The sequence below is a fragment of the Pongo abelii genome, chromosome 14 (assembly GCF_028885655.2).
Source record: "Pongo abelii isolate AG06213 chromosome 14, NHGRI_mPonAbe1-v2.0_pri, whole genome shotgun sequence".
In the NCBI taxonomy this organism is placed as follows: domain Eukaryota; kingdom Metazoa; phylum Chordata; class Mammalia; order Primates; family Hominidae; genus Pongo; species Pongo abelii.
In genome coordinates, this window is record NC_071999.2 from 23,175,386 (window position 1) to 23,297,281 (window position 121,896).

General features: G+C 41.4%; 2 protein-coding genes and 1 long non-coding RNA gene across 18 annotated transcripts; 2 read left to right on the top strand and 1 right to left on the bottom strand.

The window, feature by feature from the left end:
- Positions 1-9,308: 9,308 nt before the first annotated feature.
- Positions 9,309-11,811, top strand: LOC129054403 (serine/arginine-rich splicing factor 9-like). The gene has a single exon (XM_054546091.1). It carries the CDS (start codon positions 9,828-9,830, stop codon positions 10,185-10,187), a length of 360 nt encoding a protein of 119 aa, XP_054402066.1. The 5' UTR covers positions 9,309-9,827; the 3' UTR covers positions 10,188-11,811.
- Positions 11,812-34,066: 22,255 nt separating this feature from the next.
- ZDHHC20 (zinc finger DHHC-type palmitoyltransferase 20) lies at positions 34,067-119,906 on the bottom strand. Of its 16 annotated transcripts, none has more exons than XR_010136730.1 (14): positions 118,964-119,247; positions 87,718-87,744; positions 83,133-83,236; positions 75,680-75,800; positions 64,223-64,292; positions 63,081-63,113; positions 61,804-61,924; positions 54,452-54,487; positions 53,181-53,313; positions 48,785-48,911; positions 44,178-44,267; positions 43,157-43,201; positions 42,690-42,805; positions 34,067-38,359 (listed from the first exon to the last, which is right to left on the bottom strand). XR_010136730.1 is itself a non-coding variant. In XM_063714853.1 (14 exons), the coding sequence occupies exons 1-13, from the start codon at positions 119,079-119,081 to the stop codon at positions 39,948-39,950; spliced, it is 1,134 nt and encodes a 377-aa protein (XP_063570923.1). In that variant the 5' UTR covers positions 119,082-119,278; the 3' UTR covers positions 34,067-38,359; positions 39,908-39,947. The 16 variants fall into 16 exon arrangements, 12 of the variants coding, with proteins under 12 accessions (XP_063570923.1, XP_063570913.1, XP_063570916.1 ...); XM_063714853.1 differs by lacking the exon at positions 43,157-43,201 and adding an exon at positions 39,908-39,985 and having other exon boundaries at positions 118,964-119,278; XM_063714843.1 differs by lacking the exon at positions 43,157-43,201 and adding an exon at positions 39,908-39,985 and having other exon boundaries at positions 42,690-42,802.
- On the top strand, positions 117,131-120,540 carry LOC129049444 (uncharacterized). Its single transcript, XR_010136734.1, has 2 exons — positions 117,131-119,013; positions 120,116-120,540. It is a non-coding gene; the product is annotated as an uncharacterized LOC129049444 (long non-coding RNA).
- The last annotated feature ends 1,356 nt before the right edge of the window (positions 120,541-121,896 follow it).

A 121,896-nucleotide genomic window follows, 5' to 3' on the forward strand; every position in this document is an offset into this window, starting at 1 on the left:
TATGCTCCAGCCTGGGCAACAAGAATGAGACTCTGTCTCAAAAAAAAAAAAAAAAAAAAAGATGATCAAACACAATGCATCAACTTCCCGGAGCCGTATAAACCCTAACCATAACCCAGGAAGCAGGCAAGCCTGTGTGTGAGTTTCCACTCTATTGCTGGTACCACTCAGCTCTGGCAACCCCGAAGGCCACCTTCCCCTCTTGTTACTGTGTAAGGAGGAAGAAGCACTGGTTTGCAAGTCAGAAGCCTGGGTTGAAGCCTCTGCTTGAGATCCTGCTGGCTGTGGGAATGTGGGGTTACATTTCCCGGCTGGCCTCCTTTCCTACATGTCCAGTGCAGGGGTTCCAGTCACATGCATTAGGCACCATTACGTGTCCGAGCTGTGCCAAGATCTAGAAAAATGGCTGGGCTCAGGCCAAGGGGCCTTCCTGTCTGGCAGTGAAAATAAGAGGAGATACCAAGGGCCCTGAGCCTGAGTCTGGAGGGGAAGTCATGAGCACAGGGCAGTGCCAGGGCCCGGGAGCTGCCACAGAGGAGCCCACCTTGGTGACAGACACCTGTAGGCTCATCCGTGATGTCCAGTGCCCAACACAGGGAACTGGACAAACGTTTCATGCATGACTCTTTTTTCCCTTCTTGGCTACCTTGAGGACGTTGATTATAATAGTTAGCCTTTTTTTTTTTCTTTTTTTGAAAGTCTTGCTCTGTCACCCAGGTTGGAATGCAGTGGCAAAATCTTGGCTCACTGCAACCTTCCCCTCTCAGGTTCAAGTGACTCTTCTTCCTCAGCCTCCCTAGTAGCTGGGATTACAGGCTTGCACCACTATGCTCGGCTAATTTTTGTATTTTTACTACAGGCGGGGTTTCAGCATGTTGGCCAGGCTGATCTTGAACTCCTGACCTCAGGTGATCTGCCCGCCTGGGCCTCCCAAAATGTTGGGATTACAGGTGTGAGCCACTGAGCCCAGCTGGATTATAATAGCCTTTTCATGCACCAGGGGCTTTATACTCATTATCTCATTTCGTTCATATGAGTTGAAGTCAGCTTATCTGCCATTTCACAGGTGAGGAAACCAAGGCCCAGAGAGGTTAGGAATTTGTCCAAGGTCACACAGCTAGGAAGTAGGATTCAAACCCAGACAGCCAGGCTGTAACACCTAGGCTCGTCTCAGGCTAATGCCCTTCCCAGGGGTCTGGGAAGCCCTGACCTGCAGCCTGTCACCTTTGTTTACCCCCCAGCCTCCAGGATATTACATGTGTACCGGCGTGGGATCCTGGAACTGGCAGGAACTGTGGGTTGTGTTGGTCCCCAAACCCCCATCGCCTATATGAAATATGGTTGCTTTTGTGGCTTGGGAGGCCATGGCCAGCCCCGTGATGCCATTGACTGGTGAGTGCATGCCTGGGACCAGGCCACAAAATCCCTCACACTCTGGGGTAGTCAACGCTTATGAGGAAGTACCCAAAACTGAAGCTGGGATTTGGTCCAGGGAGATCCCAGTGTGCAGTACTACTTTGCAGGCAGGCAGAGGCCTCTTGGATAACATGGCCAATGAGGCCAGATCTTGGTACCAGCTGCCCCTTACCCTGGACTTGGGCTGATTACGTTGCCTTAAACAATTGGCCAGGAGCGGTGGCTTACTCCTCTAATCCCAGCACTTCGGGAGGCTGAGGCGGGCAGATCACTTGAGGTCAGGAGTTCAAGACCAGCCTGGCCAATATGGTGAAACCCCATCTCTACTAAAAATGCAAAAATTAGCTGTGTGTGGTGGCAGGCGTCTGTAATCCCAGCTACTCAGGAGACTGAGGCAGGAGAATTGCTTGAACCCAGGAGGCGGAGTTTGCAGTGAGTTGAGATTGCACCACTGCATTCCAACCTGGGCGACAGTGCGAGACCCTGTCTCAAAAGAAAAAAATAATAATAATGTAAAGTGACCAGGTGTGGTGACTCACACCTGTAATCCCACCACTTTGGGCCGAAGCAGGAGGATCACTGGAGACCAGGAGTTTGAAACCAGCCTAGGCAACATAGTGAGACCCTGTCTCTATATTAAACACACACACACACACACACACACACACACACACAGAGGCAACCAGACTATGCACTAGGAACTGCCCTGGGAATCCCTTTGCATTCTCACAAGAATCCCATTTCTCAGGTGAAGAAACCAAGGCACAGAAATATTAAGTAACGTGTCCAGGTGTGGGGGCTCACGCCTGTAATCCCAGTACTTTGGGAGGCTGAGGCAGGCAGATCACGAGGTCAGGAGTTCGAGACCATCCTGGCCAACATGGTGAAACCCTGTCTCTACCAAAAATACAAAAATTAGCTGGGTGTGGTGGCAGGCACCTGTAGTCCCAGCTACTCAGGAAGCTGAGGCAGGAGAATCGCTTGAACCTGGGAGGCGGAGGTTGCAGTAACCTGAAATCACGCCACTGCACTCTAGCCTCGGGTCTCGCTTTTGCCCACGTTAGAGTGCAGTGGCATAATCATAGTGGCTCACTGCAGCCTCAAATTCTTGGGCTGAAGGGAATCCTCCAACCTCAGCCTCCCAAGTAGCTAGGACTATAGGCATGTGCCATCATGGCGAGCTAATTTTTTGTGTGTTTTTATTTTCTCGAGACAGAGTCTTGCTCTGTTGCTCAGGCTGGAGTGCAATGGTGCAAACTTGGCTCACTGCAACCTCCACCTCCTGGGTTCAAGTGATTCTCCTGCCTCAGCCTCCCGAGTAGCTGGATTACAGGCATGCACCACCATGCCTGGCTAATTTTGTATTTTTAGTAGAGACAGGGTTTCACCGTGTTGGCCAGGCTGTTCTCCAACTCCTGACCTTGTGATCCACCTGCCTCGGCCTCTCAAAGTGTTGGGATTACAGGCATGAGCCACTGAGCCTGGCCTGGTGAGCTAATTTTTAAATTTGTTATAGAGACAAGAGAGACAAGAGTCTCCTTATGTTGCCCAGGCTGGTCTCGACCCCCTGGCCTCAAGTGATCATCCCACCTCAGCCTCCCAAAGTGCTGGGATTACAGATGGGTGTCACCGCACCTGGCCTCTAAGGAGGGTTTCATTATAAACCTACCCTGAAGGGAGGGAATCTGATTTTATGAGAGGGTATAGCCTGGTGAGGCCTGGATGACCTCTGGAGGTAGGGGCTTGTGCCTGGGCTGAGACCTAAGGGACAAAGGGCAGACATGAAGTTGCCCCAGGCAGAGGGCACAGTGTGGGCAAAGTCAGGAAGTGGCAGGGCTTGGATCACTCCAGGAAGAGAGAGGAGTCATGTCACAGGAGCTCGAGACCCAGACAGTGAGGCAGGCAGGCAGGGACCAAGTTTGGGCACAGCCAGGGAGGCAGGACAGGGCATGGTGGGGCCAATGGAATCATTACCCAAGAGGGGGATTTTCAGGGAAACAGCTTAGATAAGGCCAGGCGTACAGTAGCTCCCACCTGTAATCCCAGCATTTGGGGAGGCTGAGGTAGGAGGACTGCTTGAGCCTGGGAGTTCAAGACCAGCCTAGGCAACATAGTGAGACCCCATATCTACAAAAACTTTAAAAAAGGAGTTTGTGTTCCTGTAGTAGCATACTTGGGAGGTTGAGGTGGCAGTATCATTTGAGCCCGGGAGTTCAAGGCGAAAGTGAGATGATTGAGCCATTGCACTCCAGCCTGAGCGGCAGAGAGATATGCTGTCTCAAAGGAAATACAAATTAAAAATCCAGCTGGGCAGGCTGGCGTGTGCCTGTAGTCTCAGCTACTTGGGACGCTGAGGTGGGAGGATCGCTTGAGCCCAGGAGTTCAAGGCTGCCGTGAGCTATGAATGTGCCACTGCACTCCAGCCTGGGAGGCAGAGAAAGACCCTGTCCATTAAAAAGAAAAAAGCTTAGATAAGAGGGTGCTGTGCCTCCCTGGGGGTCTTCAGTCACCCATGGTCCTGGCAAGAGAGGAGGGCCAGGAGAGAGCTTCACCCGCCTGCTGTCCTGCCCATGTGACATCCGCAGGTGCTGCCATCGCCACGACTGTTGTTACACTTGAGCTGAGGAGGCCGGCTGCAGCCCCAAGACAGAGCGCTACTCCTGGCAGTGCATCAATCAGAGCGTCCTGTGCGGTGAGTCCCCAGCACCACCATGCCACACACCCCGAGTATCCCCTGGGCATCCTGGCATAGCCAGATGATTTCTGTGCCCCTGTTGCAATAACCACTGCTTCCAACTCTCTATAGACCACCCCTTGGGTATATCTAATGTAAGTGACATTTATTTTATTTATTTTTTGAGTCAGAGTCTCGCTCTGTCACCCAGGTTAGAGTGTGGTGGTGTGATCTTGGCTTACTACAACCTCTGCCTCCTGGGTTCAAGCGATTCTCATGCCTCAGCCTCCCAAGTGGCTGGGACTACAGGCATGCACCACCACGCCCAGATAATTTTTGTATTTTTTTCAGTAGAGGTGGGGTTTCACCAAGTTGGCCAGGCTGATCTCAAACTCCCCACCTCAAGTGCTCTGCCCGCCTCGGCCTCCCAAAGTGCTGGGATTAGAGGCGTGAGGCATGGTGTCCGGCCCTAATGTGAGTAATCTTTAACACTGAGCACTTGAAAAAGAAAACCCTAAAGAAACCTAATTCTTTGATGTCTGGATGACAAGGAAGAAGACAGAAATGGCATCAGATAATAAACAATGTAAATGTTTATCAGAAAGGGGCTGGGGGTGGGGACCAGAAGGAGGATCGCTTGAGGCCAGGAGTGCATCTCTACAAAAAAGTTAAAGGATTTTTTAACATTGGCCAGGCATGGTGGCACACATCTGTGATCTCAGCTACTTGGGAGGCTGAGGTGGGAGGATCGCTTGAAGCCCAGGAGGTTGAGGCTGCAGTGAGCTGTGATCGAGCCACAGCACTCCAGCCTGTGTAACAGGGCAAAACCAGTCTCAAAAAAAAAATTTTTTTACCTAACCAACCACTTCTAAAGATATAAAAAAAAAACCCTGCAATTAAAAACCTCAGGTCCCTCAGGGCAATCTTACCAGATTTTGAAACAAAGCAATAACATAAGGACTGTAGTGTTTTATGTTTATATTATTTATTTATTGTTTGTTTGTTTTTGGAGTGTGGGTTTTTTTGTTTGTTTTTTGATATTTTTGTTTGTTTTTTTTGAGACAGAGTTTTACTCCTATTGCCCAGGCTGGAGTACAATGGTGTGTTCTTGGCTTACTGCAACCTCCGCCTCGGGTTCAAGTGATTCTCCTGCCTCAGCCTCCTGAGTAGCTGAGATTACAGGTGCCCACCACTACACCTGGCTAATATTTTTGTGTTTTTAGTAGAGATGAGGTTTCGCCATGTTGGCCAGGCTGGTCTTGTACTCCTGACCTCAAGCAATCCACCCGCCTCAGCCTCTCAAAGTGCTGGAATTACAGGCGTGAGCCACTGCATCTGGCTGTGGTATTTATTTTTAAGATTCTATTTTGGGCCGGATGCTGTGGCTCACACCTACAGTTCCAGCACTTTGGGAGGCCAAGGCAGGTGGATCACTTGAGGCCAGGAGTTTGACAGCAGCCTCAATGGTGAAACCCCGCCTCTACTAAAAATACAAAATTACCCTGGTATGTTGGTGCATGCTTGTAATCCCAGCTACTCGAGAGTCTGATGCAGGAGAATCACTTGAATCCAAGAGGCACAGGTTGCAGTGAGCCGAGATCGCACCACTGTACTCCAGCCTGGGCAACAGAGTGAGACTCTATCTCAAACAATAACAAAAAGAAATAGATTCCATTCTGATGTATGGCATTTTCCATTTATAGTTTCCCTTCAAATAAATAAGAAAGCTAAAACAATGAAAACAACTAGGAAGTGAGTAATGGTACAGGGAGAATGTAGATAAGGCTTGAGTTTCGGCAGCGAGACTCAAAAGTTATCTGAAGAGCTAGTCATGATCCAGACCACTAGTTCCATCCCTTTTTTTCTATTTTCTGTTACTTGAAAATAGACATAACAGGCTCGGTGCTGTGGCTCACTCCTGTAATCTCAAGACGGACAGATGGCTTGAGCCTAGGAATTCAAGACCAGCCTGGGCAACATGGTGAAACCCTATCTCTACAAATAATACGAAAACTAGCACAGTGTGGTGGTTTGCACCTGCAGTCTCAGCTACTTGGAAGGCTGAGGTAGGAGGATCACCTGAGCCCAGGGAGGCTGAGGCTGTAGTGAGCCAAGATTGCACCACTGCACTTCAGCCTGGGCAACAGAGTGAGATCCCGTCTCAAAAAAAAAAAAAAAAAAAGAGTAAAGAAAAAAAGAGGCTGGGCATGGTGGCTCACACCAGTAATCCCAACACTTTGGGAGGCTGAGGTGGGTGGATCACGAGGTCAGGAGTTCCAGACCAGCCTGGCCAACATGGTGAAACCATGTCTCTACTAAAATACAGGTGGGTGCTTTTAATCCCAGCTACTCAGAAGGCTGAGGCAGGAGAATTGCTTGAATCCAGGAGGTGGAGGTTGCAGTGAGCCGAGACTGCACCAATGCTCTCCAGCCTGGGCGACAGAGTGGGACTCTGTCTCAAAAACAACAACAACAACAAAAAAGAAAATAGACATAACATAAAATTAACTATGTTAAAGTGTATAATTCAGTGATACTTAGTATATTCACAATGTCATCCAACCACCACCTAAACATTTTCATCACTCCGCCTCAAAAAATCCCTTTCCCCTTAAGCGATCTGTTCCCATTCCTCCCTACCACCAACACCTGGTAAACTTACCAGGTTACCAGTTTTCTATCTCTGGATTTACCCTGTCTAGATATTTCATATAAATAGAATCATACACTGTGCTTCTGGCTTCTTCACTTAGTATAATGTTTTTGAGGTTTGCTCATTTTCTTTCGTTCTTTTTTTTTGACATGAAATCTCACTCTGTCACCCAGGCTGGAGTGCAGTGGTGCCATCTCGGCTTACTGCAACCTCTGCCTCCCGGGTTCAAGCGATTCTCCTGCCTCAGCCTCCTGAGTAGCTGGGATTACAGATGTGCACCACCATGCCTGGGTAATTTTGGTATTTTTAGCAGAGATGGAGTTTTACCATGTTGGCCAGGCTGGTCTTGAACTCCTGACCTCAAGTGATCTGCCTGCCTCAGCCTCCCAAAGTGCTGCGATTACAGGCGTGAGCCACCACACCCATCCTGTTCATGTTGTATTAATAGCATGTGTCAGTACGTCATTCCTTTTATGGCTGAATAACATCTGCTGCATGGATAGATCACATTTCGTTTATCCATTCATTCAACGATGGGCATTTGGGTTGTTTCCACCTTTTGGCTTATGTGAATAGTGCTGCTATGAACATTCATGAACAAATACTTATTTGAGTACCTGGTTTCAATATTTTGGAGTATATACCTAGGAGTGGAATTGCTGGGTCATTCGGTAATCCTGATTTACTTCTCTTGTTGAGACAGGGTCTCGCTCTGTCACCCAGGCTGGAGTACAGTGGCATGATCATGGCTCACTGCAGCCTCAAACTCCTGGGCTCAAACTATCCTCTTGGCTCACCCTCCTGAGTAGCTGGGACTATAGGTGTGTGGCACGATGCTGGGGTAATTTTTTTGAGACAAAGTCTCACTTTGTCACCCAGGCTGGAGTGCAGTGGCACGATCACGGCTCACTACAACCTCTGCCTCCCAGGTTTTAGCGAATCTCCTGCCTCAGCCTCCTGAGTAGCTGGGATTACAGGTGCCCACTGCCACGCCCAGCTAATTTTTGTATTTTTAGTAGAGACTGGGTTTCAACCGGTTGGTCAGGCTGGTCTCAAATTCCTGACCTCAAGCAATCCACCCGCCATGGCCTCCCAAAGTGCTAGCATTACAGGCATGAGCCACTGTGCCTGGCCAAGTGCCCAGCTAATTTTTAGCCTTTTTTTTTTTTTTTTTTTTTTTTAGATGGAGTCTCACTCTTTTTGTCCAGTCTGGAGTGCAATGGTGTGATCTCGGCTCACTTCAGCCTCCGCCTCCTGAATTCAAGCGATTCTCCTGTCTCAGGCATGCGCCACCATGCCCGGCTAATTTTTATATATTTTTTAGTAGAGACGGGGTTTCACCATGTTGGACAGGCTGGTCTCGAACTGCTGACCTCATGATCCATCTGCCTTGGCCTCCCAAAGTGCTGGGATTACAGGTGTGAGCCACCACGCCTGGCCATTTTTAAACTTTTTGTAGAGATAAGGTCTCCCTATGTTGCCAGGCTGGTCTCAAAATCTTGGCTTCAAGCTATCCTTCTGCCTCTCTGCCTCTGAAAGTGCTGGGATTACAGGCATGAATCACCATGCCCAGTTAAGAGTTCTTTATATATTGTGGATACTGACTCACCAGATATGTGATTTGCAAATATTTTCTCCCATTATGTAAGTTGTCTTTTCTCTTCCTTGATGTGTCTTTGCACAAAAGTGTTTAAGTTTGATGAAGTTCAATTAATCTGTTGTCTTTTGTTGCTCATGTTTTTGGTGTCCTTAGAATCCACTGCCAAATCCAAAGTTATAAATATTTACCCTTAAGTTTTCTTCTAATAGGTTTATCATATTTAACTCTAATATTTAGGTCATTGATCCATTTTGAGTTAATTTTTGTCTACGGAGTGAGGTAGGGGGTTGAACTTTATTGTTTTGCATGTTGTTATCCAGTTATCTCAGCACTCTTGGTTGAAGAGACTCTTCCCCATTGAATCATCCTGCTACCTTTGCTGAAAATCACAGCCAGGAGTGGTGGCTCACACATGTAATCCTAGAATTTTGGGAGGCTGAGGCAGAGGGATTGCCTGAACTCAGGAGTTCGAGACTAGCTGGGGCAGAACGGTGAAACCCCATCTCTACAAAATACAAAAAAAAATTAGCCGGGTGTGGCAGCGTGTACCTGTAGTCCCAGCTACTCGGGAGGCTGAGGCAGGAGAATTGCTTGAACCTGGGAGGTGGAGATTGCAGTGAGCAGAGATTGCACCACTGCACTCCAGCCTGGGCAACAGAGCAAGACTCCATCTCAAAAAAAAAAAAAAAAAAAAAAAGAAAGAAAAAGAAAATCACTTGGCTCTAGATGGAGGAGGTTTTCATCACTTTGAGCTAATAACTTGACTTCTCTTAACCTCAGCTTCCTTACCTGTAAGATAGGTGTTGTGAAGATGAGAAAAGGTTTGTAAGATGAGAAACAGATTTTGTTTTTGTTTTCAGATGGAGTCTTGCTCTGTCGCCCAGGCTGAAGTGCAGTGGCGCGATCTCTGCCCACTGCAAACTCTGCCTCCTGGGTTCAAGTGATTATCTTGCCTCAGCCTCCCGAGTAGCTGGGATTACAGGCCCCTGCCACCACACCCAGTTGATTTTGGTATTTTTAGTAGAGATGGGGTTTCACCATGTTAGCCTGGCTGGTCTCAAACTCTTAACCTCAGGTGATCTGCCCACCTCGGCCTCCCAAAGTGCTGGGATTACAGGCATGAGCCACCGTGTCCAGCTGAGAAACAGATTGGATGGGAATTTTTCTTCTATCTCCTCCTCCCATCCTTATCTGAACTTCTCTCTGACCCCTGCTAACTCCTAGAGAGAATCAAAGATCTGTTCCAACTCTTGATTAAAACTCCAGGTTCTGCTGACTTGGTCTGCTCTGGTGGCAAAGAGGCTATTGTAAGCGTTATTAGAAGTATGTTTTTCCCTTCGCTTCCGCTCCGCGTTCCCACAATGCAGTGCGGCTGAGCGCCTCGGAGCCCGCGGGGACGCTGCTGGAGTACCCGTGCTGAGGCGGCGGCGGCGGCGGCGGCGGCGACTTGGGCTGCGGGGGGCCCGCGGCGTCTGGCGGTGCGGATGTCGGGCTGGGCGGACGAGCGCCGCGGCGAGGGCGACGGGTGCATCTACGTGGGGAACCTTCCGACCGACGTGCGCGAGAAGGACTTGGAGGACCTGTTCTACAAGTACGGCCGCATCCGCGAGATGGAGCTCAAGAACCGGCATGGCCTTGTGCCCTTCGCCTTCGTGCGCTTGGAGGACCCCCGAGATGCAGAGGATGCTATTTATGGAAGAAATGGTTATGATTATGGCCAGTGTCGGCTTCGTGTGGAGTTCCCCAGGACTTACGGAGGTCGGGGTGGGTGGCCCCGTGGTGGGAGGAATGGGCCTCCTACAAGAAGATCTGATTTCCGAGTTCTTGTTTCAGAAAACTATTAGGAAATGGCTGCAGTCCTGAGCTGTGAGCGGTAAACACAGCCTTTGCGAGCAGGAGCACATTTCCCTTTCATGACATCAGGACTTCCTCCGTCAGGCAGCTGGCAGGACCTGAAGGATCACATGCGAGAAGCTGGGGATGTCTGTTATGCTGATGTGCGGAAGGATGGAGTGGGGATGGTTGAGTATCTCAGAAAAGAAGACATGGAATATGCCCTGCGTAAACTGCATGACACCAAATTCCACTCTCATGAGGGTGAAACTTCCTACATCCGAGTTTATCCTGAGAGAAGCACCAGCTATGGCTACTCACGGTCTCGGTCTGGGTCAAGGGGCCGTGACTCTCCATACCAAAGCAGGGGTTCCCCACACTACTTCTCTCCTTTCAGGCCCTACTGAGACAAGTGATGGGAATTTTTTCTTTATTTTTTAGGTTAACTGAGCTGCTTTGTGCTCAGAATCTACATTCCAGATTGAGGATTTAGTGTCTTAGGAAATTTTTTTAATTTTTTTTTTTTTAAAGAAGAAAAAAAAACTACATAATTTCTACCAGGGCCATATTAGCAGTGAAACATTTTAAACTGCAGAAATTGTGGTTTTGGTTCAGAAACAAGTTGTATATTTTTCACCGCTGATTATGGGAAAAAAATCAGTTCTGTCTTTGTGGGTTGCTCTACTATGGAGATCAACAGTTACTGTGACTGAGTCGGCCCATTCTGTTTAGAAATATATTTTAAACGTTTAGTAATTGAAAAAAAAAAAAAAGAAGTATGTTTTTATTTTTATTTATTTTTTGAGACAGAGTCTTACTCTGTAGCCCAGGCAGGAGTACAGTGGAATGATCTCAACTCACTGCAACCTCTGCCTCCCGGGTTCAAGTGATTCTCATGCCTCAGTCTCCTGAGTAGCTGGGACTAGAGGTGCGCGCCACCATGCCCGGCTAATTTTTTTGTATTTTTAGTAGAGACAGGGTTTCAGCATGTTAGCCAGGCTGGTCTTGAACTCCTGATCCATCCTCCTCCGCCTCCCAAAGTTTTGGGATTACAGGCATGAGCCACCGCGCCCGGCCTACTTGAAGTATGTTTTTTTAGATCTTCAGCTATATCTTCTTACTACGGATTAGAACTTGGCATAAAATCAAAGCTGAATTAATATGATGATATAATCAATTTTTAGGCCTGAACATGCCCCAGGTATCATCTCATCCAACCCTCTCATTTAGAGCTGGGGAAACTGGCTGGGCATGGTAGCTCATACCTATAATCCCAGCACTTTGAGAGGCCAAGGCAGGAGGATAGCTTGAGCCCAGGAGTTTGAGACCACCCTGGCAGCATAGAGAGACCCCATCTCTACAAAAGACATAAATAAAGGGGAAACTGAGGCTCAGGGAGAGTAAGTGACTTATTCCCAAAACTGCCCCCTTTTGGTGTGGGTGATGAGGAGGTGAAATGAGGCTTCAGTGGGAAATGTGTTGAAAATCTTTCCTTTCTCCCTTCAACTTGCATATTCTGCTTGCTCCTACCCAGATGGAAATGATATTTATAAAATATTGGTGTGTCTGTTGGTAGAGTCTGTGCCTGTTTACAGAACTGTCTTCTCTGAACCAAATGAAAGGAACTAAAATATCTATTATGCATTTTGGACTAAAAATATTATCTTATTCTGTTTGGAGATATTCTGAACATTGTTGTTTATTTAATTACAGGTTTGGCCCATTTTCCATTTATGGGCCTGACTTAAATATATTTAAAAAAATTTAAACCTATAATAATATTTACTAGCAGGCCTTAATTTTAAACTTAACCCTCAGGAGCTATTTTTCCTTTCAAATTTTTATTCTTCTTCAAAACGTGATGCCATCGGGTTCCTGAGGTCATGGAGCAGTGGGGCTAGGTCTTGCTGTTGGAGGAATCTTTGTTGCTCAAGGAGAAAAGTAAGAGGACAAGCAGAGGAGTTGGGTCAGGAGACCCTGGGCTGGAATCCTGGTCCACCCCTTCCCAGTTCTGTGACCTTGGATGAGTTACCGAACTCCTGACCTCAAGTGATCTGCCCACCTCAGCCTCCCAAAGTGCTGGGATTACAGGCATGAGGATGAATGGCTTTTCTAAGGCTTTTCTATGGACTGCCAACCAATATTACTGTGAGTCTACTCTGACGGGCTCCATGCTAGGTTTTGGGCAAGGCAGAGCCACGAGGTATTGTTTAAAAGGAGGAGACAGGGAAGTAGTGTGTGCGCCAAGTGCTTTATAACTATTGTGTTGAGAGATAAAGCAGGTGAATTACTATACCTGCTACAACATGGATGAACTTTGAAAATATGATAGGCTGGGTACGATGGCTCCCACCTGTAATCCAGCACTTTGGGAGGCCAAGGCAGGATTATCACTTGAGCCCAGAAATTTGAGACCAGCCTGGGCAACATAGCGAGACCCTGGCATAGTAGCGTATGCCTGTAGTTCCAGCTACTTGGGAGGCTGAGGTGGGAGGATCACTTGAGCTCAGGAGGTCCAGGCTGCAGTGAGCCGTGATCATGCCACTGCATTCCAGGCTGGGTGACAGAGTGAGACCCTGCCTCAACAAAAAAGGCCAGGCACAGTGTCTCATGCCTGTAATCCCAGCACTTTGAGAGGCTTAGGCTGGTGAATCACTTGAGGTCAGGAGTTCGAGATCAGCCTCGCCAACATGGTGAAACCCCGTCTCTACTAGAAATATGAAATTAGCCGGTTGTGGTGGCAGGTGCCTGTAATCCCAGCTATTCGGGAGGTTTAGGCAGGAGAATTGCTTGAACCTGGAAGACAGAGAAGTTGCAATGAGTGGAGATCATGCCACTGCCCTCCAGCCTGGGCGACTGAGAGAGACTCTTTCAAAAAAAAAAAAAAGAAAAGCAAAAAGAAAGAAAGAAGAAATACAGCATTGAGTGAACAGAGCCAGACATAAGAGGTCACATATATAGGCTTTCTGTTGCTCTGTTAGGAATACAAAAAAGAGGTCACGTATATTGTACGACTTTGTTTATATGAATTGTCCAGAATAGGCAAATCCACAGAAATAGAAAGTAGACTAGTGGTTGCTGGGAATGCAGAAGAGTGGGAATGGGGTTCTGCATTCCCAGAATGCAGTGGTTCTGCTGCCAGAACCTCAGCGCAGCCTCATCCTCCTGCCCCTGGGGACATTTGCTGGAATCCTCTGCTGCTCTGATTCTGCCAGGCCCTGCCTGCAGGGGGTTCATACCACCCTCAAGGAACCTGGGCCCCTGGGTACCTACGCACAGGCCTGGGGGAAGGACCCTCCACAGGGCCCGTGTGTGGGAGCCTCTCCTGTAGGTCCTCTCTCCTGGCCTCTTGCCCTGTTCTGGTTTCTGGGACACAAATTCAAACCCCTGCCCACACTCATCACTACTTCCTTTCCTGCCCATGTTTTAAATGTCATCATGCAATAAAATATACATAATATAAAGTGTGCCATCTTAGCCATTTTTAAGGACACAGTTCCACGGTATTAAGCACGTGCATGCTGTTGTGCAGCCATCACCACCACTCAGCTCCAGGACTTTTTCACTGTCCCAAACTGAAACCCCGAACCCGTTAACACTAACGCCCCATTCCTCCCTTCCTCTAGTCCCTGGCAACCACCATGTCACTCCCTGTCTGTGAATTTCACAATTGTAGGTGCACATGTGAGTGGAATCACAGAGAATTTGTCTGTTTGTGCCTGGCTCGTTTCACTGAGCATGATATTCTCAAGGGTCATCCATGTGGCAGCATGTGGCAGAATTCCCTTCCTCTTTCTTTCTTTCTTTATTTATTTTATTTTATTTTTTTGAGACACAGTCTCACACTGTTGCCCAGGCTGGAGTGCAGGGGCACAATCTCGGCTCACTGCAAACTCCGCCTCCCAGGTTCATGCCATTCTCTTGCCTCAGCCTCCTGAGTAGCTGGAACTACAGGTGCCCGCCACCATGCCCGGCTAATTTTTTATATTTTTAGTAGAGACAGGGTTTCACCATGTTAGCCAGGATGATCTCGATCTCCTGACCTCGTGATCCACCTGCCTCTGCCTCCCAAAATGCTGGGATTACAGGCGTGAGCCACCGCGCCCGGCCTCCCTTCCTCTTTAAGGCTGAATCATACTCCATTGTCTGGATAGACCACATTTTGTTTATTCTTCATCCTTCAATGGACATATGGGTTGCTTCCATCTTTAGGCTATTGTGAGTAATGCTGCCAGGCACATAGGTGTACAAATATCTGTTTGAGCCCCTGCTTTCAATTCTTTGGTTGTATACGCAGAGGTGGGATTGCTGGATCATATGATAATTCTATGTTTATTTTTTTGAGAAAACTCAATACTGTTTTCCACAGTGGTTGCACCATTTTACATTCCCACTGACTGTGCATGAGGGTTCCAGTTTCTCCATGTCTTCAGTACTTGCTATTTTCTGTTTATTTTTAGCTATGGCCATTCTAATGGGTGTGAGGTGGGATCTCATTGTAGTTTTGATTTGCATTTTCTTAATGATTATCGGGTTAAGCCCCTTTTCATGTGTTTGATGGCTATCTGTCTCCATTGAAGAATGTCTGCTCAAGTCCTCTCTGCTTTTTAATTGGGACGTTTGTGCTTTCATTGTTGACTTCTTGGAGTTGCTGCCTATTTTAAAGCTCTTTGTGGTAGGCATCCTCATGAATAAGCCCTAACAACCCCCAGCCACTCACCTTTGAGAGTCCTTTTGGAGTCTGACCTCTGCAGCCACATCTCCTTAATCGTGGTCATCTCAACTGCTCTTGTTGCAACCTTCTCTGGGTCTCTCCTCTTCGTTTGCAGCAGGAGTAAGAAGCGCATGGTGTTTTCCGGTGCGGGCTCCCAGTGGTTCCCTTTGTGCAGGACAAGTGATGTGCTATTCCTGGGACCTCCCCTCCTGCTGGGGTTCCAGCAGCATCCTGGGTCAATGACCTCTGCAAACCTTCCACAGAATTCCTCTAACGCCTCTTCCTGGGTCAGAGCAGAGAGCTCAGTGCAAAACATTTCATAATTACCACTTCAAAGATTCTGCATCACACGCACTTCAGCGATGTTCCAGGGGCAGAGAAAGGAAGCGTGCACTGGAGGTGTTACCTCGCTTCATTACTGCCATCATAAATGTTGAGTACTTACCTGACAGGTCGCACAGTGTTCGGTGCTGGAGTGCATGTGAATGTGTACGATGCGCTGCCCACCGGGCCAAACCCTCTTTCCCAAGGCCTTCCTTGAGTGACTTCAGCTCGTTTCTGGAATGTTTCAGTGATGCCACTTTCCAGCTCCAGGGAGACTTTCTGGAGAGTCAAAGCAACAAAAGGCAGAGAAAGCAAGAGAGAAAGTAGAAGGAGGGGAGGAAGAAATGGAAGAGCAACAGACTGCCTTTTCACTCTCAGACTTCCTCCTCTCTCCCACTCAGAGCCCCACACTCGTTTGCTTACAAGTTGCCTGCTCAGCTGCCCTGGGACTTGCTTTTCACTTGGATCTGAATTCAGTGGCTCCAGACTCCACTCGGGCAGAGGGAAGCCCGGGAGAGCCCAAATGCTTAGGCTCTGACTTTCGAGGAAGTGATTTCCCCTAACATTGGGACATCTGATGCATTCGTAGGTTAGCTCCTCATCTGAGAGCAGCTGCCTCTCGGGGGAAGACATCTGTCCTTCAGAGCTAGCCTGGGGAGGGGGAGGAGGGAAGGTGGAAGGAGGGGAGGGGAGGGTAAGGAGAGAGCAGGGAGGGCAAGGACAGAACACAGGTGGGAGGAACAAGGTGGAGGAGAGTAGGGAGACACTTGACACCATTTGGAGAGCAGCTACAGTGTCTCGCACACAGACACATCTAAAGACTGAAAGGCTGGCCCCAAGAGATCTTGTGAAATGAGGGGGTTTCTTCTTGGATTGCTGCCCACTCCTACCCCCATGTCATCTGTGGAAAATAAGGCTCAACATGTCGCCTTTGGGACTCTACAAGTTTCTTAAAAGTGCCGGAGCCACCAGGTCGTCAAGCAGGGGATGTTGCATGGGGGGCCTGACCCTCCAGTCCACTATCCAAGGAGAGCTACTCAGTTTATATCTGTTCAATGTGTTTAAAAAAGACGTTCTGGGGCTGGGCTCGGTGGCTTATGCCTGTAATCCCAGCACTTTGCAAGGCCAAGATGGGCAGATCACGAGGTCAGGAGTTCGAGACCAGCCTGGCCAACATGGTGAAACCCCATCTCTACTAAAGATTAAAAAAATTAGCCAGGCGTGGTGGTGGCAGGTGCATGTAATCCCAGCTACTCAGGAGGCTGAGGCAGGAGAATTACTTGAACCCGGGAGGCGGAGGTTGCAGTGAGCCGAGACTGCACCATCGCACTCCAGCCTGGGCAACAGAGTGAGACTCGGTCTCAAAAAATAAATAAATAAATAAATAAATAAATATGTAAATGCTTTAACATAAATACATAGATGACTGGCCTGGACCCCACCCCCACCCCCCACCAAAGACCCCTCTACCTCAGACATCGCCTGGTCTTCACCCTGCCCGAGGCAGACGGTGACAGATGTCCACTCTGTTAGCCACAAGGAACTAGCCAGGTCAAGCTGGTGCAGAAGGAAGGGAGTTGGATCAAGTCCATGTTCCTCACACCAAGAACTGTTGCCCCTGGGAGCTGGGAGAAGTTGGAATTGATTGGAATGCCCGTGGTGGCCTGGCTGGGCCCAGGGATGCTGAAATTCATTAAAAGGGGAACTTCTGGGGCCTGTTGTCAGTCAAAGGGGGTGAAAAAGGGCAGATGTTAATTTCACATAGAAACTTTCTAGAAAATGAAATTGATTTTTCTAGAAATGAAAATAGAAATGTTTCATAGGCCAGGCACAGTGGCTCCCACCTGAAATCTCAGCACTCTGGGGGGCTGAGGCAGGAGGATCACTTGAGCCCAAGAGTTTGAGACCAGCCTAGGCAACATAGGGAGACCCCATTTCTACAAAAAAAGTTTAAAAAATTAGCAGGGCATCTGTAATCCCAGCACTTTGGGAGGCCGAGGCAAGAGGATCACGAGGTCAGGAGCTTGAGACCAGCCTGGCCAGCATGGTGAAACCCCATATCTACTAAAAATACAAAAAAAAAAAAAAAAAAAAAATTAACTGGGCAGGGTGGCACAAGCCTGTAATCCTAGCTACTCAGGAGGCTGAGCCAGGAAAATTGCTTGAACCTGGGAGGTGGAGGTTGCAGTGAGCTGAGATTGCACCACTGCACTCCAGCCTGGGTGACAGAGCAAGACTCAGTCTCAAAAAAAAAAAAAAAAAAAAATAGCTGTGCGTGACGGCATGTGCCTGTAGTTCCAGCTACTTGAGAAGCTGAGTCAGGAGAATCACTTGATCACTTGGGCCCTTGGGTTCAGGGCTGCAGTGAACCATGATCACACCACTGCACTCTAGTCTGGGCAACAGAGTGAGTCTCTCTCTCTCTCTCTCTCTATATATATATATATGTACACACACACACATATACACACATATATATACAAATATATACACACATATATATAAATTTTTAAAAAGAAATGTTTTATAAAACATAAATACTTGGTCATTTAAGCATTTTCTTATTGCTCTCAACGTCTAAATGTCTCTTGATAGAGAAGCTGACTAGAAATCTGCAGAAACTCGGGAATCTGGTGTCAGCCTCTGGATTGGTGATTCTCAACACCGGCTGCACTTCAGGACCTCCCAATGGGTTGGTCAACACTTTGTTCAAGCCCCACCCCTCTCCGCGTCTGGTTTAAAGTGGCCTGGGTGGGGGTGGGTACAGGGATTTGTTAAATGCTCACCAGGTGGTTACAATGGGCAGCCCGGCTTGAGAGCCATGAAGGCAAAGTAAAAGTTGCGTTAACTTCCAGCAGCCACGCCCCTTATTTATGAAAGGAGTTGAAAACCTTTTCCACACAAAAACCTGCACATGGATGTTTAGAGACACTTTATTCATATTTGCTAAAAGTTGGAAACAACCAAGATAGCCTTCAGTAGGTGAGGGGATAAACTGGGATACATGCAGACAATGGCGTATTACTTAGCGCCAAAGAGAATTGAGCTGCAAAGCCATGAAAAGGCATGGGGGAAACTTAAATGCATACACTGAGTGAAAGAAGCCAGTCTGAGAAGGCTGCATACTGTATGATTCCACCTGTATGACATTCTGGAAAAGGTGAAACTATGAAGAGGATAAAAAGGTCAGTGGTTGCCAAGGGGGGAAGTGGGAGGAAGGGAGGAACTGGTAGGGTACAGAGGATTTGTAGGGCAGTGAGCCTACTCTGATATTATAATGATGGATGAATGTCATCATGCATTTGTCAAAACCCATAAAATGTCCAACACAGAGAGTGAACCCTAAGGTAAACCATGGACTCTGGGTGATAGAGATGTGTCAATGTTGGTTCATTGATTGAAACAAACATGCCAGTCTGGTGGGGGATGTTGATAATGAGGGGAGCCGTGCATGTGTAGGGGCGAAGGTACCTGGGATATCTCTGTACTCTGCTCAATTTTTCTGTGAATCTAGAACTGCTCAGAAAATGAAGTCTGTTTTTGAAAGAAAAAAGCTGTGGCTCTCTTCTCCTCCTCGTTGGACAAACAGCCCCATCTGCTCATGCAGTGTCAGCCTCATCCAGGATACAATGGTGAGAGTCTGAGTCAATGGATTTGGCCATATTGGATAACTGGTCACCAGGGCAGCTTTTAACTCTGGCAAAATGGACATGGTCATCATCAATGATCTCTTCATTGGCCTCAACTCCATGGTCTCCATGTTCCAGTGTATTTCATGACAAGTCCAGAGGCAGTCAAGGAAAGAGAACAGGAAGCTTGTAATCAATGGGAAGCCTATCTCCATCCTCCAAGAGCAAGATCTCGCCAACATCAAATGAGGCAACTCTGGTGCTGAATATGGTGCAGAGCCCACTGGTGTCTTCAGCACCACGGAGAAGACTGGGGCTCACTTGAAGTAGCCAAAACTGTCGTCATCTTTGCCCTTGTGCTCTTGTGCAGATCCATGTTTGTGGTGGTTGTGAACCATGAGAAGTATGAATTATCTTCTCGAGATTGTCAGCAGTGCCTCCTGCACTATCAACATTTGGCACCCTTGGCCAAGGTCATCTATGACTACAGTCCATGCCACTACTGCCACCCAGAAGACTGTTGGAGAAACTTCAGCGTGACTGCTGCGGAACATCATCCCTGTATCTACTGGTGTGGCCTAGGCTATGGGCAAGGTCAGCCCTGAGCCAGATAAGAGGCTCACAGGTATGGTCTTCTGTGTTCCCACCCATAATATGTTGGTTGTGGCTCTCATCTGCCATCTGCAGAAAGCTGCCAAATATGATGGCATGAGAAGATGCTGAAGCAGGTATCGGAGGGCCCCCTCAAGGGCATTCTGATCTACACTGAGGACCAAGTTGTCTCCTCTGACTTTAAGAGTGGCACCCGCACTCTTCTACCTTCAATGCCATGACTGGCATTACCTTCAATGGCCACTTTGTCAGCCTCCTTTCCTGGGATGAATTTGGCATCAGCAACAGGGTGGTGGACCTTATGGTCCACACGGCCTCAAAGGAGTAAGACCCCCAGACCACCAGCTCCATCAAGAGCATGAGAGGAAGAGTGAACTCCCAGCTGCTGGAGAGTCATTGCCCCACTCAGGCTCCCCAAAGTCAGTTTCCATTCCAGACTCCTGGAGGAAGGACAGGGGCTTAGGCAGCTCCAGCTTGTCATGCACCATCAATGAAGTATACCGTCCCCAGCCAAAAGAAAAAGGTCACATAACCTAACATGGGCAACAGTCCTCTCACATGATTCATGGTATTGAGTGTTTGGTTAGTAGAACAGAAGAGTGGTCCAGTTTCCAAAATTTCTAATCATATGTATACTGATAAAGGTGAAATCATTACAGTTGGTCATTGGTTGATGTGAGGCTATGGTGTCTTTTGATGCAAGTGCTACCATAAACTTTTCCCTCTGGCCAATCCCCAAGACGAGGCTTCTCCAGAGGGACTTTTGATAAGAATAAGACTCCAAAGACATTGAGAATCTCCCAGTTCAAAGGAGCTCTCCCTAGCTCAAGGTTGCCTAGAATTCTAGCCCTCTCCTCCGAGGCTTTATGGGGCTGGTGTTCCTGGGGATGTCCGTGTCACAGTGTGAGTAGCTATGCACCTAGTGGGACTGTGTTGCACCTGTTCCTGAGAGCAGGTGTGATTAGGAAACAGCAGAACGAAGGGTGGCATGCAGGCACATGGGGGTGAGAAGGCACTGGCACATCCCTCCCACCTGGGGGTGGAGCTTACTGTAGGAGAGGCATGGTCTCCAGAGGACCCCTCCCTTCCCCAGTGTGCAGGATGCTCGGTCAGTCCTGAATATTACAGCCAAACCCTAGCCAGGGCCCCTGCCACCTGAGGCAGTGGCTGAGTGTGTGGGGATGGAGTTCCCATAGCCTGCCGGCAAACTCTTTGGGATCACACACATCCTAAGAGCAAAGGAAAAGAATCCATGCCAAAATCCATGCTAGCCTATGTCCCTCTCTTCTCAAAACTGCTTCGGGAGCTTTAGTTCTTGGAGAAACCACACTTTTCGGATCCAATTTCAAGACTTTCCACATGTCCCTTGTAAATGAGGATGTGCACTTCTCAAGCCTAAAGAGTTTGTAAAAAGGCCACAGTTGGTCATTCCAGGGACAGTGTCAGAAAAGTGGGTGGTCTTCCTGGGAAGCCAAGGGGTGACACACCCCTGCAGGGGTTCATTCTATGCACGGCACATTTAAGTCAAAGGTCTCCACACACACAGTTCAAAGGAACAACCTCTGGGATATTTTGCAGACCAGCAAAGGGTTCCCATGATGTGGGCAACGCTCACTCACATCCTTGGAGGCATCAGCAGGGCCGGCTGGGATGCAGGCTGCAGCTTATGCTGGAAGTGATATTCACTCTCAGAAGGGCAACCTGGACCACTTCTCCCTTTGGAGTGTGGTGCAAAGAGCTGGATGTCCAGTCCTGAGACCTTCTGGGTACAACTCTATGGTCGTATCTTCATCTCAGAGCAAACGCAAATGCCCTGTGGTGCCTACCACCCTGGAGGGTACGAGGATCAGAAGAGGTGCTTTGGAAACACCTTGAAACTACATAGAGCTTTTTGGATATAAGCTCGATACTGCTTATCTCCCAGTGGCACTTTGGGAGGAAATGGAATCACTGTTGAACCCAATGCAACTCTCAGAGAAGTCAAGACACAGGGTAAATTGGTTGTAGAGGCCCCTCGCGCCCGTCCCACACATCACAGATGCAATCTTTCTTTAGGGTTGCATGATGCAGGTCTCCGAGATTTCCAAAACAATGAATCCTCCAAGGTCAAATATATTTTTTAATTTCTCATCAGAGTTCTTTGAGAAAGGGAACTTTGTTTTCAGGGTCTCTTTTTGCAGAGGATAATTAATACTACTGATAAAATTGCTGGCTCTGTGGGTAGACCTGTGATGCTGGGTTCACACGATCCTGCAGGCCTTTGAGTTGCTGGAAGCTGTTGCCTTCCAGAGGGAGCCCTGCACCCCAGGGCTGTGCAGGAGGAAAGAGGGAGCCCATGGAAGTGGGGTCACATTGTGAAGGGCCAGCCAACCCCACGGACGGTCCTGGCACCCCTGGAGACACACGACAATGTTCCTTATAAGTGGGCTTCTCCAGCTCAGGCAGTTGACAGTTTCAAGAAATCCGTTAGAAGAAACAGGCAGGGTTGTGATGCTGGCAAAGTTCTAGGGCTTTTTTTTTCCTTCCCTGTTTTAACTGTTAAAATTTTTCTCCGACATTGCACAAACGAATGAAATCAACAGCCTCTTATCACATCTCAAATCTGTCAGCCAATGTCTACCAGCCACTTGGAGCCAAAAGCCTCTTAGCACATGTGTGACTTGAGCTGAGAAGGGACGAGGACAGGAGCGCAGACAGCTTTGTTCTGGCACCCTCGTTCCCAAACATTTGCTCATTTAGAGCCCAGGAGGCAGCAGTGCCTCCACAGCCTCTGATCTCAGTTCGGTGGGCTTCCAGACAGGGTCCAAGCACCTCCCTGACAAGCCTTCATCTCTTTCTTCAGTCACCAACCACCACCCATGGCCGTAGGGGCCAGTGGCCAAATTCTATGCTGTCCTCCTAGCCTTTCATTCGTGCCCAGGTCTTCATGGGGTGGGAAGAGTTAGAGGTACTGCTGTGAATCCACAGTTGCCTTAAGTGGCTTGGGCTGAACCAGGTATAGAAAGAAGCCCAGCCATCAGTGGGGCACAGTCACCCTGGGACCCACCTTGGGCTGAGCACTTTCATGACTGGAAACTTTGGAGAACAAGTCCTTGAGCAGTACCTCTGGCTGGGCTGGCTCCAGGAGTTTCTGATCCTGGACAGATCCCAGGGTGCACCTCTCCAAGATATGTCTGTTCCCATGACATCTGGAGGAAAGAGACGTTAAGACTTAACGTAAGTTTCCTTAGAGTTCATTTGAGTTAATCTATCTATGTATTCCCTAGGGCAGCACATGAAAACTACCAATATTAATAAGTACCACGCATGGGGCATCTCCCATATGCCGGGCACTTTTTATACAGGCATAGCTGATTTTATTGCACTTCGCTTTATTGTGCTTTGCAGAGATTGCATTTTTTACAAACTGAAGGTTTATGGCAACATGGCATCGAGCAAGTCTACAGGTGCTCACTTCCTGTCTCTGTCACATTTTGGTAGTTGTTTGCAATATTTCAACCTTTTTCATTGTTATTATATCTGCTATACTCATCTGTAATCAGTGATCTTTGGTGTTACTACTGTAATTGTTTTTGGGCATGATAATCCACACCCATATAAGACAATGAATTAATCAATTAATGTTATGTGTGTTCTGACTGCTCCACTGAGGCTGTTCTCTCTCTCTCTCTCTCTCTCTCTTTAAGCCTCCTTATTCCCTAAGACAACAATATTGAAATTAGGCCAATTAATAACCCTACAATGGCCTCTAAGTATTCAAGTGAAAGAAAAGTGGTATGTCTCTCAACTTTAATCAAAAGCTAGAAATGATTAAGCTTAGTGAGGAAGGCCTGTTGAAAGCCAAGAGAGCCTGAAACCTAGCCCTCTTGTGCCAAACAGCCAGGCTGTGAATGCAAAGAAAAATTTCTTGAAAAAAATTAAAAGTGCTACTGCAGTGAACACATGAATGATAAGAAAGCGAAACAGCCTTACTGCTGATATGGAGAAAGTGTGCGTGGTGTGGATAGAAGAGCAAACCAACCACAATGTTCCCTTAAGCCAAAGCCTAATCCAGAGCAAGACCCTAACTCTTTGGTTCTATTAAGGCTGAGAGAGGTGAGGAAGCTGCAGAAGAGAAGTTGGAACCTAGTAGAGGTTGGTTCATGAGGTTTAAGGAAAGAAGCCATCTCCGTAACATCAAGTGCAAGATGAGGCGGCAAGCGCTCCAGATTTTGCTAAGATCATCGACGAAGGTCACTACACTAAACAACAGATTTTTCATGTAGATGAAAGAGCCTTCTATTGGAAGAAAATGCCGCCTAAGACTTTCATAGCTAGAAAGGACAAGTCAATGCCTGGCTTCAGAGCTTCAAAGGACAAACTGACTCTCTTGTCAGGGGCTAATGCAGCTGGTGACTTGAAGTTGAAGCCAGTCCTCATGTACCATTCAAAAATCCTAGAGGACTTAAACTTATGCTAAATCTACTCTGCCTGTGCTTTATAAATGGAACAACAAACCCTGGGTGTCAGTACATCTGCTTACATCATGACTTACTGAATATTTTAAACTCATTGTTGAGACCCTCTGCTCAGAAAAAAAAAAGATTTTTTGAAATTGTGACTGCTCATTGAGCACCAGGTCACCCAAGAGCTCTGACAGAGATGTACAAGAAGATGAATGTTTCCATGTCTGTTAGCACAACATCCATTCTATAACCCAGGAATCAAGGAGTCATTTTGACTTTCAATTCTTATTATTTAAAAAATACATTTTGTAAGGCTATCGCTTCCACAGATAGTGATTCCTCTGATGGATCTGGACAAAAGAAATTAAAACCTTCTGAAAATAATTCACTATTCTAGGTGCCATTAAGAACATTCATGATTCATGGAAGGAGGTCAAATACCAACATTAACAGGAGTTTGGAAGAAGTTGATTCCAACCCTGGATGACTTCGAAAAGCTCAACTGAGACTTTGGTCAATTTACCGTAGGAAGTCACTGCAGATGTGGTGGAAATAGCAAGAGAACTATAATTAAAAGTGGAGCCTGAAGATGTGACTGAATTGCTGCAATCTCGTGATAAAGTTTAAATAGGTGAGAAGTTGCTTTATATGGATGGGCAAAGAAAGTGGTTTCTTGAGACGGAATCTACTCCTGGTGAAGATGCCATGAACATTGTTGAAATGACAACAAAGGATTTAGAATGTTACATCGACTCAGTTGATAAAGCAGTGGCAGGGTTTGAGAGGATGGACTCTAATTTGGAAAGAAATTCTACTGTGGGTGAAATGCTATCAAACAGCATCACATGCTACAGAGACATCTTTCGTGAAAGGAAGAGTCAATTGCCAAGGCAAACTTCATTGTTGTTTTATTTTAAGGAATTGCCACAGCCACCCCCACCTTTGGCAACCACCACCCTGATCACTTAGCAGCCATCCACAGTGAAGCCAGACCCTCCACCAGCAAAAAGATTATGACTCACTGAAGGCTCAGATGAAGTCTAAGACGTCACCACCCAGCACCTCCTTGTCCTCACCCTTAGCAGGCTGAGCCCCGAGGCTGCCTCTGAGGGAAATACAACACACTGGTGTGTCTGTGCTGCTGGCACCCCACATCAGACACACACACAGACAGCCCCATGGGAGGCACAGACCCGATGGGGAGGCCTGGTGGACAGCACAGGAGAGCTCAGCCAGCCACGTTCATTGAGCTCTTATTGCAACCCCGGCCCCATGCTACGCCCTGAAAGGGTTTGAGAAGAGACAGAGGCGGATGATCCAGACTTAGCCTCCTGAAGAATGGATGAGCAAGTGCTTACCTGTGTTTAAGGGTCCTCAGGATCTGTTTTAATTAAGGATGATAAGGCACACAGACACAAAAATGACTCTTATGAGGGAAGAAGCTTATTCTGCTCATACATCCCTAGAAATAGAAGGCCCAGCACAGCACACAGGGCCTCACAGGAGACCCTGGGCCAGTCAGGAACAGAGGGAGAGGGAGGAACTGTGGGCTGGAGCCTTTTTATGGTTTCCACGGGAGGAGTAGGTGAGTGGAGCACACAGGCTTAGGATTGTCTAGTTTAATTTCAGGGCTCTGGGGCAGATGACTATCCCTAATGTCTGGCAATGGCCCTGGGGTGACTAAGGCAGGTGGATGGATAGTAGCCCTCATGTGAGAGCCTGATAGGGAAGGTGGGGCAGTCCCCCCAGAGTCAGCAAGGCCCCAGATGTCAAAGTATCATGAATGAATAGGGAAAAGTAAAGACATGGGTAATACACCCAGTGCCTGAACACTCATCAGGGCAGAGGTCTGCCCTAGGCAGTGGATGTCCAAGAAAGCACAATAATGTTCACATACTTAAAACATAAGTCATATCCAGGATAATACATTTTTGGGATGATAAACCAGAAAGAATACGCTTCTATCACAATATCCATCACCACCACCTCCCTTCATTAGTGCTGTTACCAGGTAGAGAGGGGCCTTTAGTGCCAGGGCTGTGACAGCCCCTGCATGGCTGGCCCTACCTTTGCCCACCTCTGCAACCACATCCTTGTCAGCTCCTTTTGCTGCAATCCCTCCAGCAGGCTCCTCCTGGCCCCGGGGCCTTTGCACCTGCTGTGCCCGTGCCCAGCGGGGCCCTCAGCTTACCCACCACAGCACCTGGCCTGGGAAACTCTTACTCCTGCTTCAGGTCTCAGCTTGAAATCAGGCCCGTCTTCCCTGAGTCTCACCCCGTGAACATGAGTTTCCCAGGGCTGCTCTACGTTTCTCTCACAATTACTCTCTCAGTGGTTCATGCACCACTGAAGTGTTGATCTGTCTGAGCCAGATTTCTCTGCTCTAGTCCAGAAATTAAATTTTCCTGTAGACTCTATCTCTATACATCAGGGTTCTCTAGAGAAACAGAACCAATGGGGGGGTGTGTGGGGGGGGGGTGTATGTGTGTGTATAAATACGTTTATTACAAGAAACTGGTTCACCAATGAGAATATTTGGACACCGGGTGGGGAACATCACACTCCGGGGCCTGTCATGGGGTGAGGGGATGGGGGAGGGATAGCAATAACAGAAATACCTAATATAAATGACGAGTTCATGGGTGCAGCACACCAACACAGCACATGTATACGTATGTAACAAACCTGCACGTTGTGCACACGTAGCCTAGAACTTAAAGTATAATAATAATAATAATAAAGAAACTGGTTCACATAACTGTGGAGGCTGAGAAGTTCCAGATCTATGGTCAGCCAGCAGGAGACCCAGGAGAGCTATTAGTGTAGCTCCAGTCTGAGGGCAGAAGAAGGCCCGTGTCCCAGCTCAGAGGTCAGGCATGAGGAAGAGTTCCCTGTCACTCAGCCTTTTTGTTCTACTCAGGCCTTCAGTTAACTGGACCAGGCCCACACACATTGAGGAGGGCCCTCTGCTTTCTTCAGTCTACTGATTCCAACGTTAACCTCATCCAAAACTTCCCTCACAGACATGCCCGGAATAATGTTTGACCCAATACCTGGGCACCCAGTGGCCCAGCCAAGATGACACGTTAAATTGTCCATCACGCTATCTTAATGTTTCGCAGTCTCCTGGAGCTTAAAACGTCAGATATTGACCTCAGTACCTCCCCCGTCTCTCAGCACAAAACCCTGCACACCCTGCCTTCTACAACACCTCTCAGACCCATGCCCACCTCTCAGCCCCACCAGGCCTGGCTTGCTTTGGGTCTCATGACATCCTGAGTTCCAGCCACTGCCTGTGTGGCCTCAGGCCAGCAGCATTTCCTCCCTGCACTTTTCCCCACATGACACCTTTCTGTCTCTCTGATGTCAGACTCTTGCCTAAAATCTGTCTGCGGTCTCCTCTCAGGGTGAAATTTCCACTCATGAGCCTGTCACGGAGGCCTGCCTAACAGAGCCCTGACCTGCCCCTCCAGGCCCGTTTTATCTGCCGCCCCAGGAGCCACCTGCAGATCCGAACACCTCTGGCCTCTTTCTACCTCTGGGCTGCACCTTCCTTCCCCTCTCTCTGCCTCCTCCCTCGACTAACCCCAGACCCACTAAACACTCACAGCCATGTGAACTGAACTAACCACACACATATCTCATTTCTACGGTGTGTGTTTGAAAGTTCCCCCTTTGTCTTCCTTTGATACTCCAGTAGGTAGGAGGAGTATCTCATTACTGTTGGTAGCAGTGGTATTTTGGGACCCCCCAGTTGGCTTCCGCTGACAACACTTCTGCTGGGTGGGGGAGAGGTGCCTCATTACTGCTCCCCGTGTGGTCTCTAATGTCACCATGGGAGGTGTGAGGCCTTATTATCGCTGGATGGTGACAAAAATTCCCATTTTACATGTAGTCTTCTCTGATACCACCTACGTGGTTTGAATGATGGTGGCCCCTCCAAAATAATCCCCACTGTGGTAGTATTAAGAGGTGGGGCCTTTTGGAAAGTTATTAAGTCATGAGGACTCTTCCCTCATGAATGTATTAGGGCCCTTATAAAAAGGGTTTGCTGAAGTGGCTTTGTGCCTGTAATACTGCATCAATTTATGCCACCACAATCATACTCTGAGAAGGAATTAGTGAATGAACTTTCCCCACCTTGTTTACAAAGATAATATGTAGTTGTTGTAGCAAATTTAAACAAAAAAAGAAAGTAAAATTACCCTAATGTCTACCAACCAGAAAACACTACTGTTGATATTTTGGTATACATCCTTCCAGGTTTCTGTATATACATAGTGATTGTTCATATATAGGGAATTATACTATTCATTCAGAAAGTACTGACTGCCTAGTATGTGTCTGGCACTGTTTTAGTCACTGAGAATATAATGGTAAATGAGACAGTATTGGCTGGGCGCAGTGGCTCACACCTGTAATCCCAGCACTTTGGTAGGCCAAGGCGGGCAGATCGCTTGAGCCCAGGAGTTCAAGACCAGTGAGGGCAACATGGTGGAACCCCTTCTCTACAAAAAATACATAAAATTATCTGGGCATGACGGCGTGCACCTGTGGCCCCAGCTACTCAGGAGGCTGAGGTGGGAGGATTGCTTGAGCCTAGGAAGTGGAGGCTGCAGTGAGCCGTGATTGTGCTGCTGCACTCCAGTGTGGGTGACAGAGTGAGACTCTTGTCTCAAAAAAGAGTGTGTACACAGCCAGAGCCATATAAAATACAGGCACAGATCACTCTGCACCTGTCATCTAAAAAGACACATCTGGCTGGGCGCAGGGGCTCACCAGCACTTTGGGAGGCCCAGGTGGGCCGATCACCTGAGGTCAGGAGTTTTAGACCAGGCTGGCCAACATGGTGAGACCCTGTCTCTACTAAAATACAAAAAATTAGCCGGGCATGGTGGTGCATGCCTGTAATCCCAGCTATATGGGAGGCTGACGCAGGAGAATTGCTTGAACCCGGTAGATGAAGGTCTCAGTGAGCCAAGATCGCGCCACTGCACTCCAGCCTGGGCGACAGAGTGAGACTTCGTCTCAAAAGAAAAAAAGGAAAAAAAAAAAAGACACATCTGTAGCAACCTACCCTGGTGCTGCCTCTCTCTCCCACTCACAAACCCAGGAATAAGTACTGAATGAACAATCCCACCTACAAAATAGTATTTCATTTGTTCAAATAATTAAAGAGAGATTTATAACATGTATTATTCTACTAGCTGTACTTTATCATGTGTCATCACCTCCGAACACCCAGAAGCCTAACGTGTTTCAAAACAAGGGACTTAATTTCATCCACTAGCAACACAGCTGTGTTAAGTGGAACTGACATGGAACTACAGTATAATCTGGAGTGTTTTCTAAAAACAAATAGAACCATTCCTTTTATGCTTTTCTGATTTCTCCAGTAAAGCATTCATTAATGAGATACAGCTCAAAGAGATGGCTTAAGAACATCAGTTGGCTTGGTGCAGTGGCTCACGCCTGTAATCCCAGCACTTTGGGAGGCTGAGGCGGGCGGATCATGAGGTCAGGAGATTGAGACCATCCTGGCTAACATGGTGAAATCCTGTCTCTACTAAAAATGCAAAAAAAAAAATTAGCCAGGTGCGGTGGCGGGCACCTGTAGTCCCAGCTACTCAGGAGGCTGAGGCAGGAGAATGGCATGAACCTGGGAGGCGGAGCTTGCAGTGAGCCGAGATCATACCACTGCATTCCAGCCTGGGCGAAAGTGCGAGACTCCGTCTCAAAAAAAAAAACAAAAAACCATCAGTTGGAGAGAGTCCTTCCTCCTTTACAAATGCTGCCAAAGGACATTGGGTTTTGAACTTAACCCCAAAAATGTGTCAAAAGTGTCACCTTTTGTGGGGGAGGAGCAGGGCTTCCTATTTGCTACTATAGAGACTGGTGTGGAATGCATGGAGCTGCTAACATAGGGGTTGGTTAACTATGGCCTGTGGGCCAATTCCAATTCACCATCTCATTTTTAAAAATTTGTCACAAACATCTTCACTTCAAAATACCTAGGACTAGATATTAAAATATGGATTTACTAGATCCACTCTACACACAGCTGTTTGTAGAATGAAGTGCACATTGGGGATAATGGCTATAATCTGAATATGGACATTTTGGTTCAGAACACTTCTCAATGGGCAAAGTACAGATGTACTACAGAAATAGATTAGGAATTTCATTTCTAGAAGCAATGTTTGGGGCTGGCCATGGTGGCTCACACCTGTAATCCCCGCACTTTGGAAGGCCGATGTATGAAGATTGAGCTCAGGAGTTCAAGACCAGCCTGGGCAACAAAGTGAGACCCCTGTTTCTACAGAAAAAAAAAAAAAATGAACTGGGCATGGTGATGCCCATCTGTGGTCCTAGCTACACAGGAAGGTGTAGTGGGAGGATTGCTTGAGCCCAGGAGGTTGAGGCTGCAGTGAGCTATGTTTGTGCCACTGCACTCCAGCCTGGGCACCAGAATGAGACCCCTCTCAAAAAAATAAAAAATAAAAGCAATGTTTATTGGGTAAACATGGACATAAAGATGGCAACAGTAGACAGTAGGTCTATCAAGTACTATGCTCACTACCTGGGCAATGGGATCAGCTGTACCCCAAACCTCAGGACCAACGCAATGTACCTGTGTAACTAATCTGCACATGTTCCCTTTCAATCTAAAATAAATGTTGAAGGTTGGGCGCAGTGACTCACGCCTGTAATCCTAACACTTTGGGAGGCTAAGGCGGGCAGATCACTTGAGCCCAGGAGTTCGAGACCAGCCTGGGCAATATGGTGAAATTCCGTCTCCACCAGAAAAATACAAAAATTAGCCAGTCTCATCGCCTGTTCTCAAATAAATATGTTGATATTATTTAAAAATTTTTAAAAAGCAATGTTTAAAACATTTTCTTCTGGCTGGGTGCAGTGGCTCATGCCTATAATCCCAACACTTTGGGAGGCCAAGGCAGGTGGATCACCTGAGGTCAGGAGTTTGAGACCAGCCTGGCCAACATGGCAAAGCCCTGGCTCTAGTAAAATACAAAAATTAGCCAGGTGTGGTGGCAGATGCCTGTAGTTTCAGCTACTTGGGAGGCAGGAGAATCACTTGAATCTGGGATGCAGAGGTTGCTATGAGCTGAGATCACGCCACTGCACTACAGCCTAGGTGACAAGACCAAAACTCTGTCTCAAATAAAAAAAAAAAAGACTTTCTTTTGAATTTAACCAACAGTATTCTAAAATATATTTGCTAACTCGATATTTGTCATGAAATTAGAACACATACTTTTATATACTCTATGTATACAGCAACATTAAATGTGTCATATGAAATTAGAATATATACTTCAACATTAAATAAACGTGCATAATTCCCTTCTCCCTATCCTCCAACTACTCAGAGAAGAGCATAGATTAATGTAATTTTCAGTGGTTTAACATTCTCCCATCCAAGTACTAACCAGGCACGACCCTACTTAGTTTCCAAGATCAGATGACATCAGGCATGTTTAGAGCGGTACGGCTGTAGATGGTTTAGCACTTTCTATTAGGGAGACAATCTTTCTAAAGCAATGCTCCATATCCACGGGTTCTGCATCTGCAGATTCAGCCAACCATGGCTCAAAAATATTCAGGGAACTCTCCACCCAAATAACAATGCAATAAAAAATACAAATAAAAAGTCGGGTGTGGTGGCTCATGCCTGTAATCCCAGCACTTTGGGAGGCTGAGGCGGGCGGATCACCTGAGGTTGGGAGTTCGAGACCAGCCTGACCAACATGGAGAAACGCTGTCTTTACTGAAAAAAAAAAAAAAAAAGAAAACAAACCAAAATCAGCCAGGTATAGTGGGATGTTTGTAATCCCAGCTACTTGGGAAGCTGAGGCAGAATTGCTTGAACCTGGGAGGCAGAGGTTAGTTACAGTGAGCCAAGATTATGCCATTGCACTCCAGCCTGGGCAACAAGAGCAAAACTCCGTCTCAAAAAAAAAATAATAATAATAATAATAAAAATATAACTCCTATATATATTAATAGCATTTACACTATATTAGGTATTATAAGTAATCTAGAGGTGATTTAAAGTATATGGGAGGATATGCATAGGTTACATGCAAATACTAGGCCATTTTATTTATTTACAGGATCTTGCTCTGTTACCCAGGCTGGAGTGCAATGACTCCATCACTGCTCACTGCAGCTTCAGCCTCCGGGGTTCAATTCATCCTCTCATCTCAGCCTTCCGAATGGTTGGGACTACAGGCGTCCACCACCATGCCTGGCTAATTTTGTTTTTTGTTTTGTAGAGGCAGGGTTTCACCACGTTGCCCAGGGTGATCTTGAACTCCTCAGCTCAAGTGATTCACCTGTCTCGGCCTCTAAAAGTGTTGGGGTTACAGGCGTGAGCCACTGTGCCTGATACTAGGCCATTTTATATCAGGGACTTGAGCATCTGTGGATTTTGGTATCTGCGGGAGGTCCTAGACCAATCCCCATGGGTATCAAAATCCGAGGATGCTCAAGCAGACCTCTGTATCCCCATGGATACCAAGAGATGACTGTATTGAAAATATTCACACTACTTCACATCTATTTTTAATATGTGGTGAGCACATCTAAACATGTAGAAAAGCTAGATACAGGCATTTGAATGAAGGACCTAAGTTTAACATTGTATCCACAGGAGTGCTGAGTGAAGTTTATCATTGTATCCACAGGAGTGCTGAGTAATAGCACGCCTGTGGATCAGTGCTTCTAAATGCATTGGCCGGAACCTTTCCCCTCCTTCACTGTCTTCTGCCCTTCCTTCAACCCATGAAACGAATGAGGACATGAGTCCAAGAAATGCTGTAAAAATTGCATTCCCATAAGTGATTTCCAGAAGGCAATGTTCCTTTCCAGTGAATCTTAACAAAAGGGTTGGAAAACAAGTTTTTCTCATTTTACTTTTAGCATTGTTGACAACCTCTCCACATCTAGAGAGGCTACATGTTACAAATAATTCAAATTTATTTTAGAAGGTTGCGGTAAAAACTTAAAGCAGCTGGTCCATGTTATACGCACAGGATCATAGTTGGTAAATCTTCTAAATAGAGGGTTGTCACTTCGGTGGCTGAATGAGACAAACCATAAGCCATCATTTCTCACTCCCTCTACCAATTAACACCCAGAGGGGTGTTGTACCTGTATGCGTGTACCCCACACAGGGCCACTGCCTGCAAAGGCAGGATGCCTGTGGCTCTATTTCCACTACTCACCCATCCCCTGGAGTAGGCACTCAATTAATAGGCTGAGTTTGAACACACAGGTACACAGCATGGACACTGTAAAACTCTTAAGTGGGATTATATTATATGCAGATTGCAGATTTCAGCAATTTGACTTTTTTTTTTTTTTTTTTTTTTTGGAGACGGAGTCTTGCTCTGTCACCCAGGCCGGAGTACAGTGGCACGATCTCGGGTCACTGCAACCTCTGCCTTCTGGGTTCAAGTGATTCTCCTGCCTCAGCCTCCCAAGTAGCTGGGATTACAGGCATGCACCACCACACCCGGCTAACTTTTATATTTTTAGTAGAGACAGGGTTTCACCATGTTGGCCAGGCTGGTCTCGAACTCCTGACGTCAAGTGATCCACCCACCTCGGCCTCCCAAAGTGCTGGAATTACAGGCATGAGCCACCGTGCCCGGTCTGCAATTTGATATTTTTACCTGTCTTCAAGATCTTTCCCTTCTCATGGAGATACTTCAATTTTTATAAATGTAGCTACAGGAAATCTTTAAATGGCTTTAATAACAAACTTGGCCTCTTTGGAAGGGCAGTGGAACACAGATGCCATAAAATAATTCTACATAATAAAATCTATTAATTATTCAGCATTTTAACAATCACAATTCAACAACTTACAGTGATCTGAAGGTTCTCAAGATCCTAAATGACTTCTGAAATTAAATTATGTTCAGTAAAAAGCTAAGTTAAACTCTTTAGGTTTTGAATAAACCTAAATAAACAATTTTGTTGCACTAAAATAATACCTATCTTAAACGTGGTTTCCCCAAACTATTAGCCAATCTCTTTCTCTAACTAAGCACTATTTTACCAGATTTTCAAGTTGATAAAAATAATATTTATTCTCTCATTTGGTAAATACCACTTTATAACAAAGAAAACACTTCAAATACAAGACTTTATTTGTTTATTAATAAAGTAATTCATTATGACTTTTGAAAAAAAAGTTTTAAAATGTTCTGTGTACATGTCAATGTAGGTTAGGCCAGCCAAAAGACAAAGCAAAGCGTCAACATTAAGTCACAGGCTAGAATTATACAAATAAGAACAAATACAAGGCTTATGGTACTTGTTAGGTAAACACCACCAAACTAAACTGTACTTCAAATTTGTTTATATAAAAGCATATTAAAGCTCACTTTAAAATAGTGTCCATCTTTTCTTTTAAACGGGCATAGACTCATTTGCAGTCATGTACAAATATACCTAATAGCTTTCTTCATCTTTTAATACAAGTACAACTCCTTGCTTCTTTATGCAACCTAACAAAATAACATAGAATGTAGTCATTAGAAAAATATGAACCTTTCTGAATCTATATTACATTTTTAATTTAAATTGGAAAATACAGTTTAGATCATATGAAACATATGGATTTCAGACATGTATTATCTGTTTCTAACAATTTATTAGATACGGTCTTTATTTTGGCTGAAATGCAAAAATATGACTTTCTTAATAACAGATTAGTTAAAAATACTTTCCATTGATAGCAGTGCTAGTCCCTAGAACAAAAGGTAAGCAAAACGTATTTGTAAATTACTGCCTATTCAATGCCCAGAATATGCAGATCCTAAATCTAAGCCCTTAATATACATCTACTTTAAAGATAACTGAAAGGAGATCTCACATGCCTGATAATCCTTAATTTAAACAGTCCTGTAAACATAGTCAAAATCTGCTAATAGAAATACAATTCAAGTAAACATTGCATATTTGATTTAAACCACCTTACAGTTAAATTCACTCATGATACATTGAATCATAACCACTAATATGTAAAAAGTTTTAAAAAAATCATCCTTACGTATAGATGAAAATAAACTTTGTAAACTTGTTCATTTAAAATAACTAATGTACTGCAGCTGCTCTTTGGTTTGGCATAGTTTCAGGTACTGAATATTCAAGTAAATTTGTTCCCAGGTACACCAGGTCTCCTAATTTGTTTGTAATGGCAATGGCAAGACCTGAATTTCAACTTTATTTTTCTTAAGGTGTCATCACAAATGTCAAGTGTTTGAAGGACCAAAGATAGTACTTCTAAAATTTGACAGGGCTTCATTTTGATTTTTTCTCCCCAAATAGTTGATAGCAATAATCAATACCAGTTGAGATACCAAAGAGGCAGCCTTTCCCTGATTCCCACACCACTTGCAGGCCTTTGCTAGAATGGTCATTAATACATATGAATCAGTTCAGCTAAATATTATTTAGAACGTGGCAAAATGCTGGCTGTAAATTAAATCAAAGATAAGTAATTCAAAGGCTTTAACTGAAAATTTCTGAAAAGATGTTTGCTGTGCTATTAAAGATGTTAAATAACAAAAATTAAAAGAACTGAGAAAGACTATACCATGAAAGTGCATAATAGTGAAGAAAAAAATGAAGTTTCCTTGGCGTTAGCCAGGTACATGCAAATCTTTTTATCTGAATGTAGAAATGCAAAAAGTACCAGGAGAACATTTCTGAAAGTAGTCAAGTATGTTTTAACATTTATCTCCTTATAATAATATGCAAACTGCCAAACTGAAGTTACGTTTTTAGTTGGTAATTGATATACATATATTTTTGAGATGGAGTCTCACTCTTGTCGCCCAGGCTGGAGTGCAGAGGCATGATCTCGGCTCACTGCGACCTCCGCCTCCTGGGTTCAAGTGATTCTCCTGCCTCCACCTCCCGAGGAGCTGGGACTACAGGCGTGTGCCACCATGCCTGGACAGTTTTGTGGTTTTTTTTTTTGTATTTTTAGTGGAGACAGGGTTTTGCCATTTTGACCAGGCTAATCTCGAACCCCTGACCTCAGGTGATCCGCCAGCCTCGGCCTCCCAAAGTGCTGGGATTACAGGCATGAGCCACCACGCCCAGTAGTAATTGTTATCTCTTAAATCTCATTCTAGTTTGCTAGAATCAACATTATTAAGGAGTCGAAACAAAGGTAGAAGAATCCATACTATAATATCTCAAATTATGTTTTCAAAGCTAACTCATTCCTTTGGTTCAAAAAGAAAAAAATTTGCCTCCTTTTAAAATCTAATATTAGTATGGCTGATGGAAATTAGACCAAATTATAAACAACAAATTATAAACCTACAGTAGCAACCATAAAATTTATGCTGTACTAGGAAATGATAGAGCTATTCCTAGTGTATTATTTAGCATACAGAAGGTACTCCAAAAAACTTATTGGGGCGGGGCGTGGTGGCTCACGCCTGTAATCCCAGCACTTTGGGAGGGGGTGGATTATTTGAGGTCAGGAGTTCATGATCAGCCTGGTCAACATGGTGAAACCTCATCTCTTCTAAAAATGTAAAAATTAGCCGGACATGGTGGCATGAGCCTGTAATCCCAGCTACTTGGGAGGCTGAGGCAGTAGACTCTATTGAACCTGGGAGGCAGAGGTTGCAGTGAGCCAAGATCCCGCCACTGCACTCCTGCCTGGGAGACAGAGCAAGACTCTGGAAAAAAGAAGAAAAAAATTTATTGGGTGAATGAAAAGTGATTTTGCAAAATTAGGCATCGCAGAATGTTAGAAGTCATCCAGTCCAACTCATTCACAACACCCCTCCCCTGCAGTCCCATTTTACAGACAGGAAACTCCAACCTGTAGTACTCACAGATGCTGCTGAGATTCGTCTCCACCCACGCACTGGAAGCAATCAATTATTATGGGGCGGGTGTGTGTGTGTGTGTGTGTGTGTGTGTGTGTGTGTGCTGCTGAGATTCGTCTCCACCCACTCACTGGAAGCAATTATTATGGGGCGGGGGTGTGTGTGTGTGTGTGTGTGTGTGTGTGTGTGTGTGTGTGTGTGTGTGTGTGTGTGTGTGTGTGTGTGTGTGTGTGTGTGTGTGTGTGTGTGTGTGTGTGTGTGTGTGTGTGTGTGTGTGTGTGTGTGTGTGTCTGACTAAAAGGTGTAAATGAGGAGTATCTACATTGTTTATCCTGTACTTTTCTTTGGAGTTAATGCAACAACTCCTGTCGCTTAGATTTTAAAAGGAAAAGGGAGAAATGTGTCTAGTCATAAAGGGGTTGCTGTTAGGAAGTCAGACTTAAGAGTGTGCATCTAAGAGTAGAATCCACTTCTCAGAGACTGGGAATGTAAAATGACCACTCAGGTTAGAATTTCCAACTGACAGCCAGGAGGAAAACTTATTCTAAAGTTTTTTTTGCCTAGTTTGAATTGCATTTTAAATCACTGTTTAAGCTGTTACAGTATCACTGTAAAAAGTTTCAAAGTAATTTTTAGTCATTACCTACACTGAAATTTGAAAGTCAAGTCAACAGCATGCTTTATGCTAACTGCTGTTAAAACTCAAAACTATTTTTTTTAACAAATTACAATATTCCTCTTAGCTTTTCTTCTGGACACCTATACTTCTTCCTACTGTGTCCAGTATTTCTCCAGCACATGTACCTTTGTGTTTCTCTGCCCATGTACATACCCCTGAAAGATCAACAAAAAAAGTTATAAAATAGCAGAGAGAACCCAAAATATTTCTTATACTGCCAAGTTCCCTTTAAGCCTTGGGCACTTGCTCTACTACATGGTTGTATTAATGCTTATAACTAAGCTTTCAATGAATTAGACCAATGTGTTCTATGTTCTAAATGATATTTAGGTATCTGAATCCTTCTGTTATAGCCAACAATAAAAAAAGTTATTAAAAATGTTGAAAAGTATAAAATAGTAATTATAAATTAGCAAATACTCAATTTAAAAAAGCAGTTTTCCTTATACAGTACAAGCAACAGTAATTTGAATATTATTCACTTTCAGCCACCATTTGCCCTAGATGTACTTTACTTTCAAGTTTTTAAGCTTGTGTTTTTGGAGTGAAAATGTATATGGATACTTATTCTAATAATATAATTCAGGTATCAAAAAATACATATGCATGTTAAAATGTGATGACAGCTCATATAATAGCATCTCATAACAGGTAAGTATTATTTCCAGAATAACATTAAGTCACTTTCGTAGCTCTAAGTCAATGCTGCACAAATGGACACTTAAGATTAAGGCATCGTTCTGCTCTGGAGTCGTGCTTCTGTGAATCCCAGAAACTGTACAAAGGCTTTCTGTTTTAAAAAATATAACTTCTGTTATACTTCAATTATTTCATTCCTTTGATCATTTTCTTGCAAATGAAAATTGAAAATATCAGTCTATAATGTTTTCATACACCTACAAAAAAAGAAACAAATCATTGGTTAAAACTTGATTTTTTATTTCTGAAAATATTTACTAAATGGTTCTGTGAGCTAAGGTACAAAGCTACTAATATAACAAGATGGAAAATGAGTTCCTTAACACTACTAATATTATAATAATAAAGATTTTTGTAGCAGTAAATGAGCGGGTATTACTGTCTTCCCCAGAAGCAATCAAAAGAGTATTTTAAAAGGAAGAATCCTACAGTACTCCCAGACTGCTAACTTGGACATCATTTGAGAAGACATCTGGTCCACTGACACCTGTCCTAAGATTGGTGCAAGATGTAGAAAACTTCCCACAGCAACTGTTAAAGGAACTGCAGCTGAGGATTCTCAACAACCACAAGCATCAGCAATTATTCCACCCACACTAAGAAGAAATGTAGACCTCGGACTAAGGGCTTGTCTGGGGACCAAGTACTACTCCACAGCTCCAGCTCTTGGTGGCATGGACCTGGCTTACAATCACCGTAGGCGGGACATATAGCTCCTCTTCTGACTGCAGCCCACTCTGCCTGACATGACCTCCACCCCTAGTGCCTGTGATCTGACTCTGTCCTGGGTCTTAGGCTCTGGCTGCAGCCCTGCACGCAGGCTCAAGGTCCTCTGCAAGGACCTAACTGCTGAGGACAAGCCCACAAGTGAGGACACAGATGCTCCTCTAGCTGACACTCCAGATAAGATACTTTTAGAAAAACAAACTCCTGTTTTACAGGAACAGGATGACAAATGTGATAAGCTCCATGTTTGTGGTAATTTACTACTTAGCAATTTTCTCTTGCTGTGTCTTTTACAAAAACCATATAACATAAATAAACCTCTTATTTCTTTTTTAGAGCCTTTAATTTTGGTCAATTTTCTCTGGGTCGAATTTCCTCAATAGTGGACAAAAGTCACCTTTTTTTCTTTTTTCTTTTTTTGAGACAGGGCCTTGCTCTGTTACCCAGGCTGGAGTGCAGTGGTGCTATCTTGGCTCACTGCAGCCTCGACCTCCCGGGCTCAAGTGATCCTTCCACTTCAGCCTCCCAGGTAACTGGGACTATACAGGTGTGCATCAACACAAACCTGGCTAATTTTTTATTTTTTGTCAAGATGAGGTCTCACTATACTAATTTAAGTATCTGACCAGGCTGCTCTCTCACTCCTGGGCTTAAGTGATCCTCCCACCTTGACCTCTCGAAGTGCTGGAATTAGAGGTGTGGGCCACCTTGCCTGGCCACCGTTTTTTCTTTAATTAATAAGGTGCTGCTTACTGAAAAGGCCCGTGGTCCACATACTAGTCCTAAACTATTTTTATTAGTTTCTGCATTAATTTACCAACAAATAATTACTAAGACTGTGCTATAAGGAATAAGGAAAATGAGATGTGGGCAGATGTTACATTCTAGTCTTTCCTGTACTGTCTAATTTTGCTGATATAATTAAAAAGACTAAAAAAATAGAACTGCAAATTGTTTAAAGATTATGAAATATGCAAATAAGCTGCATTTATTCAAGGATTACCTTTATACTGTCTTACCTTGCTCTTATTCAAATGGTTAGTTATGAACAAGTGGTACTCAATTTTCTATTGCCACTGTTACATGGTTATTTGTCCCTGTAAGCACATAATTATATACGACATGACAAAAAAAAAAAGAAGTATTAAGTTTCTGGCTAAATGGTAAAATGACAGCAAAAATGACTATCATGTAAATACAAAATAGGCTTATGGTGTCAACCATTTGTCTTCTTATAGAACCTAGATTCTGTAAGTAAAGAGCTAACATTAGCAGTCAAAAGTCTGATTTTATGTTTATCTCGTGGAAATACCTATTGGCTTTAAAGATGTTAAACAGCAATAATTAAGAAGTTCACAAAATGAACTTTTCCCTAGATCTTTATTTTTTAGAGATGGGCCTCAATAGTATTGCCTAGGCTGGCCTTAAACTTCCAAATTTTTCCTTGACCTTACACAAAAGGTGTAATGATCCTAATGAAGATCCTAAAGATACTAATTTAAGAGAATGTTTTAAATGCTGCTAAAAGTTAAGACAACAACAAAAAAACCTCAGAAATTCTAACAGTAGGTCTTTAAGGGTATTTAGGGTATTTGCTACAGTTAGTACAAATGGAGCTAAATGTCCAGAATCCTTTTTCTTTTTCCTTTTGAGACAGGGTCTTGCTCTGTCATCCAGGCTGAAGTGCACTGGCATGATCATAGCTCACTGTAGCTTCAATCTCCCAGGCTCAAGCAATCCTCTCACCTCAGCCTCCTGAGTAGCTGGGACTACAGACACATGCCATCAGGCCTAGAAAATTTTTTTCCCAAAGTTTTTGGTAGAGATAGGCTATGTGGCCCAGGCTGGTCTCAAACTCCTGAGCTCAAGTGATCCTCCTGCCTCAGCTTCCCGAAGTGCTGGGATTACAGGTGTGAGCCACTGTGCCTGACCCAAAACCACTTTTCTATAGTGCAAGGAGATAATCAGTGTTATTACTATTATCATTAAAAAACAGATGTGTTTTAGGCTGTAATGCTAGTTAAGTAGCCAGACAATATTTTAAACCCAGGTTTGATGAAAATTCCCACTTCAATTTTACTGACTATTCTATACCTGAATCCTCAATTCATAAATGATTAAGAGTCACCTAGAAAAGATTAAAATATCTTCAGTGTGCTCTTTTTTTTCTTTCTTCCCTGAGATGGAGTCTCACTCTGTCACCCAGGCTGGAGTGCGGTGGTACGATCTCGGCTCACTGTAACCTCCACCTCCCAGGTTCAAGCAATTCTCCTGCCTCAGTCTCCCGAGTAGCTGGGATTACAGGCACGTGCCACCACACCCAGCTAATTTTTGTATTCTTTTTTTTTTTTTTTTTTGAGACAGAGTCTCACTCTGTCGCCCAGGCTGGAGTGTAGTGGCGCGCAATCTCGGCTCACTGCAAGCTCCGCCTCCCGGGTCAACGCCATTCTCCTGCCTCAGCCTCCCGAGTAGCTGGGACTACAGGCGCCCACCACCACGTCCGGCTAATTTTTTTGTATTTTTAGTAGAGACGGGGTTTCACCATGTTAGCCAGGATGGTCTCGATCTCCTGACCTTGTGATCCGCCCGCCTTGGCCTCCCAAAGTGCTGGGATTACAGGCGTGAGCCACCACACCCGGCCTTAATTTTTGTATTCTTAGTAGAGATGGGGTTTCACCACATTGGCCAGGCTGGTCTCTAACTCTTGACCTTGTGATCCGCCCACCTCGGCCTCCCAAAGTGCTGGGATTATAGGCATGAGCCACCGTGCCTGGCCAGCGTGCTCTTTTTTTTAACTAAGGCAGCAAAGAATGTAATGCTTTTCAAGAATTATTTTCAACTAAGCAAAAGCTGGGACCCTAAAGAATAACACTGCTGGCCAGGCGTGGTGGCTCATTCCTATAATCCCAGCACTTTGGGAAGCTGAGGCGGGTGGATCACAAGGTCAGGAGATCCAGATCATCCTGGCCAACATGGTGAAACCCCGTCTCTACTAAAATACAAAAAATTAGCTGGGCGTGGTGGCAACCACCTGTAGTCCCAGCTATTCGGGAGGCTGAGGCAGGGGAATCGCTTGAACCCGGGAGGCGGAGGTTGCAGTGAGCAGTGATCGTGCTACTGCACTCTAGCCTGGTAACAGAGCAAAATTCCATCTCAAAAAAAAAAAAAAAAAGAATAACGTTGCTTATTCAGAACAGTCAATGCCAAAAGAACTTTCCATATCTGAGTGGAGAAATATGTGGCTGGGTTAACAAAAACCTGCAGTTGCATAGAAAAAAACAACATGAGCCACTATACTCTCCTTGCTCTAACCCTTCCTCATAGAAGCTACTAAGAAACACAAACACCCTATATATATTTTATTTATTTATTTTTTATTACTATTATTTTTTGAGATAGAGTCTGGCTCTGTCACCTACGCTGGAGTGCAGTGGCGCGATCTCAGCTCACTGCAAGCTCCGCCTCCCGGGTTCCCGCCACTCTCCTGCCTCAGCCTTCCAAGTAGCTGGGACTACAGGCGCCTGCCACCACGCCTGGCTAATTTTTTATATTTGTAGTACAGACGGGGTTTCACCGTGTTAGCCAGGATGGTCTCGTTCTCCTGACCTTGTGATCCACCCGCCTTGGCATCCCAAAGTGTTGGGATTACAGGCGTGAGCCACCGCGCCCAGCATATATTTAAAAGTTTCACATATTTTAGTATTTTTTAAATGTTACATTATTTTGATTTTTCCACATGTATTATATCTGGTGCTTTTCATTTGAACCAGACAAAGCAGTGTTTCAAATGAGAACTATTACCTGATTTGACGATGCCTTCTTCAGCTCCATTCTCCAGCCACTGAGATTCACTGTCCAACAAGCGGTTTTTTGATTCACTAAGTGGTTTGATAGGAAAAGGCTGATTTGAGCCACTACTGAAAAGAAGAGCAAACAACTTAGTAAATAGCTTAATGCTCAACTATGGATACTTAATAAATTAATAAGCAGCAAATTAATATTCCTTCTCCTAAATATGTGAGGGCAACTCATGAGATCTTAGCACTCTGAAAAAACTATCTTCAAAATAAAAATAGGCCCACAACCCCCCATTAAATGGCTCTCTAGACCCAAGAATCTGTATTCCAACACTGCCAATGAAAACAATTAGTCAAAATTTAAAAAGCTTCAGAGGCCAGTCTGAAATGTTCTTAATATGTTAATCAGGAGCCATAGGTAGTACAAGGACAGGTGAGGATCTATATCTGTGGCCAGTACAAAACAATTACCTGTCATTTCCCAAGTTTTCTGCTTTCTACCTCTGCAGTTTAGATCTAAGGGGAAAAAATGATTCAGTGATTTAGCGTAGACTTATTTTTCTAGCTAAAAGATCCAGGGAGGGAGGGAATGGAGGAAGGAAAGGAAGAGGAAAAGGAAACTAATATTTGTTGGTTCTCTATTATGGGCCAGACATGATGCTAGGCATCTTATACACATTATCTCAACCCTCAAAATAACCTTTGGTGGTAAGTATCATTATCCTAATTTTATAGAGGTGGAAACTGAGGCTCATAGTTTAAGTGACTTGGCCAGAACCCTAACAAATGTTAGAACTCAAAGGTCTAAGGCTTTAAGCTACGTTCTAAGACTTATGGTTCTTCCAATATTAATATGCTAGCTTAGAACTTATCATTCCTCTTCTCCTACAACTTATTTCTGTAGTGAATAAATTATGAATGTTTTACTTGGACACAAGTATCTCTAGCTTCTTTAAAATTTCATTTAAAATGAACTATTACTGAATGTATGAAAGTTTACTTGCCATGCAAATATTATGGGAAAATTTCCTCTAAGATGAATTAATGAAAAAAAATTTGTATTTTTGAATCCTCATTATTTTGATAGTATATTAAAATTTGTTTATCAAAATAAAATGGTGATTAGTATAATGACTAATTTATTTGCAAAAACATAACTGACATAAACCAATCTTATCAAATCTTGAAAGGTCTTAGTTGCTTCCCAGCTTGCCCAGACATTTCCAGCCTTATGTGATTATCCTGGTTTAACTATTAATAAACAAGCATTCTCTTTCCTACTCTTAAGTGTTCTGGTTTAGATTATAAAAAATTATGGTTATTAGCACATATACCTTTATTAACCCTCAGTTAAAGAAATTTAAATTTCTCTTTCCCTAACTATGCTGGCTTACTAAATCACTACTGTATTTACTCATAAGATGTACACACAACACATGTATACGGTTTGCTTTATGATGAATATGGAAAAGCATAAGGACAAGAAGCATACCTTCTGGCATATTCATTCTGGTTTGTAACAGAAGCTTGTTCTGGATCCATCCCCACAAGGCGAGTTGGAAAACTGCAACCATCACCCAAGCTGCATAATGAAAAATAGTAATAATTTAAATAATGTTATGTTAAATCAAAATGGTCAAATTTAACACCCATTTTTCAGAGACATGGCATACATTATCATAACTTGTCATATAAGGAAGTAATTCCTAAAATTTCTAATTTAGGGGTTATTACCTTGATATGGTTTGGCTGTGTCTTCACCCATATCTCATCTTGAATTGTAGCTCCCATAATTCCCACTGTCAACGGAGGGACCCACTGGGAGGTAAATGAATCATGGAGGCAGGTTTTTCCTGTGCTGTTCTCATGATAATGCATAAATCTCACGAGATCTGATAGTTTTATAAACGAGTGTTCCCCTGGCACATACTCTTGTCTGCCACCATGTAAAACGTGACTTTGCTTCTCCTTGCCTTCCACTATGATAGTGAGGTCTCCTCAGCCATGTGTGAGTCAATTAAACATCCTTCCTTTATAAATTACCCAGTCTCTGGTATGTCTTTATCAGCAGTGTGAGAACAGACTACTACCTCTATTGCAGACATAAGCCCTTTTCTTTTATAATTTACATACATTTAGAAACAATGTCTTCTGTGCCTGTTAAGATTATGATGCCTAGTATAGCACCCCAAGCATAGGTATTCAAGTATTCGGGTAACTGACCTGCTTATTGTAATCATTCAGGCTCAAACTGAAATTCATGATGTAAGTTCTACATATTTATTTATTCAACAATATTCATTAAAAAAATATTTACTGAATGCCTATGATGTTCTAGGTATTATTTTAAGCACTACAGATATAGGAAATAGTGAACAAAACAGAAGAAAATTTCTGCCTTCAAGAAACTTACGGTCTAAAAAGAGCATACTTATGCCTTATTTTCATATTATCTAAACACATCGAAATTGTATACTATAGGGACTTTTATTTCTAGCCAATATGGAATAACTGGTAAACTGTACATAGTCAGAAACTGAACAGTAGGAAATAACTGTTTTCAAAATAGGCAGTAGAGAGCTGTGGTCTCAGAACAAAGAAAAACAAAACCAAGTAAGTCACAGCTTTCTGCCGGGACCTTGGCACTACGGGGGGTGGGAAACCAAGCAGAACAAGGTAGTTTCACTGAATTGAGATGACAGAGGTGGGAGTTTTGAGGCTGTGGTGGGCCAGGTGCAGTGGCTCACATCTGTAATCCCAGCACTTTGGAAGGCTGAGGCAGGCGGATCACTTGAGGTCAGGAGTTCAAGACCATCCTGGCCAACATGGTGAGACGCTGTCTCTACTAAAAACACAAAAATTAGCTGGGTGTGGTGGCAGGCACCTGTAATCCTAGCTACTAGAGAGGTTGAGGCATGAGAATCGCTTGAACCCAGGAGGCGGAGGTTGCAGTGAGCCAAGATCGCACCACTGCACTTCAGCCTGAGCACTCAGTCTGTCTCACTTTGAGACAGAGTGAGACTCTGTCTCCAAAAAAAAAAAAAAAAAAAAAAAGAGGGGCTAAGGTGACTTAAAATCTATGGGACAGAGTTGAGAGAGAGCAAGATATGCAGAGAAATGGCTACAGAAATCTGCCCTGTGGTGTACCTGAGGTCTTTTGATAAATACTAAGCTGCACTTGTGAATTCAGGAAAAGAACAACTGGGAATAATGAATGATGAATAATTCACAGAGCTTTCACAGCACTGGGAAGCATTCAAATTTGACCAGCTTGACTGGGGTCATCTCACTAAACACAGGATTTGGTAGAAACTCCATTTATTGGAGCGCTAAACTAGCACTACAGAACGTACTACTCTGGACTCAACGTAATAAAGCTTAAAACAAGCCTCAGGCCAAGTGCAGTAGTAATGCCTGTAATCCTAGCCCTTCGGGAGGCCAATCTACATAGGCAGCAAAGTAGCGTTCAAAATGTCCACCACCCAATCAAAAGTTACTGGACATGAAAAGTAGCACAGATGTGACCTATAGCTAAGAAAAAAAAGTCAATAGAAAAAAATCAGAAAATTAGCAATTTCAGTGAAAATTAGCAAACAAGACTTTAAAATGATTATAAATGTACCTGTGAATTAAAAGGAAAGATACAATGAAAAGAGAAATGTAAGATATAAAAAAAACCAAACCGAACTTCCAGAGCTGAAAAATACAACATCTGGGCCAGGCATGGTGGTTCATGCCTGTAATAGCATGGGAGGACGTGGTGGGCGGATTGCTTGAGGCCAGGAGTTTGAGACCAGCCTGGCCAACATGGTGAAACCCTGTCTTTACTAAAAATACAAAACTTAGCCACGTGTGGTGGTATGCACCAGTAATCCCAGCTTCTTTGGAGGCTGAGGCACAAGAATTGCTTGAACCCAGGAGGCACAGGTTGCAGTGAGCCTATAGATTGCACCACTGCACTCCAGCCTGGGTGACAGAGCAAGACTCTGTCTCTAAATAAATAAATAAATAAATAAATAAATAAATAAATATTTTTAAAATCTTAAGTGAAAGATTCATTGGAGGAGCTTACCAGCAGGCTAGACATTATAGAAGAGATCAGTGAACTTGTGGATATTAGCAGTAGAAATTAACCAAAATGAAGCAAACAGAGAAAAGAAGATGGCAGAGAAGGACAAAATAGCAATGACCTGTGGGTCACTATCAAGCTATTTAACATATGTATACCTGAGAGTACCAGAAAAGCTGGTCAGGGAGGAGGTGGAAAGAGGGGAATAGGCAGAAAAAAATAAAGACATAATTGATGAAAATTATTCAAATCTGATGAAAACTATGAACTTACAGATCCGAGAAGCCTAATGAACCCCAGGGAGGATAAACACCAAGGAACCTCATCAAACCGCTTAAAACCAATGATAAGGATAAAATCTTAAAAGTAGCTACAGGAGGGGAAAGGATAGTAATTTATAAACAATGAAATAAAGATGGGAGTCAGGCTGACTTTTCATTAGAAACAGTGCAGACCGGAAGATAATGGAACATCTTTAAAGGAAGGAAAACAAACAACAACAACAAAATCCTATTGACTTAGAATTCGCTGTTTACAGAAAATAACTTCAAAATTTCTGTTTAGAGAAAATAACTTCAAAACAAGTAATCTGTGTTCCAACCAATGGGAGGGGGAAAATCTTGAATACATTAGACAATGGATAAAGTATACAAAAGAGATCGATGAACTTGAAGATACAGCAATAGGATCTATACAAAATGAAACACAGAAAAAAGACAAAAAATGAACAGTGCATCAGTGAGCTGTGGGAGGACTGTGAGTGACTGATAACACGTGTAATTGGGAGTCCTCACAGTAATAGGGGGAAGGAGATGACAAAATAATGGTTAACAATATTTTCCAAATTTGATTAAAGCTCTAAAACCAGAGATCCAAAAAGCTCAACTAATACCAAGCACAAGAAACTAGAAAACTAGATCAAGATATATCATAATCAAATTGCATGAAGCAGTGATAGAGTCTTAAAAGTAGCCATAGAAAAAAACATATATAGACTAACAAAAATAAGAGGTATCACAACTTATTAGAAAAATGCAACCCAGAAGCATAACATTTAGCATCTAAAATTTTTTGTTTTGTTTTGTTTTTGAGAGAGTCTTGCTCTGTTGCCCAGGCTGCAGTGTGTTGGTGCCATCTCAGCTCACTGCAACCTCTGTCTCCCAGGTTCAAGTGATTCTTGTGCCTCAGCCTCCTGAGTAGCTGGAACTACAGGTGTGTGCCACCACACCCAGCTAATTTTTGTATTTTTAGTAGAGACCGGGTTTCGCCATGTTGGCCAGGCTGGTCTTGAACTCCTGGCCCCAAGTGATTCACCTGCCTCGGCCTCCCAAAGTGCTGGGATTACAGGCATGATGCACTGTGTCTGGCTAACATCTAGAATTTTATACCAAGGAAAAATGTCTTTAAAAAATGAAAGCAAATAAGTCATTTTCAGACCAAAAAAAGGCAATTCAGTTAATCTAGGGAAAAAACCCCATAACTTTTACAAATATATCACTCAATCTTCAATATTTTTCCCTTCTTTTTGATGACTTTGGTATATAGCTGGCCTAAAATGGATGGGAACTGGAAAGAAATGGAAACTATCAATCATCTCAAGAATATATTCTCATTTACATTTGGGGTAAAATTGCAGTATGTGGTTGGTCGTCTTTGATTTAGGACACAACAGAACACACAATTCATTTCTGTGATAGGATCTTTGAAGTTGTGGCTAATAACTATAAATTTTTAAAATTCTTTACTTCAAACAACTTATTTGCATTTTGAAAAAAAAAAATCTTATTTTTTTAGTGAATCATCTTTTTCTTCTACTTTCCATTCAAATATATAAACTCTCCTTAACCTTATCTAATTAAAAAATGAAAAATAAAATATTTTATGTATAAAGGAAGATATTTTGAGTTTTCATTCTCAAAGTCTGTAAGAATATCATTATATATTATATTCTCTAAATCTGAAGACATTTAACCAGAAAAAGAGACCACCACAGATGCCATAATCTCTGAGACCCACATTTTATAAATTACCTTGAAAATATTGGAAGTAGCCAATATTTCTTTTCATCACCAAAGACTTGTCTCCAATTTTTACTGCATCCAAGAGAGAAACCGTTTCCATCAGGTCCGTATGAAAACGTGGGTGCGCGGAATGATTCTGTTAAATATATATACATAATAACTAATTAATCTATTTAAAAATTATAGGAGGGATGGAAATTACCAATTTTCTTGCTTATATCTTTGACATAAAAACTGTAAATATAATTTAAAATAAATAATACATTAGTAGCAATTAAAAGATAAATTTCTGAAACTTCTTTTGGGAAAAAATAGCACATTTAATATTTCATCAACCTTATAAAGTAACATGTCAAAATAATTATCAAATATTACTGAAAATCTAGTATTGTGTGCTCAGTATCTCTTGGCTTTTTTCTTCTATAAGATATTCTAACTCCTGCAACTTCACTCATTATTTATGAATTTCCTACTATGTTCCTTGATAGCATTGTACCAGGTATTTGGGATTCAAAGATAAATTAGATAAAATTCTTACCGAAGAACCTAGAGTCTAGCAAAAATTACAGTATTATATGTGCTAACATAGCCATGATGTACTGGGAGCACAGAGGTGAAGGAAACTAACTTTGTCTCGATAGAGACATATATGTGCCTTGGGGGTGCTTGTGGGGAAAGGTGAGCAAGCTGAGGGTGACTAGACCATTATTTCAAGCTTGGTTGTTAAGTGATGTAGAGTGAGGTCTGGAGAAAGATATGGACTTCACAAAAAATGTTTCTTAATTTAAAAATAGAATGCACTTCAGTGTGTTTTATAAGCTAAGGATAAGAACCCAGGGCATTGGGAGGGATTGCTGATATAAAAAAGTAAAATAAAAACTGAAGAAAGGGATCCTAGAAGAGATGGGAAGGGTCTAGAAAAGTTGTAAAGATTAACCTTGAATACCAGAAAAGACATCTTTCTTCCTCAGAAGTTAGAGGAAGGTGAGAGTGATGGGTGTGAAAGAAGAAATGTTTGTATGAGGCTATAAAGATGTGAAAATGAGAGTTTACTTGTGACTCCTTCTAATTTTTCTACTAGGGACTCATAAAATGGGTAAGGAGAGTGGGAGAATTATGAAAATCTGGAATAACCGTCTTGGGTAACAGGTGTGGGACCTGACCAGAAACATGTGACATTACTGCCAAACACAGCTAAGGCCCTCAATGAGGCCTAACATCTGTAGCTACAGCAAACCTTATGAAGAGATCCTTCGACAGCTTTCAACAGCCCCACTGTGCACGCGGAGAGAGGATGGCTGGATAAGCAGAGCCGTGAATTAGCACAGGAATAATGGGAGAAAGTCTAGGCACCAAAGATGTAAGGAGCTGTTTTTGTCAAGAGCTGTTAAAGTCATTTATCATAGGATCTAGAATGGACATGGGTGAGAAATAAAACCAGAAGGGAAAGAGAAACTTAGGAGAAAATTGTTGGAGAATAGAAAACTCAGGAAGTACATTAGAATACAGCAAATAGAGAATAACATATTCAAGTTTAAAATTTCATTTTCACGGGCTCTTCAGTTCTAAGCAATTAAAAAGCTCAGAATCAAAGGGACTAGCTTGCCTGTTTGGGATAATGGCATTAGCTTAAATGTAGGAACTCACTAAATGAGGGTAAACGATCTCAAGGCGGGTAGGTGACAGTTATGAAGAAGACAGAGGTGATACAGCAGAGTAAGACACCCTCAAAAAATCCAAGAACAAACATCTGAATGTAGCAGTGGAGAATTAGCTAAAGACCAGGGCTGTGGGAGATGAAGCTGTAAAAAAGTGGTGTGCTACTACCCAATCTCAAGTACCCAGGGACACAAACACTGCGGAAGGCCGCAGGGACCTCTGCCTAGGAAAACCGGAGACCTTTGTTCATGTGTTTATCTGCTGACCTTCTCTCCACTATTATCCTATGACCCTGCCATATCCCCCTCTCCGAGAAACACCCAAGAATGATCAATAAATACTTAATTAAAAAAAAAAAAAAAAGTGGTGTGCTAAGCAATGTTTTTTCAAAGTGGGGGTTAAAACACCTTAATAGACCACATAATCAACTGAGTGACTTGCAACCCGCATTTCTTTTTAAGAAACTAGAAAAGAAAATATCAGAATACACTGCATATAGTAGAGATTAAAAAGGTTTTGTGAAACTTTTTCTTATTTATATAATTTTATAAATATTTGTGCATGTTCTAAGTCATGATATGAAATGCTGCATTTCTTACTGTGGCCACCGGCAAAAAAAAGTTTGAAAAAGATTGTTCGAGAACAGCAGGTTCCCTAGAAATGCCAATCTCTCACATACCTATGGGGGCGGGCAGGAAACAAAGAAGACACGACCGGCAAGACCTGCAGCAAATGACAGTGTCCACACCCTATCTAAATCCATGCCCTATCTTGGGCAGTTCACCACTGCTTAGCTCCATTTCACTGATGCCAAGTGGGAAAACGGGCCTACTACCACTAGATGGATCAGTTTTGAAAAGAAGAAATCTGGTTTTCTTTGTGAAATCGCTCACATAGATTTTATTGGTTGGGGAGAACTTAAGGGCTGGACTTTGCCTGTAGGCTGCCTTTTTGTCATTTTCAATTAAAGGTAAAGAGATGGCAGAATATTCTATAAAGACGACAAAAGAAAGTAGTTAATAGGGATAAGAAATTTTATTTACATGGAAAAGGGATGAAGGCATGATGGAATTGGAAGAGAAGGAACAAATCCTCACACTGGAAGCCCACCATAACTTACAACACAGCTCAGAAACACAACATTAAAATGATCCAATACTAAAGCATCTACATGTCTCACCCCAAATCCCTTAATTTTTCTATAATTAAAAACTGTTTCCCTCCAACTTACCAGGCAGATATATGGCTGCAGATTGCAGGTGGATTTTAACTTTTTTACAAAACACTACCATAAAAATCCTTATTTTGTGTCTTGGTATGTTAGCAGATACATGAATATTTCAATGATAACATAGCAGTGCTTCTTACATGTCAATAGTTCAGTGAGCAATGCCACCATTGTTGTTTAGGGAATGTTTGTCCAATTACGTGAATACCTTACTTTTCCCCCTATATCTTCATTTTTTAAAATGAGCAAACAAAAAGAGAAATAAATGCTAATACTAGTGACACAATACATAAGTCTCACTGACAACTGACACAAAGATGGAAATAATGAGGCACGTCAAAAGCACTATTCCTTGGCTTCAGTCATGGAACGTATGCCAGTTAAATGTGTTTAACTGTGGGGGAAAAAAGTAAAGAATATATATGGGCTGGGCAAGGTGATTTGCATCTGTAATCCTAGCATTTTGGGAGGCCGAAGTGGGAGGATCACTCAAGCCCAGGAGTTTGAGACCAGCCTGGGCAACATAGCAAGACCCCATCTCCATAAGAAATAAATAAATTAGCTGGGTGTGGTAGTGCACACCTGTAGACCCAGCTACTTGGGAGGCTGAGGTGGGAACACTGCTTAAGTCCAGGAGGCCAAGGCTGCAGTGAGCTGTGATGGCACTACTGCACTCTAGCCAGGGCAAGAGTGAGACTCTGTCTCAAAAAAAAGGAAAAAAAAGAATATACATGAAATACATTGTTATGTTTCAGCTAAAAGATAAGCTGTAATTGAGGATATAAAGGTTTTCTTATTTGAGAACAAACTTCCTTAAAGCATGTAAATCTACTGTCTATCCCTTATAATTTTTTTTTTTTTTTGAGATAGGGTCTTACTCTCATTGCCCAGGCTGGAGTGCAATGGTGCAATTTTGGCTCACTGCAGCTAGTTTTGTTTTGTATTTTTAGTAGAGACAGGGTTTCTCCATGTTGCCCAGGTCTCGAACTCCTGGACTCAAGCAATCTACCCATCTTGGCCTCCCAAAGTGCTGGGATTACAGGTGTGAGTCACTGTGCCCGGCCTCTCATAAGATTAATTTTTGAAATGACACTGTATGAATGCAGGAAAGTTTTTATTTATTAAAATTTATAAAATAGTTCTCCACTTTTATATATAACACATTACTGAAAATGTTAAAAAGCCAATCTCATTTCCTCAACCTTCTCCAAAATAATGAATCTTTATTATAAAACCATTGTTCCCATCCAGTCACAATTAATTTTACTACAGAATTATTTCATTATTTTTATTTTTTAGAGACTGGGTCTCCCTGTGTTGTCTAGGCTGTCCTCCAGGGCTCAGCGGATTCTCTCGCCTCTGTCTCCTCAGTAGCTGGGATTATTAGGCACGTGCCACCAATTCCAGAGTCAGAATTGTCTTACACTTCTGTATCATCTGACCTTTGTCCTTCTCTAGATTTCATATTTATTTATGGTCACTGTCCTAAGTAATTATCATTTATTTTAACCTACTTACCTATCGTTGTTCTATTTTTTCCAACTAGCCAGCAGTGGTAGCTGAAAAGTGAGAGGACGCTGATGAAGAACATTGCAGACACAAAGAAAAGAAAAAGTACGTGGAATTTTGCACGTGTATCTGTCAGTTCATTCTGAGGACGAAAAAAAGAAGTTAATTTTAAGGACAGTCAACCTCTAAAATATAACTTACAAGTTAGTTCTGCCTAAAGATTGTTGAATATATCAAAATACTTGCCACATTTGAAAAATAATAAATTACTTAATATATCCCAATGCAACAAGGGCAAAAGCAAAGAATTGGTATTACCAAAGCAACCTGCTTATCTAGGAGTTCAGGAAGAGTTATTTAAAATACTGCTCTTAAATTTTTTTTAATTTTAGCTTGGCATGGTGGTGCATACCTGTAATCCCAGCTATTGGGGAGACTGAGACAGGAGGGTCACCTGAGCCTAGGAGTTCTAGGCCATCCTGGGCAACACAGTGAGACCCTGTCTCATACAAAAAAAAAAATAGCAATACTTTCAGTAATAAAGTGAAAAGATCGACTCTTCTACCCAACAAATTTTCTTTTGTACTTTATGTATATATTCAAGCTTTCTCCAACATCCAACATATATAAGCTCCCCATATCTATACAAAAATATTTGCTTATTCTATTTAGATTTGCTGCTAACTAAAAACTAATTGTGAAATGTTTTTGAACTTCTCTAATCTCTACTTTCAGACCACCACTGAAAGGTACCCGTGCCTTCAGCTGCTTCAATTCCTACTTTTTTCATCTGTGTGTCTACAGAGCCTTTGTGCACAGTTAGCAATTTTGATAAATAAATTTACCACAAGGTATTAATGAATGAAAACAGCTTCTCTGGTATCCCTTCTTATGGCTATATACACTTTAACAGAAGCAAACTAGAGCCTAGAAGAAATTAATACCTTTAATAGAAGGAGGAGGCCTTTAAATGTTAGCTCTTAAAATAAACCGTATAGGCAAAGCACTTACTCCACCAGAACACGAGGCTGTTCTGCTTGATTTAAAAAGTATTACAGACTAAAAGAAGGCTATTGGCATTAGGTTATTGTGACATTGATCTTTTTCTTTTTCTTCCAGAGTAACCAACATGTTTCAAATGTTTCAAACATATCAAGTGAGTCTACATATCAAGTGAGTCTTCTATCTGACCATCTTGTGAAGCAAATTTTTATTAAACATATTCACTATAAATGTCACAAAAGAGATCATGAGAATGTCATGGTAATGATGTATTTTACCTTTGGACAACTCTCTGTAGATTTCCTGCGGCAAAGCTTGTGCAAATAGAGACATATATTAAGAAACCAATTTTTATGCAAAATTATCCTAAACACTAGTTTATAAATCCTGTTGAAGGAACACTAAGATGTTGCTTTCTAATGGCCATCTACAACATTTTCTCAAGAAATACAAAAGAGAAAATAGACAAGAACATGTAGCTCTTCAAGCATTTTTTTTTTTTTTTTTTTTTTAAAGACACAAGGTCTTGGCTGGGCGCAGTGGCTCGCACCTGTAATCCCAGTACTTTGGGAGGCGGAGGCAGGAGGATCACCTGAGGTCAAGAGTTCGAGACCAGCCTGGCCAACATGGTGAAACCCCATCTCTACTAAAAATGCAAAAATTAGCCGGGCATGGTGGTACACACCTGTAATCCCAGCTACTTGGCAGGCTGAGGCAGGAGAATCACTTAACCCAGAAGGTGGAAGTTGCAGTGAGCCGAGATCGCACTGCTGCACTCCAGCCTGGGCAACACAGCGAGTCTCAAAAAAAAAAAAGATACAAGGTCTCACTAAGGCACCAGAGCTAGGGCTAGTTTTGAACTCCTGGTCTTAAGTGATCCTCTCGCCTTGGCCTCCCAAAGTGCTGGACTACAGGCATGAGCCACCCGCGCTGGGCCTGCAGACACATTTCAAGCATCCTTTAAAAATACACTTTTCCAGTGAGGTTTTAAAACAAAGATTTGTGTCTGGGGAAGAATAAAATAAAATGTTTTTAGCCAATATTGAAAACAAACAAACAAACAAACCTCTGACTAGTTTCCAAAAATTAGATCTGATGACTTCTTACCACCTTCACTGCTTCTACCTTATTCCAGTCGGGATGCTGCAACACTCTACCATGTCAGCCTGTGTATTGGCACTTGCCCTCTCCCATCTATTCTCAGCTCAGCAATCAGAGTGAGCCTTGCACAAGTCAGATCATGTCCCCACCTGGCTGCTAGTAAAAGCCACAGTCATTTCAATACTCTCCAAGGCCCTCTGTCATTCTGGCCTCCTTTTGGTCCATTCCTTTCAGTCTCCTTTCCGCTCATTCTACCCCAGCCACAGTAGCCTTCTTGTGTTACTGAAACATGGCAGGGACACGTATCATGTTCTCTGGGCCTGAATGCTCTTCTCAGATATCCACTAATTCCCTTCAAGTTTTTGCTTAAATCCTGCCTTCTAAATGAGGTCTACCCTGACTGTGTTATTCAATACTGCCACCTGCCCTATCATGCCACTGCCCAATACTTAAATCTCTTACCCTGCTTATTATTTATTACTTGTCCCCCCCTTCTCAAAAGCAAGCTCTACAAAGACAGAACTCTGCCCGTTTTTTCAGAGATATACTACAAGTCTCTAGAGTACTACCTGCCATATAGTAGGTACTAAATACATATTTCTTGAATGAATGAAGAAAAAGGTAGATTTACGTTTACTAGTCTTTTTTTACTCAGAATTAATCCAAAAGTTATTCATTCTTTAATAAATCATTGCACACAAACATTGCTGAATTTTCTGATAGAGAAATGTGAAATTAGGTAATTTAGATTTCATCTATCTGGCACTAAATCTGTTTAAATAAGGGGTATGGTTAGTATGCTGTGAACTCAACAAAGGTGCCCAGCTAAGGGGGAAATCAAACGCCAAAATTCATGAGGCTGACACCACACAGGTAGGGGTGTTCTCTTCTAATATGTGCAAAGGCATTGTAAGTGTTAGCATCCCCTGGTTTTACATACCCAAACTTTAAACATCTAATGATGTTTAAATCCTTCTAAAATGTAGTAGATATCTCCTAGAAATAGAATTGTGCTTGATGACTCAGGGCTTTAATTATATTCTTCCCAACTATGAGTAGCAAGTTACAGTGGAAAGTAGCTGGATGCTGGAATAGCCAGATTTTAGATTTTAGTTTAAATTCTTCCTTTTTTTTTTTGAGATGGAGTCTCGATCTGTAGCCCAGGCTGGAGTGCAGTGGTGCAATCTCAGCTCACTGCAAGCTCCGTCTCCCAGGTTCACGCCATTCTCCTGCCTCAGCCTCCCGAGTAGCTGGGACTACAGGCGCCAGCTACCACACCCAGCTAACTTTTTGTATTTTTAGTAGAAACGGGGTTTCACCGTGTTAGCCAGGATGGTCTTGATCTCCTGACCTCGTGATCCGCCCGCCTCGGCCTCCCAAAGTGCTGGGATTACAGGCGTGAGCCACCGCCCCCGGCCTAAACTCTTCCTATGTTATTAAGTATGTGACCTTCGGTAGTTGCATAACTTCTCCAATTTGTTTCCAACTCTGAAAACTGAAATAATAACGGCCCCCTTCTATATAAACCACATTTTCTTCTTTTTTCTTTTTTTTTTTTTTCTTTGAGACAGAGTCTTGCTCTGTCACCAGGCTGGAGTGCAGTGGCGTGATCTGTGATCTTGGCTCACTGCAACCTCCGCCTCCTGGGTTCAAGCGATTCTCCTGCCTCAGCCTCCCAAGTAGCTGGGACTATAGGTGTCCACCACCACACCCAGCTAATTTTGTATTTTTAGTAGAGATGGGGTTTCACCATTGTTGGCCAGGATGGTCTCGATCTCCTGACCTCGTGATCCACCCACCTTGGCCTCCCAAAGTGCTGGGATTACAGGCATAAGCCACCGCACCCAACCCTCTTTTCTTATTTTCTATATTCCTGATGGTCTGGCATCTGGGGCCTCACTAACTGGGGAGAAACTGCTCCTCCCCAGGATAGCCAGTTCTTAAGAGACAGCAAACCACTCACTCAGGAGCACATCTTTCATACACAAACTAAACAATCCAGATCCTACACTGAGAACCACCTCTTCTATCTGCCTTTTATACTCCAGAAGGCAGCAGTCCTCCGCCTTCATCATCCCAGGACCAGGTATAAGACAACTAGAGATAGCCCCGATACCTGAGTCCTCTGCAATTCCTGCAGCCAGCCAATCCGAAATCTGTTTACCCTGCCTTCCCCACAGGAACCACAATAAAGGCTCTGGTTCCCACGTGGTGCTTCCTATCCTGGGGCCCCTTCCTCTTGGCACTGTGAGTAACAAACTGTCTTTTCAGTGGCAATTGTCTCCTGATCTATTGGCCTCACCACCTGAATAATAACAAATCCTACATTGTAAAACACCTTCACAAGGTTTTTAGAAAGAGTAGATGTAAAAGTACTTTTTAACTACAATAATCTCTCCTCCAAAATCAGAGATTTAAAGGTAAAACCAAAAATAACAAAAGTTCCAGGGAAAAAATAGGACAGTATCTGTATAAATTTATATAGAATAGACAACAGACAGGTATCATATATAAAAAGAACTGCTTTAAAACTATAAAACTTTGATGTGACAAAAACAAAAGAAAGCAGGAATGTAAGACATAAACAGAAAATGTGGGCCAGGCGTGGTGGCTCACACCTATTATCCCAGTATTTTAGGAGGCCGAGGTGGGTGGATCACCTAAGGTCAGGAGTTCAAGACCAGTCTGGCCAACATGGCAAAACCCTGTCTCTACTAAAAATACAAAAATTAACCAGGCATGGTGGTGCACGCCTGTAGTCCCAGCTACTCAGGAGGCGAAGGCAGGAAAATCGCTTGAATCTGGGAGGTGAAGGTTACAGTGAACTGAGATTGTGCCACCGCACTCCAGCCTACATGACAGAGTAAGACTCTGTCTCAAAAAAAAAAAAGAAAACCCAGAAAATGTGGAAAAAACATTTGCAACCCATGACAGAAAAAGGATTAATATCTTTAGAAGTGTCTCACATATTCTGGTTAGGAGTCCTTTGTGAGATATATGCATTGTAAATATCTTCTCCCAGTCAGTAGCTTGCTTTTTCACTCCAAAAGTCACCTTTTTATAAAAAGTTCTTTATTTTAATGAAGTCCAATTTATTGATCTTTTCTTTTATGGTGATTGCTATGTTCAATGTAAGAAATCCTCATTTGGGCTGGCCGCGGTGGCTCGTGCCTGTAATCCCAGCATTTTGGGAGACTGAGGCGGGCGGATCACCTGAGGTCAGGAGTTCAAGACTAGCCTGGCCAACATGGTAAAACCCCGTCTCTGCTAGAGAATCACTTGAACCCAGGAAGTGGAGGTTGCAGTGAGCCGAGATTGTGCCATCACACTCTAGCCTGGGTGACAAGAGTGAAATTCCATCTCAAAAAAAAAAAAGAAAAGAAATCCTCATCTAACTCAAGGTTAAGAATAAAGATTAGTGGCTGGGCTCGGTGGCTCACACTTGTAATCCCAGCACTTTGGGAGGCTGAGGTGGGAGGACTGTTTGAGATCAGGACTTATAGACCAGCCTGGGCAACATGGTGAAACCCCGTCTCTACAAAAAATACAAAAATTAGCTGGGCATGGTGGTGCCTGCCCATGGTCCCAGCTACTCGGGGGCTTGAGGCAGGAGGATTGCTTGAGCCTGAGAGATTGAAACTGCAGTGAGCTGTGATTGCACCACTGCACTCCAGCCTGGGAGACAGAGTGGGACCCCATCTCAAAAAACAAAACAACAACAACAAAAAAGATTAGTATCTTTAATATAAGAAAAACTCTTTCATGTGTAAATATGAAAACCTACTAGAAATGGGCAAAGAACACAATAGAAATTTCACAAAAAAGACATGCCAGTAGCTAGCAAGCATATCCTCATAAGCATATAAAAAAAAAATTTTCCTCTGCTCATAAATTGGCAGGGATTGTACTTAAGAAAGGAGAGAATAAAGACAGGAAATTAGGAGATGGAGGGTCTAAACCATGTCTGTGATATTAGGAATAGGAATGATTTGAGGCACAGAGTTGGAAAAAACAAAATAAAAAACATCTACTGACTGCTTTCCATGTATTTACACTATTTATTTTAATCATTGCATCAATCCTGTAAGTTATTACCTCAGTTTTAAAAATGAAAGAACTAAGAGTCTAAAGTTTAAGTATCTTGATTCTGGCTATTCAATCAGCAAATATTTACTGAACACCTACTGTGTGTTCAGTACTGGGTGATTAAGAAACATAAACAAGCAGGCTGGGGGCGCTGGCTCATGCCTATAATCCCAGCCCCTTGGGAGGCCAAGGCGGGCAGATCACGAGGTCAGAAGATCGAGACCATCCTGGTTAACACGGTGAAACCCTGTCTCTACTAAAAAAACAAAAAATTAGCCAGGCGAGGTGGCAGGCGCCTGTAGTCCCAGCTACTAGGGAGGCTGAGGCAGGAGAATGGCGTGAACCCGGGAGGCGGCACTGGAAGTGAGCCGAGATCGCGCCACTGCACTCCAGCGTGGGCGACAGAGCGAGACTCCGTCTCAAAAAAAAAAAAAAAAAAGAAAAAAAGAAACATAAATAAACAAAATAAATGAATATTCGTGTTCTCATGGAGCTTAGATTCTGGCAAATAAATACATACATGGCATTTATGTGTAAAGAAAGCTCATTTTTTTTCCCTAGTATACCACCCTGATTCTATACCTCAGTTTCATAAGGGAATAACAATAATTCCAAGATGCTATTAATTTTTCTAGGTTGGAAACTGATAGATTTGTAAAGATTTTGTTCCCAATCAGATAAACATAGAAAGAACAGTGAAAAGAAAATGAGGTTGGTTTGAGACATGCTGATTTTTATGGTGTCTTCCTCATGTCTGCTGGTTCAATAAATAGCAACTAGAAACAGGGGAATGGGCTCAGCCCATGTGAGCGCTAGGGCTAGGAACAGCAATTGTGAATGCCACAGGGGGACACGCAATAACCCAGAAACACAGTAGAAAGAACCAAGAGTGAGACAGCCCAGGACTGAACCTATATTTAAAGGGCTGAAGGGGAAAGAGAAAGGAATTAATATTATCTTGAAACTTAAAGAGAGTTTAAATGAAGGAGAAAATGTTCATTTATTTTGAAATTATTTCTTGGCCAGGTGCGGTGGCTCACACTTGAAATCCCAGCAGTTTGGGAGGCCGAGGCAGGCAAATCACTTGAAGTCAGGAGCTCAAGACCAGCCTCGCCAGCATGGTGAAACCCTGTCTCTACTAAAAATACAAAAATTAGCCAGGCATTGTGGCAGGGCACCTGTAATCCCGTCAGGAGCTCAAGACCAGCCTCGCCAGCATGGTGAAACCCTGTCTCTACTAAAAATACAAAAATTAGCCAGGCATTGTGGCAGGGCACCTGTAATCCCAGCTACTCTGAGAGGCTGAGGCAGGAGAATCGCTTGAACCCAGAAGGCAGAGGTTATAATAAGATGAGATCGCGCCACTGCACTCCAGCCTGGGTGACCAAGCAAGATTCTGTCTCAAATAAAAATAAAATAAAATAAAATAAAAATAAAAATAAAATAAAATATAAATAAAATAATTTCTAAATTTTAAAAAAATGGTACATGCACAGAGAAAATTCAAATAATGCTAAAAAGCTATTAATGAAAAACAGCAGTTCTCCCACTTCCAAGAGGCAGTTACTTTCAATGTTTTTGGTAGTTTTTCCCCAAAAAATATACACTTCCATACTAAAAAAAATTTTAAAGCTATATTTATCTGTTTTGAATATATTACTATTTGTCCATGTTATACAAAATCCAAAGGATAACTGTAAAAAGCATGTCTCCCTTCTAAGTGCCCTCCCCAGAGGCAACCACTGTTAAGAATTTTTTACTGCATTCTTCCAGATAAGACATATACAAATATATACACGTTATTTTGCTGTAGAAATGGCAGCATACTATATGCATTCTTCCATACCTTGTTTTTTTCATGTTAATAATAGATCTCAAAGATCACTTCACATCATTTGTTATAAAGAGCTTCCTTATTCTTTCTTAAGCTGCATTGCATTCCTTTGTACAGATGTATCATAGTTTAAGGAGACCTCAGTTGATAAGATATTTGATTGTTTTCATTCATTTGCCATTTTAAGAAATGCTGTAAAATCTATAAAGACAGGAAGCAGTTTAGTGGCTGCCTGGGGCTGAGGCAACCACTAAACTGCTTCCTGTCTTTACAGATTTTATTACTATAAAATTGCAATAAGTCTCACCGACTCAAAGAAAAGCAATTTACCTCCCTAAAATGAATATGTCTTTATTAGAATGTGGGTGAAAATAATTTGGATCACTAAAAGAGGCTCACTATATCCTGTTTAATATACATTTATTTACAAATAAACATGTGTATATATGAAAGTAAATTGTAGCCCTATCTGTCCTCTGATGGATTTATAAAACTCTAACTTGTAAAATTAAACTAAAGTATATCTACTTGTCATAAAAAATGAAGTAATTAGGAAGATAGCATCTTAAAGTCTTAAATACATGTTTCAAGATAGAAAAAAAAACTTACCGTCCAAAATTTTATAAAGTACTCTAAAACTGTTGCAGCCACAAAAAGGCAATATAATAGGGAATACAATAAAAACAGCAGGAAGAATTTGTAATTAGAAAATCCCACACAGTTATTCACCCTGGAAAAATAAAGAAAGCCACATTATAAAAGTAAGACAAATCACAAATTCACAGAAATAGAACGTAGGATGGAGGCTGCCAGGGGCTGGTGTGGTGTGGGGAAGGGGAGCTCTTTAATGAGAATAAAATTTCAGTTTTGCAGGATGAAAAAGTTATGGAGATTAATTGCACAACAATTTGAACATACTTAACACTACTGAACTATACCCTAAGAAACGGTTAAGATGGTACATCTTATGGGAGTCTTGCTCTGTTGCCCAGGCTGGAGTGCCGTGGCACAATCTCGGCTCACTGCAACCTCTGCCTCCCAGGTTCACAAGAGTCTCCTGCCTCAGACTCCCAAGTAGCTGGGATTACAGGTGCCCACCACAACGCCCGGCTAATTTTTGTATTTTTAGTAGAGATGGGGTTTCACCATGTTGCCCAGGTTGGTCTTGAACTCCTGACCTCTTCGATGTTTTTTAAAACAATTAAAACATAATAATTAAAAAAATAAATTGGGCCAAGTGCAGTGGCTCATGCCTGTAATCCTAGTACTTCGGGAGGCCAAGGCGGGTGGATTGCTTGAGCCCAGGAGTTCAAGACCAGCCTGGGCAACATGGAGAAACCCCATCTCTATTAAAAATACAAAAAATCAGCCAGGCGTGGTGGTGCATGCCTGCAGTCCCAGCTACTTGAGAGACTGAGGTGGAAGAATCACCTGAGCCCAGAAGGTCAAGGCTGCAGTGAGCCAAGATCATGCCACTGTACTCCAGCCTGGGCAACCAGAGACCCTGTTTCAAAAATAAAATAAAACAAAACAAAGAAACACAAAGAAAGACAAATCAGAAAACTTAATCATTATTACCTAGAAATGGGTCATCTGGGAAGCTGAAAGTGGTGTCTTAATTGTGAATGTTTGTATTTAATAAATTCCATAAGGAATGTGGAATTTTAATGTTAATACTTAATACATTGTTATTTGGGTTAATTTCAGCAGATTTTTTAATAGAAACCATTTAATATAATTGTTTACATACAAATATATGCATATATGTAAAGAGATCAATCTTAATATCTATGAGTAAACTGGCCTTCAAAATTTAGGAATACTGAAGTTACTCTAAATTCTCTTTCTCACCACCAATGCAATTTCTTCTGTTTTTTTATACATACCAAGGACAGTGATGATCCATCTTAAGAATACATCTAGGAAACAAACAAGCATAAGAAAATCCATGCAGAAAAATTCTTCTAATTCTAACTTTTCATAATTTTCTTTTGACTTAAAATTTTCCCTTTACAACTACATCTTAAGAGAATCAACCCAGAAACTAGGTTAGAGATAATTTCTGATGCTTCCACAAGAATGTTCATAGGTAAAAAGTCATGATTTTCATACTGGGAATTCAGCTGAACATATTCAGCTGCCTTAGACCACATCAAATGATACTGTAATATTTAGATCTGGGCTGGGCACAGGCTCATGCGTGTAATTAATTCCAGCACTTTGGGAGGCAGAGGCAGTAGGATCATTTCAGGTCAGGAGTTCGAGACCAGCCTGGCTGACATAGTGAGACCCTGTCCTGAAAAAAACAAAATTCAGATCTGGTGCACAGTACTTGGTACATAAGATAGATCCAGCTAACAAATTAGCTGAAGGAGATAAAATGCAATACAGATGGCCCCTATGTTATTTTAAACACATGCAGGTCATAAAAACAAAAGTTTAGGAGGAAATAAGCCAAAATATTAACACTAATGGGCTTGGAGATGGTTATTTTTCCACATATTCTATAAAATTTTACCCCATGCATAAGCACTACTGTATTTTTGTAATAAAAAAAAACACCAAACCCCAAATTTGCCTCCCTACTAGAATATGTATTCTATACTTATATGAAGGTAGACCACAGATCATCTAAAAAAAAATAACAAAATGAGTAATCTAATACTTAAAAAGTTAAGTAACTGTGTTACTAAAAGTCAAGGATTATCTGGGATTCCAAACTAGTGATTTTTCCTTCAACATATTATCTCCTTACATGTGCACAAGGACTTATATTAAGCACAAGCATAGACAGCATAAAGTCCAAGAAAATTCTATTAACTGGTTTAGGAACTGTTATCAAAGATAACTTGTGAGTATATTCCAGCTTTTATCAATATTTTTGTCTGCCCTGTATGCACAGCAAATAATGGGAGAGGATGAAGTGTTCTTGTCAAGTGTAAAGCATACAAAATGTTCCTTCCCCTTGCACTTTCCCATCACTGATTTCCAGTGCTAGATATTAAGCATATGTGTGAGTAACACTTACGAGTCACATGCTGAGCAGTGATGTGCCCGATCAGGTTTAATCAGCTGACATTTTTCACAATATCTGATAGCTACATGAAAGAAGTAAAAGGAAGATGCTGAAGGATGTACAAACTTAACTAATTTGACATTAAAACTTGATTTTCTAAAAAAAATAAACAACTCTGGGTAATTGATAACTAACAATTTTAAAACAATACCAAAATGTTTGAGAAGCTAGAGAGCTTCTCAAATCAAAATATCAAGAGATAAAAGAGAACATCAGAATGTAGTTCGCTCAGCAATTTTTAGATGAAAAGTAGATGCAAAGCAAATAAATAACTCATACAAGGTCAAACACCAGGGTGAGTAGCAGAACTAGACCAGAACTCAAGATTTACTAAGTCCCAAGTCCAGTGTTTTTTTCTATTATACCACAATGCCTATAGCAGTATCAAAATTTAGACTTTTAAGGCATCCTGTGGGATTGTTTTTGAAATTCTGAAATAGCTTTATTAAAAAAAAAAAACACCTTTTATCTGCCATCCCTACCCCAGATAAACAATAAAATTGGGAATGCATTTTTGAATAAAAACTCTGAATTGTTTTCCACTAACTCCTAATATATACTATTGTTGCCCAATACATATGTTCATTTAAAATGTATGGAACACCTGCTAGGTGCCAGATATTGTTCATGCCTTCATAGACCTTTCATTTTACAGGAAGCAATGGGGAGTAATAATAAACAAGTTAACAAAATAAACAATGTATTAGACAGTGATAATATAGATAGCAGGGAAGGAAACATTGAGGAATTGTAATTTTAGAAAGATATGAGAAAAATGAAATTGAAAGATGCAAGTTAGTGAGTCATGTCCATCAGGGAGAAAGAGGTTGTTTTTTTGTTTGTTTTTTGTTTTTTTTTTGGGACAGAGTGTCACTCCGTCGCCCAGGCCAGAGTGCAGTTGCACGATCTCGGCTCACTGCAACCTTCGCCTCCCGGGTTCCAGCAATTCTCCTGCCTCAGCCTCCCGAGTAGCTGGGACAACAGGTGTGTGCCACCATGCCCAGGTAATTTTTGTATTTTTAGTAGAGACAGGGTTTCACCATATTGGTCAGGCTGGTCTCGAACTCCTGACCTTAGGTGATTCACCCACCTCGGCCTCCCAAAGTGCTGGGATTACAGGCATGAGCCACCGTGCCTGGCAGGGAGAATGAGGATTCTAATCAGAGAATGGACCCTGAGGTGTGAGTATGCTTGGCTTGTTCAAGGATTAGCAAAGAAGAGTGATGTTCATTACAGCATTGTTTTTACTAAAACACTGAGAATAATTGAACTATAAAAATAGTTAACCATCTTATGGTATATCCAGTGAAACACAATGCAGAGTTTCACAAAAATTTTCCATACAGAATACATTTATGACTGGGTGCGGTGGCTCACTTGGAAATAACCAATCTGATTTCTGTTCGTTTCTACTTTCTTCAGCCTTTTCTAAAGCCCACTTTCCCTGTCCAGCTCATTGGAGCTCCTTTCTATTTTGTAGAATGCATGAGGCCTAGTTCATAAATCATTAATAAAAGGCAATTAGATCTTTCAAACTCAATTTGTTGAAATTTTGGTTTTGGACAACCCTACTATGGAAAAATACAAGGACATTACATGGAAAAAAAGCAATTCAGGGCTGGGCGCGGTGGCTCACGCCTGTAATCCCAGCACTCTGGGAGGCTGAGGCGGGCAGATCACAAGGTCAGGAGATCGAGATCATCCTGGCTAACACGGTGAAACCCCGTCTCTACTAAAAAAATACAAAAAATTAGCCGGACGTGGTGGTGGGCGCCTGTAGTCCCAGCTACTCAGGAGGCTGAGGCAGGAGAATGGCGTGAACCCAGGAGGCGGAGCTTGCAGTGAGCTGAGATCGCGCCACTGCACTCCAGCCTGGGCGACAGAGTGAGATTCCATCTCAAAAAAAAAAAAAGCAATTCATACAATAGTTTGTATATACAGAATAGAGTTCCCATCTCCAAAGGGAAAAGAATATATATTTTCTTTTTATAACTATATACCCTATCTCAAATAAAATTCATACATCTTTCAGATGTCAATTAATACATATAACAGGGAAACAGTATATTTTGAAGCAATGTTAGAAGCTATAGCTCATAGAAAGCTCTATCCTGGTAACCAAATTTGTATTAGTTAATATTTAGCTATTTGATTGTCACTTGTATATAGTTCTACAATACTCTGTTATATATAAAACATTTCCGCTAGGATACACAAGAAAAGGTGGTAGCCTCTGATGAGTGGTGTCACAGGTGAGATGTGTAGACTCAATCTTTTTTGGTGCCCCTAAAAATTTTTTTTTTAAATAATGGGCATGTATTACTTCTATAATGTAAATAAGAATTTCTCTAGAACAAAGAGAATTTACACAAATATCTACTTATTAAATAAATGTTATTTTTTAACAAAAATCATTTTCATTTATTTAAGCCTTTAAAAGAAAACATTCATTTAATATGATACAGAGGCAATAAAATACATAATTTAATTGGTTTTTCAAATTCATTTAAAAATAGAGAGCTATCGTTTTAGAAATCTAGCTCAGCTATTTTTTTCCCTCTAGCACATTAGGGAAAAAGACACAAGTCACAAGATAATCCCGCATCACATAAGCAAGCCAAGTTCTGTCTCACTCACCTGTCTTGATCAACAGGGAGGAAAAACCTGTTTGCTGCAGCTGCTGGCATCTGGGCCCTTGATTTTGGGTGTGTTGAAATTACAATATGAGTTCTCAGGGTGCCTAAAGTGCACCTGTTTTCTGATTGATGAGAAATGTGTAGGAGGTACTTAGCCACTAGACTGAAAATCTTCCTTTTCCACTACTGGGAGCATATTCTTTGACACTCTCTAAGAAGGAAATCTGTACCCCCTCTCCTCCACTATCGCTTAAAATTATTTAGTCCATTTTAGTATTTGTCTAATGATGGAAAAATATGGAGACCTATTCAACTGCAAATGAAAACCTTATATAAAAAGATAAATGCTACAAATTTTAAAAGCAGAATCCCTCATCACTGTATTGGAAGAGCTAAGTTAAGTCCCTGTTTCCATAATGCTTGGGTGCACCAGCAGGATCTGAACTCAGAACACACAAATGCAAAAAGCCCTTTCAGCCAAAACATTTGAAATGGACTCTGTGAGGCAGTGAAAACATCCAATGTAAAATGGAACAAAACCACTAAGGACTCAGTCGTTAAGATTGTGTATTCTGATTGCAGCAGAATGAAGGAAAGGAAATTAAATTAGATCTTAACTGAAAGCCCAACACTTGACCATTTATTTCCCCCTGGCAGCCATAAACCCCTGCTGCCATATATCAAATACTCCTGGCTTCCCTTGGCTACACCTACTTACAGCATCTAAGCAACTTGCCTGGCTGGTGGGTCCCTTCTGACTTTCGGGCCCTGGTACATGTTCTCTTTTTCAAATACTGTTTAATACTCATTTCCCGATCACTCCTGGACTTGATTCTTCTTATACTACTTACTCCTGCACATCTAATTGACTCTAGTTAAGCATTTCAACCGGGTTTCTGTTATCTGTGCTTTTCTATGTTTTTTTTTTTATTATACTTTATGTTCTAAAATAGATGTATAGAACATGCAGGTTTGTTACATAGGTATACATGTGCCATGGTGGTTTGCTGCACCTATCAACCTGTCATCTACAATAGGTATTTCCCCTAATGCTATCCCCTCCACCCCCCAATAGGCCCCAGTGTGTGATGTTCCCCTCCCTGTGTCCATATGATCTCATTCTTCAACTCCCACTTATGAGTGAGAACACGTGGTGTTTGGTTTTCTGCTCCTGTGTTAGTTTGCTGAAAATGATGGGTTCCAGCTTCATCCATGTCCCAGCAAAGGACATGAACTCATTCTTTTTTATGGCTGCATAGTATTCCATGGTGTATATGTGCCACATTTTCTTTATCCAGTCTATCACTGATGGGCATTTGGGTTGGTTCCAAGTCTTCGCTATTGTGAACAGCACTGCAATAAACATACATGTGCATGTGTCTTTACAGAATGATTTATAATCCTTTGGGTATATACCCAGCAATGGGATTGCTGGGTCAAATGGTATTTCTGGTTCTAGCTCCTTGAGGAATTGCCGTACTGTATTCCACAATCGTTGAGCTAATTTACACTCCCACAAACAGTGTAAAAGTGTTTCTATTTCTCTGTCACCCAGGCTGGAGTGCAGTGGCGCGATCTCGGCTCACTGCAACCTCCATCTCCTGGGTTCAAGCAATTCTCCTGCCTCAGTCTCTTGAGTAGCTGGGATTACAGGCGCCTGCCACCAGGTCCAGCTAATTTTTTTTTTTTGTATTTTTTTTAGTAGAGACGGGGTTTCACCATGTTGGTCAGGCTGGTCTCGAACTCCTGACCTCGTGATCTACGTGCCTTGGCCTCCCAAAGTGCTGGGATTATAGGTGTGAGCCACCGTACCTGGTTTCTTTCCTGACTTTTTAATGATCGCCATTCTAACTGGCGTGAGACGGTATCTCATTGTGGTTTTGATTTGCATTTCTCTAATGACCAGTGATAATGAGCTTTTAAAAATATGTTTGTTGGTCACATAAATGTCTTCTTTTGAAAAGTGTCTGTTCATACCCTTCACCCACATTTTGATAAGGTTGTTTTTTTCTTGGAAATGTAAGTTCCTTGTAGATTCTGGAGATTAGCCCTTTGTCAGATGGATAGATTGCAAAAATTTTCTCCCATTCTGTAGGTTGCCTGTTCACTCTGATGATAGTTTCTTTTGCTGTGCAGAAGCTCTTTAACTAGATGCCAATTGTCAATTGTGGCTTTTGTTGCAATCGCTTTTGGTGTTTTAGTCATTAAGTCTTTGCCCATGCATATATCCTGAATGGTGTTGCCTAGATTTTTTTCTAGGGTTTTTATGGTTTTAGGTCTTACATTTAAATCTTTAACCCATCTTGAGTTAATTTTTGTATAAGGTGTAAGCAAGGGATCCAGTTTCAGTTTTCTGCATGTGGCTAGCCAGTTTTCCCAATGCAATTTATTAAATAGGGAATCCTTTCCCCATTGTTTGTTTTTGTCAGGTTTGTCAAAGATCAGATGGTTGTAGATGTGTGGTGTTATTTCTGAGGCCTCTGTTTTGTTCCATTGGTCTATATATCTGTTTTGGCACTAGTACCATGCTGTTTTGGTTACTGTAGCCTTGTAGTATAGTTTGAAGTCAGGTAATGTGATGCCTCCACCTTTGTTCTTTTTGCTTAGGATTGTCTTGGCTATACAGGCTCTTTTTTTGGTTCCATATGAAATTTAAAGTAGTTTTTTCTAATTCTGTGAAGAAAGTCAATGGTAGCATGATGGGAATAGCATTGAATCTATAAATTACCTTGGGCAGTATGGCCATTTTCACAATATTGATTCTTCCTACCCATGAGCATGGAATGTTCTTCCATTTGTTTGTGTCCTCTTTTATTTCCTTGAGCAGTGGTTTGTGGTTCTCCTTGAAGAGCTCCTTCATATCCCTTGTAAGCTGTATTCCTAGGTATTTTATTATCTTTGTAGCAATTGTGAATGGGAGTTCACTCATGATTTGGCTGTTTGTCTATTACTGGCGTATAGAAATGCTTGTGATTTTTGCGCATTGGTTTTGTATCCTGAGACTTTGCTGAAGTTGCTTATCAGCTTAAGGAGTTTTGGGGCTGGGACGACGGGGTTTTCTAAATATACAATCAAGTCATCTGTACAGATCATTTGACTTCCTCTCTTCCTATTTGAATACACTTTATTTCTTTCTCTTGCCTTACTGCCTTAGCCAGAACTTCCAATACTATGTTGAATAGGAGTGGTGAGAGAGGGCATCCTTGTTTTGTGCCAGTTTTCAAAGGGAATGCTTCCAGCTTTTGCCCATTCAGTATGATATTTTGCTGTGGGTTTGTCATAAATAGGTCTTATTATTTTGAGATGCGTTCCATCAATACCTAGTTTACTGAGTGTTTTTAGCATGAAGGGGTGCTAAATTTTATTGAAGGCCTTTTCTGCATCTATTGAGATAATTATGTGGTTTTTGTCATTGGTTTGATGTGATGGATTACATTCATTGATTTGTGTATGTTGAACCAGCCTTGCATCCCAGGGATGAAGCCAATTTGATCATAGTGGATAAGCTTTTTAATGTGCTGCTGGATTCAGTTTGCCAGTATTTTATTGAGGATTTTCACATTGATGTTCATCAGGGATATTGGCCTGAAATTTTCTTTTTTTGTCACGTCTCTGCCAGGTTTTGGTATCAGAATGATGCTGGCCTCATAAAATGAGTTAGGGAGGAGTCCCCCTTTTTCTATTGTTTAGAATAGTTTTAGAAGGAATGGTACCAGCTCCTCTTTGTACCTCTGGTAGAATTTGGCTATGAATCCGTCTGGTCCTGGGCTTTTTTTGGTTGGTAGGCTATTAACTACTGCCTCAATTTCAGAACTTGTTATTGGTCAATTCAGGGATTTGACTTCTTCCTGGTTTAGTTTTGGGAGGGTGTATGTGTCCAGGAAGTTATCCATTTCTTCTAGATTTTCTAGTTTATTTGTGTAGAGGTGTTTATGGTATTCTCTGATGGTAGTTTGTATTTCTGTGGGATCAGTGGTGATATTCCCTTTACCATTTTTTTATTGTGTCTATTTGATTCTTCTCTCTTTTATTCTTTATTAGTCTGGCTAGTGGTCTATTTTGTTAATCTTTTTTAAAAGAGTCCCATATTTCTTGGAGGCTTTGTTCATTCCTTTTCATTCTTTTTTCTCTAATCTTGTCTTCATGCTTTATTTCATTAAGTTGATCTTCAATCACTGCTATCCCTTCTTCTGCTTGATCGATTCAGCTATTGATACTTGTGTATGCTTCATAAAGTTCTCGTGCTGTGTTTTTCAGCTCTATCAAGTCAAAGGTTCTTCTCTAAACTGGTTATTCTAGTTAGCAGTTCCTGTATTGTCATATCAAGGTTCTTAGCTTCCCTGCATTTGGTTAGAACATGCTCCTTTAGCTCAGCGGAGTTTATTATCCACCTTCTGAAGCCTACTTCTGTCAATTTGTCAAACTCATTCTCGGTCCAGTTTTGTTCCCTTGCTGGACCCTTTGGAGTTGTGACCCTTTGGAGGAGGAGAGGCATTCTGGTTTTGGAATTTTCAGCCTTTTTGCGCTGGTTTTTCCTCATCTTCGTGGATTTATCTACCTTTGGTCTTTCATGTTGGTGACCTTCAGATGGGGTTTTTTTGTGGTCATCCTTTTTGTTGATATTGATGCCACTGCTGTTTGTTAGTCTTCCTTCTAACAGTCAGGCCCCTCTTCTGCAGGTCTCCTGGAGTTTGCTGGAAGTCCACTCCAGACCCTGTTTGCCTGGGTATCACCAGCGCAGGCTGCAGAGCAGCAAAGATTGCTGCCTGCTCCTTCCTCTGGAAGCTTCCTCCCAGAGGGGCACCCGCCAGATGTCAGCTGCAGCTCTCCTGTATGAGGTGTCTCCCAGTCAGGAGGCATGGGGGTCAGCGACCCACTTGAGGCAGTCTGTCCCTTAGCAGAGCTCGAGTGCTGTGCTGGTTGATCAGCTGCTCTCTTCAGAGCCAGCAGACAGGAACGTTTAAGTCTGCTGAAGCTGTGCCTACAGCTGCCTCTTCCCCCAGGTGCTGTGTCCCGGGGAAATGGGAGTTTTATCTATAAGCCCCTGACTGGGGCTGCTGCCTTTCTTTTCAGAGATGCCCTGCCCAGAGAGGATGAATCAAGAGAGGCAGTCTGGCTACAGTGCCTTTGCAGAGCTGTGGTGGGCTCTGCCCAGTTGGAACTTCTTGGCGGCTTTGTTTACACTGTGAGGGGAAAATCCACCTACTCAAGCCTCAGTAATGGCAGAAGCCCCTCCCCCCACCAAGCTCCAGCGTCCCATGTCAACTTCTGACTGCTGTGCTGGCAGCGAGAATTTCAAGCCAGTGGATCTTAGCTTGTTGGGGTCTGTGGAGGTGGGATCTGCTGAGCAAGACCACTCAGCTCCCTAGCTTCAGCTCCCTTTCCAAGGGAAGGAACGGTTCTGTCTTGCTGGCGTGCCAGGTGCCACTGGGGTACGAAAAAAAACTCCTGCAGCTAGCTCAGTGTCTGCCCAAATGGCCACCCAGTTTTGTGCTTGAAACCCAGGGCCCTGGTGGTGTAGGCACCCGAGGGAATCTCCTGGTCTGTGGGTTGCGAAGACCATGGGAAAAGCATAGTGTCTGGGCCGAATAGCACTGTCCCTCACGGCACAGTCCCTCATGGCTTCCCTTGGCTAGGGGAGGGAGTTCCCCAACCCCTTGCGCTTCCTGGGTGAGGCGACGCCCTACCCTGCTTCTGCTCAACCTCTGTGGGCTTCACCCACTGTCTAACCAGTCCCAATGAGACGAAGCGGGTACCTCAGTTGGAAATGCAGAAATCACCTGCCTTCTTCGTTGGTCTCACTGAGAGCTGCAGAGTGGAGCTGTTCCTATTTGGCCATCTTGCCCCGATTGACCAAGTATGTTATATTTTATTGAGGGCCTTCTATAACACCTTGCCTGGGTTAGGCACTAGGGAGGTAAAACCATATAATGTAGAAAAAGTAGAGCTATAAAGGACCTTAGAGATTTCCTAGTTCAATCTCTCCAGTTTACAGATCAAAGACACCCCAAAGGTTAGAGAGTCATCTGTTGAAGGTTGAATGGCTAAGCGAGTGGTAACATCAGGAACGAGTATCTTCTTTTCTCTTTCCCCTACCCTTCTCCACTCAACATTCTGACATTGCAAAGGCTGTGAAATTACTCAGGCTCTGAGATGGGATTAAACCAAACAGATCTTGTAGGAAAAGGAGGCTTGATGACTGAGCAGATTGAACTCAAAAGTAGCAATCAAAGGAAATCTGAGTTTCTTGGGTGGCTAGAAGAATGATGGTGCCAAGGATAGAAACAGAGCTGAGTTTGGGTGAGGGTAGTGTTTTTCATTGACAAATATTTAGAGAGTTTCTACCATGTGACAAATACTGCTAGATGCAGGAAATATAAAAGTGAACGAGGCAGACTTTTGGCCCCTCCTCCAAGATATTAGGTTTTAAATGATGAATCCAGTATTGTAGGAGCTTGAAGCTTTGGATAATAGGCCATTCAAGTACAGCTATCCTTTGGAAGCTGCAAATCCACGAGTGGAGCTCTAGTGAGAGCTACAAACGCTGAATTGAAGGGCACATGCCAAGGTGAATGATGAAGGCTTGATAGTGGCGACTGGATGCTCTGGGCAGAGGTCTGCAGCTCCCTCCTCTGAAACAACAGGAAGGGCGCTGCATCCCAGAGTGCAGCTAGATCGCAGACCACTCTGTAGACGTGCAATCCTTGTATGCAGCTGCAAATCTACCCCTGGGCCTGGCACACGAGAAAGGGTTTGGAATGTAGGTGAGTGCTAGTATGTTAATATCCTTCTATCTGTTGTGATTTCTATTAAGAAGGTAACTCATTACTGAAAACTATTAAATAAAACAAATTATGCAGCACAATAAGCAAATGATCACAATATTGTGGTACTAGAATTCCAAGGCTAAAAGTAACAGTTGAAAGGACAGTACAGAAAAAATGGGGTAAGGCACCATTGTGAAGTTAAGACACAGGAGAAAACAACAAATGTGGGATGAAGAAGAACAATCATACAAGTATACAAAAACAGAAGTATAAAACTACAGAAAAACACAAAGAGGAAAGCGTTTCAAGAAGACAGAATGACAAAATGCCACTGATCCTGGTAGGGAGAATGAAAGCCTGTTGCCTGGAATTCACTAGAAGGAAGTGAGGCCCTGGATACAAACCACCTAGAAGACCTACAATCAAGGGAAAATGAAATAAAATAATAGGCCAGGCACAGTGGCTCACACCTGTAATCCCAGCACTTTGGGAGGCCAAAGTGGGCAGATCACTTGAGGCTAGGAATTCGAGACCAGCCTGGCCAACATAGTGAAACTCCATCTCTACTAAAAATACAAAAATTAGCCGGGTTTGGTAGCGTGTGCCTGCAATCCCAGCTACTCAGGAGGCTGAGGCAGGAGATCGCTTGAACCCTGGGGGTGGAAGTTGCAGTGAGCTGAGACTGCACCACTGCACTCAAGCCTGGGCAACAGAGCGAGACTCCGTTTCAAAAAAAAAGAAAATTACTGGAAATGTATTATTATAGGCAAAGAGCTATACTAAGTACTTTACATATATTGTCTCTTTTAATACTTCCACTAACCCAGCCACGTAAATATTATTATCCTTACCTTAAACTGAGGAAGTTAGTGCTTAGAAAGTTTAAGTGACTTGCATTGTATTAGTAAGGGAAAAGCCAGGGTTTGATCTGTAATCCGTGTTTTCCTATACCATATTAGTTATGAAAAAAGGACAGTCAGTCAAATATCCCCTCCTAAAATCCTGTAGACACTTTAAATTTTCTTGAGTCACAATTTGTACACAGCTACACAAAGGTAATTTCCCATTGGAGTTTTAGAAACTTAGTGGGTTGAAGAGGCAGAGCATCTGGACTTAAAATCCTGTTGTTTTTTACACTGGCTGTATGACTTTGAACAAGTTACTTAGCCTCGCCGTGTCTTAGTTTCCTCAACTGTAAAATGCAAACTATAGTCTACACTTCATAAGGTTGTTGTGAGTTCTGAATGAGTTCGTACATGTAAACAGAGTAACTGTTAAGCTGCAATCATTACCTGGTGTTTAAACCAATTAATGAAGTATATAATACATAATTTAAAACAATTTCCTGAACAACAACAAAAAATTTTTTTAAATAAACAAAATAAAACAATTCCCTGTATTTAAACGACCAGCCACTCATAGACTCTTGCCTGTCAAAAGATTACAACCTAGGAACAGGAAGCTGCTGTTACAGTCATGGATCTCAGTGGAGGCATTAGTACAGAGGAAACACCAAGGGTTTTGGAACTAGACAAACCTGAGTTCACAGCCTGACTCTCAGAATATTAGCCTTATACATCTGAACAAGTTTCTTCCTATTTGTGTCTTTTACTGTTCCCCATTCTTAGCACACTTTTAGATTTTTTTTTTAATTACTCAGTGATGACACATAATACTCAAATTCAGACTTCCAAATGACAGTTTACTAAGAATAATAATTAAAATTTTTAGCCATGAAAGTTGAGTTGGGGGAAAAAAACAAGGACAGAAGAGATTCATATTAAAGTGGGCCCCTTAAACAATTTATATTGATTATTATTTTTATATATTTATCTATTTCTGCATCTGAAATACCACAGTAAGGAAACAGGAAAGTCTTGTTGCTACACATAATATTTATGGCAATCATAGTTTCCATTTAATAGTCAAACCATGCAAATATATCCTGGCAGGAATAAGCATATTTTAAAAATCATTTGAAAAGGAAAACTTATTATTTTTCTTACTTTTTGAAGCTGATGTGGTATAGATAGGTAAAGCTCTTGCTGCTCTTCTCAAAATTTCTTGTTGTCTTTCTTGGCTGAATTCTTTTTCATAACGTTCCTTTTCAGAATTGGACAAGTAGAACTATAAAAGGAAAGAGGACTATTAAATTTTTTAAATCCCATGATGTTAATTATCATGCTCAGAAAAAGTTTTATCTAGAAAAAAGAAAACCAAAAACTATTTTATGAAGACAAAACTTGTCTTCAAACTTAACTGTTAAGCAGATAAATCAAGTACATTTTAACAAAAACTACATACCTTTGGCATATTAAAAAATATTTGCCCTCCACACCGGATGGCAAAGAACATGAACTAAATATTTTTCCATCTTTGTTTTTCACAAATAAAATTAAATTTCTACAAAGGAAAGGCTTAATATATAGTCTCCATTAGTAAAAATTTTAGTTGTTTAAAAGTTACTGTCAAGAGATTTTTAATTTTCGCAAGAATGTCCAAAGATTTACTTGCTTTGGGTGAAAGGCTAAATCACAGTCATGGGGTCCCGCTAACTTCTAGCCAAATGTCTCATGAAGGCCAACGAGTCTTTTTTTTTTTTTTTAACCATTTTTAGCTTTTAAAAAGTTAACCAATAGGACTTAGTTTCACCAGAATTATGAAAGAGTGTCAAGGCAAGCATAGTTGCCTTTTCAAGGACGGAGTCCTTTATAGAGCTGTTTCTTTTTTTTTTTTCTGAGACGGAGTCTCGCTGTGTTGCCCAGGCTGGAGTGCAGTGGCGTGACTTCGGCTCACTGAAAGCTCCGCCTCCCGGGTTCATGCCGTTCTCCTGCCTCAGCCTCCCGAGTAGCTGGGACTACAGGCACCCGCCACTATGCCCAGCTAATTTTATTTTTATTTTTTTGTATTTTTAGTAGAGACGACGTTTCACCGTGTTAGCCAGAATGGTCTCGATCTCCTGACCTCGTGATCTGCCCGCCTCAGCCTCCCAAAGTGCTGGGATTTACAGGCGTGAGCCACCACGCCTGGCCTAGGGCTGTTTCATGTTTTTACTTCTTACTGTTTGTTCCCATGTGTTGCCAGCCTCTGGTTCATTTCTCTTAATAGCATTTTCCCTTCAGAGTACTCGTTTATGTTTAATTGTTCTTTTCATATGTCATCCTAACATCTCAAGGATCCTAAGTTTTATATCTCAATTTCATGTTACCAGAACTATAGGTTTCTATCAGTCTTTATTTCATAAATTAAAAAAAAAAAACAATGGCTTGAGATTTGTTCTTCATTGTGTTTTACATTTTAATAATACAATTCCTCAATTTTTATCTACTTGTAGGGTTCTGCTTAAAAAGCCCTAAGGAATCCTGACTTTCCATGTTTAAGGAGTAGTTCGTCTAGTTGCTAACTTAAATACCAAAATGTCTCCTCCTTTTGCTGCCCCATCATTGCTAATGGTATTAGCTTAACAACACGGTATTCTGCTATAAACAAGGCAACAGTTTGGCATAGTAGAGAGAGCTCTGGGTTGAGGAAATTATGATTCTAAGAGACTCAGGCAATTTTCTAAGATTGCAGAACTACTGGCAGAGCCAATAGTAAAATACAGGTCTTCTGTGTTCTACTCTGGTACATTTTCCTCTATATTACAGTGTAAAATAAATGTTTTTGCTTTTTATAGATTGTTACTCTAACCTGACTAAAACACCATACTTTAGGAAATAGACGAGTCTATTTAGATTACCTAGCTCAGCTTCCACAATCAAATTGTGATGGGACAAGAAACCCCCAAATTATTTATGGGGGACAAGAAGCAACATGGACAGATGAACAGGACAGTAAGAAGTCAGGAAAGACTCACATAATCTTAAAGATGAAAAAGTCTTAAAGACAATGGAGGTCCCTTATCTAATCTTCCATCACAAGCAGGGGTCTTCAGACATTTCTGACAGATTGGGCCCCTCTTGAACACTTTCAGAGAAATATTTTTCTATTTTGCAAGATGGCATGTTCTCTTTTAAGAGAATTTTAACTTGTTAGAAAGTTATTTCCTGACATGTGTCTCTTACATATTCATAGTAGAGTATAAAAATCACATGGTAACATGTTAAATATATTTGAATAGAAGATGTTCTGATCAAATTTTACAGATTCCTTATAAAACTTCAACAGATTTCCCTGGGCTATCCTATTCCTAGTCTGCAGTAGTATCCCAGGCCTCAAGCCTCACTGCTGCTATTCAACATCATTACTTTTCCTTAAGAATGAAGGTTATGGGCCGGGTGCGGTGGCTCACATCTATAATCCCAGCACTTTGGGAGGCCGAAGCAGTTGGATCACGAGGTCAGGAATTCAATACCAGCCTGGCCAACATGGTGAAACCCCGCCTCTACTAAAAAAATACAAAAATCAGCTGGGTGTGGTGGCATGCGCCTGTAGTCCCAGCTACTCGGGAGGCTGAGGCAGGAGAATTGCTTGAACCCAGGAGGTGGAGGTTGCAGTGAGCCGAGGTCACACCACTACACTCCAGCCTGGTGACAGAGTGAGACTCCGTCTCAAAAAAAAAAAAAAAAGAATGAAGGTTATGAAACTTTGAAAAGCTTAAACCAAATGAAAATTTCAAGAGACATTCAGAATTTTAGATGAGGAAAGATGAGGAATGGAACAAAACAAATATTCAAACAGATTGTAATTTTGAATTAGTACTACAAGTTTGTCTTTTTATTCAAAACTAGTGAACAGAATTCAAACTATGAAATGCTATTATTGCCTTAAATTCAGTGTTCATACAGTTCTATTTAAATATATATTAAATGCCAATTAAGAGTGAGGTGGTGTCCCAGATATCAGAGATCCAAAGATGAATAAAAACAATCCTTGACTTCAAAAAGTATATTTCTATAGTCTAGTAAGAGAGCCATATAAACAAAGAATTACAAAATATGAATCAGCATAAAGTACAACATTAGTAATATATTACAAGGTATGATAAAAGCTCCCTTGGGAGGTAGTGGGAGATATCAATGAAAGTTTCTTGAAGGCAGTGTACCTAAGTTTTGAAAGATAAACAGGAATCTTTCAGGAAGACAGAGAAGAAAAGAAAATCTTGGCAAAGGGAACAGCATACAGAAAGCACAAGGATGTGAAAATAGTACAGTATATTCAGCTCAATACACTGCTTGAGTATAGAGTTCTATGAAGAAGCAATGAAGATTAAATTAGTAAGATTTTAGTTCATGAAGGGATTTGGTGTACCATGCAAATGAACATGAGCTTTATCTTACAGCTAATTGGCAAACTCTGTAGGATTACAGTCAGGAAAGGGATGGGACCGTATTTTCTTTTTAGAAAAGATGACACTTGGTGATGGGAGATGACTATCAGCTATTCACATGCTGCCTCTTCCTCACCATTTCTTCATTTAAGTCTTTATCAATCTGCCTGTTATATACGAGGTCTGATTCTAAGTACTGGGGATATAGGAATAAACAACAAAGATTTTTCCTTCAAAAAGCTTAGTGGAAGAGATATTTATAAAGGTCTCAGCTTAAATACCACTTCCTCAGAGATTTATTAGACCATACTATCTAAAGTAGCTCTTTCTCTCCAAAAGTAGCTGTTACTTTGTTACATTCTATCATATTACCATGTTATTTTTCTAAATTTATCACAATTTATAATTATTTTATTTGTTTACTGTCTGTCTCTACCTTTAAGCCTAGCACAGTCTGATATCCGGTGGGTGGTCAAGAAGTACTTGATTGAAACAATGAAAAACAGAAAAGACATCCCACCCGTATTTATAACTTAACTTCCTTAAAGATTTATAGTTTTTGCTTTTTATTATTATTATTTTTGAGACAGAGTTTCACTCTCGTTGCCCAGGCTGGAATGCAATGGCGCAATCTTGGCTTACTGCATCCTCTGCCTCCCAGGTTCAAGCAATTCTCCTGCCTCAGCCTCCTAAGCTGCTGGGATTACAGGAGCACGCCACCACACCCGGCTAATTTTGTATTTTTAGTAGAGATGGGGTTTCACCATGTTGGTCAGGCTGGTCTCGAACTCCTGACCTCAGGTGATCCACCTGCCTCGGCCTCCCAAAGTACTAGGATTATAGGCGTGAGCTACCACGTCTGGCCCTAGTTTTTGCTTTTTAGACCCAATCAATTCCCCTAGACCTAGATCTCCAAGCATTGTTCTGACCTCTGAGCTGACTGAATCCTCCTAATAAAAGCTGTGTTTGGTGTTATATTAGCACCAACCTCTGAGCTGACAGAATCCTCCTAACAAAGCTGTGAGCTTGGTATTACATTAGCACCAAACTCACAGCTTTGTAATTGCTTATACAGGCCTACTTCAGTCAGCACACTGTAAGCTCAGTGACAAAGAGAATCTTAAATTCCTGTTCTTGGTTGTCTCTAGAGCTTAGCTTAGCTAGCCCATGACGATTTAATAACTAATTCATTTAATAGTTACTGAAAATCCACTAAGTGCCAGACAGTGTGGGAAGGGATATAGTGAAGAATGCAATGTAAATATCCCTGCCCTCACAAAATTTAAAATTTAATAATGTGATGCATATTAGTAAACAGGCAATTACACTACCAGATGGTAAGTTCTCTGACAGGGCAAATGGAGCATGCCACAGCAAGGTCACTGGATACAGGCTTGGGCAGTCAGATGACCTTATAGGAGTAGAGGAGAATATGAAGGAGAAGTTGATATAAAGGCTTAAGCTCTGGGCTGAATGCTAAATGGATGCAATATGCTAGAACCACCACCAAAAAAATTAATAATAACATTTTGATGGTGCTTATTAGGTGCTAAGCATTCTTCTGAGCTCTTTATATACACTATTAACTCCATATATTAATTATCTATTATTAATTACATAGATTGCTAATTTGCCCAATTCTTATAGCTATCCTATGAGGTGGGTACTAATATCACCCTCACTTTACAGAGGAGGGATCAACTAAGGAAAGTCTCCAAAGTCACACAGCTAACACAGCTAGTAGGCTGCAGAAGGATGAGCTGAACCTGAACAGTTTTAGTCCAGAGTCCGTGTGGTACTGTTGTTGTTGCTGTTGTCTGAGACATGGTCTCACTCTGCTGCCTAGGCTGGAGTGCAGTGGCATGATCACGGCTCACTGCAGGCTCAACCTTCCTGGGCTCAGTGATCCTCCCACCTCAGCCTCCCGAGTAGCTGGGACTACAGGTGCATGCCACCATGCCCAGCTAATTTTTTTTTATCCTTTGTAGAGACGGGGTTTGCTACTTTGCCAAGGCTGATGTCAAAGTCCTGGGCTAAAGTGATCTGCCTGCCTACCTTGGCCTTCCAAAGTGCTGGATTACAGGCATAAGTCACCACGCCTGGCCTGTATTCTTAACCTCTACATTATACTGCTTCTCAAAAGTACTACCAATTATTTTTATTATTCTATTTCTTATTTCCTGAAATGAGAATTATTTACTTTTTACACATGCTATGTTTTCAATAGTCATCACTACTAGTAATTGATTAAGTAAAATTAAGTCCTTTTCAATTTCAAGATTAAGAAATGGATAGTTTGTAACATAACTTTAAGAGTTGACTAATTAGTAACAAATGCCTGATGAATATATTTGAAGCAACACGAAAGTCTGACTTATGGTTTACTTTACCTTTTAAAACAAAAGCATCTAACAGAAAAAGCAGGCAAAAGACTGTACGGCATTACTTGCTAATGTTAAATGTATATATACCAGTTCTACTACTAGGCATCTACTCAAAAGAACTACATATATATTATCCAAGAGACATGCACTAGAATGTTTACAGCAGCCCTATTTGTAACAGCTCTAAGCTGGAGGCTACCCACATGCTCATCAACAGTAGATTGAGTAAATAAATTGTGTTACATACTACAGCTGAATACTAAACAATAATGAGAATAAATGATCTGCAACTATACGTAATACAGATGAATCTTACAAATAGAATGTTAATGAAAGAAGCCACACACACATATGACTATGACTACACACATACACATACACACACTACTAGAAAACTCCATTTATATTTAATACAAAAAACAGGCAAAACTAATCTATGCTGTTAGAAGGCAAGAGAGTGGCTTCTTATAAAGTGGATGACTGAAAGGAAGCATCGGGGGTTGATGGGGTTCTGGTAATGTTCTGTTTCTTGAATTGGGTGGTAGTTACACAGGTGTGTACACATATGCATACTTTTTGTATATATGTTCTTCATTGCAAAGTTAAATAGAAGTTGATACTATTTTTAAACATATGGTCTATAATTTTTAATGATTTTGATAAATTTAACACAAAGGAAAACGCTTACATTATCATCATCATCTAATATTTGAGTCCTAACAATGTGGCAGGTACACTACTATTTTAAAAGCTTAGGCCGGGCGTAATGGCTCACGCCTGTAATCCCAGCACTTTGGGAGGCTGAGGCGGGTGGATCACCTGAGGCCAGGAGTTCAAGACCAGCCTGACCAACATGGGGAAATCCCGTCTCTACTAAAAATACAAAAATTAGCCGGGCATGGTGATGCGTGCCTGTAATCCCAGCTACTCAGGAGGCTGAGGCAGGAGAATCGCTTGAACCTGGGAGGCGGAGGTTGCAGTGAGCCAAGATCGCGCCATTGTAATCCAGCCTGGGTGACAAGAGCGAAACTCCATCTCAATAAATAAATAAATAAATATACATGTTTTAACTGAATAAATCTCACAATCTTTACAAACATCCTACAGAGACAGGCACAATTGTTAGTTCCATTTTTTGATAAGAAAACTGCAGCTTGGAGAGATTAAATTATTAGAGCAAAAGATCAAACTCAGACAACTCTAACTCTAGAGAATATATTCTTAACCACCTTGCTATATGAAATTTTCAGTGAAGGAAGAATTCAGTCAGCTATGGCGAGGTAAGAGAGACATACCGGTCATAAAACCTACTCCACATAAATGTTTACCTATATTATTTTCCAAATGGAACCTCCAATTAGAAGAAACACTAGTCATATTAAAGTGCAGCAAGCAATAGCCTAGACAATTTGTTTCCATCACAAAACTTTCTTTAATTGCAGCATATCTGTTCATGCCTGAGAAAATATAAATGTTGAGAGTTTCTAAAAATAAACTCTACTTTCCTAACTCAATTCTGTTCCTTAAGACTTTTTATTCCAGTAATATAAAGTATGTCTTTAAGGAAACATAGCATGGCAGAAAAATAGTAAGCATTTCTATACTGCTGAACTTTTACTATGCTGTGTCAGTGGACTGTATCTGAGAATAGGCTGATGACTCACATTCACAGTACAGAGCAACCAAGCAGTTTTATGAATGGAAACAGAACACATGCATTATGTAAAGTTTTAACAAAGGTAACACAAGGGAAAAAAATTCCATAATCAGTTAAAACATTTGGTAATTTACCAACATTAAATTTACCTCTTTGGAGGGGGAAGCGGGAGATGTGAAAATTGTCATCCAATAGGACCATACAAACATAACAAAGAACAGATGGAAAGCCACAAGGTAAACAACGGTCTTTCCTGGTAAATAAAAACAAATAACAGTTCATTGAATCCAGGTGAAAACAGCAAAAAGCATTACATTAAAACACAATAATTGGGTCAGGAGGCAGAATCCAATAAACAATTACATCAAAATGTACTGAAACATCAAATATATAAACTTTACTTGCATGAGGAAACATTACTAGATATGAAGAAATATTCTGTTCCTATATTTAAGGATTATCAGTCTGGTTTATAAGACGAGATTTAAGATGAGATTTGATTGTATTAAATTGCTGAAGATTTAAGCTAAAACACTTCCTTCACTCACTGTATTTCAAGTTCTCCAAAAGTTCATTTTAAATGACTTAAAATTATTTAAAACAGAATCTATTACTATGAGCATTAAATCCAAGGAACTGTCAACTGAAAGTAAATAAAATAAGTTACCATCACCATAAATGATGAATACATCTGAATAACTCATTCCCTGTATTGTTCAGAAAAAGTATCCTAAATTTCATTCTCCTGTTCAATACAGGCTAACAAGAAAAAGTTTTGGCCATTTTGAATATCTAACATAACTGTTTCCCAAGTAGATTAATGTAACATTCCAACATATTTCAAAAGCTTTTTGTTGTATTCTACATACTTGAAAGAAGCAGTACTGATTTCTTTAAGAAGCAAGAACTATCTACCAGATGCTTAAACTCTTTTTCAGTTTGTAATGCAGCACCATAAACCCACTGAAGATAATAAATACAGACAAGTCTGAAATTCTACTCATTTTTAAAGTTCAGATAAAATGCTACTCCTTCCACAAAGGTCTTTTCTGTTACTTTCAGAATTCATTACTTCTTCATATTGCACTCTCCAAATAATTTGCTTAGATTTCAATTAAAGTACTTATTTCAGTAAAGTTAGCTGCTTAATACTGATGAGGTAATACATGCAAAACACTTAGAAGAATGGCTGGCACACAATAAATACTGATTATTAATATTATTACTATTAGTCTTATCCAGGTATTTTAATTATTTTCTCCAAAATTTGGTCCTTTTTGTGCATTCCCTATATCAGTGTTTCTCAATTTTAAGAAGTGACAAAGTGTTCACTGGTCTGCGCTGAAAAAAAAAAAAAAGAAAAGAAAGACCAAGAACAATGTAAGGAGGCTTTTGTAAAAGCTAACATGTATTCAGTTTGAAGTACTGTCCTTCCTTTGGTCTGAGGTTTATTTTCCTTTATGTTTTTGGTTTAAAAATTGCTTGTACTTTTCAAATAAAATAATAATAATAATTTGACCACTCTGTTGCAACCCAACCTTTTCTTCTGAAATTGTATTGGATTCATGCCTGATCTCAGAGAACAGAAACTCCAGTCACGCAGTTGACCAATGCAGAAACCCAGGCCTGAAATGACTCCTTGTATCTCACAGCTTATCAGTACAAATACTACTAATTCTAGCTCCTAAAATTTCTCTCCAAGTGAACTCATTATTATTATTTTCATTATTTTTCAATAATTTCAATAATTATCATTTTTTCACTGCCAGTGCATAGTTCATAAATTGTTGCCTATGTTCTTTGGATTGCTGCAAAAGCCAATTGGTCTCCTTGCTTCCAATCCATCTCAGTGGTTGATGTAAAACATGTTGCTCATAGTTTCTTTTCCCTCTTGGCTGTGGAATTCCTAAGAAATAATTCCAACCTCACGACCAGTGCATCCTAGTAAAACCGTGGGACTACTCAGTCACCATATTTGACTACAGGTACTGAAATCACCATTCCTATGTACTGAAAGCCAACTAGAAGGCATATAATCTATGCCTTATTTCTAACCCTCACAGTAAGTCTTCTAAGGTATCATTCCAGTTTACAGATGTAAACAGTGAGGCTCAGAGAATTTAATACTTTGCCCAACATCACTTAGTTATTAAATGATGAAGCCAGAATTCAAACCCATATCTGTTTGACAATAATCCAAGGTTCTTTTCACTATGTCCTAGCTAAAATTATAGTTTCCTCCACGTTTTAAACCACCATCTTAATGGTCATATTCTACTTCTAAGCCAATATCTGATGCCAAGATAAAATCGTAACCCTAACTTCCTTCCATTTTCAAATGTGCTCTTTTTGTTTCCACTAACATTGATTGTCATACACATTAAAAACTGGTTTCTCAAAATCTGCTTTCTCTATCCTGTCAGTTCCCTTCAGGTTGAACCCCATGGTGTACCCAATGGACTCAGTATCATTGCTTTGGCTAGGTGCAGCGGCTCACGCCTGTATTCCCGACACTTTTGGAGGCTGGGGTGGGCGGATCACTTGAGGTCAGGAGTTCAAGACCAGCCTGGCCAACATGGTAGAACTCCATCTCTACTAATACAAAAAATTACCTGGGCGTAGTGGTGCACACTTGTAATCTCAGCTACTTGGTAGGCTGAGGTGGGAGGATCGCCTAAACCTGGGAGGCAAAGGTTGCAGTGAGCCAAGATCATGCCACTGCACTCTAGCCTGAGTGACAGAGCGAGACTCCATCGCAAAAAAAAAGAAAAAGAAAAAATATATATATTATATGTATATTTTATATATTATATATAATTGCTTCATTTGTTTTTCCTTTGGAAAAGCGTGCAAGAACTTAGTTTCCTACTGCTATGATAACACTGAGACCATTTAACAACCATGCAATGTTATCTTCACTTTGCTTACTTCTTTTATAAATATTTTTGCCTAGACCCCATATTAAATCAAGCTTGTTGCTCCTCATCTATACACTATCGTATAACTTTGAGATAGATGGTAACTTGGAGATACTTTAAATGTAAAAACAATATACTCTTCATAGTTTTAAAAACATTTAATATAATTTTAGAAAATTTCCTTTCTTCATGAAAACAAAAGAAAATGGTTTTGCTTAAAAATATATTCTGTTAAAAAATAGATAAAGCTCTTAACACAAGACCTAGAATATAGTAAGTACCTAAAAGATGTTGCCATTAAATTATAATGAGTAAAGAATAACAGAAAACAATGCTTTTCACTACATTCAAATTAACGTGATTATCAATAGGCAAACTTCTGGTTACATATACATGCTATTAAACCATTGGTTACAAGTAATATAGGAAGTAAAATCATAGTTAACTGAGAAAATTAAATCAAAGACGAAAGAAAAACCTGAAACCTATATACCAAATTCTGTGTTCAGAAGTTCAAAAATCACCCGTAACTGAATTTAAAAACAAACAAGCTAACAACAACAAAAGACTGTATTGAAAGACTCTTTGGCCAGGCAACGTGGCTCATGCTTGTAATCCCAGCACCTTGGGAGGCAGAGGCGGGCGGATCACGAGGTCAGGAGATCGAGACCATCCTGACTAACACAGGAAAACCCTGTCTCTACTAAAAAAATACAAAAAATTAGCCGGGCGTCGTGGCGAGCGCCTGTAGTCCCAGCTACTCAGGAGGCTAAGGCAGGACAATGGCGTGAACCTGGGAGGCGGAGCTTGCAGTGAGCGGAGATTGCGCCACTGCACTCCAGCCTGGGCGACAGAGCGAGACTCTGTCTCAAAAAAAAAAAAAAAAAAGACTCTTTGAGAGACACGGTAAAAATAGCCCCAAGAGATAATGATATAAGTTAAAAGTTCTTTTATAAGAACTTCTGAAATTCTTTGCTTTCTATATCTGTGCTTCCAACATACAGGAAACATTTTTGATTTAAAGAAAGAAAATAAGCCAACCAAGATTGAGTCTGCGTTTATTCTGTTACTGACAAATTAAATTTAAAGGTAATTTAAGATTTACACACTTAATGCCTAATTGTCTCCAGTAAGAGGAATTACTATTTATTAATAATTTCTAACTGTTCAAGTATTTTAGAAATCCTCTGGAGTTTTGTATGTCCAATTAAATTTTGTTTAAATTTAATCTCAACAGACTTATGAAATTTGCTTTTATCCCAGTGAAATTTTGAGAAATGATTTTTCCCTCTAGGCACCATCTTTTTTACTTAGTTGTTATAAAAACTTTAGCTTCCTTAAACTGGTAATGCAATTTACAAATTTACAGTCTGGTTATTTTCTTAAATATCTGTGCATTGTAAAGTGCGATTTTAACAAATGCCTCAACGAGAACCATCAATAAAATGTAGACATCACGAAAGCAGAATTGTCTCCTCAACCTAGCTAGAACTCATTAAAAAATCTAACTAAAAAGTTGTGAAGAACATATGAGACAGAAATATTTATATAAATACACAAAGAAGTTTGGGTACTAGGTGTTGTACAAAATAATGTCTACTTTAATTTACATACACAATACAAAATGAGAATACATGAAATGTCTTGGTCTGGAAATAATCCCATTACTAGATCTCCTTTTAATTACTTAAAATGTAAAGACAGGGATTTTATTTCTAAAAAGCAAAAACACATGCATTCATCACTAAATAAAAAGTATGTTCCAATTAAAATATCATTAAGCATTTAACTTAAATTGAAACTAAAAGTGCCTTACCATTTTCTTCATTTCCAAAAATAGTAACTAGAATAGAAGAAAAAATAGTGAATAAATATACTTTAAACATTTTGTATGTAAGTTTTATTTCAGGTTGAATATTCATCTTAATATCATTTTCAAAAAAATAAACTTTAGTTATAAATTGCAGACACTAATGCAAAGTCAAAATTGCACTTAAAAAACTCCAAAACCATTAAAATGCTAAAATCCAAATTCTTGATCATTAACACTACAGTCACACTAAATGTTTTCAGAACTTTATTAATTTTAAGTGTATCAACATGGTTATAGCTGCAATGTTTTCTTTAGCTCTTTCCTTAATGATATCCGCAGAATGAACAGAACTGTCCTCTATGACCCCCATAACTTATTTGTTAGTCTGTGATGTACTCTTATCAACCTCTTTGTGAATCTATACTCAAGACAAATGTATTTTTCTAAAGAAAAAAGTAGATGAACTTACCCTGCTAATTTTTAGTGTTTTTTTCTCTGAATAATCAAATACTGAAAAAGTCAGACTACGCACAGTAATTCAGTGTCTACCTCTCTTATGTTTTTTTCCATCTTGTATTACTATTGTGATGAATAAAGCCAACAACCACTTCAGTCTACCAAGCCTGAAACCCTGTGAACTGCTATTTACTCTTTCTTCCTGGATAATTCAATGGCCTCGAGTCCTGTTGTTTCTACTATCTAAGTCTCTTTATAATCTGTCACCTATTCTTTAATCCCTCCCCACTGTCCTCCTCAAATGCAACAGCTTAAGGCATCTTCCTACAGTCAGTGTTAACACACCACCACCACTAGCAAATCTGATGAATACTCTTCAATATCTGTGAGTCACTTTCAGAATGAAGTCCAAAATCTTCAGGGTAGCAAACACTACAAGCCCTCTGTAATCTACAATCTGTCTACCTCTCTAGTTTCTTCCTTTTTTTTCGGTTTTTTTTTGAGACAGGGTCTAGCTCTGTCGCCCAGCCTGGAGTGCAGTGGCACAATCTTGGCTCACTGCAACCTCCACCTCCCAGGTTCAAGTGATTCTCCTGCCTCAGCCTCCCGAGTAGCTGGGATTACAGGTGCGTGCCACCACGCCTGGCTAATTTTTGTATTTTTAGTAGAGATGGGTTTCCACCATGTTGGCCAGGCTGGTCTCGAACTCCTGACTTCAAGTGAATCCGCCCGCCTCAGCCTCCCAAAGTTTTGGAATTACAGGTGTGAGCCACCGCGCCAGGCTCTCTCTAGTTTCTTCTGTCATTTGCCCATATTTCTGGTCTAATTATTCTAAACAAATTGTGGTTTCCCAAATGCATCAAGCTGTTTCATATGTGCCATGTACCTTGTCTATTCATCCTTCAAGGCCCGTTTTGAATACTAGCTCCTTTGTAAAGCCTTCCTGAGTCCCTCTTTAGGCAGAGTAGATCACTCCTTTATATCACCACTGATCATTCTTCCATCTTTACCACACCATCTCATTTTTCTTCTTTTCTTTTTATTTTTTCAATTACTTGTCAATATGTCTGTCTCACCTTACTGGAATAAATGCTTCTTGAAGTGTGGAATCATGTCTTAGAATAGTAACAACCCTGCAAGTTATCATTAGCTCCATTTTACAGATAAGTAAACTAAGGCTCAAAATAATTAAATGACCTTCCTAAGGTCACAGAGCTAGTATATGTAGTATAGATGGGATTTGAATTAAGTCTGTTCAGACTACTGGTAAGGACGAAAACTTGATAATATACTGTGTTATCACCCTCCTCCAAGTAGAAAATCTGAATTTAAAATAACATCTAGCTAACAGTTTCCAGTGGTTGTCTCTTCCAGTTTCTCACTAAGATATTCAGGGAACAATAAAACTGCTTCATATAAAAACAAAGCTAGGCCCGGCACGGTGGCTCACGCCTGTAATCTCAGCACTTTGGGAGGCTGAGATGGGCGGATCACTTGAGGTCAGGAATTCGAGACCAGCCTGGCCAACATGGTGAAACCCCATCTGCACTAAAAAATGCAAAAATTAGCCAGGTGTGGTGGCATGCACCTATAGTCCCACCTATTCAGGAGGCTGAGGCAGGAGAATCACTTGAACCCATGGGGCAGAGGTTGCACTGAGCCAAGATTGCACCACTGCACTCCAGCCTGGACAACAGAATTAGACTCTGTTTCAAAAAAAAAAAAAAAAACCAAACCAACAATGGCTAGAATCACTTCTTCACAGAGGACTTTCCTGACCACAGAATGGGTTAAATAAATCTCGGTATATATTCTCACAACACTTTATACTTTCCCTTTCATAACACCCCTGACACTTGTAATTACTGGTTTACAGTTCATAGTTCCTCCTAGGTTTTTTTCCTGGAGGTAGAGGACATGACTTTTTCACCAGCATCTGAAACAGTGTACAGCATGGAACAAACTCTCAATATTTGCTAATGGCACCTCTAACTACAGAGACAAAGACATGGCTGGGAACAGCAATCTGCAGAACCTCTCACAGTGAGACAAGGCTATTCCTTTTTATGGGGATCCCAAAATATTTTTTTCTTTTTTGTTTTGTTTTGTTTTTGAGACAGAGTTTTGTTCTGTCACCCAGGCTGGAGTGAAGTGGCGCGATCTTGGCTCACTGCAACATCCACTCTCCGGGTTCAAGCAATTCTCCTGCCTCAACCTCCTGAGTAGCTGGGATTACAGGTGCATGCCACCACGCCTGGCTAATTTTTGTATTTTTAGTAGAGACGGAGTTTCACCATGTTGGCCAGAATGGTCTTGACCTCCTGACCTCATGATCCACCCGCCTTGGACTCCTGAAGTGCTGGGATTACAGGCGTGAGCCACCGCACCCAACTCCAAACTATGTTTTTTAAAAATTCTTTTGATGACAAAACCAAGCTTATAAAAACTATTAGGGCTGGGCGTGGTGGCTCATGCCTGTAATCTCAGCACTTTGGGAGGCTGAGGCAGGTGGATCACGAGGTCAGGAGTTCAAGACCAGCCTGGCCAAGATGGCGAAACCCCATCTCTACTAAAAATACAAAAAATTAGCTGGGTGTGGCGGCGTGTGCCTGTAGTCCCAGCTACTCAGGAGGATGAGGCAGGAGAATCGCTTGAACCTGGGAGGCAGAGGTTGCAGTGAGCCAAGATCACACCACTGCACTCCAGCCTGGGTGAAAGAGTGAGACTCTGTCTCAAAAAAAAAAACCAACAATAACAACAACAAAAAAACCTATTAGGACCACTAAATGTTTATACATGATTTTTTTAATGTAAGAAATGTCATATTTCAATCTTGTCAATGACACTAACCTCATTTAGAGACAACATTAATTTATGGTTCTTTGTGAACATGAGGGCTGGCTATGTCCTATTCTTCACTTCATTGCCCCTTTTTCTTGCCTGTCTCCCACTTATTGAGCCTGAAAACGTCAGATACTCACTTTATCAGTATACTTGTATCTACTATGGCTATGGGATCCAGTTCTTGCAAATGCGTAGATCTTGAGGGAGGGAAAAACTGTCACTGGGAAAATTTTTTTTTGCCCTCCTTAACAAATGAGAAGCATGTGGAGAAAGAAGCTGTATTATTTCCTTTATCCTGTTTTTGCTTTGTATTCTTATAATTTGAGGATGTGCTATCTGAAGGTACAACTGTCAACTTTCAACCGTGATGGGCCAGTTATATGCTGGATATAGAATTCTGGGTTGACAGCTCTTTTCATTCAGTACTTTAAATATGTACTACTGCCTTCTAAATTCCATGGTTTCTGATGACAAATCTGCTGTTATTCTGTTTTTCCCCTACAGGTAAAGTGTCCTCACTGTTTTCAAGATTTTATATTTAGTTGTCAGAAATTTGGTTATAATGTATGTTGGAGTGGATTTCTTTGGGATTTTCCTGTTCGGAGTTTGCTGAACTTCTTGAGTTCTTCTTGAATATGTCCTTCGCCAAGTTCGAAAATTTTAAGCTATCATTTCTTTGAATACCTTTTCAACCATATCGTCTTTCTTCTCCCCTGGGACTCTGACGGTACAAATATTAGAACTTCTAAAAATAGTCCCACAGTCCCTGATGATTTGTTCATTTATATTTTTCAGTATATTTTCTCTCTTTTGTTCAGACTGGGTAATTTCTGATGTTTTATCTTCGAGTTCATTCACTTTTTTCCTCTGTCCTCTCCATTCTGCTGTTCAGTTGACTTTTTAAAATTTTGGCTATTGTATTTTCAGTTTAAAAATCTCCATCTGGTTCTTTACATCTTCTATTTCTTTGTTGAGAATTCTATTTTTTCATGATTCAATTGCATATTGAATCATTTTAAAGATAGCTGCATTAAAGTCCTTGTCAAGTAATTCCAACATCTGTGTCTTTTTGGTTTTAGTATCTATTGTCTTTTCTCATTTAAATTAGTTTTCCTGGTTCTTGGTAGGATGGATGGTTTTCAATTGTATCCTGCAATGTTTTAGTATTATGCTGAGACTCTAGATCTTATTTAAATTTGTTTTTGCAGGCCTCATCTGACTCCATGCAGTGAGAGATGTGGGAGCACCACCTTGTTGCCATCAGGTGGGAGTCCAAGTCCCAGCTCCCCGCTAGGCTTCTGCACACACATCTTGGCTGGGAAGGGTAGAGGTACCTCCTTAGTGCTTCCCAGATAGCCTCCATTGACACCATGAGAGGGAACTTGTTACTGTTTGGGTTGGGGGGATGGAAGGGACACATCATTACTGCCCAGTGGGAATGAAAATCTAGGCTCCTGACTAGGGCTTCACCTTTTCTGATACTATCCCAGCAGGAATGTTGGGGAAGAGACACAGGAAGGGGGGTCTTGTTACAGCTGGGCAAACGGGGGAAGTCTTAAGCTCAATACTCAGTCTTTGCAGGTGAGAGTGGGGGATGGAGCACAGTTTGTCTATTGTTTTTGGCTAGAGTAGGGCAGTTTTTGTCTACAAGTTTTCTGTCTTACTAGGTTGTCCCTTTCCTGGCTTGACTAATAAAAATGGTCTTTTCTAGGGTTTGTCTTGGTCTGTATTCATTGGTGTTTCCAGGTTGACAGCTTCTCTAGCACACATATGAAGAAAAAAAAAAAATCTAGGGAACACATCACCATGTTATTCCTCAGGTCACAAGGTCCCTAGCTGATCTGGCTTCTTCTTGCTACCTTTCAGAGTCTTCTCAGGTTTGTTTTCTGTACATTTTCCAGGGATTTTAGCTGTACTTACTAAGAAAAGGAAGAAGAGTCTCTATTTCATCTTGTCTCAGAACTGGAAGTCCCTGCTCGTCCTTTTACTGCCAAAAAGCATTCTGTTATATGGAGGTACGACAACTTTATCCATTAATCAGTTCATTGACATTTGAATGATTTCACCTTTTTGTCTATTATGATTACTCGTGTATTCACCAAGCCTTTGGGTGGACATAATATTTTTCTATTAGTCCATTTTCACGCTGGTGATAAAGACATACCAGACTAGGAGGAAAAAGAGGTTTAACTGGACTTACATTTCCACATGGCTGGTGAGGCCTCAGAATTATGGCCGGAGGCAAAAGGCACTTTTTACACAGTGGAGGCAAGAGAAAATGAGGATGCAAATGCAGAAACCCCTGATAAAACCATCAGATCTCTCTTGAGACTCATTCACTACCAGGAGAACAGTATGGGGGAAACCACCCCCATGATTCAAATTATCTCCCACTGGGTCCCTCCCACAACACAGGGGAATTATGGGAGTACAATTCAAGATGAGATTTGGATGGGGACACAGCCAAACAATATCAATTTTCATTACTTAAGTAAATATCTAAAAATGGTATTGCTGGGTCTAATGTTAAATATGTGTTTAACTTTACCAGGAACGGCCAAACTATTTTCAAAGTGGCCGTATTTGGCACAAAGTGTTTGGCACTTCCACCTAAAATGGATCAGAGTTATAGTTGCTCCACATCCTCACCAATACTTAGAATTGACAGTTTTTAAAATTTAGCTGTTCTAAAAAATATGCAGTGGTATCTTCATTTTACTTTTGTGTTTTTCTAATAACTACAGCATCTTTTCATGTGTTTATTAACAATCACTATCCCTTATTTGTGAACTTATATGTTCAATGGTGCCCCTCTTTTAACTGTATTGCTTATTGAGTCATGAGTTCTTTATATATTCTGGATACAAATCTTGCCAATATTTTCTCCCAGGCCATAACTTGCCTCTTTATATTTTTAACAGTGTCTTTTGAAGAGCACAAACTCTTAATTTTGATGAAGTCTTAATTTATCAATTTTTTTCTTTTATCATTCATGCCTGGGAAATCTTTGCCAACCTATGAAAGTCACAGTGTCTCATATGCTTTCTTCTAGAAGTTTTATATTTATGTCTGTAATATATTTTTCATTTTTTATCATTTCATATTTTTTATTATTTTTGAGACAGAGTCTTGCTCTCGTTTTATTTCATATTTTATTTTATTATTTTTGAGACAGAGTCTCGCTCTGTCGCCCAGGCTGGAGTGCAGTGGTGCGATTTCAGCTCACTATAAAACCTCCGCTTCCCGGTTCAAGTCATTTTCCTGCCTCAGCCTCACAAGGAGCTAGGACTAAAGGCATGCACCACAATGTCCCACTAATTTTTTTTTTTTTTTTTTTTTTTTGAGATGGAGTCTCGCTCTGTAGCCCAGGCTGATGTGCAGTGGCGTGATCTCGGCTCACTACAAGCTCCACCTCCTGGGTTCACACCATTCTCCTGCCTCAGCCTCCCGAGTAGCTGGGACTACAGGTGCCCACCATCATGCCTGACTAATTTTTTTTTTATTTTTTAGTAGAGATGGGGTTTCACCATGTTAGCCAAGGTGGTCTCAATCTCCTGACCTCGTGATCCACCTGCCTCGGCCTCCCAAAGTGCTGGGATTACAGGCATGAGCCACCTCTCCTGGCCAACTTTTTTGTATTTTTAATAGAGATAGGGTTTCACCATGTTGGCCAGGCTTGTCTTGAACTCTTGACCTCAAATGATCCGCCTACCATGGCCTCTCAAAGTGCTGGGATTACAGGTGTGACCCACGATGCCCGGACATGTAATCCATTTTAAAAGTTGATACTTTGTATATGGTAATGGTTGAGGTTAATTTTTTTTACATATGAATGGCGAATAGTTCTTACACTGTCAGTTGAAATGACTATTTGTTCTTCATTAAATTAACTTGGAATTTTTTTATGGGAATCAACTGACTATACGTGGAAGGGTTTATTTCTGAACTCTATTTTGTTCCACTGATCTATATGTCCATTCTTACTCAGATACTACAGTCTTGATTACATATAGCTTTCAGTAAATCTTGAAATCAGATAGTGTGAGCCCTCCAACTTACTATTTTTCAAAAGTATTTTGGCTATTTTAGGTTTGCATTTTCATATAAATATTTACTTGTTTTTACCTTTTTTAGAGACAGGATTTTGCTGTATTGCCCAGGCTAGTCTCAAACTCCTGGTCTCAAGCAATCTGTCTGTCTCAGCCTCCCAAGTAGCTAGGACTATAGGCCTCCTGAGTAGCTAGACAGTTTGCATGCCATTGTGTCTGGCCCATGTAAATTTTAAACTCATCTTATTGATTTCCTTAAAAAAATACTCAAACAAGGCCAGGCACAGTGGCTCATGCCTGTAATCCCAGAACTTTGGGAGGCTGAGGCGGGCGGATCATGAGGTCAGGAGATCGAGACCATCCTGGCTAACACAGTGAAACTCCGTCTCTACTAAAAATACAAAAAATTAGCTGGGCGTGGTGGCGGGCGCCTGTAGTCCCAGCTACTCAGGAGGGTGAGGCAGGAGAATGGCATGAACCCGGAAGGCGGAGTTTTCAGTGAGCCGAGATCACTCCACTGCACTCCAGCCTGGGCGACAGAGCAAGACTCCATCTGGTGGGGGTGGGGGGTGGGAATTCACAAACAAAAATCTGCCTGGTTTTGTTTTTTGTTTGTTTGTTCTGGCAGATCCAGTGCTGGCTGATGCCTGGATTTTGACTGGCTGAACTTACAGATCAATCTGGGGAGAACTAATGTCTTAGAAATATTGTCTTACAGCCCATGACCATGGCGTAGCTCTTCATTTTAGATTTTCTCTATCACATAGAACCTTGCACATATTTTGTTAGATTTATCCCTAAAATATTTCATGTTTTTGATGCTATTATAAACAGCATTTCTAAAAATTCCAATTTTAATTACTCATTGCTATAGAATACTATTTAGAAATATGTTTTAGTTTTTTTATTGACCTTGTATGCTGGCTAAATTCACTTTTCGGTTTTAGTAGCTTGTTTGCAGTTTCTTTGGGATTTTCTACATAAATGACTAGTCTGGTAATCAACAGGGTTTGTTTTCCTTTCCTAGTGTGTGTGTGTGTGTGTGTGTGTGTGTGTGTCTGTGTGTGTGTCTGTGTGTGTGCGTGCATACCATTTTAAAAGGAAGATTAAATACCTGATAAGTTGACACTGATATTTCCAATTAAAATTAAAGTCTACAGGGTTTTTACTTAACATCTTCTATCTCACATTTGTATCTCCTTTTTCCATTGAGAATTCTGGTTCTCAAGGACACAAGGGATGAAGAATTAGAATATCCCATATTGCTTACCCAATAATCTCAAGATAATGACACCAATAACACTGCCAGTAATATGATTACTTAAAAGTTTGAATAATTTTTTCACATATTCTCACTCCATTCTCTAGTAGTTGTGCTGAATCTACATTGTTAAAGCATGTAGTATTCATTACAAACATTTTTCCTCATTTAGTCTTAGTCTTGGGTCCACAATAAAATAAATATTTAATGTTCGTATTAGAGTTTAATTTGTATCTCTGCAGTCAATGTGGTTGTCTGAAGCTCACTGTCATTCTCTAGCAAACTAGTTTTGCTACAATTACTGTTCATGTTCTGTTTTTATGCAGTGATTTGGAGTGACTCAAAAATAATGCACTATTACCATCATCTTCCCTAAATCCATATGATGATGACTTTTTGAAAAGATCAGGCCATATGTCTTGTGAAATGTCCTACAAATTCTAGAAATCACTACCCATTAGCACACAGAGACATCCTTTTTTTTTTTTAAAAGCATTGCACAATATTCCATTGTGTGGATATTCCAGTTATACAATCAGCCTTCTATTGATGGGCATCTGTGTTGTCTCCAATCCTTTGCTACTACAATGTTGCAATAAATAACCTTGTGCATGTGTTGTTTATTTCTGGAAGTTTATCTTCAGTGTAGATTCCTAATAGTGGGATTACTGAACCATAAGTAAATCTGTCCACCATGTCTTTAGCTTTTTGCAAAAACCCTTTTATACGGGTTGTATCATTTTATACTTCTACCAGCAATGAATGAAACTGTTTCTCTGCAGTCTAGTCAATGAAGTTTTCAATCTTTTGGTATGGCAGGGTAATTTTACCTCATATTTATCTTATAAGTGAGGGTCAGTATCTTTTCTTATGCTTATGTGTCATTTTCATTTTTTTTTCCTGTGAAACATCTGCTTATTTTTTTGTTTGTTTGTTTTTTCTATTGGGCTTGGTGATTCTGAGATGTTAGAGGCTTTCCTCATTGCCTTAAGATCATCCACCCATATTTTCTTCTAATGCTTGAGTGTTTCCATTTTTTTATATTCATTCTTGGTCCCTGTTGAAATGACCAATTCCAGGGGCAGGAAAAGTATCAAACAATGCTGAAATATGTTGCCAGAAAGAAAGGAAGTACTAAAAAAACAATAAGGACACATCAAAGCACACAGAAACAAGATGGAAACGGCCCCTACTGGCCAAATCTGGGACAAATTGAACAATAAAATAAATGTTAGATTATAATTCACAAAGTAGAATTTGCCGGTGAATGCTGATATATGTGAGTGAATCAATAAATAAGTAAATGGGAGAAGGATAATGCCTTCCATACAGTAGAATTCTAACTAGTAAATGTAGAAGAAATCGTGGAATTAGAAAACCACCATTTGGCAACCAGCACAGTAATAACTGTTTCAAGCAAGAATTCTCAATAGATGCTAAAAGGAGTAAGTGAAAGTAATAACAGATTATTCACAGGGTTTCAAAATGTCTCCCAATAAGAAATGACTCAGGTTGGGTTCTCTGGAACCAGATGCTAAGACAAAGAGTTTGGGGTACAATGTATTTACTAGGGACCAGCATATGTGAAAGGAAGGGGGAAGAGGTATAATCGGGCTAAGGGAGCAATCTCACTGCAATGTAGGCCCAGCTTCAGCAACTGGCAGGGAGCTCTGAAGTGGGCAGTCCCACCCCACCTCACTCAGGCATTGTGTGCAAGCTGCACCAGGAAGGGTGTGACCTTGGGTGACATGAGTCATGCTGAAAGTGCTGGAAGCTATCTGCTGACTGCACTGACCAAAACTGAGCAACAAGTCCTTCCTCAAAAAGGAATCCGTGTGATGTGGTGGTCTAATAGAATATTAATTACAAAGAAAAACTGTACCTTTATAGAATGGAGAAACATAGCACACACTACCTTAGGTGCTGATCAACATTAACGGACCCCAAAATATTATAATGACACAGCATTACTTCTGTGATATTCTTGCTGAAAATACATATAGGCACATTTCACCTCATAAGGTGCTTCGATTTATTGTGCTTTGCAGACATTATGTTTTTTACAAATCGAAGGTTGTGGCAACCCTGCATTAAGCTAGTCTATCTGTGCTGTTTTTCCAACACTTTGTGCTCACTTTGTGTCTCCATGTCACATTTTGGTTAATTCTCACAGTATTTCAACCTTTTTCATTATCATAATATCTGCTCTGGTGCTCTGTGATCAGTGATCTGTGAGGTTACTACTGTAATTGTTTTGGAGTACCACCAACTGCATCCATATACGATGGAAAACTTAATATACCACTCCACTGACCAGACATTCCTCTCTCTCCGTGTCCTTGGGCCTCCCTATTCCCGGAGACACAACAATACTGCAATCAAGCCAATTAATAATCCTACAATGGCCTCTAAGTGTTCAAGTGAAAGGAAGAGTCACACACCTGCCACTTTAAATCAACAGCTAGAAATGACTAAGCTTAGTGAGAAAGACATGTTAAAAACCAAGACAGGCTAAACGCTAGGCCTCTTGGGCCAAAGTTAGCCAAGCTGTGAATGCCAAGGAAAAGTTCTTGAAGAAAATTAAAAGTACTACTCCAATGGAGTAGCACTAACTTTGGCCCACGTTGTGTACATGTACCCTAGAACTTAAAGTATAATTAAAAAATTAATTAATTAATTTTAAAAAAGTACTACTCCAGTGAATAGATGAATAAGAAAGTGCAACGAGGCTGATACAAAAAAAGTTTGAGTTTTCTACACAGAGAATCAAACCAGCCACAACATTTCCTTAAGCCAAAGCCTAATTCAGAGCAAAGTCCTAACTCTCTTTAATTTTGTGAAGGCTGAGAGAGATGAGAAAGCTGCAGGAGAAAAGTCTTAAGCTAGCAGAAGCTGATTTATGAGGTTTAAGGAAAAAAGCCATCTCCATAACACAAAAGTACAGGACGAGGCAGCAAGTTTTTACGTAAAAGCTGCAGCAAGTTATTCAGAAGATCTAGCTGAGATAATTGATGAAGGTAGCTATATTAGTCCATTTTCACACTGTGAAATTTGGGTGGGGACACAGAGCCACACCACATCAGTGGCTACACTAAATAACAGATGCCTGCTGTAGATGAAACAGCCTTTTATTGGAAGAAGAGGTCACCTAGAACTTTCCTAGCCAGAGAGAGGAAGTCAATGTCCAGCTTCAAAGAACAGGCAGACTCTTCTCAGGAGCTAATGTAGCTGGGGACTTTAAGTTGAAGCCAATGCTCATTTGCCGTTCCAAAAACCCTAGGGCTCTGAAGAATTATGCTAAATCCACTCTGCCTACACTCTAGAAACGGAACAACAAAACCTGGGTGACAGCACATCTGTTTACAGTATGCTTTATTCATTTTTTTTTTTTTTTTTTTTTGAGATGGAGTCTCACACTGTCGCCCAGGCTGGAGTGCAGTGTCACAATCTCAGCTCACTGCAACCTCCACCTCCTGGGTTCACACCATTCTCCTGCCTCAGCCTCCTGAGTAGCTGGGACTACAGGCGCCAGCCACCACGCCCGGCTAATTTTTTGTATTTTTAGTAGAGACAAGGTTTCACCATGTTAGCCAGGATGGTCTCGATCTCCTGACCTCGTGATCCACCCACCTCGGCCTCCCAAAGTTCTGGGATTACAGGCATGAGTCACCGCACCCAGTGGCTTTATTGAATATTTTAAGCCCACTCTTGAGAAAAAGTGCTCAGAAAAAAGATTCCTTTCAAAATATTACTGCTCATTGAAAATGCACCTTGTCACCCAAGGGCTCTGATGGAGATGTACAAGGAGATTCATGTTGTTTTTATGCCTGCTAACACATCTATTCTGCAGCCCATGGATCAGGGAGTCATTTCAACTTTCAAGTCTTATTATTTATTTAAGAAATACATTTCACAAGGCTATCGATGCCACGGTGATTCCTCTGATGGATCTAGGCAAAGTACATCGATCACCTTCTGGAAAGGAGTCATCATTTCTAGATGCCATTAAGAACACTTCGTTTTTCATGGGAGGAGGTCAAAATATCAACATTAACAGGAGCATAGAAGAAGCTGATTCCAGTACAAGATCATGGATGACACTGAACAGTTCAAGACTTCAGTGGAGGAAGGGACTGCACATGTGGTGAAAACAGCAAGAGAAGTAGAATAAGAAACAGAGCTGAAGATGTGATGGAATTGCCGCAACCTCATGATAAAACTTGAACAGATGAGGAGTTGCTTTTTATGGAAGAGAAAAGAAAATGGTTTTTTTGACATGGCATCTATACCTGGTGAAGATACCGTGAACACTGATGAAATGACAAAAACGATTTAGAATATTACATAAACTTAGTTGATAAAGTATCAGCAGGGTTTGAGAGGACTGACTCCAATTTCTGAAAGAAGTTCTACCGTGAGTAAAATGCTATCAAACAGCATCACATGCTACAGAAAAATATTGTGAAAGGAAGAGTCAACAGATGTGGCAAACTTCGTTCTTGTCTTGTTTTGAGAAATTGCCACAGCTACCCCAGCCTTCAGCAACCACCTCCCTGATCAGTCAGCAGCCATCACGATCGAGGCAAGACCTTCACCAGCAAAAAGATCAAGACTTGCTGAAGGATTAGGTGATTGCTAATTGCTAGCATTTTTTAGCAAAAAGTATTTTTTAAAGACATAATGCTATTGCACACTTAACAGACTACAGTATAGAGTGAACACAACTTTTACATGCAGTAGGAAACCAAAACCTTGTGTGACTTGCTTTGTTTTGATATTTGCTTTATTGTGGTGGTATGAAATCAAACCTGCAATTTTCCCACCAAGGCATGCCTGCAATTCTCTGAATCTAAACATGAGGAAAGATCAGATAAACCTAAATTGAGGAACATTTACAAAATAAACCTTGGCCGAGTGCAGTGGCTCACGCCTGTAATCCCAACACGTAAGGAGGCTGAGGCAAGAGGATCGCTTGAGCCCAGGAACTTAAGACCAGTTTGGGCAACATAGTGGGACCCTGTTTCTACAAAAATTTCAAATATTAGCCAGGCATGGTGGCATATGCCTGTGGTCTCGGCTACTAAAGAGGCTGAGGCAGGAGGATTGCCTGAGCCCAGGAGGTCTAGGCTGCAGTGAGCCGCGAACACACCACTGCACTCCAGCCTGCACTCTGCACTGCAGCAGAGTGATAACAGAGTGATACCCTGTCTCAAAACAAAACAAAGTAAAACAAACCTGTACTCTTAAAAAATCATGATTATGAAATAAAGACTGAAGACCTCTTCCGAATATAAGGACACTAAAGAGACATGACATCTGCACTGTGTGATCCTAGACTGAACTGTGGAGCAGAACAAGGAACTGAGTGGACAAATGAAGTCTGAATAGGCCTACAGATTAAAGATTAGTATTTAATCAATACTAATTTATTGATTTTAATAACTGCACTCTGGTTATATAATATTCTAATTCCCAGGCATGGTGGCTCATGCCTGTAATACCAGCAATATGGGAGGCTGAGGCAGGTGGATCACCTGAGGTCACAAGTTCAAGACCAGCCTGGCCAACATGGTGAGACCCCATCTCTACTAAAAATACAAAAATTAGCCAGGTATGGTGGCATGCGCCTGTAATCCCAGCTACTCGAGAGGTGAGGCACGAGAATTGCTCAAATCCAGGAGGCAGAGGTTTCAGTGAGCCAAGATCGCACCACGACACTCCAGCCTGGGCGACTCTTTCTCAGAAAAAAAAAAAAAGACAATGTTCTCGTTCTTAGGAAATAAAGGTAAACATAGGTAAAGGGGCATTAGCTCTACAACTTAGTCTCATACATTTCAGAGAGAGAATGAATGAATGAATGACAAAGCACATATGACAAATAGTAACACTTAGAAAATGTGGGTGAAGGTTATATGATAATTGTTTGTACTGTTTTTCAAAAGTCAAATTATTTTAAAATAAAAAGTTAAAAATATAAGATCCGCCACGTGCGGATCAACGCCTGTAATCCCAGCACTCTGGGAGGCCGAGGTGGGTGGATCACCTGATGTCAGGAGTTTGAGACCAGCTTGGCCAACATGGTGAAACTGTCTCTACTAAAAATACAAAAATTAGCCAGGTATGGTGGCACACAGCTGTAGTCCCAGCTACTTGGGAGGCTGAGGGAGGAGAATCACTTCAATCCGGGAGGCTGAGGTTGCAGTGAGCCAAGATCATGCCATTGCACTCCAGCCTGGATGACAAGAGCAAAACTCTGTCTCAAAAACAAACAAAAAGTGTGTGTGTGTGTGTGTGTGTGTGTGTGTGTGTGTATGACAAAAGATTTTATCCATTTTTAGTTTATACTAAAACACAGCATGAGGTATGGACCTGATTTTACTGTTAGAAAATATGTATCCAGTTGTCCCATCTTTTCCTCTGTAATTTGATGTGCTATTTTTACAATATTCTAAATTTCTTGAATTAGTCTATTTCTGGACATTATATACTGTTCCATTAGTCAACACATCTGTCCATGCACCATACCACACAGTTTTAAAAAAGAGAGAGAGAGAGACTATTTTTAGAGCAGTTTTCAGTTCACAGCAAAATTGGGCAGAAAGTAGAAAGTTCTCATATACTTCCTGCCCCCACAATTTTAATTATAAGGCTTTTTGGTTTAAAATCTGGGGTATTTCCCCTACTTATTGCTCTTATTTTTCAGAGATTTCCTGGTGGCTTATTCTTTCTTATTTTTCCATAAGACCTCTGGTATCAACTTGTCTAGCACCAGAAACAAAAAAATGTTTACTGGGATTAGAATTCACTTACACATTAATTGGGGGAGAACTGGCTGGCATCTTTGTAATGTTGAATTATTCTGTCTATGAACATAAAGAATGAAATGTCTTTCCATTTGTTCAAGTCACATTTTGGGTCTTTTAAGAATGTTTTCCTCTTGTGAATGTGACATTTTTCTTGTTTTTTTCTAAGGTATTTTCTCTTTTGGATGTTACCAGATATGGACAGTTCTCTTCCACTCTATTTTCTTTTCTTTTCTTTTTTTTTTTTTTTTTTTTCTCTCCTGAGACAGAGTCTCGCACTGTCGCTCAGGCTGGAGTGCAGTGGCGACCACCACTTACTGCAAGCTCCGCCTCCCGGGTTCATGCCATTTGCCTCAGCCTCCCAAGTAGCTGGGAGTACAGGCGCTCGCCACCACGCCCAGCTAATTTTTTTTTTTTGTATTTTTAGTAGAGACGGGGTTTCACCGTGTTAGCCAGGATGGTCTTGATCTCCTGACCTCGTGATCTGCCCACCTCGGCCTCCCAAAGTGCTGGGATACAGGCATGAGCCACCGCGCCCAGCCCTCTTCCACTATATTTTCAAACTAAATTATTGTATATATAAAAAGTATTGGGTTTTGTTTGCTAATTTTTTATTCTGCCATTTTACTCAATTCTTTTTGTCTAGGTTTTCTGTTGTTATTCTCTTGGCTTTTCAACATACACTATCAGATAATCTGCACACAGAAATAGTTTTCCCTTTTCCAAAGTCTCACGCTCCTGATTATTTTCTCTTGAATGAATGTGGTAATTAATTCCGTCAATACAATATTACCAAGTAATGGACATAGTAGGCATCATTATTCCTGGTTTTATAGTGGAATTTTATCAAGCACTTTGTGTGTACATAAATTTTGTTTACGTTAGGTATCATAAATTTTGTTTACGTTGTTTACGTTATGTATCCCTATTTTACTGTTTATCAAGAATGGATGTGTTGGACTTTTCAAATACCTTTTTGGTATATATAGAAATAATGATTTTTCTTACTGGATGTATTAAGATGGTGAATTATAATAATGAATCTTAGCCTAGCTTGTATATCCATCATTTTTTCCTCCAATCCTTTTACCTTTCCCTTTATCGTGATTTCAGGCTCCTGGCTTTTTCCATTTCTATCCTCTATGCCTTCACTGTATCTTCAATCACATCTGTTCACCTTTGGGTATCTTGTAGTTTAGTCTTCATTTCTGATACTGTCTTATTTTCCATTTCTTTCCTGAGTTTGAACAGCTTTTATTTCAGATCTTCCGGCTCGTTGACTGTTTTTATTGAGTTTTAAAAACTTTTGACTTGGCCGGGCATGGTGACTCACGCCCGTAATCTCAGCACTTTGGGAGGCCAAGGCGGGTGGATCACTTGGGGTCAGGAGTTCAAGACCAGCCTGGCCAACATGGTGAAACCCTGTCTCTACTAAAAATACAAAAATTAGCTGGGTGTGGTAGCATGCGCTTGTAATCCCAGCTACTCAGGAGGCTGAGGCACGAGAATTGCTTGAACCCGGGAGGCAGAGATTACAGTGAGCCAAGATCACACCACTGGACTCCAGTCTGGGCAACAGAGCGAGACTCTATCTCAAAAAAAAAAAAAAAACAAGCAAAAAAAAAAAAAACAACTTTTGACTTGGAGTTTCTTTTATTCAGCAGATATTTATTTATATTTAATTTATGTCTGGATGCTGAATTAGTTCTCTTCTTTGTTGCCTTTTAATGTATTTTCATCTACTGAAAAGCATTGATTCTCATTTTTTGAATCAGAGAAATCTACATGGATGCTGTTTTAATTATTGTTCATGCTGAGTTACACTGATTTTCATGGACCATCCACAGCAAGACACCCTCTGGGGCAAAAGGGCTTGCTTAATTTCTTATTTCTACCAGTGCCTTCTCCTGTTACTTCAATGAAGTACAGTTTATTTGCTAGATGGACAGTGCATTTATTTATCCTCTATTGCTTTGATACTCTTGTTTCAGCTGTGTCCTTCCAGTTATTTCCTTCTTTCTCTTTACTATTAAATATTAATACTTCATGGGACACTTTCAACTTCCAAGGTGCCACCTTCTCTCCTAGGAGTTTTTTTTTAAGGCTGCCATCTCAAGTCATAAACACTTTTACAAGTCCCTTTTCTTTTGCATTCTCAGCTGCCATGCTCTGATCCACCAGATTTCAGACCTGTTTTCAGTATTTCCCACTCCGGATAGGGTTCTCATCTTCTGAGGATGAGCAAAGAGCCTGTTATCCTCTGCAGAGTCCCTTACTCTTAGTTCTGATATAGTCACCAGAGTTCACCTAGCTATTCTTAGATGACTATTTCCCCACTCACATATAAACTGCAGTTTTAAAAATTCTCTATGTCCTAGTTATGCCATAGGACCAGGTTATATAGTTGATTTTATTTGCTCTTCCTAACCTGTATGGGTTTTAGAAGGATATGTGGAAAGGTCTGAATTGAGGAACTAAGTCAACTTGTCAAATTATAAATTGAAGAAAAATATGCATCTCCTTTGTAGAGTTATTGTAAAGATCAAAAGATATAGAGAGACCACTTAATTACTTACCGCATTAAATGCATGAATAGTAAGGATAATTATTACTATTTCCTGGGGTCCTTCAATATTGTCAGAAGGATTTAAAATATTATCTGCCAACTCTCATTTTTCTAGAACTTCCACATACAGCTATAGATAACATGATCTTATGATTAGTCTGTGTTCTAAAATTTTGGCTGCATGCGGTGGCTCACACCTGTAATTCCTGCACTTAGGGAGGCCAAGGCGGGAGGATCACTTGAGGTCAGAGTCAGCCTGGCCAACATGGGGAGACCCCATCTCTACTAAAAATACAAAAATTAGCCAGGTGTGGTGGCGTGTGCCTATAGTCCCAGCTACTTGGGAGGCTGAGGCAGGAGAAGTGCTTGAACCCAGGAGGTGGGGGTTGCACGGAGCTGAGATTGTGCCACTGCACTCTAGCCTGGGTGACAGAGCGAGATTCTGTCTCAAAAAAATTAATAAATAAAGAAGCAAAATTTTGTTGTTAGAACCAGGAATACCTCACCTCCCTGGTTTCAGGTTAAGGCTTTAGGCTCTAAACAGACTGCCTGGAAGTCACGGAAGGTTACTTGTTTAATATGTAGATCAACATAGAAACTAGTTGGAGAGATAAATTGGTATGCTGAAGAAATGACTCCCAAATCCAAGTCTATGACCCAGGCCACAGTAAAACAAGAAACATGAGCAAAAAGGAGATAATTTTTCATAAACTGCCATAATTTAAAAGCACTGAAGTCTTCATTCAGATGATGTCTCATACTTTGATATTAGAATATCCTTTTATAAAATGATAGTGATAATAAAGGGTACTTTCAAAAAATACATTATATATGATAAAATTGTAAATTTATGTTGTTCTACTAAATTATTTGTATTGGGCCATAAACCCAAGAAATAAGGATAGATCTGAAATAGTTATAAATACAAACAGCCAGTAAATCAGCCTTCTCTACGTGAAAGTTAGTAGGTATATCCATCCCCTACCTTTTTATGATCTTTTTCCTCCAAACTGCTCGATAGGTACTGTTATACCAAATGTCACCTGCATAAAAATATAGGGCTGGGCACAATGGCTCATGTCTTCAATCCCAGCACTCTGGGAGGCTGAGGTGGGAGGACTGCTTGAGCTTAGGAGTTCGAGACCAGCCCTGGCAACATAGCAAGACCTCGTCTCTATAAAAAATACAAAAATTGGCCAGCCATGGTGTTATGCGCCTGTAGTCCCAGCTACTCAGGAGGCTAAGGTGGAAGGATTACTTGAGTCTGGGAGTTTGAGGCTGCAGCAAGCCAAATGCACTCCAGCCTGGGCAACAGAGTGAGACCCTGTCTCAAAACACATACACACACACACACATACACACACACGTTTTACATGTATGTTTTATATATTTTTATATATATATATGGGAGAGGTTTTGTCTTATTTGCATTACATGCCCCAAACACAAGATTTGACTAGTTATAACAAATATAATGAAAGGCCTGCAAATAGAGCTTATAAATTATTAAATATTTTAATGGACAAATGTATAATGGAAAGGGCACAACTTATAGAGTTACACAGATGTGGATTTGAGCTTTGGTTTTATGTATCAATTGTATGGCCTGAAAAGAGATCTTTAACCTATGAGTCTTTGTTTTTAATCCATAAAATAATGCTAACAATCTCTCTCCAATACAGCTAGAATTAAAAAAGACCTAACATAAGTGAAATGCCTTAGACTATATGTCAGACACACAGTGGGCATACAATAAATAATAATAATAATAGCTATTATAATTAACATTTCCTCCTGACAATTCAAGACAGTTTCCTCACCTGCCTAATGAACAGGCTATCTGAAATCCAGAGGCAACTTTAAGATTATCAATAATACCGATTATCAATAATTGCAAGTTGTCTACTATATGAAAACATTCCAATTCTCCCTCTTCTACTAGCATGGGAACTAGCAGCTACACAATCAATTCACTCATTCAACAAATATCCTATTGAGAACATATTATACCAGACCCTATTTTAGGTTCTGGAAATACAGCAGTGAATATACGACTCTGGAGAGAAACAAAAATAACTGTATGTCAAGTAATAATAGGCGCTATGAGGGGGGAAAAATGCAGGGTGAGGAGACAGTAAAAGACAAGTACTTCTTTTACAGAGGGTAGTCAGGAACGCCTCTCTGATAGGTGACTATCTAAACAGCGATCTAGACGAAGTGAGAGCTAGCCATGCGGAAATCTGGGAGGAAAGCATTCCAGGCAGAAGGAACAGGAAGTTCAAGGGTCCTCCTGTGGCCTGACAGATGAAAAGAAAGGTGGTCTGTTGGCTGAAGCAGAATGAGCAAAGGAAGAAATTAGGTCAGAAGCAGTGGCAGGCCAGAGCATCTAGAGCCTTATATATTTTCAACTTTGAATTTCATTTTAAGCAAAGTGGAAAGCCATCAGAGGGTGCTGAGCAGAGGAGTAATAATCATGACTTGTATTTTTTTAGCAGATTCATTAGCTCTTTGGGGGATAAGGGAAGAATATGCTGTAAGGGGAAAATACAAAAGTCTATTAAGAGGCTATGTATTGCATAAGGAAAAAATCAGTATAATCTCACACCCAGCAACATACACTGTTAATATTTTGGTATATTTGGTATTATTTCCTTCAGATGCTGAGGATATCCTTTTCCTGCAATTAGTCTTAAAAGCTTCCCAGAAGACTTCACATTTAATAAGTCTGTGTTTGTTTTTATATGCTGTTGAATTAGTATGTCCATAAAAATTAACTCTTCCTATGATTCCAATGAGTGGTTCAAAGTTCACGATAGTTAGTAAAATGCATTGGGAAAGCCAAAATAGAGATGTTTTAAAACCAATTTTTTTTTTACATTTTATTTTAAAGACCTATGGATCTCTACTTAAGGGAATCTATTCTCCATAAAACTAGTCACCTTTATTCTTTATTATATCAGTTACTTAAGTGTAATGCCCATCTGTTCAAGTATATGTTCTACATATTTGAGCAGTATCTAAATGCATTGCTTATATGCTTACAGGAATAGTGTCAGATATTAATCTTAAAATCCCACATGGTGATGATGTGGAGGGCTCCCTCCCTTAGACAACACACCCTCCCACACCTCTGTCTATAGAAAATAGATTTCTTAAGTTAGAGATAAAATTAGAGGAAGAGTGGAAAGGAAATTATGTCAGAGAAGTAATGAAGTAATGAATACATAATGCCTTAAAGGCCATGGTAAGGCTTTTAGATATCTTGCTGAGCAAGAGAGGAAGCCAGTCGAGGTCTTGAGAATGGGAGTAACAAACTGATATTAATTTGAAAAAGACCATTCTGACTGCTTCCTGGAGAACACATGGAATAAAGGTGGGGGTGAAGTAGAGAAAGAGACAGGTTTACAAGGATACTACAACAATATAGGTGATAATATGGCATTAACAACCCACCCTAAAACTTAGTTACTTTAAACAACCACTGTTCAATATTTCCTGCAATTGTGTAGGTCAGCAGTTTGGGCTATGATCAGCTGGAATGTTTTTCTACTAACAGCAGTCATCAGGCAGCTCGAATGGGGTGGGAGTCTAAAATGGCCTTGTTCACACATTAGGGGTTCTGGTTTCTCTTGGCTGGGCCTCTTCTCCATGTGGTCTCTCACTCAGCAGTCTAGTCTGGACTCCTTACACGATGACCAGAATGTCCCAAAAGAGCTAAGGCAGAAGATGTATGCTGTCTTGAGGCCTGAGTTCCAGAACGCACATACCTACCACATTCTACTGGCCAAAGCAAGTACAAGGCCAGCCTAGATTCAATGGGTGGTAAACAGACTATTTCTTGATGGAAGATGGTACAAATTATTATTATTATTATATATATATATATTTTTGGAGACAGAGTCTCACTCTGTCGCCCAGGCTGGAGAGCAGTGACATGATCTCAGCTCACTGCAACCTCTGCCTCCCGGGTTCAAGCGATTCTCCTGCCTCAGCCTCCTGAGTACCTGGGATTACAGGTGTGTGCCACCACTCCCAGCTAATTTTTGTATTTTTAGTAGAGATGGGGTTTTGCCATGTTGATGAAGCTGCTCTCGAACTCCTGACCTCAGGTGATCTGCCCACCTCGGCCTCCCAAAGTGCTGAGATTACAGGCGTGAGCCACTGCACCTAGACGGTGCAAATTATTATAGTCATGTTTTTCAATCCATTACACTAAGCAGAGATCATGGTGGTTTAAAGGAGTATAACAGTTGCAGTAGTAGCGGTGAGAAGCAGCTGGATTTTATACATTTAATGACAGAACAAGCTGATTAACCGGATGTAGAATGACTTTTCAACCCAAGAAGTAGAAGGATACAACTGTCATTTACTGAGCTATTAGGAGCAGCAGGTTCAAGTGAGGACAAAAAAGAAAATCAAGAGTTTTGTCTACAATGCCTATTAGATCTCCAAGCAGAGATGTCAAGTAAACAGATTAGAGTCTGGAGTTCAGCATAGTACTACTTCTCTGCCGGAAAGCGAGTGGGCAGAGAAGCAGCCAGGCTGTTATTTGCATGACTAGGGCATAAGGTTCTTCTAAACAGTCTGACTTGGTTTCTAGGTTGTCCAGCATCTTTCTCCTCCATATTTCCTGTCTTTCAAGAAAGCAGGGAAGCCCCAAAGAAGGTTTAGTTTATGAGGGGAAATAAAACAGATCTTTTTTTTCATTTGAGTTTAGGTGGGTTTTAAAAAATATATATTTACAGAGCTCTCTCAGACCAGTTTGCTATCTAGTCACACAGAAAATAATACCAGGACAGATTAACTCACCAGTAGTCATGAGAAAAAAACCCTTTTCTTCAAAAATAACAAAAAGTAAAAGAGAAGGCTAAGGTAACTGCAGAATTCAAATAAATAGGTCTTCTGGCCACTGTATCTTTCAAAGGCAAGTTAGCTAGAAAATTACTACACTCTCGCATCTGAAAATAGATGCAAAATGATAAAATTAATAAAAAGGTGGTTTTTTTTGGGGGGGGGAGACAGGGTCTCTGTAACTCAGGCTGGAGTGCAGTGGTGTGATCATAGCTCACTGCAGCCTCGAAATCCCGGGCTCAAGTAATCCTCCTACTTCAGCCTCCCAAGTAGCTGGGACTACAGGTGGGTACCACCATGCCTGGCTAATTTTTTATTTTATTTTTGTAAAGGGTATTGCTATGTTGCCCAAACTGCCCTTGAATTCCTGGCTTCAAGCAATCCTCCTACTTGGGCTTCCCAAAGTACTGAAATTAGAGGCATGAATCACCATGCCTGGCCAAAAGTTTTTTGTTTTTAATTCTAATCACATTTAACTTTTCCTATAAGTATGCCAACCACTGAGGATAAGATTTAGGGAAATAGATTTTTTTAAACCATGTCAGCATAATTTCAAAGAATCACTGTTTCATAACCCAAAACAAAGACTGTATGTAGGACCAATAAGCCATTTCAGGTAGACTTTACCACTAAAGATTGTGAAATACATGTTTTGTAACTATAATTAGTATTATTATTCTAGATGTTTGTGTGTCCTAACATTCAAACATGATTCAAGTGAGTTTACAAGAGTATGATTCAATTCAATTCAAGTTATATTAATTTAAAGTCTATTAGCACTAGGCTCTAATGGATACAAGAACAAACAGGACCCAATTATACTACAAGTCTTGTAAGCAGGATTATTCAGGTACATAAATAAATATAAGAAAGTGCATACTTTTAATTTATATTCTAATTCAATGTACAAATGATGTGGGGAGGCTCACTAGAAATATATTCCTAAATAAAACTGTGAATATGTTTTGAAAACAGAAAAATACAAATTAGGATGTGAAGTGAAGAGTAGGGGAGAAATACTGATACATAATACACAGATGAACCTCAAAAACATTATGCTATGCAAAATACACCTGACAAAAAGACCACTTATTGGCCGGGCATGGTGGCTCACACCTGTAACCCCAGCACTTTGGGAGGCTGAGGCAGGTGGATCACCTGAGGTCAGGAGTTCAAGACTAGCCTGGCCAACATGGTGAAACCCTGTCTCTATTAAAAATACAAAAAAAATTAGCAGGGCATGGCGGCACACACCTGTAGTCCCAACTACTTGAGAGGCTGAGGCAGGAGAATCGTTTGAACTCAGGAGGTGGAGGTTGCAGTGAGCCAAGATCACACTATTGCACTCCACCCTGAGCAACAGGAGTGAAGTTCCATCTCCAAAAAAAACAAAAAAACACTTATTGTATGATTCCATTTATTTTTTTCCCTTTTTAAATTTTTCTTGGTTTTTATGCTAATCTTCTCTGTACTCTTCCAATTTTAGTATATGTGTTGCAAGCATGTATTATTCCAGTTGTATGAGATGCTCAGAAAAGGCATTTGGAGACAACATGGATTAGTGGTTGCCTCGGGCTGGGGGTGGGAAGAAGGATTAACTGTAAATAGGCATGAGGGATCTTAATGTGGCGACAGAAATGTTCTAAAAACGGATTGTTGTGATGACTGCAAAACTTGGCAAATTTACTAAAAATAACTGCATTGTACATCTTAAATTAGTGAATTTTATGACATGCAAACTATATCTCGATCAAGTTGTCTTTTAAAAACCAAAGGCAAAATTAAAACTTTACAGACATAGAAAAACTGAAATGATTCAGTCCAGCTGACGTGCACTACAATGAATGTTAAAAGAGGCCCTTCAGGCAGAAGGAAATGACACTAGATGGGTTTATAAAAAGGAATGAAGAGAACTAGAAATGGTAACTATAGGAATAAATATATATATTTTGAGTTTTTTAAAACTAAATCTTTAAAAACTATTAATATAATCAACTGTTTAAACTTAGTAGCAATACAGTGTGAGGTTTACAACATATAAAATGCACAATAATAGCATAAAGGCCAAGATGGAAGAGATAGAAGTATACTTTTATAAGGTATTATATATGAAACAGTATGTAACTTGAAGGTGGACTGTGATAACTCAAAGACGCATGTTACAAGCCCTAAAGCAATCAATAAAGTAACAAAAAGAATTACTAGTAATAAGCCAATAAGGAGATAAAATGAATCATTTTTAAAAATCAAAATTAAAAAAATTGTAAAGATCAATTAATTCAAAAGAAGGTCAAAGAAGGAGGAAAATGGAACAAAGAAGAGGACAGACAATAAAACAGAGAGCAAATGATAGACTTAAGCCTATATCAATAATCACATTAAATGTAAATGGTCAAAACCCCCTATTAAAAGGCAGAGATTTTCAGGTTGGATTTTAAAAGACCCAAATATATGCTCTTTACAAGAATTACAATTTAAATATAAGACATATACACATTAAAAGGATGGAGAAAGATACACCATGCTAACAATAATTAAAGGAAAGATTAGTGCCCATGTTAATATCTGCCAAAGCAGATTTCAGAGCAAACAATATCACCAGGGATAATAAAGTCACTTCATAATGTTAAATGAGCCAACTGGTCAATAGGATATCGCAATCCTAAATGTTTTATGCACCTAATTACACAGATGTAAAATACATGAGGCAAAAACTGATAGAACTGCAAGGAGAAATAAATCACAATTATAGTTATACCTCTCTTAATAATTGAGAGAACAAACAGGAAAGCAAGAATATAGAGGACTTGAATAACACTACCAACTTGCCTTAATTGACATTTATGGAGCATTATGACATAACAGAATACTCCACCCAGCAACAAACAGCACAATACATTGCTGAGTACAGACATATTTTTCATAAGCACACATGGAACACAGCTCAGACAGACCACATTCTGGGCTATAAAACAAGCCTGAATACATTTTAAAGGATTTAAGTCATACAAAGTATGTTCTCTGACCACAAGGAAATTTGAAATCAATAACAGAAAGATATCTGGAAAACCCCCAAATAAATGGAAACTAAATCCATGGGGTCAAAGATGAAACCAAAAGTGAAATTAGAAAATAATTTGAATTTTGAAGGGTGGAAGCTGAGTGAGCCGAGATTGCGCCATTGCACTCCAGCCTGGGCAACAGAGCAAAACTGTCTTAAAACAAAACAAAATAAAAGGATTTGTTTGTTCTTTGGGAAAGGGTCTTGCTCTGTAACCCAGGCTGGAGTGCAATGGCACAATCATGGCTCAACGCAGCCTTGAACTCCTGGGCTCATGGGATCCTCCCGTCTCAGCCTCCGGTTGGACTTCAGACACAAGCTACCATGCCCATCTAATTTTTTGTATTTTTTGTAGAGATGGAGTTTTGGCAGGCATGGTGGCTCACATCCGTAATCCCAGCACTTTGGGAGGCCGAGGTGGGTGGATCGCTTGAGGTCAGGAGTTGAAGACCACCCTGGCCAACACGGCAAAACCCCATCTCTATTAAAAATACAAAAATTAGCCAGGCGTGGTGGCACATGCCTATAATCCCAGCTACTCAAGAGGCTGAGGCAGGAGAATTGCTTGAACCCTGGAGGAGGAGGTTGCAGTGAACCAAGATCGCCACACTGCACTCTAGCTTGGGTGACAAAATGAGACTCCATCTCAAAAAAAAAAAAAACAAAAACAAAAACAAACAAACAAAAAGACGAGGTTTCATCAAGCATCCCAAAGTGCTGGTAGTACAGATGTGAGCCACTGTGCCCAGCCCAAGAAAATAATTTGAATTGAATGACAATGACAACACAACATATCAAAATTGATAGAATAAAACTAAAGCAATATTTGGAAGTAAATTTATACGACTAACTACCTAAGAAAGGGCTCAAATCAATGACCTTGGTTTCCACACTAATTTAGAAAAAGAGCATATTAAACCCAAAGTAAAAGAAAGGAAATAGTAAAGATCAAACAGGAAAACAACAAAACAGAAAAGAGAAAAATCAATGAAACAGAAAACTGGTTCTTTCAAGAACAATAAGATACTTCAGAATCAACTGTGTCAAGCTAGTGTGTGCAATGATAGTGCTTAAGTTATTTATCTTAATCTGTCTCTAAATTTGAAGAAGTTATGCAGGAGACACAAGGAAGTATTTGATACAGACTCAAAGTTTAGAGTCCACTCCACAAATTTGTCTGAAAAAATGTAAAAGGTATACCTGTTCTTGGACAAACAACATAGCTCTTTTGTTTGTTGGTTGGTTGGTTTGTTTTTGAGACAGAGTCTCGCTCTGTCGCCCAGGCTGGAGTGCAGGGGTGCGATCTCCGCTGACTGCAAGCTCCGCCTCCCAGGTTCATGCCATTCTCCTGCCTCAGCCTCCCGAGTAGCTGGGACTACAGGCACCCGCCACCACACTCAGCTAATTTTTTGTATTTTTAGTAGAGACGGGGTTTCACCGTGTTAGCCAGGATGGTTTCAATCTCCTGACCTCGTGATCCGCCCGCCTCAGCCTCCCAAAGTGCCGGGATTACAGGTGTGAGCCACCACGCCCGGCCAACATAGCTCTTTTGAGCAACAGTTTCCTCAGAAGTAAAGGGACTGAATGAGATTATCTTTAAAATCTCTTTAAGTTCTAAGATTCTCTACATGCCAAAGAAGAGGTACACATCTACTAACAACTCAAGATGACCTGAACAACAAGATATTCTGATAAAACCTTGGGAACCAGAATTAGCACTTTACTCAAAAATAACCACCTTAACCAAAGAGAAGAAGTTATTCAATCCATTCATACTTTAAATATCAACCCTGGGGAAAAAAATCATAGGAGAATTTCAGTCTAATTTAAAATCAAGGACCAACATTACTAATTACTTAATCTTTGCTTCTCAGCTTATCACTCCTGTGAGATGGCCGTTTTACATGCATTAACCTTCTTCCTCAATTTCGTCCTCAGTATTACTCCCAGTGAAGTGGGGTGTGTGTGTGTGTGTGCGTCTAATTACAAAATTAGGAAGTTACAGAGGGTGAGAAGGAATGAGGGCCTCTTGGTAATCAACAATTTGTTCAACTTACAGCCAACTGTGGGCCAGGTATTTTTATTGTCTGAGATATTTAGGAATCTTCTGCAGCTGCCTTTTAGGAGAAAAGTACTTTATAAAAATATATCATATACAGGACTGAAATCTGTCCTGAGTGTCCAGATCTGGACACCAAATAGATTAGTCATTCATTGTACAGTGGTTAACAGCATGGGCTTTGGAGCCAAACCCCTTGAATTCCAATTCTTACCATGCTACTTACTGGCTCTATAACCGTAGACAAATTACTTAACCTTATGGGGATCATTATTAAGATTAAATGAATTAATACATACATGTAAAGATATAATTATGATCTTCTCCCCCTAGTTTGATAAAGAATATCAGAATCTAAGAATATCCTATAGGCCGGGAGCAGTGGCTCATGCCTGTAATCCCAGCACTTTGGGAGGCCAAGGCGGGTGGATTGCCTGAGGTCAGGAGTTCGAGACCAGCCTTACCAACATAGTGAAACCCCATCTCTACTAAAAATACAAAAAAAATTAGCTGGGCGTGGTGTCGGGCGCCTGTAATCCCAACTACTTGGGAGGCTGAGGCAGGAGAATCACTTGAACCCAGGAGGCAGAGGTTGCAGTGAGCCAAGATCGCACCATTGCACTCCAGCCTGGGCAACAAGAGTGAAACTCCGACTCAAAAAATATATATATAAATAAAAAGAATATCTATAAAATTATTAAAACAGCACTTTTAAGTAAAACTCACACTTCCCTCCATTTAAGTCCTCCTATAAAGTAATATATCTATACATATTTCAGTGGGAGGGTCAGTACTTATGAAAACAAATACATACAAGTAGTTTAAAGGATAGTTTTAATATGAGTAAATGCACTTTTATGCTCAACTATTTTATACTCCAGTGACACTGCAGACCTCCCAAATTCTCTCTAGTTAAAATGAGATAACTCAGAAGTTAATACAGCCTCTACATAAGACCTTTCATCACCAAATATTTTAAGATTCTGCCAAGCATCAGGCCATAGTTGTAGAATGTTTTAACTTAATGAAATTGTAGGGTATAATCTCTACAGAATGGGCCTCAAGCCTAACTAAGTGATCTCCAAAAATATGCCAACGTCTTTAACCCCCCACACCATTATGGACCAAAGAATTACAGCTCCATTGACCCTCATAGCTCACTGAAGTTATATGAAAGAACGGAAAGATGTGGGTCACATTCCAATAATCAACAATTGTGTGACCTAATCAAAAAGACCTATTCGCTCAGTCTCACTTCCTCCACCTGTAGAGATACCTATGCTGTGACATACTGAAAGAATTAAAGGAGAGGGTGAATGAAATGTCCCCTCTATGCCCACTAGCACATGGCACTTCTCAATTCAAGTTCATTTCTCTTTCTTTATTTGAAGTGGTAAAAGAAATCAGAAGCAATTTAAGACTTTTCACAGCACTGCTTGATCTCATTTTTTAATATTTTTGACAAAAACCATCTACAGGTTAAGCTGTGGAATCTCAACATAAACGCACATTTTTAGTGCTCCTTCAGCTTTACTTCAAAACCACTATGGGAATTAAAATATGGTAGGAATAATCTTCTGACAGAATAGAAATGATATAACTTTTGGAATAAATGCTCACTTCAGAGTAAATAAGATAAAGGAGGTATCATCATAAGTTGATGAGAATCCTACGATCACTATCACTTTCTGGAAGTAGCTCCCAGAAATATTTAAATCTAGTAATTTTAATTGACTCAAACATCATTTTTAGTAAACATTCTGGTATCCAAAAGGATGAGACTAAACAGTGATATTGAAAAGATTAATATTATTTGAAAATGTATTCCACAACTAATTTATTCTGGGCCTACCTGCAGGGATAGTCGTCTCAAAATTAAACGTTCTATAGGTACAAAGTAATTTTAACAGTGGATGTTTTAATTTCAAAACTTATAAATTTTCTGAGCCAAAGCATTCTCTCCCATGTATAGAACTAGGGTTTTAACCAAATACTTGGTTGAAAGCTGTACAAATCCAAACATAATTGAAGTCTTGATTCTGCCACTTTCAAGAGTGGGTGGTACAGATTCTTCTCATTCATAGCATTAGTTTCTAGCTCATGTGGTTCTTTATTCAAAGAATACTATTAACAGTCCTTCATAAAATGGTAGATTCAGTCTAAGGACTAAGAGTAGAACATTCTGGAATAACAATAACGTTTACAAACACCACTTACCATTTGGTCCTAGGTTTTCATAAAAAATTGATATAGGCAGCAGATGTATACAGAACAACCTAGTTGAGGCCGGTTTAAGTGTAAAATACCCACGTACTCAAAGCCTAAGAAGAATTTACTTAAGACAAAACAATCTTGGAGAAATTGCCCAATATCACAAATATAGCAGTCACCCCTAAACAGTGTTTTGATTAATGACAACCAATTTCCTTCAATCTTAAAGGCAACCAATTCAAGCCAGTAGGTTAAATCCTTGAAGTACACTGCAATGCTACTCCTTTTTTTCCAGGGAATCAGATGAGAATTTTGTGCTAAGAACTAATCAGGGAAATGGAAGTAACGAAAACAACACGCCAAAATATGAGTATAAGAAATATAAGCCTCCTTAATAATCAGCCAAGAAAAAGATAATCAAGTTATGTCTCTTCCCACCCATTCTTTCTGTCTTAACCTTTTGCAAAAGTCGGCTGGATTCAGAGTAGAAATAAATGAATTTTACAATGAGTCAAGTACCATAAAAAATCAAAAGTGGGAGCTTACTCGTCCTCCAGGTCTGACTCGCCTCCAGCCCGAGGCTACCAAAACACACACCTCCCTTCCCCCAACCCGCCACAGCCGGCTCTACAGGTAACAGGCGTTTCTTCTCGCGCAGTTTGAACAAAAACAATCCAGAAGGAACAGATTTGGTTTTTTTGAAAAAATGAACAAAAGCCAAAAAGGCCACAAACACAACCTAAACCTTCTAAGAAGCTCGACTACTCCCGTTCTGCACGTTCCTTCCCAGAAGGATGCGGACCCCCGGTGTCGGCGGGAACCAGGAAGCTCTTGGGGCCTCCCTGGGCCAGACCTGCACCAGGGAAGCCGCCGCAAGGCTTCAGGAGCCCCAGGTCGCCCGAAGGCCGCGCCGCAGGATTGAACAAAGCGGCGGGTGCAGCGACCTCGGCGCTTCCGAGCGCGTTCGGGGCCGGACGCCCGGCGTCCGGCGCTGGCTCCAGAAAGGCGGCGGGCGCCGGGCGCAGAGGCCTATCTAGCGCCCTAGCCGCGGCCCGCGCTCCGCCGCAGTCCCCGGGGACGGTACTCACACACGCAGAGCTCCACCACGTACGCGTAGTAGGACCAGACGACCACGAAGGTGATGAAGAGCACCGGCACCCAGCCCACGACGCGCTGGCAGCAGCGCCACAGCGTCCAGGGCGCCATGTTCCGCTGGCGGCTGCCAAGCCCCGCGTCCCACCGTTCTGGGGAACGCGGGAGCCCCGGCGACTGCGACTCGGACGCTCCAGGCGGCTGCTGGTCCAGCTCCCCCGCCTCCGAGGCAGGACTTGTGGGAGCAAAAGTCCGAGGCGCCGCCGGGACTCCTCCCGTCCCGGCGCCCGGCCAGGCCCCGCCCCCACCCCACATCCCGTCGCCCCCCTCCCCCCGCGTCCGTCCCCGCCCGCCCGCCGCGGGCTGCGGGCCGCCCCCGGTCTCCGCGCCGTTGGGGCGGGGTTTCCGCGGCCGGGGAGTCGGTGAGGTGGCGGGGCCGCAGCTCGGGACCGCCCATGGGGCGTGGCGGGGCTGGATGCGGACAGGCTGGGCAGACGCGGGAGGCCGGGGAAGGAGAGGCGAAAAACACGCCCTTGATGGATGAGAGGGACAGGGGATAGCTTTTGTGGATCTAGACTCATTGGGGGAGGGAGACTATGGAAATAATTCCTTAGCTGATTTGTGGATCTTGGGCCTCTCTGTGTACAGAACTCGCTCCACTGGGGTTCCTGGGACATTGAGTAGTAGGGGCACTGTTTCAAACATGACAAGGCCATTCCCCACTCAGTGTGCGAAGAATGCATTGTTAGAAGGCTCCTCCTGTGGTTTTTATGTCCATCTTGGCGGAACCCCTCCCTTTCTTGAAGATGGAACGGTAGATACCTGTAATTTCGGGTAGAAGCCATGTAGGGTCCATCAGTTTGATTCGTAACCCAAATTTAAGATTGAGTAGCGAGAAGGAAAGGGCATGTAAATGACCCTCTCCTTGCCCCGCAAACGACTACGGAAATCTAAAGAATTTATTTACAACTAGAGATTGCTAAGCAATGACGATAATCGTATAGAACCCAGAAGCATCACTGTGAAGACTTCACAATGCAAGGTCAGACGCATTAGAAGGGATTGCAGACCGCAATCTTCATACCAGTTCCTGCTACTAGCATTCAGTTTTGGTTAGAATGAATTTTTGTGTTTGTTTTTTGAAACAGGGTCTTCTCGCTCTGTCGCCCAAGCTGGAGTGCAGTGGCGCGACCTGGGCTCATTGAAGCCTCGACCTCCCGGCTAAAACACTCCTCCTGCTTCAGCCTGCAGAGTAGCAGGGACTGCAGGCCCGCCACCATGCCCAGCTGATGTTTGTATTTTGTGCAAAAACTAGGTTTCGCCCTGTTGCCATGCTGGCCCTGAACTCCAAGGCTCAAGGAATCCCAACCCCTCTCCACCTCCCAAAGAAGTGCTGAGATTACAGGTGTGAGCCACCACGCCCGGCCTACACTGAGCTTTAAATTAGCTACTGTTCACTAAAGTCTCCATGAAGAAGACTTCACCCTTTGCAGTGTCAGAGAAATGTAGTAAAAGCGAGTAATTATTTAATCACTGCACACTGCTGCTTGAGTAATAAAGCATGTATAAAAGATTCTGTTCTTCCCGATTTTGTGCCTTAAAAGTCATATTAGTTAGTGGCCTAGTTGACAGTAGGTTCAGGTTCAAGTTCAACTAGTTTTCCAGAGAGGCTGCTTAGGAGGGTTAGACCTCAACATAGAATTCGGATGGACATGGAAGAACATAAAGCCGTTTCTCCTCTATGTCATCTCTACGTACCAAAATCATGCTGCTAGAGCTCAGCACAAAGCCATGTCCTTTACAAGCTCCAGGGCTGTTAGAAATGATCTTTCATGACATTTTGTTTATAACCTAACTATAAAACTGTCACATTCGTTTCCTAGGGTGACTATAACAAAGTACCACAAAACTGGGGAATAATAGAAATTGGTTGTCTCACAGTTTAGGAGGGTAGGTGTCCCAAATCAAAGTGTTGGCAAGGATATTGGATATGGTTTGGATGTTTGTCCCCTCCAAATCCCATGTTGAAATGTGATCCCAATGTTGGAGGTGGGACCTGGTGGGAGGTATTGGATCATGAGAGTGGATCCCTCATGAATGGTTTAGTGCCATCCCCTTGGATGAGGGGTTCTTTCTCTAGTAGTTCACACGAGATCTGGTTATTTAAAAGAGCCTGATCCTTCCCCCACTCTCTCTCTTGCCATGTGACACGCTGGCTCCCCTTTGCCTTCTGCCATGATTGGAAGCTTCTTGAGGCCTCACCAGAAGCATATGCTGACCCCATACTTTCTGTACAGCCTGGAGAGCTGTGGGCCAATTAATCCGCTTTTCTTTATAAATTACCCAATCTCAGGTATTCCTTTATATCAGTGCAAGAATGGCCTAACACAGCCATGTGACCTCTGAAACTTGTAGGGGAGAATTCTTCTTTGCTTCTTCCTAGCCTTTGGTGGTGGCCATTAGTCCATGGCATCCCTTGACCTGCAGTGGCAGTGGCATCACCCCAATATCTACTGCTATCCTCAGGTGGCATTCTCCTTTCCTGTCTCTCCCCTTATATTGGATTAAGGGCCTACCCTACTCTAGTATGGCCTCATCTTAACTAATTACATCTACAACAGGCCCACTTCCAAATAAGGCCACATTCTTTTTTTTTTTTTTCGGTAGAGTCTTGCTCTGTCACCCAGGTTGGGGTGCAGTCCCCTGATCTTGGCTCACTGCAACTTCCACCTCCCAGCTTCAAGTGATTCTCCTGCCTCAGCCTCCCGAGTAGCTGGGATTACAGGCGTGCACCACCACGTGCGGCCTGTATTTTGTATTTTTAGTAGAGACGGGGTTTCCCCATGTTGGCCAGGCTGGTCTCAAACTCTTGGAATCAAGTGATTTGCCTGCCTCGGCCTTCCAAAGTGCTGGGATTACAGGCCTAAGC

What these genes read in the sequence shown, in the direction of transcription:
- LOC129054403 (XM_054546091.1), top strand. Translation starts at nt 9,828, where the DNA reads ATGTCGGGCTGGGCGGACGAGCGCCGCGGCGAGGGCGACGGGTGCATC.
- ZDHHC20 (XM_063714853.1), bottom strand. Translation starts at nt 119,081, where the DNA reads ATGGCGCCCTGGACGCTGTGGCGCTGCTGCCAGCGCGTCGTGGGCTGG. An exon ending in TTTTGGAAATGAAGAAAATG is followed by an intron (nt 83,237 to 87,717) that starts GTAAGGCACTTT and finishes TTTATTTACCAG; the next exon opens with GAAAGACCGTTGTTTACCTT. An exon ending in CTACTTCCAATATTTTCAAG is followed by an intron (nt 44,268 to 48,784) that starts GTAATTTATAAA and finishes TTCATTATGCAG; the next exon opens with CTTGGGTGATGGTTGCAGTT.